General features: G+C 49.3%; 1 protein-coding gene and 1 long non-coding RNA gene across 5 annotated transcripts; one reads left to right on the forward strand and one right to left on the reverse strand.

The window, feature by feature from the left end:
• Window positions 1–20,486: 20,486 nt before the first annotated feature.
• LOC100278771 (uncharacterized) lies at window positions 20,487–72,690 on the reverse strand. 4 transcript variants are annotated; one of them, XR_002263309.3, is made up of 8 exons: window positions 72,024–72,690; window positions 71,794–71,912; window positions 23,445–24,257; window positions 23,052–23,364; window positions 22,880–22,923; window positions 22,649–22,814; window positions 21,232–21,337; window positions 20,497–21,123 (listed from the first exon to the last, which is right to left on the reverse strand). XR_002263309.3 is itself a non-coding variant. In NM_001407552.1 (7 exons), the coding sequence occupies exons 1-7, from the start codon at window positions 72,474–72,476 to the stop codon at window positions 21,006–21,008; spliced, it is 2,088 nt and encodes a 695-aa protein (NP_001394481.1). In that variant the 5' UTR covers window positions 72,477–72,661; the 3' UTR covers window positions 20,487–21,005. The 4 variants fall into 4 exon arrangements, 2 of the variants coding, with proteins under 2 accessions (NP_001394481.1, NP_001145411.1); XR_004851219.1 differs by having other exon boundaries at window positions 23,445–24,275; NM_001407552.1 differs by lacking the exon at window positions 22,880–22,923 and having other exon boundaries at window positions 20,487–21,123; window positions 72,024–72,661.
• Window positions 72,691–89,994: 17,304 nt separating this feature from the next.
• Window positions 89,995–90,964, forward strand: LOC103632404 (uncharacterized). Its single transcript, XR_555891.4, has 3 exons — window positions 89,995–90,167; window positions 90,319–90,431; window positions 90,720–90,964. It is a non-coding gene; the product is annotated as an uncharacterized lncRNA (long non-coding RNA).
• The last annotated feature ends 53,215 nt before the right edge of the window (window positions 90,965–144,179 follow it).

Here is a 144,179-nt window from a genome sequence, read left to right on the forward strand (position 1 = left end):
AGCACTTCAAGTATCACTACAGCAGCAACAGGGGGAGCATCCGCCTCATGAAGATGAACACATTGAGGATGATGATCAACATGCCAGTGGTGGTGGTGGTGGTCGTGGCCGAGGATTCACTGCTGGTTTTGATAACTTTGCAGGTGGCTGTGGCCGAGGATTTGCTACTGGTTTTGGTCGTGCATGACATATTATTGCTGGGCATCCTCTTGATTTTGATGCTGAAACATTTTCAAATTATAGTGCTAAACATCGAGGTGATCCTTATGGTCACCGTGATGCATATGATGATCATTGTGATGACAACTTTGGCCGTTTTGGAGCTCGTGGTTGTTAAGGTGAACACCGTCGGCGGCATCATGAAGGACGTCATAATGATGATGGTTTGGGCAAGGTTAAAGTGCACATTCCTCCATTCAGCGACAAGGAGAATGCTGATGATTACTTTGAATGGGAAACCAGCATGGAGCAACTATTTGATTTGTATGAAATACTGTGCTGAAAAGAAGGCAAAGCTTGCAGCCATTGAGTTTAAAGGCTATGCCATAACTTAGTGGAATCAGGTCCGTACTGAATATCAAAGAGTTGGGCATGTTCGTATAACTTGGGAAGACATGAAGAGGGAAATGTGATGTCGTTTTGTTCCTTCATATTATTCTCGTGGCCTACATTTGAAGCTGAAACGTCTTGTGCAAGGTACTCATACTATTGATGAATTTTTCAAGAATTGGAAATGTGTTTACTTCATATAGGGATAACTGAAGATGAGGAATCCACAATGGCCCGGTTTATGGTTGGCCTCAATAAATCCATCGCTAATAAAGTGGATATGACAAATTACACTTGTCTCACTGAGTTGATTCATTTTGCAAAGAGGGCTGAACGGCAAGTTGCTACGTCTTACAAATACAATGCTTCATGGTGTCATTCCCAACAGCAAGGGGATGTCACTCCTCAATTCCAACAGCAAGGAGCTGCAACGCCTAAATCCTCATCTCGTGGAGCAAATAGATCCATTCCACCTTCTTCCAAACAATTGGATGCGAAAGGTAAAGCTGTGAGTTCAAATCAGCCCACTTCTTCTACTGCAGCCACCTAACACAAGACAAGCAAGATTGAGTGTTTTAAGTGTGGTGGTCATGGGCATAAACAAGCTAAATGTCCCAATCGTTGTACTATTATTGCCCTTGTTGATGGTTCTTATGATTCACAAAGTGAAGAGGAGGACAAGTTTAACAATGTATTTGCATATTTTAATCTTGACACTTGTGAGTATTCAGCAGAGGATGGTACATTTGAGCTAGGTCTGAATTATTTAGCGATTCAACCTATTCCAACTTTTGCTCACAATGACATGTTATAAGATGTTATTTCTCCATCTTCTGACGAGATTACTAGTGCTGATTTTGATGAGTTGCTTGCAGATTTTCCTGATTTTGAGCCTTCTACAATGATCACACCATCTCCTTCTTTGGTGGTTAGGAGAGTTCTTTCCACTCAGTTTGTTGCAGCTGAACAAGGACAATGCCATAATTTATTTCAGTCTCGACGCAAAGTGCAAGGCCAAGTGTGTCATTTCATCATAGATGGTGGGAGCTGCAATAATATTGTTAGTACTTTGATGGTTGAGAAGCTGGTTTGCAGCCACGTTGCCATCCACATCCATACCATATGCAATGGTTGAATAATTCTGGGATAGTTAAGGTTTCAGCCATGATTCGTTTGTCATTTTCCATTGGTGATTATCATGGAGAGATTGATTGTGATATTGTCCCCATGCAAGCATGCCATTTGCTGCATGGTTGGCCCTAGCAATTTGATGTGGACATGGTGCAGTTTAGACGTTCTAACATATACACTTTCATTCACAATGACAAGAAGGTGGTTCTTGTTCCATTATCTCTAGAGGAGATACTGTTGGGGGCCTTCGTCTTCCGAAGGTCCTCAAAAACATGATTTAACAATGTTCCCCAAGTATAATATATACACAGGTACCTTCGAACTCGGAATAAAACTGTACACGATATGGAAAGCATGGTCGAGACGAAGGTCGATGCAGTTCCGAAGCTTCGGCTCAACGGCAGAAAGAGGAACCGACTTAAAGAGGAAAAGACCAATCGACCCATGGTAATTTGTGTCATGATTGTAACTAGTTGTAGAGGACATAAATGTAATTTTGACCGGGTTGCGTCCCGTGCCTATAAATAGGTGAACAGTACCCATGTACTGTTCACGCTGACTTGTATTCGCTCGTGCGTCACGCTTGGACTTTTACCTTCGGTCAAGCCGAAGGTATAAATGTAATTCAATACTGTTCTTATTCATCCATGATGATATAAGGAAGATATACTCATAATGCCATATGATTATTCGTATTATGTCTCATGCTTCATACGCTTCTTCTTCCATTAACATATACTATGATAATGAAGGTACGTCCTTCATGACCTTCGTTCGAAGATCGTTATATCCTAAGTGAGATAATGCTTCGAAGGACGAAGGGCATTAATCATTAACTTCTCTTTGTGTTGCCTTGTTCTTAACTCGAAGCATTTGAGAACAAGTCCCCAACATTGGCGCCCACCTCCGGTGTACTCACTTCCACAACCTTTGGTAAAGCATCAACCTTCGTCATGCCGTCGAAGAAGATAACAGCGCTAGGGGCTGCACTGCAGCCACTGGACACAAATCAAGACAGTCTCTCTCTAAGAGGCCAGAAGCCAAAAGAGGAAGGCCACCAGTCCAACACTTCAGGAGGAGGAGTTGGACCAGGAGATCAGGGACCTAGAAATCATTCACCAGTAGGTGCAAAGGAAAAAGGAGAAGATGGCTCGGCTGGCCGACCTTCAGAAGAAGATTGACGAAGCTACTGAGGAAGTGCATCATCTTACTCAAGATGATCACGACCGAAGGCCCCAACACCGGGAGCTTCGTCCAGAGGGCTCATTCAACGAAGATGAATGGTACGATGATTTTAATCATGGTACCTTTGCCTTTGATGATGCTTCTCCCCTGGCAGCAGAATTGCAGGCTATCCCATGGCCACAATCCTACAAGCCACTCAGCTACCCATGTACGATGGGCACTCGAACCCAAAGCAATTTTTGATGAGCTATGAGGCAACAATATCCTCATATGGAGGCAACGCAGCTGTTATGGCAAAGTCCTTCGTATGGCGGTCCGAAACGTGGCCTAGACATGGTACTCTTCTCTTCGGCCAGGGACAATCACGTCATGGCAGAAGCTCAAGGACATGCTGGTTACCATTTTTCAGGGCTTTCAGACAAAGCCAGTCACAGCTCAAGCCTTGTTCCATAGCACACAAGACCATTAGGAATACCTGCAGGCATATGTCCGAAGGTTCTTGTGACTGAGAGCACAAGCACCCATAGTGCCCAATGAAATTGTCATTGAGGCCATGATCAAGGGTCTTCGGCCAGGACCTACAGCCCAATACTTCACCAGGAAACCTCCCCAAACTCTGGAGAAGTTGCTTCAGAAAATGGATGAGTACATCCGGGCTGACAATGACTTCCGACAAAGAAGGGAGGAAGCTTACAGATTTTCTGAGATGACTAGGGGCTTCGGAGGGAGAGTCCACCCTAGGCATGTCAGATCAATCCATAGCTCCAGTCAGAATGATGACAAAGGAAGCCAGATTCAGAGGCCATAGCACACCTCACAGTCTTCGGGACAGGAGCAAAGCTCCTTCAGGCCGCCAACTCCAACGCACAGAGGCGCCAGGGGCTTCGGAGGAAGATATGGGGATCAGCCCAGGAAAATCTATTGCTTATTTTGTGACGAGGACAAAGGTCACACTACAAGAACCTGTCAAATCACCATCTTGAAGCATAAGGAGATTGCTAAAGCAGAAGCTCGGCAGAATCAGCCGAAGCAAGTCCTACATACTGCTTCGTGCCATTCTCCTTACATACCAGAATATGTGGGCAACCAACCTGTAGCTTCTGTTGCTTCGGCAAGCCATTCACAGGCTTCTTGGCCTTAGCTCCCACTGCCACCACTACTGCAACCTACTTACTCCTGAAGCCAGCAGCTAGAAGGGCGCCAGCACTCCCAACAACAACGTGAATTCAGGGAGGAATCCGAAGCTCGTACAATCAATAGTATTGTACCAGAATCGAAGCACATATACTGAACGATATCCTGCTTCTGAAATACTTTTATGTTCTATGCCATTTTGTTTTTTTAATAAGGAACAAACAATGTAAATTTAGTTTTAATTTCTTGTAATGATTTTTCTCCTATCAGAATGAAATATATCTTCCTCACAGACTTACGAAGCTCAAAAGTCGTTCCTAAGGGAATGCAAAGCTAAATTTGCCGAAGCTACAAAAAGTCGTTCCTAAGGCAGCGCAGCGTAAGTTTTGAGCTCAAAAGTCGTTCCTAAGGGAATGCAGAGCCTAAATTGTCGAAGCTACAAAAAGTCGCTCCTAAGGGAGCGCAGCGTAAGTTTTCTGCTCAAAAGTCATTCCAAAAGGAATGCAGAGCCAAATACCACCGAAATAGAAGGCGAAGAAGTTCAAAAGTCGTTCCTAAGGGGATGCAGAACTTATACCGCCGAAATAGAAGGTGAAGAAGTTCGAAAGACGTTCCTAAGGGGATGCAGAACTTATATCACCGAAATAGAAGGTGAAGAAGCTCCAAAGTCGTTCCTAAGGGGATGCAGAGCTTGTGTGTTCCAGTGTGGGTGTGTGGGTATCTGGCTTCGACATCATCACCAATTTGCATCATATCATCACATCATTTCGCATAACATCACATCATACATCATATCGCATCAATGACACGAGAATTGAATACGGAGCTGATTTTCGGCAAATGCTTCGTCAAAATGAAAAAGTGCTAAGGCACAAAGTAAGCTTCGAGAAATACAGTTTCATCAGCCTGGTAACAAAGAAGGGATCTCTCTTTGCGAAGCATGGATATCTTTCTTTACGAAGCATGGATCTTTTTCTTTATGAAGCATGAAAAGAAGGGAAGGTGTTTTTTCACCGAAGGCTCAAAAACGGTATGTATATAAGTTTCATGCATCGCAAAGAAATAAATTACAATAATTTACATATTCGATTCAAAGTTACACACATCAAATATTACAGTCTTGTTACAATAAAAGCACAATGTCCATTCTAGTGTCTCATACATTGACCATTTCAAAATGTTTTTACAGTAAGTGCTATTCCTCTTTAAGGACTTTCTCTGCAACTTCGTTTAGTAATTTGTTAACGACTTCATCGACAATAGATTCAGCAATGTTTATGATCTCCAGCGCTTCCTTCATTTTTGGATCAGCTAGGGGATCGTACAGTTCCGGTGGTGGAGATAGTTCAGCTGAAGTAGGAAAAATTGATTAGCTCGAAGCCATAAAGCAAGTACCGAAGCTAAAAAGCCAAAAATAATACCTATACGCTTTTCGCGCTCTGCAGCTTCTTCAGCTCGTCTTGCTTCTGCTCGGGCGTCATGGGTATCTTTTTCACTTTTCTTTATAATTTCATGGGCCATCTCTCGGCCACCATTCACCCAGACATCATTGTAAAATTTCACGCCCATCAAGGTTGCTTCAGCTGAAGGATCTGTTGTATCATCTACGGAGAAGGCAGCTTCGGCCTGGGCTACGGCTTTAATGTGATCACATCCCACCTTCTCCAAGATGGCTGAAATTCCCCACGCACCAGAAAACGCGCAAACATCCCCACGATCACTTAAAATTTCTTCGAATGTCTCAGCTTCTCCACTTATCCACTCAACAACGCCTTCGGGGTCGCCTCGTATGAAGTTTTCTTCAGCTGAGTAGGCACCCACTTTGGCGAAGCTAGCTTTTATTTTCTTCACGCAATCCAAGGATTTTTCAAAGCACCTTTCCCTAGATGTGCGAAGTTCTTCAACATTTTTCTCCAGATGATTTTTCCAATATTCGCTAATTTCTTGGTTAGCTTATGCGAGTGCGCAGTTTTCCTTAGCTTCAGCCAGCTGTCTCCGAAGGTCTTCAATTTCAGTCTTTTGGGCTTCGGCCTGAGCTTTGAAACTAGCTTTGTCTTCCTTCACTTTGTTTACCAATGAAATTAAGATTTTGTCTTTTTAAGACCTTTGTTTCTCAATTCGCTCACCTCTGAACGAAGGTTATTCAGAGCCATTGTATAGCCTTCGTCTTCAATATTCTTCTGCGCCCTAAGGGCATTACTAAGAATTAAGCCCTGCAAGAGGAGGAAAGAATTGAGTATGACAAATAAAATACTTCATTCTCAAATTCAAAGTTAACATTTATACCTTTATAATGTTGTAGGCTAGACTGTCAGCAAGATCATCTTTCGACAAAATTGAAAGGCCATCTTCCAGCTTCGGGAATCCCATGCTTTTACCTATCTCCCGGCAAACAGATATTTGTTTGTTGTCCGGGAGACAGTATAACAAATCATCTTCATTGCTTCCATTAAAAACTAAGGCTCCTTTCGGATATTTCAGTTTTTGAGCATAATGCCTTACTTCAACGATTTCATCTTCGGACAATTTCTTCCCCGAAGCATGTCGAACGATGTAGTCGATATTTTCAATTAGAGCTTCGGGAGCAGCAGTCTCGACCTTTTTAGGTGCAGTCTGCCCTGCCATCTCTTCCTCAGGCGCGATAGGCTTCGTCGCGGCAGGCGCTGAAGGCCCAGCTTCGGTTTTAGCCTGAGTTTTTGTAGCTTCGACTTCTGCTTGCTTAGTATCAGTTTCGGCTTGTGCTCTGACAGCTTCAACAACTTTCCTTGTAAGAGCAGGGCTCAAGGCCTTCGTACTCTCCAGCACAGCATCTAGCACGTTGGCCATCCTCCTCCTCTTGGGAGTCGCGGTAGAAGCCTTTTGAATCTTAGGCAGTTTTGCCTCTGTTGGAGGGTTCAGGATTTCTGCCTTTTTATCGATTTTTCCGCATGTGGCTCTTCGACCTTATCATCTTTAGCTTCGACGGGCCTGACTGTAGGCATCTTTGGCACTACAGTTGGCTCTTCAATGCTCTGTGCAATTGGAGCAGCCTGTCTTGCTTCGGCAGTTGAAGAGGCCCCTTCGCCAAGTTCAGGCACTATGGCTGGTTCAATGTATCGCGGCCGATGGGTCAGAATCTTTATTCTCTTACTTTTCGGCTTAGCCGACACAGCAATGATGGCCGAAGCGGTGGCTTTTCTTTTCTTCCCTTGCCCTCGTAGCGGGTAATGATAGTCAGGGTATACGAAACCAATAGCATCGAATACCAAGTTTAATCTTTTCTTGCCCCGACCTCCAAAGGCTGCGAACAGAGCATTATCTTTGGCCTTGGAGTATGCTCCAAGTAGCTCATCACTCGTAGCTTCAATACACTTCAGCCAGTCGTCGTTTGGCTCATCAAACTTCTCCCTAAATCTGAAGGTATACTTCAGTCGGACTAGACCACCCTCACTAGAGTCAGTGGTGGTCTCTTTGGGCATTTCCCAGCTTTCCACAAGCAGCCATACCCTGAAGGATATATGTTCTTGAATCAAATCCCTTGTGCCAATGAAGGAGCAAACAGTGCTAAAAGCCCTCTGACATGCTTCAACAGCGTCATCAATTTCCACCTTCGGCCTTCAAAGGCTGAAGCGAGGCCAGATGGGTCGTTGAATGATTTCCTTAATGTCCTCCCTTGCCTTTAAATCATTTTTAACATAAAACCACTCCATCCAGGCTTCGGGTCATCTCTTCCAGAATGTTGGCACCGGGTGGCTTGCGTTGGGGCGAGCGATAAATCCGTAACAACCGAAGTTGTTGTGGTACTGTTCTTTGCCAGTAGCCTTCGTCTCATACAAGAGCTGTGCATACTGCAGAAGCACTTCACGCTCGGCTCCATCCCTTGACTTCATACAGCCTAGACAAAAATTCCCATCCTCATCACAGCTTTGGGGTGATCTGATGAAGAAAAATCTGGTATGTCTTTAATACTTCAACTACAAACTTGCTCAAAAGAAACCGAAGTCCAGCCTTAAAAAACCTTCAGTAGATAACAACTTCATTTTCCTCAGGGGCAGGGACAATGTTGTCTCCGCCAACTCTCATGATGGACATGTCACGAAAGTACCTTCCTCTCATGTTGTCAAGATGACTCTGTTTAATAGTCGATTTTCCGAAGACAGCATGGCTTGGTCGCCAGGGCCGATCTTCGGAATCTTCATCCCCACTTTCCATATCATAACTATCACTGTCATCAATATCTTCAGACAAACCTTCTAGTATCTCTTTAGTAATCTTCTCGGTGTTTGTTTTTGACATAGACTCAATAAACCAGGCGATAAAAGGATCCACAACTTTCTTTTCTTCGAACAGCTTCGTCTCCGAAGTCAGCTTCGTCTTCGAAGTCATCCTTTTTTCCTCAATCATTTTTCCCCAGACATGGTGAAAGCACGTCTTTAAACCGAAGCTCGAAAAGCTTGAAAGACAGGCGAGAGCTAGTGAGCAAGAGTTAAAAAGTTTGAGAAAATAACGCGAATGCGAGAAATGGCGTATCAAATGTTGCCGATGTGGGTTCATATTTATACGCTCAATGCCTTGCAATTTGGTGGACCCCATATGTCAGTAACTATTGCTATTCTAGCAAAAGGGAAGGTGTTTTTTCGGACCTTCGGCTTAAGGCCTTCGTTTATGTCATAGTCTGAATTCGTTGATTATAACAAATTAATATTGCGAGGGGCTACTGTTGGGGGCCTTCGTCTTCTGAAGGTCCTCAAAAACATGATTTAATAATGTTCCCCAAGTATAATATATACACAGGTACCTTCGGACTCAGAATAAAACTGTACACGATATGGAAAGCATGGTCGAGACGAAGGTCGATGCAGTTCCAAAGCTAGACGCAAGGGAGCTTCGGCTCAACGGCAGAAAGAGGAACCGACTTAAAGAGGAAAAGACCAATCGGCCCATGGTAATTTGTGTCATGATTGTAACTAGTTGTAGAGGACATAAATGTAATTTTGACCGGGCTGCGTCCCGTGCCTATAAATAGGTGAACAGTACCCATGTACTGTTCACGCTGACTTGTATTCGCTCGTGCGTCACGCTTGGACTTTTACCTTCTGTCAAGCCGAAGGTATAAATGTAATTCAATACTGTTCTTATTCATCCATGATGATATAAGGAAGATATACTCATAATGCCATATGATTATTCATATTATGTATCATGCTTCATACGCTTCTTCTTCCATTAACATATATTGTGATGATGAAGGTATGTCCTTCATGACCTTCGTCCGAAGATCATTATATCCTAAGGGAGATAATGCTTCGAAGGACGAAGGGCATTAATCATTAACTTCTCTTTGTGTTGCCTTGTTCTTAACTCGAAGCATTTGAGAACAAGTCCCCAACAGATACATACTTCAGATATGGCTCACAAGAAAAGAGAGGAATCAGACAAAAGAAAATTGAGTGAGACCCCCAACCCAAGTAAGGGAGAGAGTTCTAACCCATCTAGCCACATAAAGCCTCATGTCAATCCTAAACAGCCACGCCACACTGAGTGTCTCTTTGTGAGCAAGAGTGATTTGAGAGAAGTGAGAAACACCACAGCCCCATTCTTTGTGCTCTTGCAAAAGGAGGTCCTACTTTCAACTAACGATTTACCTTCATCGCTGCCTAGTGTTGTTCTTTATCTCTTACAGGACTTCGAAGATGTTTTTCTCGATGAGATACCAGCTGGACTTCCTCCACTCCGTGGAATTGAGCATCAAATTGATTTGGTACCAGGTGCTTCGTGTCCAAATCGTCCAGCCTACTGCACCAATCCTGAAGAAACAAAGGAAATTCAGCGACAGGTAAAAGAGCTTTTGGACAAAGGGTATGTTCGTGAATCCTTATCACCATGTGCAGTTCACGTTCTTTTAGTCCCAAAGAAAGATAGCTCTTGGCGCATGTGTGTTGATTGTCGTGCTATCAATGTTATAACTGTTCGATATCGCCATCCTATTCCACGACTTGATGACATGTTAGATGAATTGAGTGGTTCTATCATTTTCACCAAGATAGATTTGCATAGTGGTTATCATCAAATCCGCATGAAACTTGGTGATGAATGGATAATAGCGTTTAAAACTAAATTTGGTCTCTATGAATGGCTTGTGATGTCATTTGGCTTGATAAATGCTCCTTCAACTTTTATGCGCTTAATGAATCATGTTTTACGAGCTTTCATTGGCAAGTTTGTAGTTGTTTATTTTGATGATATTCTGATCTATATCAAATCATTTGATGAACATCTTGATCATATCCATCAAGTACTTGTTGTTCTAAGGGAAGAGAAATTTTATGGAAACATTGCTAAGTGCACCTTTTGCACAGACTGTGTTGTTTTCCTTAGCTTTGTTGTTTCCGCAGATGGTATTCAGGTTGATGAAGAGAAGGTTAAAGCAATAAAGGATTGGCCTACACCGTTAAATGTGAGCCAAGTTCGAAGCTTTCATGGTCTTGCAGGTTTTTATAGGCGTTTTGTTAAAGATTTCAGCGTGATCGCTGCACCCCTCAATAATTTGACAAACAAGGATGTTCCATTCAAGTGGGGAGATGAACAAGACTAAGCCTTCAATGAGCTAAAAAAAAGCTTTGTGAAGCACCGCTGCTACAACTTTCTGATTTTGGTAAGACATTTGCGATCGAATGTGATGCAAGTGGTATCGGCATAGGAGGTGTACTGCTGCAAGAAGGTAAACCTGTTGCCTACTTTTCTGAAAAGCTAAATGGTCCACATCTGAATTACTCAGTTTATGACAAGGAGCTTTATGCGTTAGTTCGTGTTTTGGAAGTTTGGCAACATTACTTGTTCCCTAAAGAATTTGTAATCCATTCTGATCATGAAGCTTTGAAATATCTTAAAAGCCAAGGCAAGCTGAACCGTCGACATGCTAAATGGATTGAGTTCATTGAAACGTTTCCCTATGTTGTCAAACATAAGCGTGGTAAAGATAACATTGTTGTTGATGCCTTGTCTAGAAGATGTGCGTTGATTACACAACTAGATACAAAAGTGCTTGGTTTGGAATCCATTAAAACACTTTATGCTGCTGATGCTGATTTTAAAGAACCTTTCTCTCGTTGCATTGATGGAAAAGGTTGGGATAAATATTATGTGCATGATGGCTTCTTATTTCGGACTAACAAAATATGCATCCTAGCTTGTTCGATTCGCCTAGTTCTTTTGCAGGAAGCACATGAAGGTGGACTAGCTGGTCATTTTGGTGTCAAAAAGACATTGGACATGCTCTCCGGTCATTTTTTGGCCACACATGCTACGTGATGTCCAACGGCACGTTGGGTGCTGCATTGTTTGCTTGAAAGCTAAGTCTCGCCTCAATCCCCATGGTTTAAATACTCCATTACCTATTCCACATGTACCTTGAGAAGATATATCTATGGACTTTGTTTTAGGGCTACCTCGGTCTCAGAGGGGGAGGGATTTTATTTTTGTTGTTGTAGATCGCTTTTCTAAAATGGCACATTTTATCCCCTGTCATAAGAGCAATGATGCTTCACATGGTGCTGATTTGTTTTTCAGGGAGATTGTTCGTTTACATGGAGTTCTAAATACTATTGTTTCATACCGGGATACAAAATTTCTCAGCTACTTTTGGAAGACATTGTGGGCTAAGCTTGGCACAAAGTTGTTATTTTCAACCACTTGTCATCCACAAACGGATGGGCAAACTGAAGTTGTCAACCGTACCTTGTCAACCATGTTGCGTGCTGTGTTGAAAAAGAATTTGAAGCTCTAGGAAGACTGCCTTCCACATGTTGAATTTTCTTATAACATGGCAGTCCATTCCACAACAAACTCTTGTCCATTTGAAATAGTTTATGGGTTTCAACCGCATACTCCCATGGATCTTTTGCCTTCACCATTACAGGAACAAGTTAACTTGGATGCCACAAAAAGATCAGACTTTATCAAGCAGTTACATGCGGAGACAAGAAAGAATATTGAGAAGAAATCTGCACAGTATGCAAAGCACGCAAACAAAGGTAAGAAGAAGGTTACAATTCAGCCAGGAGATCTTGTATTATTGCATCTACGAAAGGATCGCTTTCCCCAACAGCGTAAGAGTAAGTTATCTCCCCGGGGTGATGGTCCGTTCAAGGTTCTCCAAAAGATAAATGATAATGCTTACAAAATTGAGCTGCCACCTGAATATTCCAATGTGAGTACAACATTCAATGTCAAAGACTTGCTTCCATTTGTTGGTGAGCCTGAGTCGAGGACGACTCCTCAAGAGGGGGAGGCTAATGAGAACATGCCTAGCATTCACTCATCTTCAAATGAAACTCCACTTGATATAGCTGGTCCAATTACAACGAGTAGAGCTAAACAATTGCAGAAGGAAATTCGTTCTCAGTTTAACGCTAACCTTATGTTTGATAATCAGTCTATGTTGAATGAGCCTATGCTTTTGAGTTCTTGTTTCAATGTCCTTAGGAATGATGGAGTGTATGAACCAGCATGGGATCAAGATGGATTCAAGCCTCTGGACATTTAAACCAAGAAGCCTATGGTGTGCATGAATAAAATGGTGGTTCATCACCTTAGCATGGGAATGCAACCAGAAGCTAGATGACTGACACATGGTATGAATTCCAAGCATCACTACGGACAGAATACAAGGAGTTAGACTGTGTTCTATAAGTGTATGGAAGCGTCTTCAAGTCTACTTTCCAGCCCATCAAACGGTTCATTATTTGGACGTCCCAATAAGGAGTTATGCTCATTTTAGTAACTGTTGCCAGAAGATGAAAAGACGCGCGAACCAGCCACGAAATCCACTAGAGCATGCGCATGCAGCCATTTACTCAAAGCTGAACGCCCCTATCTCTATATATATCTTGTAATAGACAATGAAAAGATAGATCTTATTTTATTGAATTCAGAATACACAAACTCGTGGAGTTTTGTTTATGCGTGAGTCTTGAGAGCCTTGCAACATTTGTTCTTTTGATTCCTGAGGGAGCTGTAGAACGTCGAACTGTGGTTCACCCAATTCGTGACTTCACATCTATAGGGCGTGATTGCGTGGGTTGTTTCGTCGATAGTGGAAGGGTGATTGTCTCGGTAGTTCGTCACGTGGACAGCCTCGCCGTGTGCTGCCTCTTCACCAGGTCACGCAACAACAATTTATCAAGTTCAAAGATCCTACGAGAAGATCGGGTCACAACAACTTGCTACACGTGCTGCCTAGGCGCGTGCATATCAGTATTTTTAGTCGGGATGCGTCCCGTGCCTATAAATAGATGAACAGTACCACCGTACTGTTCACGCTAGATTGTAATTGCTCTCTCGTCAATACCTTCGAACAAGCCGAAGGTATCAATGTAATATAGATTATGTTAATGTTCATGTGTATATCATGAGATACATAAATGAATGAATGGATGGATTACATATATTATTTTTATGTATTCTTGTTCTCATAAATGATGAAGGTGTGTCCTCCATGACCTTCATCTGAAGATCATTATATCCAAAAGGAGATAATGAGATAATGCTTCGAAGGACGAAGGTCTTTAACCTTTAACAATTATGTTGTCTTGTTCTAGATTCACAGCATTTGAGAACAAGTAACCAACATTGGCGCCCACCTCTGGTGAACTCAAACGACCACCTTCGGCAACATCTCAAGCATTCACCTTCGTCATGCCACCGAAGAAAGCAATAGCGCTAGGGGCTACCCTTCAGCCGCTGGACATCAACCAAGAGGGGCTCCCTCTGAGAGAAGCCCGAAACCAGAAAAGGAAGGCCACCAGCCCAACACCACTGGAGGAGGAGCTGGACCAAGAGATCAAAGACTTGGAGGCTATACACCAGCAAGTGCAGAGAAAGAGAGAGAAAATGCTTTGGCTAGCTAAACTTCAAAGGAAGATTGATGAAGCTGCCGAAGAAATGCGTCATACCACGCAAGATGACCAAGGACGAAGGCCACAACAGAGAGAGCTTCGTCAAGAAAGTCCAAGCAATGATGATGAATGGTATGATGACTTTCATCATGGTAACTTTGCTTTTGATGATACTTCTCCTCTAGCAGCAGAATTGCAGGCTACCCCATGGCCACCATCCTACAAACCACCGTAGCTTCCCATGTATGATGGGCATTCTGATCTAAAGCAGTTTCTTATGAGCTACGAGGCAACCATATCATCATATGGTGGCAACACGGCTGTCATGGCGAAATCCTTCGTCATGGCAGTCAGGAGTGTGGCTCAAAAGTGGTATTCTTTCCTTCGCCCGGAAACGATCACGTCATGGCAAAAGCTGAATGACATGCTAGTAACCAGCTTTCAGGGTTTCCAGACGAAGCCAGTAACTGCACAAGCCTTGTTCCAGTGCACGCAAGACCAAGAAGAATACTTGCAAGCTTATGTCTGGAGGTTTCTATGACTCAGGGCCCAGGCACCAACGATGCCAAATGAGATTGTTATCAAGGCTATGATCAAAGGGCTCCGACTAGGACCGACGACATAGTATTTTGCCAGGAAGCCACCAAAAACTTTGGAAAAGCTTCTGCAGAAGATGGACAAGTACATCAGGGCCGATAATGACTTTTGGCAGAGAAGGGAAGAGACCTACAGATACTCTGAGATGACTAGGGGCTTTGGAGGAAGGCTCCACCCTAGGCATGTCAGAACAATCCATAATCCCAGCTCAAGCGACGATAGGGGAAACCACGCTCAAGGCCATTAGCAAAGCTCCCAGTCTTCAGGGAGGCAACAAAGTTCTTACAGGCCACCAGCTCCAAGAGGCAGAGGAAGAAGCTTCACAGGAAGGTTCAGTTCCCAACCTAGAAGGTTGTTCTGTTTATTCTGTGGGGAAGATAAGAGACATACAACAAGGATGTGCCAAGTCACGATCCAGAAGCAAAAAGAAATAGCTGAAGCCGAAGCACGGCAGAATCAGCCGAAGCAGGTCCTACACACTACTTTGTGCTATTCTCCATACATTCCCGAGTATGTGGGCAACCAGCAGCCCACAACATTATTTGCTTGGGCAAGTCACTCTCAAGCTGCATGGGCTCCGCTACCACCACCACCTATGGTACCAACCTTGACTCACAATCAGCAGCCAGAAGGGCACCGCCAAGCACAGGAACAGTGTGATACACGTGAAGAGTTCGAAGCTCACACAGTCAACAACACTTTACCCGAATTGAGACACATTTACCAAAGCAATACAGGGGCTCGACTAGAAAATTTTCATACTTAATATATTCTTTACTTTTCTGTCTTTATATTTCTCACCCGAAGACAATATAAGAAGGTTCAACATTCGGTCCTCCAAAGTCGTTCCTAAGGAAATGTAGAGTGACGAATATGTGGTTACACCATCGAGTGTAACAGATAGGGTGACGAATCTCCAAAGTCGTTCCTAAGGAAATGTAGAGCTAAAATACCACCTAAGTAAAAGGTGAAGAAGCTCCAAAGTCGTTCCTAAGGGGATGCAGAGCTTAGCTCCAAAGTCGTTCCTAAGGGGATGCAGAGCTAAAATACCACCTAACTAAAAGGTGAAGAAGCTCCAAAGTCGTTCCTAAAAGGATCCAAAGCTTAGCTCCAAAGTCGTTCCTAAGGGGATGCAGAGCTAAAATACCAGCTAAGTAAAAGGTGAAGAGACTCCAAAGTCGTTCCTAAAGGGATACAGAGTCTTATTTATTATGATTTGTGCATAAACATCATATGATCACATCATATTGCATAACATCACATCATACATCATTTTGCATCGACAGAAGCAATGGAAAAGGAAGGAAATTTTCTCCTTCAAACACACCTACTAACCCATAAGGTTAGATCTACCTTCGGTAAAGAGTCACGAAAGAATGAATCAATAACACAAGATCTGTGCCTTTGGCAGAGGTCTTTTTATACAAGGTTTGCGCTTTCGCCAATGGTATTCATATGCAACATTCACGACGAGATATTCAAAGTTGCTTCGGCAAAGAAGGGGGATTTCCTTCTTTCTTTATGAAGCGTGAAAAGAAGGGAACGTGTTTTTTCGCCTGTGGCTCAAAAACGGTACGTACGAAAGTTTCACGCCTCACAAAGAAATATATTACATCATTAAATATACAAATAATTGGTAATTGTTTCTTACAAAAACGAAACTACATGCAAAGATTCTAAATTCTCAATAAACAGCCCTAGTCATCTTTTAAAACTTTGTCAGCAGCTTCGCCTAGTAGTCTGTTGACAGCTTCGTCAACGACTTCGTTAGCTATTCTAATTATGTCAAGCACCCCCTTCAGAGAGGGATCAGCTTTAGGATCGTATGGCTCTGGAGGGAGAGAGAGCTCAGCTGCACCAAAATACAAGTGCGTGTTAGTATCGAAGCTAAAATAATTTACGAAGCTAGTCATGATAGATATACCTATAAGTCTGGCACATTCAGCAGCTTCTTCAGTTCTTTTGGCCTCTTCCAAGGCGTCATGAGATTCTTTCTCTTTCTTTCTGATAGCTTCGACAACTATCTCTCGGCCACCCTTCAGTCATACATCGGAATAAAACTTTCCACCTAGTGCAGTGGCTTCGGTCGAAGGGTTTCTAATATCGGTTGCTGAGACTGAGAATCCTGGCTTAACCACAGCCTTGGCATGTTCGCAGCTGACCTTTTCAAGGACCGACACGGCCCCACGGGCATTGGCAAAAGCGCAGAAGTCCCCCCTATCACTGAGAATCTCCTCAAAAGCTTCGGCTTCGCCATTAATCCACCAGATAACCCCGTCAGGATCACCGCGGATAAAGTTCTGCTCTGAGGAGAATGTGCCAACCTTAGTAAAACTATTTTTAAATTATTATTACATATCTTAGCAACATTGTAGCATTCTTCTTTAGCTTGACGAAGCTCCTCAATATTTTTCTGCACCCTTAACCGTTCCATGTCAGATATCTCACGCTTTGTTTGTTCCACATTGAAATTTCCAATTACTTCGTCAAGTTTCTTTTCTAGATCTTGCACTTCAGTTCTGTGCAATTCCACTTGAGTGGACAGCGCATACTCCAAATCAGCAATGCGCTTCGCATCTTTCAATTGTCTCTCTTCAGCCTTCTTAATCTTCTACTCTGCTTCAGAAAGGCTAGAAAGCCTGGCTTCACTAGATTTTAATCTCTCCACCAAAGAGAGCAGGATCTTATCCTTTTCAAGACCTTCGTTTCTCAATGTTATGACCTCTGAACGAAGGTTTCCAATTGCTATTTGGTTGTTTCATCTTCTGCATTTTTTGAGCTTTTAAAGCTTTACTTAGAATTAAACCCTGGCAAACAAAGAGTGAACAAATAATAATGATAAGAATTACCACAAAAATAGTTCACCATAACAAAAATTACAAAATGAGAAGCCAAAGTATACAAACCTTCAAGTTGTTGTAGGCGAGGCTATCCGCAAGTTGATCCTTCGCCATTGCAGACAGACCAAGCTCAAGCTTTGGATACCCCATGTTGTCCATCATTTCATGGAAAACATTGATCTCCTTACTGTCTGGTAGACATGAAGTCATCTTCGTTGTCTCCTCCGTATACCAAGGACCCTTGGGGGTATTTTAGCTCCTTAGCATAGTGTTGCACTTCGGCAATTTGATCTGCTGATAGCTGCTTTCCTAAAGCATGTCGAACAATATAGTTCAAATCACCCTGGGGAGGTGCTTCGGGAACAGGTGACGTGGGCTTTTCTGGAAGACTCTCTCCTACCAGCTTTACTGGCGCAGCTCCCGAAGGTCCTACTTCAACATGAATAGAAGAAGCGCTTGCAGTGACCACTTCTCTTGCATCTTCAATTTTCTCATCAAGAGCTTCGGCAGAAGTAGGAGTTGGCGTTTTCATGGATTCCAAAACAGCATCCAAAACACTAGCCATTCTCCTTTTCCTTGGAGTCGTTGTAGCAGTAGTTGATAGCTTCGGCAACCCTGCCATAGTTGGGGGACTCAGTAGTTTTGGCTGTTCTTCTGCTGTTTTCTTTGGTCTCGGTTCTTTTACCGGATCGGCACTAATTTCGGCTGGCATAACAGGAACTGTTTCCATAGCTAAGGGGATAACTGTAGCACTTTCAACAAGCTTCACCTTCTCTGTCGTATGCGCTACAGCCGTCTTTTCTAAAGAATGTAGCTTCGGCTTACGAGTCAGGACCTTAGCTCTCTTCGGTTTCTGTGCACCGGAAGAGGTCGAAGCTGCCATTTTTCTCGTTAACCCTTGTTTTTGGGCAGGGAAGCAATAGTCAGGATAAACAAACCTGATCACATCAAAAACTCTGTTCAGTCTCTTTTTTCCTCGAGCGCCGAAGGCAATGATCATGGCTTCGACCTCTGCCTTCGTGTAGGCACCCAGCAGCTCATCACTGGTTGCCTCAACAAACTCTAGCCAATCGTCATTCGGCTCGTCAAATTGGCTTCTATACCGGAAGGTGTATCTTAGATAAACCAAACCACCTTGGCTGGAGCTAGCAGCAGTTTCTATCGACATCTCCCAGTAATTCACAAGAGGTCATACCTTGTAAGCAATGTGTTCCTGTACCAAATCCCTGGTACCGATGTAAGTGCACACGGTGTTGAAAGCCATTAAACACGCCTGCACTTCATTCCTAATTGCAATTGACGACCTTCTAATACCGAAGTGTGACCATATGAGACGCTGAATAATGCCCCTCACATATTCCCTCTCACTTAGATCATTTTTCACATAGAACCATTGTTTCATCCAAGAGCCCGGCCATTTCTTTCGAAATGTTGGCACGAGATATCTTGCATCAGAGCGGGGCACGAAGTTGTAGCACCCGAAGTTGTTATGGTACTGCGCCTTTCCAGTTGCCTTCGTCTGGTAAGATAATTCATGAATATTACAGAAGCACCTGGCATTTGGCTCTAGCCCTTGGCTCCTCATAGCCCAAATAAAAACCTCCACTTCAATCAAAGCTTCAGGAGTAAGTTTATGAAGTTATATTTCAAACGTCTTCAGTACTTCAACCAGCATCTTGTGCAATGGAAAACGAAGCCCAGCCTTCATGAAGCTTTTAAAAACCACTACTTCATCTGCTTCGGGAAGAGGAATAGTGCTTTCTCCCCTAGCCCTCGCTATAAATATATCATGAAAATATTTGCCCTTCATCGCTTCAATCTACCCTTGTTTGACAGTTGATTTCCCGAAAACAACATGGCTTGGCCTCCACGGCCGATCTTCGGCATCCTCGTTACCACTTTCCACATCAAAGCTATCACTGGAATCCCCAGATAACCCAGCTATCATTTCATTAGTGATTTTTTCAACGTTGGTCCTTTTCATTGCTTCGTAAAAGCCAGCAGGTGTGGGGTCTACAGTCTTCTTATCCTCTGTCATTTCGATGATGATCACAGCAAATGCCGAAGCTCAAAAAACAATTGCGCTCACATAAAAAGAAGGCTAAAATGGCAATCACAGCACAGAAAGACAGATGGCACGAAAAATATTGACAGCACAGGCCTCTATATATACTCAGAGCTCCACTGGTCGGTGGGTCCCACGGTTCAAAATGATTCGCTATTCTAGCGAAGGGAAGGTATTTTTTCGTACCTTCGGCTAAAGACCTTCGTTCGTATCGCAGTCTGAATTTTGTTACAAAGGAACAAATTAATACTGCGAAGAGCTATTGTTGGGGCTTTCCTCTTCCAAAGGTCCTCAAAAACATGACTATCATTTGCTTTTAGCATAATATTGATTATTAAAGGGAGCTTCGATTTATGATGGAAGTTTACTCCTCCGTCGAAGGTCTTCAAGACGAAGGTATAGCCCGAGAATGATAGCAATGAATGCAGAAGCGACCGAAGAGTAAAAGCTTCGGCGTGAAGTAATACCGAAGATCAAGGATGTTGCTGAGCCGAAGAGGAAAAGACTAGCTAGTCCCTAATGATTTATATTACAGTCATGAATAAATATTAAGGTCATAAATGTATCTTTACACGGGCAGCGTCACGTGTCTATAAATAGATAAACAGTATCACCATACTATTCACGCTGGACTGTAATTACTCCGGCGTCAACAGCTTCGAACAAGCCTAATGTATCAATGTAATATAGATTATATTAATGTTCATGTGTATATCATGAGATACATAAATGATTGAATAAATTACATATATTATTTCTATGTATTCTTGTTCTCATAAATGATGAAGGTGTGTCCTTTATGACCTTTATCTAAAGATCATTATATCCAAAGAACATAATGCTTCGAAAGACGACGGTATTTAACAATTATGTTGTTTTATTCTTGATTCACAACATTTGAAAAGTGACCAACACCCTCCATCGGTAGCACCAGCCTTACACCTTAATAACTACATTTATTTTTTAAAGTTTGTTACTAATATATTCAGTTTTGACCATAGCGAACACAACTCCAATAATCCTCAGTTCCGACAAAAACACTGCCACCATAAATAATCCTAAAACCGCCAAAAATAAGTTACTTTATGCAGAAAAACTTATTTTCGATGATTTCTAGGCATAAAAATGATCTGTTTTACTATTGTGGAAAGAAAAAGCAAACATCCAGGAAATAGCATCGCCCATGACAACAAAGTACCACTTTTACATCCATCTGCAAACTAGAAGCCTAAAATATCATGACCACATAGCCAAGACCAACAACAAAATCACACGAAACACTGAAGCGACCAAGCCGCACTTTGCTGGTGCTACACGAACAAAAAGATACCAAAAGTTTCCTCATCTCGTGTTTCGACAACCTCCAACCCCATTAGTCGTTGTGGAACATAATTAGCAGTGACCCAAGTCCTAATGAGAGAAGACCACCTTCCCGTCCTGCCGCCACACCCAAAACCGTACATTACTTACAATAGGGCAAGCAGACCAAAACGAAATGAAGCCGGAAAAAAACTTAACCAAACGCATTAGAGAGAATGAACAAAATTGAATACACAACCCGCTAACGACTCCACACAGACCAAAAACAATTTGGGCCTCTTCTATCTTCTTGCTGTCTTCCTTTTGTATCTACATGATGAAGTATGCTCGGATGACCTCGATTATGGGTGCGCGGCACAACGGGCATTTCCCTCCACCTCGAACCAATTCGTTTGCGCATTTCGAGCAAGTGCACATGTGCCCACATCTGATCAGTAATAAACACAAAAAACAGGTTCACAGCTACTACCAACATATAGACTATGATTCAACACTCGTCCAATAAATAATAGAATGTGGTCAATGCGAGCCAAACCTGTACAGAAGGGAGTCAATCGGAGTCTCACAGCATATGCAGCAGGTCCCTTTTCTCACATTTATCCATTTCGATCCATCATCGATTATTTCTTTACTTTCACCACCTGAAATATGAAATACGCATGTGGGTGGATGTATGACATTAGTTAGTAGTTACCCAACTCAAGTATGACATTTGTTACATACAATATCAACTTTATTAGTATATAATGTTTCTCTTGCTCTATGGAGGCAAATCAGCATTCCACAATATCACAAACAAGTCCTGTGCGATCCAATGGACAGTAGTGTGTTTGCGGTACCTTATAGTCCTAAACTATGTGCATGTGCCAATTTGAAATCATATTCGATAACATAACATATTCAACATCCTACCTATATGTTTCAAATAATATAAAAATGTTGACAGCAAAAATGTGCCAGCATGTTAGTGGACTTCACCAAGTTCCTGGCATCAACATGATCAAGAAATGTACATGGAACATCAAAATCAAGTCCAAGTGAAGAAATAAGGTTTTGGGCACTGACAGCCAAAACCGGTTTGGCTGGTTCCTAAAACCGGCTTAGCGCTACCCAGCCCTAAGACCGTGTCCAACAGTTTACCCATATGATTACGCAAAACACTATTTTGCACTATTCTGCATTGTAGACTACACTATTCGCAGAGTGGAGTTTGAATACAGGGATGTGGATGGGTAAGCTACTAGAGATGGTCTAAAGAAACCAGCAAGGCCAGTTTCCGTGTTACGAGACCTGGTCGGATTTAACTTAGTCCAGACCTATTTTTCGTTGTGGTAAACTTATGGATTGCACCTTGGATATGTTTTCTATTGGGATAACACCAACCTCCTCTATATATATTGGAGGATCACAGCCAATTGAGGATTCCAACTTCCAGCAGTCAAAAATCCAATATATTACCCTTCACTCTGAAACCTATCTCTTCGAATACCTGTTCGTCACATCTCTTGATGAAATTTGACCGCGTTTTAGGTGGCCTTGCTGATATTAGAACAACCTCGCTGTGCCCTTCCCCAGCGGGTTTTCTTGAGAGGTGTTTAGGAGTCTATTAGGTGAAGAGCAGCAATAAATCGGCCTAACCAGCTTAGTGGTCGGCCTTGCTGATCCTATCATGTTCTTGCTGCGTGCTAGGTCATATACGACTTTGAGCGTGATAGCCCATACTGGTGTGGTGTGTGATCCAAACCCGCGCCAACAAAATTGTAGTTAGCATTTCGCAATTTGCATCTTGTGTTACTCTGATTCATACACACAGCTATGCCAAGACTCAACATGTCAGCCATCAATTTTCAGAGCTAATATTACATATAAATGCTTCCTTGAATATTTCTTAGTTCAAACAAGTAACACCACTGTAGGAAATGTAGCAAAAATGACCATGCTGATTTACTAACCTTGCTCCCCAATGAAACGATTCAAGGCTGCTGATACTTCTTGCCTTACAGAACGCTGCAACTCTAGCTGCATATCCATGCAAGCTTCCAACATCCTTTGCATATGGCTCATGCCTTGCTGAAGTCTAGCCATATCAGCTCTTAAATCATTGATAGCCTCCCATTCCTGGACAGAAAAGAAAAATATGAGCCTTTGCCACACATAACATATAAGCTACTCCCCAAACTTACTATAAATCGAAGAGTTGAGTGCATTAGCCTACTATAAACACAGCCTGCCAAATATGGTTCACAAATTCATCATAAAGAATAAATGTATTGTATTCAAAGCTCCAAAAATATAAATAGAGCAAAGTAAAATTTTAATGTAATTGCGGTAAGGATATCAATGGCAATAGCTCACAATATCAGAAGATGAACGATGAATGTTTTGTCTGATCCAATTAGTACGATGCAACTCTGAATGCCAAAGTGGCTGACGAGGAGGCATAGGTGGGGGTGGTATCACTAAAGGAGGCCTGTTGACAGTGCGCTGCAGTTCCTGGTCCTCATCATCTCTTTGCTCCTCCTGAATTTGAACTGGTGATGGAGGGGCAGGGGTTGTTCCTTCCAGATCCCAAGGGAGAGGACCACGACCTTGCCGTTCCACATATGACCGGATAAGTCGATCCAAGTTTTCACGAAAAGCACTGTGAAGAAGATTAGAAACGCTCCTTCTGCATAAAGAAGGCAATTTTAGTATTTATACACCAAACAAATTGCTTGTAACAACTTTCTTTAAACAAGAAACAATAACCTGCTTAGAAGTTCCCTCAATTCTGTGCTGTACACATTATCATCATCTCCAGGGATGAAAGTATTAGCTCTTCTAATAAGAGCAGCATCATGATCAATTGGTTGGTCAGAATTATTATCATGCCAATTGTCTGCAGTATCATTAGACTCATCATCATTATGCCACTCTTCATTTACTTCAGGGAGATGATCATCACTCTGCCACTCATCATAGACTTCAACAGGACGATCATCTCTTCTCCATTCCCCATGTGATTCCTGAAAGTGATTATTTCCATGCAGCTCTTCAAGCACTGCAGGAAGATGATCACTGTCATGCTGATCTTCTTGCGCTTCAGGAAGACTACCATCAGTGATAGACCCTTCAAGTCCTTCAGGAAGGTGATCAACACTGGTTGACTCTTCATTTGCTTCTGGAAGATGATCGTTATTATCATCTTCAACTGCTGTCCCCTCATGAGATGACATGTTGTCTGCATTTTCACGCCAAGTTCTTTCAGATTCCTCTCCAATCACAGCATGGGAAAATCGTTGCCAGTCTCTTCTCTCATGTTCCAAATCATCCTGACTTTCTGCTTGGCTATGAGACCCGCAGAAGACTTCAGCAATGTTAGGGCTGCCACTTTCAAATCCTGATGTCATTGCCGTACTGTCGATTTGTTGAAGACTGACAATCTCACTTGTCCGCTCATGTCTCTCCTGAGTAGTTTCAGGAGGCCTTAATTCAGAACGATCATTTGTAGATAACTCAACATCGTGAACTGAAGAAGCATCCACTTGGCTATCTGCTTGACCACGGACAAGATTCTCCAATCTGAAGCGGAACTCTTCTCTAGTTATTAAAATTAATGAGTATTATTATTTTACTTAGTACATGATGAAACTCAGCGACATTACAAGGGTACATTTTAATAGCATAGCACTAACAAGATCTGTTCATATAGTAAGTGAATGCACCAGCTTGTGATAATGTGATTGCTACATGTGATCAGAAAAGAAAGCAGATGAATAAGTAGATAACACAAGTAATCAAATGACTAGCTAGCTAACAAGTTGATATAACTAGCTGATATGTTAGGTCGAAGAGACATATTAAAGAATGTAAGCATATCATCAGACTAGTCATGGAGCTATTTGTGATGTTGTGATCATTTCTTTGCGTACATTAATCAGTGGAGTGGTTAGGGGTGAAAATGGTCGGAAATGATCGGTAAACACTAAAACCATTTTCGTTTTCATATTTTTCCTCGGAAACGAGATCGAAAACAGTAACTCCGAAAACGAAAACGACATCGGTAATTCGGAAACATCGGAACGAAAGTTCGGTACGAAAATTACACCAGTTACGATCGGAATCTAAAATATGATCGGTAAAAACTGTAACTTGCACCCTCAATTGACTTCAAAAATTCACACAAATCATACATTCATATAAAATTAGTAATAATATATCAGGTAGGAGGTCACAATAAATATATAAGGTAAGAAGTCATACAATAAAATCATTATTATGTATTTAAATAGAGTAGAATCAAGATGTGTATAATGATATGACACATTCTAATTGTATTCCTACTTCTTGGCATAGTCAATATAATTTCTCATGCAAATTATGAATATATATATTAAGACTTTAAGAGTAATAATAGGTAAAAAAACATAAATAAGATTTATAATTTTTTCCGGATTGTATGATCTTTAGTAATGCCACTGAGGCCTCTGATCACTGTCCCTTGACTCTCAAACTCAAGATGGATCTTAGGGGGAAGCGCAGATTTCATTTTGAAAGTTTTTGGCTTAAGCTCCCTGGGTTCCTTGAGGAGGTTGCTGCCTCCTGGAATCAGCCAGCTCATTGTTACTGTCCTCTTGAGAAAGTGTCCATGAAGCTGAAGAGATTGTCCAAAAGACTGCAGTCTTGGGGGCACAAAATGGTGGGTAATGTTGGGACTCAATTGGGCTTGGCTCGCGAGGTGTTGCACAGACTGGAGATTGCTCAGGATATTAGGACCCTGGCTGTAGAAGAGGTTTGGTTGCTGCGAAAACTGAAACAACATTGTCTCGTCCTAACTTCTTTACAAAGGACAATCGCCCAATTAAGGTCTCGGATCCAATATTTGAAGGAAGGGGATGCAAATACAAGATTTTTCCATATGCAGGCTTGCTTTAGAAAAAAGAGAAACTTTATTTCTCATTTGGAGGATGAGGGCAGGACTGTGACTAACCATGACCAGATGCAGGAGCTGTTGGATAGTTTCTTTTCAGATCTTTTGGGGACTGAAATCCAGAGACCTTTCACTCTTAATTTGCTAAATTGCCACAAGGATCCAGTTGACCTAAGCGATTTAGAATCTCCTTTCTCCGAAAGGGAGGTTCAGGATACGATTGCAAGCCTTCCCAATGATAAAGCACCTGGCCCTATGGTTTCACAGGAAGATTTTACAAATATGCTTGGCACATCATTAAGACAGATATTATGGCTGCGCTGGAATATCTTCGTTTTGGAAATGCCCACAGTTTGGGGCTGCTGAATTCAGCATATCTTGTGCTTATCCCCAAAAAAACGGATGCCTTGTCAGCCAGGGATTTCCGGCCTATTAGCCTAATTCACAGTTTCGCTAAATTGGTTACTAAGTTGCTAGCTAATAGGCTCGGCCCCCACCTTCAGAAGTTGGTGGCTGCTAACCAAAGTGCTTTTGTGAAAGGAAGATCGATTCATGATAATTACATGATGGTGCAACACTCTATTAAATCTCTTCACAAAAAAAAAGTCTCAAGTTTATTTTTAAAATTGGACATCTCCAAGGCTTTTGACTCCGTTTCTTGGGCTTTTCTCATTGAGGTGCTTTCTCACCTTGGATTTGGAAATATTTGGCGAAATTTGATTTCGAATCTGTTGGCTTCATCTTCCACTCAAGTGCTGCTAAATGGGTCTCCTGGTCTTCCTATTAGGCATCTGAGAGGGCTTCGCCAAGGTGATCCCCTTTCCCCCATGCTATTTGTGCTAATCATGGATGTCCTTAGCAGTATGTTTCTGCTAGCCGAAGATAGGGGGTTGCTTCATAACCTTCAGGAAGGGAATGTCTGAAACAGAATTTCTATTTATGCCGACGATGTGGTTCTGTTTGTTAAACCTATAGTGGAAGATCTGAACTGTGTTAAGGTGATACTGGACTGCTTTGGTTCAGCGTCTGGACTGGTGTGTAATATGAACAAGAGCTGCGCCATCCCAATTAATTGTAGCGACCAAGCTGTGCAGCAGGGATGCAACCTTCTTTGCAGCTCGGCGTCCTTCTCTTGTACTTATTTGGGTCTCCCAATATCAGATAGAAAGCTCAGAAAGGCAGATCTTATGGACTGGATGGAGAAGATAGCAGATAGACTCCCCAATTGGAAGGCTCGGCTACTTAATCTCGCTGGCAGGACAACGTTGGTGCGTTTTGTTCTCTCTGCCATCCCTATTTATCTTCTCATTGCCATGAGTATTCCCAAGTGGGTGATCAAATCGATTGATAAGATTCGCAGAGGGTTCTTATGGAGAGGCAGAAAGGACGTGAATGCAGGTAATTGTTTAGTCTCTTGGGATGTCGTTACAAGGCCGCTTTTATTTGGTGGGCTTGGGGTCCCAAATTTGTATTATCAGAGCTAGGCACTGCAAGCTAAATGGCTGTGGCTGGAGAAAACAGATTCAAACAAGCCCTGGCATGGGCTTAAGCTGCCTGTGCCGTTGCAGGTCAGGAAGTTCTTTCATGCTTCGGTTATTACTGCGGTTGGCAACGGAAACAGAACTTTATTTTGGACTGATAGATGGATAAATGGCGGCTGCATCAATGATTTTGCTCCTGATGTCGTTTCCAAGGTTGATAAACTTATTTTCTCCACTAGAACAGTGGCCCAGGCTCTTGGAGGACAGCAATGGATCAGTGACATCTTGACACCTCTTTCCTGGACGGGGATCCGACAATTTTTGCTGATTTGGGATGATGTAAGCAATATTGTGTTAACATAGGAGGCGGATATTCACACCTGGCTGCATACTTCCTCTGGTCAGTTTTCTTCTAGGTCTTGTTACAGGGCTTTTTTTATGGGAGCTATTATTTTTGAACCTTGGAAGAGGCTTTCGAAATCTTGGGCTCCCCCAAAGTGCAAGTATTTCTTGTAGCTGGCTATTCGGAATAAATGTTGGACTTCAGATAGATTGGAGAAGAGAGGTCTGGACCACCCAGTGTCTTGCCTATTCTGCGATCAATCGCAGGAAACCATACAACATATTTTGTGTACTTGTGTCTTTGCAAGACAGTTCTGGCATTCCATTCTGTTCGTGTTGGATGTAGGTAATCTCTCTCCATCAGGAGATGAGACCTCCTTTGCTGAGTGGTGGCGAAAAACAAGTAAGAAGATTCATAAAAGCAAGAGAAAGGGCATGAACAGCATCATCATTTTGGGGGCCTGGTGTTTATGGATTCACCGCAACAAAGTTGTCTTTAATGGGGAGACCCCTTCGCTAAGCTCTATCAGATGCGTCTTTCTCGATGAGATTGGGTGTTGGATTATGGCTGGAGCCAAGCATCTTCAGAGCTTTGGTTTAGAGCTCGCGCGTAACCTTCACAGGGTCTAGGGAGTGGTGTGAGTTTTTTGTTTTGTTTTGTTTTGATTAAGCCTGCTTAGGGCTTTGTACCTTGGTCCATTTTGGACCTTTTTTCTTCTCTAATTAAATGATGCGCAGTTCTCCTGTGCTTTCAAAAAAAACAATTCTAAACTATATACCATTAGATAGGTCTTGATTTTAGGGAAATAATAAAATTAGTTTCATATTTTTCTAAGCTAAGATGAATTTATAGAGATCAGTTTAGATTTAATATTTTCCTGAAAAATACCGAATTTATTACCGACGATAAAATACCGAATAAAAACAGTAATTTCCAGAAACGGTCGGAAGAGACCCAAACCGTTTCCGTTTCCAATTCCGATTTTTTCTACCGATTCTGTTCCTGTATTTTCGGTAACTATTTCCGTTTAGACCTAAATTTCGGTAAAACTTCGAAAACGATTCCCGGTATCTGAAAATTATTGTTTCCGTTTTCACCCCTAGGAGTGGTAAAATCTAACAGTGCCACTGTGGGAGGGTGGGATGCAATTTCGTGGCAAAAGTAATAAAAAATTTGGGTCCACCCGCTATAGAACAAAAATATATCTCCGTACTAGCAAACTCAGCTACGCTTTTGTGTCTTACGATAAAATGACACCAACCGTCAAATATGGCAACGAGGTAATAGGATGATAAAATGGCTTAGTAGCTCCCAAAGTTGCAAACATTTACGAATAGAATTCCGGTGTTCTTTTAGACAAAGATAGTGAAAAGGCCTCTAGCTGAGTTAGTTAGGTGGTCTGCGTAACACTCCTCAGGTCCTGGGTTCAACTCCCTGTGGAAGCGAATTTTAGGTTGTCCTTAAAAAATTGTCTTGTCTGTCAGCACAGGTCTAAGGCCCGGCCCCGGTCGCGGTCGTTCTCACATGGGCTACGGTGCCATTGTGTATGGGTGGGCCAGGGGTTCGGGGGTTTTCTCGACCTGAGTGATATAATGCACGGGGGGGTGTCTTACCCCTGTAGGTCGAGTTTTTTTAGACAGATAAAATCAGTCTTTGCCTACATTATATTTTGACATAACAAACAACCAAAATAAGGCTAGAGGAACTGATGTGCAAGAATGACATGATGATTAGCACTTTGGAGTTAGAAATGAATAATACGAGTGCCACCGCCCGGAGAAGGCCATACCCCCAGGCGCTGCCAAGACACCTTCCAATGACCCCGATAGAAGAAATTACTGTGAGATAGTTGGAAGCGTGTGTTTGTATATTGATGATGATAGCCAGCACATGTACAGGTATATATAGGGGAGGAAGGTGAGAGGTAAAAGGAAGCCTTCTACACCTAAGGAAAGATCTAGAGTACAATCAGATCCTCAATCATAGTGATTGAGATCCTCCCCTAATCCTCTCTATCTATATCAGATACAATACTTCCATATAGGGCGGCCAGCATATCTGCCAGGCGTCAGCCAGGATACAGTTTCTAACACCCCCCCCCCCCCCCCGCATTGTTAGCGTCCGTGGAGCGAACGGTAAGACTGGTCCGAAATTCAGTGAAGACTGCTGATGGTAAGCCTTTGGTGAAGATGTCGGCGTACTGGGAAGTCGTCGGGACATGTAGCACGCGAACAACACCGAGGGCGACCTTGTCTCGGACGAAGTGAAGGTCAATTTCCACATGCTTGGTGCGCTGATGCTGAACAGGATTGGAGGACATATAAACAGCACTGATGTTGTCACAATAGACCAATGAGGACTTGGGAGAGGAACATGCAGTTCTGTCAACAACTGTCGTAACCAGGATACTTCAGCGACTGCATTGGCAACAGCGCGGTACTCGGCTTCGGCACTGGAGCGGGAGACCGTGTTCTGGCGCTTTGAAGACCATGAGACGAGGTTAGCACCGAGGAAAACAGCATAACCGGAAGTAGACCTCCTAGTGTCTGGACAGCCAGCCCAATCAGCATCAGAGTAAACCACAAGTTCCATTTGCGGAGAGGAACTGAGGTGAAGGCCCAACTGAAGAGTGCCTCGGATATAGCGCAGGATACGCTTGAGAGCAGCCAAATGAGGTTCCCGAGGATCGTGCATGTGGAGACAGACTTGCTGAACAGCATACGCAATATCCGGACGGGTGAAGGTGAGGTACTGTAGTGCGCCGGCAAGACTGCGGAATTCCGTGGGATCGGAGACAGGGTCACCGTCGGCTGAGAGTTTGGGGTTGATATCAACAGGGGTTGTACAGGGTTTGCAGTTACTCATACCAGCTCGCTCAAGTATCTCAATCATATACTGGCGCTGAGAAAGAGTGATGCCAGAGGCAGATTGTTGAACATGCATGCCCAGGAAGTGATGAAGGGGGCCAAGATCCTTCAGTGAAAATTCCTGTTGGAGAGCAGTAATAGTCCGCCGGAGAAGGTTCATGGACGAAGCAGTTAGCACAATGTCATCCACGTAAAGAAGAAGGTAAATCATATCTGTACCCTTGTGGTAGACGAATAATGAAGTGTCAGACTTGGCCTCAACGAATCCAATTTGAATCAAGTGAGAAGCAAATCTACTGTACCAGGCACGAAGGACTCACGCCACCGAGAGTAGAAGGTGGAGTTGACGTCGAGGAGGAGTGGAACGAGGGCCCGGATGTTCTGCACGGCGACGGCTTGAGCGTGCAGATTGAGAAGTGTGGCCGCTTCGTGTTGGAGAAGAGCGGCAGAAAGCTGGGCGACGGAGTCAGCACCAGTGCCATCGGAGGTGAGGTCATTGATGGGGGAGAGAGGGCCGCCGCCGCGCGCTCGTGAGCTGCACGGGCGAGGGCCGCACGGATGCGGGCGTCGGCGGCGTCGCGCTCGCGCTGGGCGAGGGCGGCGTCCTGCTCTGCAGCGGCGGCGCGAGCCAAAGCAGCCTCACGGGCAGCCAGGGCCGCGCGCTCAGAATCAGCAGAGGCGTCGCCGTCAGGATCGGTGATGACCGGAGAGGTTGGCTGGAGGTCGGCCATGGGGAGAAGCAGCGCCGTAGAGGAGGCGCGCGGGGGTGGAGGGCAGGAATCAGGACCTAGGCGGCTGATACCATGTGAGATAGTTGGAAGCGTGTGTTTGTATATTGATGATGATAGACAGCACATGTACAGGTATATATAGGGGAGGAAGGTGAGAGGTAAAAGGAAGCCTTCTACACCTAAGGAAAGATCTAGAGTACAATCAGATCCTCAATCATAGTGATTGAGATCCTCCCCTAATCCTCTCTATCTATATCAGAGACAATACTTCCATATAGGGCGGCCGGCATATCTGCCAGGCGTCAGCCAGGATACAGTTTCTAACAATTACCAAGAGCCCGGCTATTGCCAGACACGTGTTTGGGGGGGCACACCCTGGAAGACCTACATTGGCTCTAAGGTAGGGGTCCATCATTGCCAAGGAACTAGATCTGCGGGGACGGACCTGTAAGGTTGTACTAGCAACCGACATGCATAAGAACGACCGAAACCCAGAGCCCTAGGGCTACAGGGCACTCCGGTATTCAAGACACTCTCAAACTTAGAGTTCATTCGGTCGGCGACGGCCCCATAGGGGTCCCCCGAATCTTTCATGCCCCAGACCTAGGAGTTTTTACCAATGTCCAAGTCATGAGGCCCCCCGAGACCCGAGGCCCTTTATGAGGAAGACAAAGCCCTTGATTCGTCTAAGTATGAGAGCATCTATAGACCAAAGAATATGATTGGCCCTGCTCCTAGGGTAGGATGGCTCCCGAAGGTACGACTCTACGTTCAACCCTACTCTCGACGGTCTTATGGTGTTGGCGATCTGGATAAGGCTTCTGCTCATCATATTAAATGTGACAAACTTACTCCCTTGTCCCCAAAAGGAAAGCAAACAAACGTACGGTGCTTGAAGCCATGACATAACACACCTAGATTCTTCATATGCAAGGGACATTGGGGTGAATGCTCTAACTAAATATCTAAAACTCTAGGATATCCTGGCAACAATAGAGTTGTGCCCAGAGGTTGAGGACAAGCACGTTTGGAGGTTGTCATCCTCTAGGCAATATTGTGCTAAGTAATCTTATGAGGGATTCTTTATGGGGGCATCCTCTTTGGCTCCTATGAGCGCATTGGAAAACTTGGGTGACTGGCAATTGTTGTTTCTTCATTTGGTTGGCTATCAACGATAAATGATGGACAACCTTGCTAGGAATGGTTTACAACATCATCCTAGATGTCTATTTTGTGACCAAGAGTTCGAGGCCAACAATCATCTACTGGTCTCTTGTGTCTTCTCTAGACAATATTGGTTTCTTTTTCTCCAGAAGATCAACCTCCATAACTTGTCCCCCTAACATGGAGTTTCTTCCTTTGAGGACTGGTGGCGGCAAAGCGGTGAGACTACCTCGAGAATCACGAGACAAGGACTGATTCTTGTGTCATCTTGGGAACTTGGTCACTATGGAGACGCAGGAATAGATGTGTCTTTGATGCCATTAAGCCTAGTCTCTTGGGTATGTTAACCCTGACCTTGGAGGAACTTCAGTTGTGAAGTTTGGCCGAGGCAAAGGGGATCTCCCATCTTACTGCCCCGGTTGGAGTTTGATCCCTAGTGTTGGGTGATGGAATAAGTCATGTGTGGAGGACAGTCCGCAGTCCGCACAGCATCTCTGCTGCAGGACAGCAGCAACACAACAGCTTTTGACTGCAAGGACTGCGGCAGACAGCAAGGACTGCGTCAGGCAGCACAGCAGCAGTCTTTTGACTGCGAGGACAGCCTGCAGGCATCTCTTTTTTCAGTTTCAGCTTTTGGAGGACAGCAGGTTGCTGCAGTTTTTCCTTTTTGACTAGAGTACAACAGCACCTAGTGGTTAGTGCAGTTTGTAGGACAGCATATTCGCAACTCTAGGAAGCATATGCTGCAGCCCCTTGGGCTATAAATATGTATTCCGACCCTTAGACGGGTATGGCATTGTGTAGTGTTTGAAGAAATAAACAGAAAATTGCCCCAACTCATAGTGTCATCCTCTGATGAGAGTTAGAGTCCCTCTACTTACAATTGGTATCAGAGGCAAACTATCCTGCAGCCTAAACATCTCGTGCTCATCTCCTTCCCGTGCCTCTCCCCACACTCAGTCGGTAGCAAGAGCTCCAACTGTTCCTTCCTCCCCTGCTCAGACGAGCAGCCTTTCGTCTGAGACAGCCTCTTCCACACGCAGCGACCCCTCACTAGCCCACCATGTCCCTACGCTCGGCCACTTCGAGTGCGCGGCGCCAGCAGGAGGCCGAGGTCGCCGCGGCACAAGAACGCGAGCGAGCAGCAGCAGCGGCTGCAGCGACAGCGGCGAGGGCAGCACGGTTGGCGGCGGCGGAACTGGCAGCGGCGAGAGCGGAAGTAGAAGCAGCGGAGGCGGCGGATGCTGCACGTGCGGCGGCAACAGAGCTCGAGGTTCAGCGCGGCAGTAGAGCTGGCAGCTCTGCTTCTGTCGACGACAACACCGACGACGAGCTCAGGCTGGCGAGGGAAGCAGCGCGAGAGCAGGCGGCACAGTGGGCAGCCGCGCATCCCCATGGGGGCGCGCGTGGCGGCAGCCCGGATAGGCGCCGACACGCTGACGGCGCTCCAGGCGGGGGCACACGCGGCGGCAGCCCAGACGGGCGTAGACGCGCCGGCGGTGCTCCCGGCGGCGGCGACCGAGTCGACGGAGATCGCGGCCTCTACAGGCGGCGCGGTTCTCCCTCCCCGGATCGGTACCATGGTCGTCGCATGGCCCAAGCCATTGTCAGGGACATCGGTCCCGACGGTGGGTGGCCTACCCTCACCAAGACCAACTACGTCGAGTGGGCCGCGGTGATGAGGGTACGGCTCCAGGTTCGCCACATGTGGGAAGCAGTTCGTTACGACGACGTCGACTACCACGAGGATCGGCGGGCGCTGGATGCTCTCATTGCTGCAGTCCCGCCCGAGATGCAGTTTTCGCTTTCCCAGAAGCGGACTGCCAAGGAGGCCTGGGACGCCATCGCTGCGACCCGCATCGGCAGCGATCGTGCCCGCAAGACCACACTGCAGGCACTTCGCAAGGAGTGGGAGAACCTGGCCTTCAAGCCAGGTGAGGATGTTGATGACTTTGCTCTCCGCCTCAACACTCTGTTGCAGAAGATGGTGCAGTTCGGCGACGACACCTACGATGAGGAGAGAGCTGTTGAGAAGCTCTTCCGTTGCATCCCCGAGAAGTACAGGCAGATTGCTCGCTCGATCGAGTCTCTGCTAGACCTCTCCACGATGACGATCGAAGAGGCGATTGGTCGCCTCAAGGTGGTCGACGGCGACGAACCACAGGCTCTCTCTGGGCCTATCACTATCGGCGGGAAGCTACATCTCACTCGGGAGCAGTGGGAGGCCTGCCAGGGTGACAAGAAGCAGGGGGAGTCCTCCTCGACACGAGGCCGCAAACGCGGCAAGCCGCGCAAGGCGCGTGGAGGCGCCCAGGCCGGGGCGCGAGGACATGCTGAGGGTGGTGCACGTGGAGGTGCCCAAGGCGGCGCCGTCGGCAACAAGAAGTCGGCACGAGACGACGGCTGCCACAACTGCGGCAAGCTTGGCCACTGGGCCAGGGATTGTCGGCAGCCACGACGTGGCCAGGCCAACGTCGCACAGGCAGAGGCGGAGGAGGAGGCCCTGCTCCTGGCACATGCAAGCATCGAGCCATCTCCAGCGGCACCGGCCGCAGCGGCACTCCTCCACCTTGATGAGTCGAAAGCACGTGCTTTCCTCGGCGACGGCTCCAACAAGGACATGATCGAAGGATGGTGCCTCGACACCGGCGCCACTCATCACATGACCGGCCGACGGGAGTTCTTCACCGAGCTTGACTCTAGCGTCCGAGGCTCCGTCAAGTTTGGGGACGCCTCCGGCGTAGAGATCAAGGGCGCCGGCTCAGTCGTCTTCACCGCCGCGTCTGGTGAGCACAGGCTGCTCACCGGAGTCTACTACATCCCCGCGTTGAGGAACTCTATCATCAGCTTGGGACAGCTGGATGAGAACGGTTCGCGCGTGGAGGTCGAGCACGGAGTCATGAGGATCTGGGATCCCTCTCGTCGCCTTCTTGCCAAGGTACGCAGGAGTGCAAATCGGCTTTACATCCTCAATGTGAAGGTGGCACAACCTTGCTGCCTTGCTGCTCGTCGAGACGACGGGGCATGGCAGTGGCACGAGCGCTTCGGGCACCTTAACTTCGAAGCCCTGAAGCGGCTCAACGCCAAGGAGATGGTACGAGGCCTGCCGTGCCTTGACCATGTGGAGCAATTCTGCGATGTCTGCGTGTTGACAAAGCAGAGACGACTCCCCTTTCCCCAGCAGTCGAGCTTCCGAGCCAAGGAGAGGCTCGAGCTCGTGCATGGGGACTTGTGTGGCCCGGTGACACCAGCCACACCAGGAGGACGACGCTACTTCTTGCTGCTCGTCGACGATCTCTCCCGCTACATGTGGGTGATGATCCTTGGCAGCAAGGGAGAGGCTGCGAACGCCATCAGGCGTGTGCAGGTCGCTGCGGAGGCGGAGTGCGGCCGCAAGCTGCGCGTGCTGCGCACCGACAACGGCGGCGAATTCACGGCGGCTGAGTTCGCATCGTACTGCGCGGATGAGGGCGTTCAGCGTCACTACTCCGCGCCGTACAGCCCGCAACAGAACGGCGTCGTCGAGCGGCGCAACCAGACGGTTGTGGGGATGGCTCGGGCTCTCCTCAAGCAGAGAGGAATGCCAGCTGTCTTCTGGGGAGAGGCGGTGGTGACAGCGGTTTACATCCTCAACCGCTCGCCCACCAAGGCTCTCAACGGGATGACACCGTACGAGGCTTGGCATGGGCGCAAGCCGGCGGTCTCTCACCTACGGGTCTTCGGCTGCCTCGCGTTCACCAAGGAGCTTGGCCACATCAGCAAGCTCGACGATAGGAGCACCCCGGGGGTGTTCATTGGCTACGCGGAGGGCTCGAAGGCCTACCGCATCCTTGACCCAAGAACACAGCGTGTGCGCACGGCGCGCGACGTAGTGTTCGACGAAGGGCGAGGATGGGCGTGGGACAAGGCAGTGGACGACGGCACGACTCCGACGTACGACTTCATCATCGAGTACGTCCACTTTGAGGGAGCTGGGGGAGTAGGCAACTCTTCTCCGAGCAGGTCTACCCCAGCCCCCAAGTCTCCACCGACTCCAGCGCCACACTCTCCGGCTCCTGCTACAATGAGCTCTTCACCACCACGCACTCCAGCCACGACTCCGGCTACAGCGAGCTCTTCGCCACCACGTACTCCAGCACCGACGGTACCCTCTCCGGGAACGTCCTCTCCGACACCAGCTCGTGTCGAGCACGACCCAGTGGAGCTCGTGACCCCTCTGTCCCGCGACGAGGAGCGCGTCGACGCGTGCTACGACGGCGAGCCGTTGCGGTATCGAAGGGTGGAGGGCCTTCTCATCGACCCGTCGGTGCCAGGCCCTGCATCTCGCATTCTGGCAGGAGAGTTGCATCTTGCATGCGACGATGGTGAGCCTCGGTCTTTCGCGGAGGCCGAGCAACATGCGGCTTGGCGTGCCGCGATGCAGTCGGAGATGGATGCGGTTGAGACGAACCGCACTTGGGAGCTCGCTGATCTCCCTCATGGTCATCGCGCGATCACCCTTAAGTGGGTGTTCAAACTGAAGAGGGATGAAGCCGGCGCCATCGTCAAGCATAAGGCTCGCTTGGTGGCACGCGGTTTCTTACAGCAGGAGGGGATCGACTTCGACGATGCCTTCGCCCCTGTAGCACGGATGGAATCCGTGCGACTCCTCCTTGCGCTGGCAGCCCTGGAGGGCTGGCATGTTCATCACATGGATGTCAAGTCGGCGTTTCTTAACGGCGACTTAAAGGAGGAGGTCTATGTACACCAGCCGCTAGGTTTTGCGATCCCTGGCAAGGAGGGCAAGGTGTTGCGCCTGCGCAAGGCTCTCTACGGCTTGCGACAGGCACCAAGGGCGTGGAATGCCAAGCTGGATTCCACGCTCAAGAGGATGGGCTTCATGCCAAGCCCGCACGAGGCGGCCATCTATCGGCGGGGCAATGGAGATAATGCCCTGCTGGTGGGTGTCTACGTCGACGACTTGGTGATCACCGGCGCCAAGGATGCAGAGGTGGCAGCGTTCAAGGAAGAGATGAAGGCCACCTTCCAAATGAGTGACCTGGGGCATCTCTCCTTCTACCTGGGGATTGAGGTGCACCAGGGAGACTCCGGGATCACACTTCGCCAGACCGCCAATGCCAGGCGCATTGTTGAGCTGGCTGGGCTCACCGACTGCAACCCAGCTCTCACTCCGATGGAGGAGAGGCTGAAGCTGAGTCGCGACAGCACGACGGAGGAGGTGGATGCTACTCAGTACCGGCGTCTTGTGGGGAGCCTTCGTACCTCGTCCACACACGACCTGACTTGGCATACTCCGTCGGCTACGTTAGTCGGTTCTTGCAGCGACCGACGACGGAGCATGAGCAGGCTGTGAAGAAGATCATCCGCTATGTTGCGGGGACTCTCGACCACGGTCTCTACTACCCGAGGTGCCCTGGGGAGGCACACCTTGTCGGGTACAGCGACAGCGACCACGCCGGCGACATCGACACTAGCAAGAGCACAAGCGGGATCCTCTTCTTCCTCGGCAAGTGCCTCATTAGCTGGCAGTCGGTCAAGCAGCAGGTGGTGGCCATGTCCAGCTGCGAGGCCGAGTACATAGCGGCGCCCACTGCTTCAACTCAGGCGCTCTGGCTGGCTCGACTGCTCGGTGATCTCCTCGGGAGAGACACTGGAGCGGTGGAACTCAGGGTGGACAGCCAGTCCGCTCTGGCATTGGCCAAGAACCCCGTGTTCCATGAACGGAGCAAGCACATCCGGCTGAGATACCACTTCATCCGAGACTGCTTGGCAGAAGGGAGCATCAAGGCGCGCTACATCAACACCAAGGATCAGCTTGCAGACCTGCTCACCAAGCCCCTTGGGAAGATTAAGTTTGTTGAGCTTTGCTCCAGGTCCGGAATGGCTCAACTTTCCCACAAGGCGACACACAAGACTTAGGGGGAGAATGATGGAATAAGTCATGTGTGGAGGACAGTCCGCAGTCCGCACAGCATCTCTGCTGCAGGACAGCAGCAACACAACAGCTTTTGACTGCAAGGACTGCGGCAGACAGCAAGGACTGCGGCAGACAGCAAGGACTGCGGCAGGCAGCACAGCAACAGTCTTTTGACTGCAAGGACAGCCTGCAGGCATCTCTTTTTTCAGTTTCAGCTTTTGGAGGACAGCAGCTTGCTGCAGTTTTTCCTTTTTGACTAGAGTACAACAGCACCTAGTGGTTAGTGCAGTTTGTAGGACAGCATATTCGCAACTCTAGGAAGCATATGCTGCAGCCCCTTGGGCTATAAATATGTATCCCGACCCTTAGACGGGTATGGCATTGTGTAGTGTTTGAAGAAATAAACAGAAAATTGCCCCAACTCATAGTGTCATCCTCTGATGAGAGTTAGAGTCCCTCTACTTACATTGGGTAGCTGCCCAAGTTTAGCTAGGAGAAAGGGTCATCTTTCTCCTTTTTGTGTATGTTGTATGTTTTTTATACAGGTCTCTTGTACTTGTGGTTTTTATCTTCTTAATATAATTGATACGCGGCTCTCATGTGTATTCGAGAGAAAAAAGGATGGAACAATTTTAGTATGTTACGATCAAATAGGCGCATTGTTGCCATGACATAGGCGACAGGCGTACTCAAGATCACTATTCTATGTGCCATTGGTCATGTAGCCACGCTTGAACGTGCTAGAGTACCACGAAACATTATAAAGAACATACTGCTATACAGTTACCAACTATGTCATATCCAGCAACGTGGACTGACTCCATATCTATCTCTACAACAAGACATATTTGCCACTACTCCATAGCATGCTCAACACTGTGGAATGACCATGGTATGCCACAGCGTACGACCCCACAACTATGACAATATAAGAGTTGTTGAGCCTCTGTTGTGTGAGGTCCGCCATCCTGCAGGCTCGTAACTCTCTCTCCCTTGGCTTATAAAAGTAGAGTAGCGTAGAGGGGGTGAATCCAACCAACTTCTAAAGGGCAGACATAGAGGTGAACTAGAGACCGATAGTCTAGAACTATAACCAAAACCACATGAAAAGGGGGAGCTAGGAGGTCGTGGTGCTCAATTGATATCTGAGCTTATAATCTTCTTCATTTTTGTGTTTATCAATCCATCATACACAAGAGAAAGTAGGCTATTAGTGTATTACGCATAGCATGACCCAAACCTCTATAAACTGCCCAACTGTCTATGTGGTAGTAACCAGGTTGCACTCAAGATCAGTGTACATACAGTACCCTCACTCTATCCACAAACTCACATGCCCCTCTTTTGGCTACATACAGTACCCTAATGTCGTATCACAACGATATTTGGCGCGCCAAGTAGGGGACCACCTCTTTCTTGAATTTCAGGGCGCTATGTTATGTTGTGCAGCTATGCAGACGCCAACACATCCGCTCAACTAGCAACTCCATTCGCGAGTCGCAACATAAACATAGACGATGTCGCAATATTGCCTAGTCATGTCTATTGTTGACTCCTGTAGGACATGCCCCAATCGGGTCACACAATATTGTTCCCGCATACCCTACTTTGGCCCACACTCCTAGAGTATGCCATGCCCTATGGGTGTTGCACCGCATGCCTCCGCAAGAGATGGCGAGGCGCGACCATTCAGCACATGCCACTCTCGTACCTTCGCGTCAGGACCATGGCGAGACAACCTCCAAGCATGAAGATTCCTCCCAGCAATGGCGATGACGTCGAGCTTGGTGATGCCTCAACTTTGATGTTGACAACGTCGTTAGCCTCAATGCCACGGAAGCTCTTCTCTGCAATCCTCTAGACCTTGACGCTAGAGAAGCCACTGCTCAGCAATGGTGACAAGATGTCGCTAGGTTCACAGCCGCCGCCAGGGTTAACATTGGACGTTCTCAGCCTATGTTGCCTCACTCTAAGGTTGCAGCCGGCCATGACGTGTTAACTGTGCACTCCTGTGCGTCGACGTTAGCCTCTCCAGACCCGACCACCGGGGCCATACCCTAGGTTTTGGAGCCATGACATAGGGCTCTGCCTCCTCAACCTCAAGCTTGTGCGATGCACCATAAACTCAGGCAGCCACATAGAGCCTAGAACGTGTGTGATCGTCACCATGACAAGGGAGACGACGAGCAACTGCACCCACTCAGGCCAACGCCACCTGCAAGACATGTAGCACACACAGTCCATCCTTCCGGCGCCGGTTGTGTGGCTCTCACCTCAACGCTCTGGTAGGTGGCATGGCTGCAAAAGTTTCACCCCTACCTTTCAGAGAAGTATGATAGGATCAATTCCATCAAGTTCCTCCGGATCTACGCCACTTCTATCATCGCTACTGATGGCGAGGAAGAGGTGATGGTAAACTACTTCCATGTTGCATTAACCATGTCTGGTCATGGCTCATGAATCTTCCTAAGGCCTACATCTGGTCTTGGGAAGAGCTTTGCTAACAGTTTGTGTCCAACTTTGAGGGCACTTACTTCTATCCTAGCGTGGAGTCTAACTACGTCGTTCAACAACAACCTAGTGAGTATTTGTGCACCTTTGTGAAGTGATTTTGCAAGGTTAGGAACACCATTTCGTGCATCTCGGCAGCATCTACCATCATCGTCTTTCAACAAGGTACTCAGAACGAGAAGATATTCAAGAAGCTAGCCGCCCATGACATCTAGGCCATTAGAGAGCTGCTCTATCTGACAGACAAGTGTGCACGGACAACCAAGGGTACAGCGAGGCACGCCCCCACGAAACACAGCTGGAGCTAGCGCAATCGGGCCCTCCCAGGCCAAGCCCCGAAAGAAGAAAAAGGAAAGGCCTCATGGGGGCCTAGGTCTATGTCACCACAAGGAGTGATAGCGGGCCTAGTCCTGTGTGACGTCAAGCAGTCCCATCTGACGCCCTAGAGCACCGGGAAGTATGCACCATGCATAAGTCAAGTACCCACGACCTCACTGAGTGCAGAGTAGTCAAGGACCTAGCCAAGCGCTTTCGACAAAGCCCTAACCAACAATGCCCCGACCAACAGTGCCCCGACTGACAAATGCGACAACATGACTCGTGACCCCATAAGAACAGTGACAATGCCAAGGTAGCCAAGAACCCATTCCCCGATTAGGTCAACGATGACCTCGACTTCTAGGACTCATAACGCACTGTGGTTGTCATCTACAAGGCCACCGATGAGCTGAGCTCCCGTCGCACTCTCAAGCTCCTACATCGTGAGGTACACGCAACACATCCATGTCACCAGTTGTCGGGGACCATAATTAGGGGTACCCCCAAGACTCCTAATCTCAGCTGGTAAACCCCATCAGCACAAAGCTGCGAAGGCCTGATGGGCACGATTCAGGCCAAGGCTCCGCTCAAGGGACACGATCCCGCCTCGCCCGAGCCCGACCTCGGGCAAAGACAGCCGACCCCGGAAGATTCACGCCTCGCCCGAGGGTCCCCTCAAGCAACGGACGCACCATCGACTCGCCCGAGGCTCAGCTCGGGTAGGCTTCGCGGAGAAGCAACCTTGGCCAAATCGCCACACCAACCGACCATATCGCAGGAGCATTTAATGCAAGGATCGCCTAACATCTTATCCTGACGCGCGCTCTTCAATCCACAGGGCCGAAGTGACCGCAGTCACTTCGCCGCTCCACTGACCGACCTGACAGGAATACAGCGACACCTGCCCTGCTCCGACTGTCGTGCCACTCGCCAGAGTGAGGTCGACAGCGGCTAAGTCCAGCCTCGGGCGACATAGGAAGCTCCGCCTCGCCCGACCCTAGGGTTCGGCCCCCGTCTCGGCCTCGAAAGATGGACTTCGCCTCGCCCGACCCCAGGGCTCGGACTCAACCACGACTCAGAAGACGATGGACTCCGCCTCGCCCGACCCCAGGGCTCGGACTCAACCACGGCTCCGGAAGACGACGAACTCCGCCTCGCCCGACCCCAGGGCTCGGACTCAGCCTCGGCTCCGGAAGACGATGGACTCCGCCTCGCCCGACCTAGGGCTCGGACTCAACCTCGACCTCGGAGGAATCGCCACCTCGCCCAAACTCGGGTCCGGACCAGCCACGTCGCCAGGGGGGCCATCATTACCCTGCCCCTAGCTAGCTCAGGATACGGGGAACAAGACCGGCGTCCCATCTGGCTCGCCCCAGTAAACAAGTAATGATGACACCCCACACACTCCATGACGACGGCAGCTCCCAGCCCCTTACGTCAGCAAGGAGACGTCAGCAAGGATCCGACAGCCCCGACAGCTGTACTTCCGCAGGGCTCCAGCTCTCCTCCGACGGCCACGACATCACATGAACAGGGCAGCAACACCTCTCCGACAGCCACGACGGCATGTACATAGGGCACTAGCTCCTCTCTGCTAGACACGTTAGCACATTGCTACACCCCCCATTGTACACCTGGGCCCTCTCCTTACGTCTATAAAAGGAAGGTCCAGGGCTCTCGTACGGAGGGTTGGTCGCGCGGGAGAACGGGCCGACGCATAAGGCTCTCGCTCTCGCTCTTCCTCCACGCGAACGCTTGTAACCCCCTACTGCAAGCGCATCCATCCGCCTGGGCGCAGGACAACACGAAGGCCGCGGTTTCCCCTTACTGTTCTCCCCCCTTTGTGTCCCGTCTCGCGCCGACCCATCTGGGCTGGGACACGCAGCGACAATTTACTCGTCGGTCCAGGGACCCCCCGGGGTCGAAACGCCGACAGTTGGCACGCCAGGTAGGGGTCTGCTGCGTGTTGACGAACAGCTTCCCGTCAAGCTTCAGATGGGTAGTCTCCAGCAACCTTTCCAACCCGGGACGATGCTCCGTTTCGGGAGTCTTGAGTTCATGTCCCTCGACGGCAGCTACGACATGATACTCCTTCCTCCGCCGCGCGACAGCGACAATGGCGGCCGTCAGCCCGCCCGCCGGCGGCGGAATCAACGACGTCTTCCCCACATGGCGGAAGAACAACATCCGGGTTTGTCCCGTCACCTCCCCCACCGACGAAGGAGGAGGCGGGGCAACCATGGCCAAGCAGGAGGCGGTACCTCGTCGGCTGTCGAGCAAGTCGACGACGCCGGCGCCCCAGCGGGGGACACGTCGGGCTTCGACCTTGCGTCTGAGACGAAGACGAGTGCCGTTTCCCCGCAACACGCCAACCCCAAGCAGACGAACGACGCCAGCACGCTCGCGAAGGACTTGCTGGGCATCGCCCTCGTACCTGAGACAACGGTGCAGTCCGCCCTGACGCGACTTCGTCACCGCCCGTCGACCAAGAGGTACCGACCGATTCCCATCTCGTGCCTTTTGGATTCAGCTTCGACCCACCAAGCGACCTCGCTTCGGTGGAAGCCTTCATAGAGGCATGTACCAACCCTCCGGGGTACCATATGCGGTCGCCCTGGGACAGACTGACGGCCGTCTCGACATACGGACCCTCGAGTTCCGAGGAAGATGACGATGTAAGTAGAGGGACTCTAACTCTCATCAAGAGGATGACACTATGAGTTGGGGCAATTTTCTGTTTATTTTCTCAAACACTACACAATGCCATACTCATCTAAGGGTTGGAGACCCATATTTATAGCCCTAGAGGCTGCACTACCACACCTTCTCACACACACTACACAACAGGATTGTCCTCTAGATGCTAAAGAGACTACAGAGGACAGTCAAAAAGCGACTGCTGTCCTCTAGATGCTAAAACTGTCCTCTAGATGCTAAAGGACTACAGAGGACAGTCAAAAGTGACTGTTGTCCTCTAGATGCTCAAGACTTATTCCATCAGACGAGCCCGACTTTTGTTCGGATTTCTCCAGGCTCGGTAACCCTTCATGACCACATGCGACTACTGCCTCTCCGATTGTTCCGATAGTAGCCGCAGCTTCGGCGACGAGGACTGCGGCCCGAGTCGTGAATGTTTCCACGTCGATCTAGGGGGTCCCGGCGAAGGCAACCATCTTGGTATGCCGGAGAGCGGCGATCCCCCTAGGCCTGCGCCTCGCGTTGACATCCTTCGGGAGCTAGCTGTGGTCCCAGTCCCTGCGGGGGGTCAGGACGCACAGCTCGAGCAAATCCGCGAGATGCAGGCCAGGCTCGACGAGGGAGCAGGAACACTTGAGCAGTTCCGGCGGAACATCGGGCAGGAATGGGCAGACCAAGCTCCGGCCGGAGAAGCGCGTCATCTACCCCAGGGCATCCAGCACCGCATTGCCGACGACGTCAGGGCAAGGCCGCCACCGGCTTCCAGTGGGGTCGGCCAGAACCTGGCTGCAGCAGCAATACTACTCTGCGCGATGCCGGAACCATCGACCACCGAAGGGCGGCGTATCCAGGGAGAGCTCAAGAATCTCCTGGAGGACGACGCGGTCCGACGGGCCGAAAGCTCTGCCTCCCGAAGGCAGGGGTACCCCTCAGAGCATCACGCCGCGACTCCCCGATTCGTGCGGGAAGCCTCGGTCCACACCGGGCGCACGCGCAACACGGCGCCTGCGGCCCCGGGTCGCCTCGGCAACGAGCACCACCACCGCAACCGTCGAGCCCACCTCGACGAGAGGGTGCGCCGAGGCTACCACCCCAGGCGTGGGGGACGCTACGACAGCGGGGAGGATCGGAGCCCCTCGCCCGAACCACCCGGTCCGCAGGCTTTCAGCCGGGCCATACGACGGGTGTCGTTCCCGACCCGGTTCCGAACCCCGACTACCATCACAAAGTACTCGGGGGAGACGAGGCCGGAACTGTGGCTCGCGGACTACCGACTGGCCTGCCAGCTAGGTGGAACGGACGATGACAACCTCATCATCCGCAACCTCCCCCTGTTCCTCTCCGACACCGCTCGAGCCTGGCTGGAGCATCTGCCTCCGGGGCAGATCTCCAACTGGGATGACCTGGTCCAAGCCTTCGCCGGCAACTTCCAGGGCACGTACGTGCGCCCTGGGAACTCCTGGAATCTCCGAAGCTGCCGCCAGCAGCCGGTAGAGTCTCTCCGGGACTACATCCGGCGATTCTCGAAGTAGCGCACCGAGCTGCCCAACGTCACCGACTCGGACGTCATCGGCGCGTTCCTCGCCGGCACCACCTGCCGCGACCTGGTGAGCAAGCTGGGTCGCAAGACCCCCACAAGGGCGAGCGAGCTGATGGACATCGCCACCAAGTTCGCCTCTGGCCAGGAGGCGATTGAGGCCATCTTCTGAAAGGACAAGCAGCCCCAGGGCCGCCAGCCGGAAGAAGTCCCCGAGGCGTCCGCTCAGCGCGACACCAAGAAGAAGAACAAGAAGAAGTCGCGAGCGAAACGCGATGCCACCGACGCGGACCTTGTCGCCGCCGCTGAGTACAAGAACCCTCGGAAACCTCCTGGAGGTGCCAATCTCTTCGATAAGATGCTCAATGAGTCGTGCCCCTATCATCAGGGGCCCGTCAAGCACACCCTTGAGGAGTGCGTCATGCTTCGGCGCCACTTTCACAAGGTCGGGCCACCGGCGGAAGGTGGCAGGGCCCACAATGTAAGTAGAGGGACTCTAACTCTCATCAGAGGATGACACTATGAGTTGGGGCAATTTTCTGTTTATTTCTTCAAACACTACACAATGCCATGCCCGTCTAAGGGTCGGGATACATATTTATAGCCCAAGGGGCTGCAACATATGCTTCCTAGAGTTGCGAATATGCTGTCCTACAAACTGCACTAACCACTAGGTGCTGTTGTACTCTAGTCAAAAAGGAAAAACTGCAAACTGCAGCAAGCTGCTGTCCTCCAAAAGCTGAAACTGAAAAGGAGATGCCTGCAGGCTGTCCTCGCAGTCAAAAGACTGCTGCTGTGCTGCCTGCCGCAGTCCTTGCTGTCTGCCGCAGTCCTTGCAGTCAAAAGCTGCTGCGTTGCTGCTGTCCTGCAGCAGAGATGCTGTGCGGACTGCGGACTGTCCTCCACACATGACTTATTCCATCATTCTCCCCCTAAGTCTTGTGTGTCGCCTTGTGGGAAAGTTGAGCCATTCCGGACCTGGAGCAAAGCTCAACAAACTTAATCTTCCCAAGGGGCTTGGTGAGCAGGTCTGCAAGCTGATCCTTGGTGTTGATGTAGCGCGCCTTGATGCTCCCTTCTGCCAAGCAGTCTCGGATGAAGTGGTATCTCAGCCGGATGTGCTTGCTCCGTTCATGGAACACGGGGTTCTTGGCCAATGCCAGAGCGGACTGGCTGTCCACCCTGAGTTCCACCGCTCCAGTGTCTCTCCCGAGGAGATCACCGAGCAGTCGAGCCAGCCAGAGCGCCTGAGTCGAAGCAGTGGACGCCGCTATGTACTCGGCCTCGCAGCTGGACATGGCCACCACCTGCTGCTTGACCGACTGCCAGCTAATGAGGCACTTGCCGAGGAAGAAGAGGATCCCGCTTGTGCTCTTGCTAGTGTCGATGTCGCCGGCGTGGTCGCTGTCGCTGTACCCGACAAGGTGTGCCTCCCCAGGGCACCTCGGGTAGTAGAGACCGTGGTCGAGAGTCCCCGCAACATAGCGGATGATCCTCTTCACAGCCTGCTCATGCTCCGTCGTCGGTCGCTGCAAGAACCGACTAACGTAGCCGACGGAGTATGCCAAGTCAGGTCGTGTGTGGACGAGGTAGCGAAGGCTCCCCACAAGACGCCGGTACTGAGTAGCATCCACCTCCGTCGTGCTGTCGCGACTCAGCTTCAGCCTCTCCTCCATCGGAGTGAGAGCTGGGTTGCAGTCGGTGAGCCCAGCCAGCTCAACAATGCGCTTGGCATAGGCGGTCTGGCGAAGTGTGATCCCGGAGTCTCCCTGGTGCACCTCAATCCCCAGGTAGAAGGAGAGATGCCCCAGGTCACTCATTTGGAAGGTGGCCTTCATCTCTTCCTTGAACGCTGCCACCTCTGCATCCTTGGCGCCGGTGATCACCAAGTCGTCGACGTAGACACCCACCAGCAGGGCATTATCTCCATTGCCCCGCCGATAGATGGCCGCCTCGTGCGGGCTTGGCATGAAGCCCATCCTCTTGAGCGTGGAATCCAGCTTGGCATTCCACGCCCTTGGTGCCTGTCGCAAGCCGTAGAGAGCCTTGCGCAGGCGCAACACCTTGCCCTCCTTGCCAGGGATCGCAAAACCTGGCGGCTGGTGTACATAGACCTCCTCCTTTAAGTCGCCGTTAAGAAACGCCGACTTGACATCCATGTGATGAACATGCCAGCCCTCCAGGGCTGCCAGCGCAAGGAGGAGTCGCACGGATTCCATCCGTGCTACAGGGGCGAAGGCATCGTCGAAGTCGATCCCCTCCTGCTGCAAGAAACCGCGTGCCACCAAGCGAGCCTTATGCTTGACGATGGCGCCGGCTTCATCCCTCTTCAGTTTGAACACCCACTTAAGGGTGATCGCGCGATGACCATGAGGGAGATCAGCGAGCTCCCAAGTGCGGTTCGTCTCAACCGCGTCCATCTCCGACTGCATCGCGGCACGCCAAGCCGCATGTTGCTCGGCCTCCGCGAAAGACCGAGGCTCACCATCGTCGCATGCAAGATGCAACTCTCCTGCCAGAATGCGAGATGCAGGGCCTGGCACCGACGGGTCGATGAGAAGGCCCTCCACCCTTCGATACCGCAACGGCTCGCCGTCGTAGCACGCGTCGACGCGCTCCTCGTCGCGGGACAGAGGGGTCACGAGCTCCACTGGGTCGTGCTCGACACGAGCTGGTGTCGGAGAGGACGTTCCCGGAGAGGGTACCGTCGGTGCTGGAGTACGTGGTGGCGAAGAGCTCGCTGTAGCCGGAGTCGTGGCTGGAGTGCGTGGTGGTGAAGAGCTCGTTGTAGCAGGAGCTGGAGAGTGTGGCGCTGGAGTCGGTGGAGACTTAGGGGCTGGGGTAGACCTGCTCGGAGAAGAGTTGCCTACTCCCCCAGCTCCCTCAAAGTGGACGTACTCGATGGTGAAGTCGTACGTCGGAGTCGTGCCGTCGTCCACCGCCTTGTCCCACGCCCATCCTCGCCCTTCGTCGAACACTACGTCGCGCGCCGTGCACACACGCTGTGTTCTTGGGTCAAGGATGCGGTAGGCCTTCGAGCCCTCCGCGTAGCCAATGAACACCCCCGGGGTGCTCCTATCGTCGAGCTTGCTGATGTGGTCAAGCTCCTTGGTGAACGCGAGGCAGCCGAAGACCCGTAGATGAGAGACCGCCGGCTTGCGCCCATGCCAAGCCTCGTACGGTGTCATCCCGTTGAGAGCCTTGGTGGGCGAGCGGTTGAGGATGTAAACCGCTGTCACCACCGCCTCTCCCCAGAAGACAGCTGGCATTCCTCTCTGCTTGAGGAGAGCCCGAGCCATCCCCACAACCGTCTGGTTGCGTCGCTCGACGACGCCGTTCTGCTGCGGGCTGTACGGCGCGGAGTAGTGGCGCTGAACGCCCTCATCCGCGCAGTACGACGCGAACTCAGCCGCCGTGAATTCGCCACCGTTGTCGGTGCGCAGCACGCGCAGCTTGCGGCCGCACTCCGCCTCCGCAGCGACCTGCACACGCCTGATGGCGTTCGCAGCCTCTCCCTTGCTGCCAAGGATCATCACCCACATGTAGCGGGAGAGATCGTCGACGAGCAGCAAGAAGTAGCGTCGTCCTCCTGGTGTGGCTGGTGTCACCGGGCCACACAAGTCCCCATGCACGAGCTCGAGCCTCTCCTTGGCTCGGAAGCTCGACTGTTGGGGAAAGGGGAGTCGTCTCTGCTTTGTCAACACGCAGACATCGCAGAATTGCTCCACATGGTCAAGGCACGGCAGGCCTCGTACCATCTCCTTGGCACTGAGCCGCTTCAGGGCCTCGAAGTTAAGGTGCCCGAAGCGCTCGTGCCACTGCCATGCCCCGTCGTCTCGACGAGCAGCAAGACAGCAAGGTTGTGCCACCTTCACATTGAGGATGTAAAGCCGATTTGCACTCCTGCGTACCTTGGCAAGAAGGCGACGAGAGGGATCCCAGAACCTCATGACTCCGTGCTCAACCTCCACGCGCGAACCGTTCTCATCCAGCTGTCCCAAGCTGATGATAGAGTTCCTCAACGCGGGGATGTAGTAGACTCCGGTGAGCAGCCTGTGCTCACCAGACGCGGCGGTGAAGACGACTGAGCCGGCGCCCTTGATCTCTACGCCGGAGGCGTCCCCAAACTTGACGGAGCCTCGGACGCTAGAGTCAAGCTCGGTGAAGAACTCCCGTCGGCCGGTCATGTGATGAGTGGCGCCGGTGTCGAGGCACCATCCTTCGATCATGTCCTTGTTGGAGCCGTCGCCGAGGAAAGCGCGTGCTTTCGACTCATCAAGGTGGAGGAGTGCCGCTGCGGCCGGTGCCGCTGGAGATGGCTCGATGCTTGCATGTGCCAGGAGCAGGGCCTCCTCCTCCGCCTCCGCCTGTGCGACGTTGGCCTGGCCACGTCGTGGCTGCCGACAATCCCTGGCCCAGTGGCCAAGCTTGCCGCAGTTGTGGCAGCCGTCGTCTCGTGCCGGCTTCTTGTTGCCGACGGCGCCGCCTTGGGCACCTCCACGAGCACCACCCTCAGCATGTCCTCGCGCCCCGGCCTGGGCGCCTCCACGCGGCTTGCGCGGCTTGCCGCGTTTGCGGCCTCGTGTCGAGGAGGAGGACTCCCCCTTCTTCTTGTCACCCTGGCAGGCCTCCCACTGTTCCCGAGTGAGATGTAGCTTCCCGCCGATAGTGATAGGCCCAGAGAGAGCCTGTGGTTCGTCGCCGTCGACCACCTTGAGGCGACCAATCGCCTCTTCGATCGTCATCGTGGAGAGGTCTAGCAGAGACTCGATCGAGCGAGCAATCTGCCTGTACTTCTCGGGGATGCAACGGAAGAGCTTCTCAACAGCTCTCTCCTCATCGTAGGTGTCGTCGCCGAACTGCACCATCTTCTGCAACAGAGTGTTGAGGCGGAGAGCAAAGTCATCAACATCCTCACCTGGCTTGAAGGCCAGGTTCTCCCACTCCTTGCGAAGTGCCTGCAGTGTGGTCTTGCGGGCACGATCGCTGCCGATGCGGGTCGCAGCGATGGCGTCCCAGGCCTCCTTGGCAGTCCGCTTCTGGGAAAGCGAAAACTGCATCTCGGGCGGGACTGCAGCAATGAGAGCATCCAGCGCCCGCCGATCCTCGTGGTAGTCGACGTCGTCGTAACGAACTGCTTCCCACATGTGGCGAACCTGGAGCCGTACCCTCATCACCGCGGCCCACTCGACGTAGTTGGTCTTGGTGAGGGTAGGCCACCCACCGCCGGGACCGATGTCCCTGACAATGGCCTGGGCCATGCGGCGACCATGGTACCGATCCGGGGAGGGAGAACCGCGCCGCCTGTAGAGGCCGCGATCTCCGTCGACTCGGTCGCCGCCGCCGGGAGCACCGCCGGCGCGTCTACGCCCGTCTGGGCTACCGCCGCGTGCGCCCCTGCCTGGAGCGCCGTCAGCGTGTCGGCGCCTATCCGGGCTGCCGCCACGCGCGCCCCCATGGGGATGCGCGGCTGCCCACTGTGCCGCCTGCTCTCGCGCTGCTTCCCTCGCCAGCCTGAGCTCTTCGTCGGTGTTGTCGTCGACAGAAGCAGAGCTGCCTGCTCTACTGCCGCGCAGAACCTCGAGCTCTGTTGCCGCCGCACGTGCAGCATCCGCCGCCTCCGCTGCTTCTACTTCCGCTCTCGCCGCTGCCAGTTCCGCCGCCGCCAACCGTGCTGCCCTCGCCGCTGTCGCTGCAGCCGCTGCTGCTGCTCGCTCGCGTCCTTGTGCCGCGGCGACCTCGGCCTCCTGCTGGCGCCGCGCACTCGAAGTGACCGAGCGTAGGGACATGGTGGGCTAGTGAGGGGTCGCTGCGAGTGGAAGAGGCTGTCTCAGACGAAAGGCTGCTCGTCTGAGCAGGGGAGGAAGGAACAGTTGGAGCTCTTGCTGCCGACTGAGTGTGGGGAGAGGCGCGGGAAGGAGATGAGCAAGAGATGTTTAGGCTACAGGATAGTTTGGCTCTGATACCAATTGTAAGTAGAGGGACTCTAACTCTCATCAGAGGATGACACTATGAGTTGGGGCAATTTTCTGTTTATTTCTTCAAACACTACACAATGCCATGCCCGTCTAAGGGTCGGGATACATATTTATAGCCCAAGGGGCTGCAGCATATGCTTCCTAGAGTTGCGAATATGCTGTCCTACAAACTGCACTAACCACTAGGTGCTGTTGTACTCTAGTCAAAAAGGAAAAACTGCAAACTGCAGCAAGCTGCTGTCCTCCAAAAGCTGAAACTGAAAAGGAGATGCCTGCAGGCTGTCCTCGCAGTCAAAAGACTGCTGCTGTGCTGCCTGCCGCAGTCCTTGCTGTCTGCCGCAGTCCTTGCAGTCAAAAGCTGCTGCGTTGCTGCTGTCCTGCAGCAGAGATGCTGTGCGGACTGCGGACTGTCCTCCACACATGACTTATTCCATCACACAACAACGACAAGGAGGATCACAAGACAGAGGAGTTCCCCGAGGTCCACGGCTGCTTCATGATCTACGGTGGGCAAATGGCGAACGCCTCAGCTCGGCACCGCAAGCAAGAGCGTCGGGAGGTCTGCTCGGTAAAGGTGGCGGCGTCAGTCTACCTAGACTGGTCCGACAAGCCCATCACCTTCGACCGGGACGACCACCACGACCGCGTGCCGAGCCCGGGGAAATATCCGCTCGTTGTCGACCCCGTCATCGGCAACGTCAGGCTCACCAAGGTCCTCATGGACGGAGGCAGCAGCCTCAACATCATCTACGCCGAGACCCTCGGGCTCCTGCAGATCGATCTGTCCTCGATCCGGGCCGGCGCGGCGTCTTTTCACGGGATCATCCCCGGGAAACGCGTCCAACCCCTCGGACAACTCGATCTGCCCGTCTGCTTCGGGACTCCCTCCAACTTCCGAATGGAAACCCTCACGTCTGAGGTGGTCCGGTTCCGAGGAACCTACCACGCAGTACTGGGGAGGCCATGCTACGCCAAGTTCATGGTCGTCCCCAACTACACCTACCTCAAGCTCAAAATGTCGGGCCCCAACGGGGTCATCACCGTTGGCCCCACGTACCGACACGCGTACGAATGCGACGTGGAGTGCGTGGAGTACGCCGAGGCCCTCGCCGAATCCGAGGCCCTCATCGCCGACCTGGAGAGCCTCTCCAAGGAGGCGCCAGACGTGAAGCGCCACGCCGGCAACTTCGAGCCAGCAGAGACGGTTAAGTCCGTCCCTCTCGACCCCAGCAACGACGCCTCCAAGCAGATCCGGATCGGCTCCGAGCTCGACCCCAAATAGGAAGCAGTGCTCGTCGACTTTCTCCGCACGAACGCCGAAGTTTTCGCGTGGAGTCCCTCGGACATGCCTGGCATACCGAGGGATGTCGCCGAGCACTCGCTGGATATCCGAGCTGGATCCCGACCCGTGAAGCAGCCTCTGTGCCGATTCGACGAAGAAAAGCACAGAGCCATAAGCGAGGAGATCCACAAACTGATGGCTGCAGGGTTCATCAAAGAGGTATTCCATCCTGTATGGCTTGCCAACCCTGTGCTTGTAAGAAAGAAATGAGGGAAATGGCGGATGTGTATAGACTACACTGGTCTAAACAAAGCATGTCCGAAGGTTCCCTACCCTCTGCCTTGCATCGATCAAATCGTGGATTCCACTGCTGGGTGCGAAACCCTGTCATTCCTCGACGCCTACTTAGGGTATCACCAAATCAAGATGAAAGAGTCCGACCAGCTCGCGACTTCTTTCATCACACCTTTTGGTATGTACTGCTATGTTACTATGTCATTTGGTTTGAGGAATGCGGGTGCGACATACCAAAGGTGCATGAACCACGTGTTTGGCGAACACATTGGTCGGACCGTCGAGGCTTACGTCGATGACATCGTAGTCAAGACGAGGAAAGCCTCCGACCACCTCTCCGACCTTGAAACGACATTCAAGTGTCTCAAGGCGAAAGACGTAAAACTCAATCCCGAGAAGTGCGTCTTCGGAGTCCCCCGAGGCATGCTCTTGGGGTTCATCGTCTCCGAGCGGGGCATCGAGGCCAACCCGGAGAAAATCGCGACCATCACCAACATGGGGCCCATCAAGGACTTGAAAGGCGTACAGAGGGTCATGGGATGCCTTGCGGCTCTGAGCCGCTTCATCTCGCGCCTCGGCGAAAGAGGCCTACCTCTGTACCGCCTCTTAAGAAAGATCGAGTGCTTCACTTGGACCCCCGAGGCCGAGGAAGCCCTCGGGAACCTGAAGGCGCTCCTTACGAACGCACCCATCCTGGTGCCTCCCGCTACCGGAGAAGCCCTCTTGATCTATGTCGCCGCTACCACTCAGGTGGTCAGCGCCGCGATCGTGGTCGAAAGACGAGAAGAAGTGCATGCATTGCCCGTCCAGAGGTCGGTCTACTTCATCAGTGAGGTACTGTCCGAGACCAAGATCCGCTACCCACAAATTCAGAAGCTGTTGTACGCGGTGATTCTGACGCGGCGGAAGTTGCGACACTACTTCGAGTCTCATCCGGTGACTGTGGTGTCATCCTTCCCCCTGGGGGAGATCATCCAGTGCCGAGAGGCCTCGGGTAGGATTGCAAAGTGGGCGGTGGAAATCATGGGCGAGACAATCTCGTTCGCCCCTCGGAAGGCCATCAAGTCTCAAGTCTTGGCGGACTTTGTGGCTGAATGGGTCGACACCCAGCTCCCGGCAGCTTCGATCCAACCGGAACTCTGGACCATGTTTTTCGACGGGTCGCTGATGAAAACAGAGGCAGGTGCGAGCCTGCTCTTCATCTCGCCCCTCGGGAAGCACCTCCGCTACATGCTGCTCCTCCATTTCCTGGCGTCCAACAACGTGGCTGAGTACGAGGCTCTGGTCAACGGGTTGCGCATCGCCATCGAGCTAGGGGTCCGACGCCTCGACGCTCGCGGTGACTCGCAGCTTGTCATCGACCAAGTCATGAAGAACTCCCACTGTCGCGACCCGAAGATGGAAGCCTACTGCGACGAGGTTCGGCACCTGGAGGACAAGTTCTACGGGCTCGAGGTCAACCACGTCGCCCGGCGGTACAACGAGACTGCGGACGAGCTAGCGAAGATAGCTTCGGCGCGAACAACGATTCCCCCGAACGTCTTCTCCCGGGACCTACATCAACCCTCAGTCAAGACAAACGACACGCCCGAGCCCGAGAAGGCCTCGGCCCCGCCCGAGGCACCCTCGGCTACCGAGGGTGAGGCTCTGCGCATCGAGGAAGAGCGGAATGGGGTCACGCATAATCGAAACTAGCAGACCCCGTACCTGCAATATCTCCACCGAGGAGAGCTACCCCTCGACAGAGCCGAAGCTCGGCGACTGGCGCGACGCGCCAAGTCATTCGTCTTGCTGGGTGACAGAAAGGAGCTCTACCACCGCAGCCCCTCCGGCATCCTCCAGCGATGCATATCCATCGCCGAAGGCCAGGAGCTCTTACAAGAAATACACTCGGGGGCTTGCGGCCATCACGCAGCACCTCGAGCCCTTGTTGGAAACGCTTTTCCAACGCTTTCCGACAGGGTTTCTACTGGCCGACCTCGGTGGCCGACGCCACTAGAATTGTCCGCACCTGCCAAGGGTGTCAATTCTACGCAAGGCAGACGTACCTACCCGCTCAGGCTCTGCAAACAATACCCATCACCTGGTCGTTTGCTGTGTGGGGTCTGGACCTCGTCGGTCCCTTGCAGAAGGCACCCGGGGGCTACACGCACCTACTGGTTGCCATCGACAAATTCTCCAAGTGGATCGAGGTCCGACCCCTAAACAGCATCAGGTCCGAACAGGCGGTGGCATTCTTCACCAACATCATCCATCTCTTCGGGGTCCCGAACTCCATCATCACCGACAACGGCACCTAGTTCACTGGCAGAAAGTTCCTGGACTTCTACGAAGACCACCACATCCGGGTGGACTGGGCCGCCGTGGCACACCCCATGACGAATGGACAGGTAGAACGTGCCAACGGCATGATTCTGCAAGGACTCAAGCCGAGGATCTACAACGACCTCCACAAGTTCGGCAGGCGATGGATGAAGGAACTCCCCTTGGTGGTCTGGAGCCTGAGGACGACGCCAAGTCGAGCCACGGGTTTCACGTCGTTCTTTCTAGTCTATGGAGCCGAGGCCATCTTGCCCACAGACTTAGAATACGGTTCCCCAAGGACGAGGGCCTACGACGACCGACGCAACCAGACCAACCGAGAAGACTCACTGGACCAGCTGTAAGAGGCTCGGGACGTGGCCTTACTACACTCGGCGCGGTATCAGCAGTCCCTGCGACGCTACCACGCCCGAGGGGTTCGGTCCCGAGACCTCCAGGTGGGCGACTTGGTGCTTCGACTACGACAAGACGCCGAGGGCGGCACAAGCTCACGCCTCCCTGGGAAGGGTCGTTCGTCATCGCCAAGGTTTTGAAGCCCGGGACGTACAAGCTGGCCAACAGTCAAGGCGAGGTCTACAGCAACGCTTGGAACATCCGACAGCTACGTCGCTTCTACCCTTAAGATGTTTTCAAGTCGTTCATATACCTCGCTTACATACAAAGTCTAACCATCAAGGAAGGTTCAGCCTTGCCTCGGCAAAGCCCGACCCTCCCTCGGGGGCTAGAAGGGGCGAACCCCCTCTGCGTCAAAATTTTCCTCGAAAGAAGTCTTCCACCAAAACGACTTTCGCGTCTGCCGGCTATATCAGTAAGTGGCAAGGCCGACCGAGCCGAGGGACTCCTACGCCTCCGGGATACGGAAACCTCACTCGTCACCTACCACGAAAAATAACTCTTACTTGGGTAAGCAATCCTGCTACTGACGAACGAGCCCGGACACGCAAAACAGGAGGAAAAGAGACACGGCTTTATATTGTGACGACAAAGTGTTCGGGCCTCGGCGGCCGCAAAAGACACATACGCACTACGCATTCAAAATAAACTGCTCCGGCAGAATCAGGCGTCGCCCGGAGAAGGAGCTGCGCCCTCGGCTTCGTTTCCACCCTCGGCGAGATCCGCCCCGGCCTCGGACGACGGCGCAAGCGAAAGGATCTCTGCTTCGAAGGTGGTCGCCAGCACCGCGCTTGGGCCCGCGGCGGCCACGTCAAGCCTCTGGACTTCGGCCAGGGCAGCTTCATCTTCGTTGGGAAGGCAATACCCCTCACTGACCCGCTCCAGATCCACGTCGTAGTGGGAAGCGAGCACGGCGAAGGCCCGCCTGACGCCGTGATGCAGCGCCTCGCGGAGTCTGCCGCGCGCGTGGTCACCCAAGGCCTGCAGGCGACTCTAAGGGGAGCTTCCCGAGGGGACGTCGTCGAGACCAAAGACCCGGCAGAAGGCCGAGATAGCCTCGGACATGGCCACGTGGTCGGCCTCCCTCTGCTCGGTCGCCTGGGCAAGTGCCTTGGTGGACTCATCGAGGGCAGACTCGAGTTCTGCAAACAGCCAAAGCAGAAGTCTTCAAACACGAGTTGAAGAATGAAGCTGAATCAAAATCTTAAAACAGCCAAGACATATCGTCTGGTCGGGCACGCTGCTCCGAGGATGCGGCTTGGGCCACGGCTAGGTCTGCCGCAAGGGCTCCGGCCCGAGCAGACGCCTCAGCTAGCTGGTCTCCAAGGGCCTTAGCCCGGCTTTCAGCCTCGACGGCCCGGCCCCGAGATTGGTCCTGCTCGCCGATGACCTGGCCAAGCTCCAACTGCTGTCGTCGCGCCTCTGTGCGTGCCGCCGCTGCCTCCGCTCCCAGATCGACGCAGAGCAACCGAAGGTCCGCCACCTCGGCGCTCCGTTGGGAGAGGCGCTCGGTAGTCTCGACAAGCGTGGTCCTCAGGAACCGCAGCGAACCCCAGACATCGGCCTCGCGGCGGATGAACGATGACTTGGCGGCGCTCAGATCCGTCAGATCCTGAGGAAAGGAAGCGGGGCGTCAACAAAAATGCCTTGATCACGTGAAAGGTATGCTTGAAACCCTTACCTGGAGAATCTTGGGAACGTCCCTGCAAAGGACCTCCAGGGTCGACCGAAGCGACCCCACCGTCGCCTCGGCACACTCACGAAGCCCGTCCCAAGACTGCTCCTCTCGCTCATCGTCAAGAACGAAGAGGGGATCCGAAGCACCACGGGTCCAGAACCGGAGCGACTGACGCCGCCCGTCGGGACTACGCCGCGCGGGGACGAGGCTGCCGCTCCCCAGGACGGGTCGCGGTTCTGCGCCCCCCCCTCCTCCGAGGCATCAGGTAGCGACGCCTCGACCATCTCAGCATCGGTGGCGACGGGTGGCTCCACGGCCAGAATGGCAACGGCCTCGGCAGAAGTCGGTGCCAGCGACGGCAACACGTCTGGTGGACTCGAGGCCGCAGCCGCGCCAGCAGTCTCCCTCGGCACGACGGCCGCCTCGACAGAGGAGTCAGCCTCGGGAGCTCGCCCCACGGCAACTTGTGCCGCCTGAGCCCCCCGCTTTGGGGCATCTTGCGAGGAGGTCAGCTGGCCGGCGAGGCCCGGCGCGGCACTAGCTGCAGAAGCCGACGCCGTCTTGAGGACCTTCCGGGGAGCCAGACCGGTCGAACCGTGCCTCCGCTTGCTGGGGAGAAAGGGAAGAGCAGGATCAGGACATATGAAGGAGGAGCCGGGACGGAGGTATCCTAAGATACTTACCCACTCCGGGCCACGACCAATCGTGCCGGCGGGGAGGTCCCTCGAGCCTCGGTCCCCGAAGGTACCACCGAGGTTAGCCCTGCTACCGGCTTCGGCACCATCCTTGCCTCGGGCGCCCGAGGCACCAGAGGGATGGACTGCCCAGGCGCAGCCACGGCGACCCGAGGATCACCCTCCTGTGCAGTCGGCACGGGCAACGGTTCTTGGGGAACAGGCGGGTCGGCCTGACTCCCCGGGGTCACCTCAACTACCTCGGCCAAGGGGTCAGGTACCCCCTCGGCCTGCCCCCGTTCTTCAGACCGGGACCCCGACGTCCCGGCCCCGGATACCGACGGCGCCAGCCCGCTCGGGGGCTGGCTCGACGACCCCTGGCCCAGCCTCAGATCCGGGCTGAGGCCGAGGCGGGCAGCCATGTCGCCGTCTTCATCAGCATCTTCATTGTCGTCGTCGTCATCGTCAGGCGTCTCCGGCGACGGCTCCCTTGGGAGCCCATCCCTCTCCTGCCGACGACGAAGCCTCTCCAAGGCGTCCCGAGCCCGCATCCGCTCGCGGGCCCGAGCCTTCTTCGCGTCCTTCTTCTCCTTCCTCTTCTCCGCGGCGACCCTCCGCGCGACTCGATCCACCGCGTCCTCCGGGACCGATGGCAGGGAAGGCTTGTGAAACCCCACCTCCTGGAGACGGACGAAAAGTCTCGGCTGTGAGAACCAAGGGCAATCCGACACAAGAAGGAAGAAGGAGCGGACACTCACAGGGACACACACCCGCGATCGGGGCGCATCGAGAGCTGGGAAAAGGCGCCGGCGTCTAACTTCCCTACCGTGCCGGCTACCCGCCTGTGGAGGTCGTCGGCGGGAAGGGGGTCCGAGGACATCTGCAGACCCTCCAAGTCGACCCCCAGCGTCATCTCCCAAAGCGGCAGCCGCCGCTCCGTCAAGGGGAGCACCCTCCGGCGATGAATGGCGGCAACCACCCCCACGGCGGTGAGCCCTCCTTCTCGCAGCTCCTCCAAGGCCTTCAAAAGGGGCTGGAGATTCTTCTGTCTCTCGCGCGAGGCCCCGTAGCGCCAATTACCGCCGGCGGCGGTCACCACTCGTTGAGAAAACGACGGGAGCCTCCCATCGTCATTCCGGAGATAAAACCACCGGCGCTGCCACCCCTTGTTCGAAGACGCGAGGATGGCAGGGATGTACTGCTGCGCCCGCGCCTGCCTCAACTGGAAGATGCAGCCACCAGCCCGCACCGCCATGCGAACTCTTCTTTCCCCCGTCGTCGAGGCAAAAAGCTCCACGGAGAAGAGATGGGTCCACAGGTCCCAGTGGGGGGCAATCCCCAAAAATCCTTCGCAAACCGCCGCGAAGATGGCTGCTTGCGCGATGGAGTTGGGACTGAGATTGTGCAGCTCCACCCCGTAGACGTGCAGAATCGCCCGCATGAAACGACTTGCCGGCACTCCGAACCCCCGCTCGTGAAAAGAGACGAAGCTCAGCACATACCCCGGCGGCGGGGACGGGGCGGCTCCGCTCGAAGGGGCCATCCACTCCGGCTGCGAGTCACCGGAGAGAGGACGAAGCAAATTGTCGGCAACAAGGGCCTCCAGATCATCCGCCGTGACGGTGGAGAAAGGGCACGGGTCGCGCGGCGAAACAACGGTCACCCGGTCGGCCATCACCAAGCAGAAGAGGTGGCGGCGGAGAGGACAAGGTGTGCGGTTTCCTTTCTCTGGCTATTCCCTCAGGTTCCGAAAACCTAAGTGGGAGGCGAGCAGCAGAGTAAAGAACCGTCACCGGTCCCTCTCCCGAATATATAAAGGCCCAGGCGAGACCCGTTCAACACTTCGCCTGAACCCGCCGCGAGATTCAAAACTCAAAGACGAAACGCTCGTTCCTCGAACGGCTCGCGCGCGCACAACGACTGCCCCGCGAACCACTCGTCCCGTCGCATTAACTCTGCGGCAGGACAGGCGACACCTTTGGAAGGCGAAGCAGGCGACGCTTCACCTCCGCCATGATGACCGCGTCAAAAAGGTACGCCACGTCGTTCAGATTCATATCCCTTTTTCTCTTCCCCTTTCTCTCTCTTGCTACAGGGACCGGGAAAGGGGATACTCCGAAAGGGATCCTTCTCCGCGAAGGAAGCGAGCCCCGAGCCCCCTACTAATCAGAGGTTCGAAGGCTGGCCCCTCGGAAGGGTTCAACAGCCGCCTCAGAGCATTCGGGCTCCACGCCCACTACTGATCAGAGGTTCGAAGGCTGGCCCCTCGGAAGGGTTCGACAGCCGCCTCAGAGCACTCGGGCTCCGCGCCCACCACTGGTCAAAGGTTCGAAGGCTGGCCCCTCGGATGGGTTCGACAGCCGCCTCAAGCCACTCGGGCTCCGCACCCACTACTGATCAGGGGTTCGTAGGCTGGCCCCCGAAGGGTTCGACAGCCGCCTCAGAGCACGCAGAGCAAGGGATGACTCTGGGTACGTTCGATACACAACCAAGGCTCGGGCTACGCTCCCGAGGTACCCTAGGACATTTCCGAGACCAGCGGGAACGATTTTGTAACGGAATCCCACCAGAGGGAGGCATCGAGCCCTCGGACCCCGTCAAAAGGGGACCGGGTCCGGCGAATCACCCGCAGGTACTTTTGGAGCGCGCCTCCGGGCCACTAGCCGACCCCTAACGAATGGGGCACGGGCGTCCGCTCGGATTACCCGTTAGCAACTCACTGGAGACACCATGTTCGGCGCCCTCCGAGGGCAACATGGCGCTTTCCCCCCCCTCCTCCTTGCGGAAAGGCGACGCAGGGGCGTATGAAAAAAGCCGAGTCTGTCCTTGACCGTCCTCTCGCTCTGTGCGGAGGCTCGGGGGCTGCTCTCGTAAACCCGGCTCCGGCCAAACCGTTGACAGCGTCAACATACCAGCCCGAGAACTTGGGACCTGACTAAGCACCCGGGCAACGACCAGTTCGCATGAGGGAACAACCAAACCGGCCGAGCCATCACGAAAGGCACTAAGACCTCGAAGGAGTCAAAACACTCCTCCGAGGCCTCGGGGGCTACACCCGGCGGGTGCGCTCGCGCGCACGCACCGGAACGAAATGCAACCGAGAAAGGCCGGTCCCCTTGCAAAAAAGTGCGACAAAAGCCTCCAAGCGAGTGCCAACACTCCCTTTGAGGCTCGGGGGCTATTGTCGGGGACCATAATTAGGGGTACCCCCAAGACTCCTAATCTCAGCTGGTAAACCCCATCAGCACAAAGCTGCGAAGGCCTGATGGGCACGATTCAGGCCAAGGCTCCGCTCAAGGGACACAATCCCGCCTCGCCCGAGCCCGACCTCGGGCAAAGACAGCCGACCCCGGAAGATTCACTCCTCGCCCGAGGGTCCCCTCAAGCAACGGACGCACCATCGACTCGCCCGAGGCTCAGCTCGGGTAGGCTTCGCGGAGAAGCAACCTTGGCCAAATCGCCACACCAACCGACCATATCGCAGGAGCATTTAATGCAAGGATCGTCTGACATCTTATCCTGACGCGCGCTCTTCAGTCGACAGGGCCAAAGTGACCGCAGTCACTTCGCCGCTCCACTGACCGACCTGACAGGAATACAGCGTCGCCTGCCCTGCTCCGACTGTCGTGCCACTCGCCAGAGTGAGGTCGACAGCGGCTAAGTCCAGCCTCGGGCGACATAGGAAGCTCCGCCTCGCCCGACCCCAGGGTTCGGCCCCCGTCTCGGCCTCGGAAGATGGACTTCGCCTCGCCCGACCCCAGGGCTCGGACTCAACCACGACTCAGAAGACGATGGACTCCGCCTCGCCCGACCCCAGGGCTCGGACTCAACCACGGCTCCGGAAGACGACGAACTCCGCCTCGCCCGACCCCAGGGCTCGGACTCAGCCTCGGCTCCGGAAGACGATGGACTCCGCCTCGCCCGACCCAGGGCTCGGACTCAACCTCGACCTCGGAGGAATCGCCACCTCGCCCAAACTCGGGTCCGGACCGGCCACCTCGCCAGGGGGGGCCATCATTACCCTGCCCCTAGCTAGCTCAGGCTACGGGGAACAAGACCGGCGTCCCATCTGGCTCGCCCCAGTAAACAAGTAATGATGACACCCCGCACGCTCCATGACGACGGCAGCTCTCAGCCCCTTACGTCAGCAAGGAGACGTCAGCAAGGATCCGACAGCCCCGACAGTTGTACTTCCGCAGGGCTCCAGCTCTCCTCCGACGGCCACGACATCACATGAACAGGGCAGCAACACCTCTTCGACAGCCACGACGGCATGTACATAGGGCACTAGCTCCTCTCTGCTAGACACGTTAGCACATTGCTACACCCCCCATTGTACACCTGGGCCCTCTCCTTACGTCTATAAAAGGAGGGTACAGGGCTCTCGTACGGAGTGTTGGTCGTGCGGGAGAACGGGCCGACGCATAAGGCTCTCGCTCTCTCCCACGCGAACGCTTGTAACCCCCTACTGCAAGCGCATCCATCCGCCCTGGGCGCAGGACAACACGAAGGCCGCGGTTTCCCCTTACTGTTCTCCCCCCTTTGTGTCCCGTCTCGCGCCGACCCATCTGGGCTGGGACACGCAGCGACAATTTACTCGTCTGTCCAGGGACCCCCCGGGGTCGAAACGCCGACACCAGTGTTTTCAAGTCGTCCGACTAAACGGTAGGTCACAACCGACCAGGTCCACCAATGCAACAAGACCGACCAGAATACTAGTCGTTTGATTAGTCAACGACTAATCATGATTTGTCATTCGATTAGACATGGGACGACTAGTTCAGACATGCTTTGTGGTGGGCTGTTGGAGCTAGGGTTGTAACTTGTGGGCTGTAAATTGCTTTATGAGCTTCTAGGGTAGGGAAAGCTCACCTCAGGCACAAGACCAGAACGCCCCAGTGCATAGTACCACACGCACAGGCACAGCCACTCTAATCTCTCCTCCACATCGCAGCAGCCGTTGTCGAACACAGACGCTGAGCCGCCGGCGCACACAGACGCGGAACCACCGGTACACTCGGACGCGGAGCCGCTGGCACCGCACACGACTGCTACCGCCGCTGCAGCCCAAGGGCCAAGACGCAGCATCACCCCAAGAGCTTCCAGGCGCCCGCACACCCCTCCCCCCCGAACCTTCTAGGCACCCAACCCTATGCAGTGCTCGCCCTCAAGATGAGTTCATCGTCAGATGGTGAGTGGGGGGTTTCTTCTCTGCTTTCCTTGTTTGATGTGTGCCCTTTGGCCTCTCTGTTTGATTAGATGCATGCCATCTGCTTAATGCATGTAGATGTGGCTTTGTTCAATTAGTCGATCTAGTGGACAACTAATCGTGACTAGTCGACTGGTCGATAGCTATATGACTAGGGTCGACCCCCCTTAGGCCTTGTTCGATTGCATGGGGATTGAAGAGGATGTTGTGAACTGTGATGCACTCGCAAGATAGTCCCGATACTCAGCCCTCCCGTAGGAGGCCCTAGGAGTAAACCAGATCTATTCTTCTTGCTTATCTCTACTAACACCCTGCCCCTCCTTATATAGAGAGGTAACCCTAACTTAATAGCTAAGCAACATAACAAACCCTATCTGGCTAGCACTGTTCACGCGCTACAGTAACCACACGTGAACAGTGGTCGCGGCTAACCTAACCCTAATGACCTAGCTAATGGGCTTAAGGCCCATAACATTCTATCCCTCCTTAAAAACAGCTCGTCTGCGAGCTGTAGTCAAGAAGAATTGACCCATACTAAACTAACACTTAATGACTCAATACTAAGTCTTTTACATCTAGACTTAGTATTTTATTCACCTAGGAAAAAATTGAACCACGTCAGTGGTCAGATCTACCGAAGGAGGACGCGTCGGCGGCCAGATCGACCGATGATGGACGCGGCTGCAGTGGCGCAGAGGGCTCCCTGCGCCTGGCGAAGGTCGGTGGCACCCTCCAGTGTTGTAGCTCAGGTGACCACGCCGCGGCGAAGGTCGGTGTTAACGCGCTACAGTTGATGGAATAAGTCATGTGGTCTTCGTGTGGAGGACAGCATCTCTGTTTTGTGGTGAACAGGACAGCAGCACAGCAGTTGCAGTTTGCAGCAGTCTTTTGACTGCTGCAGGACAGCAGCAGTTGGAGACAGCAGCAGGACAGCAGTTGCAATTTGCAGCAGTCTTTTTTACTGCTGCAAGACAGCAGCAGTTGCAGTCTTTTGACTGCACTGCAGCAGCAGTCTTTTTTTACTACTGCAGAACAACAACAGTTGGAGACAGCAGCAGGACAGTAGTTGCAGTTTTTTTACTGCACTTTAGTATCTAGAGGACAGCACCTGTGTGTTGTAGTGTGTAGTGTAGTGTATAGTAGTGTAGTGCAGCCCCTAGGGCTATAAATATGTGTCCCCAACCCTTCTAAGGGTATGGCATTGTGTAGTGTTTAAGAAAATAAACAGAAAATTGCTCCAACTCAGTGTCATCCTCTCGATGAGAGTAAGAGTCCCGTTGCTTACAATTGGTATCAAAGCCAGATTGTCTTGTAGTCTAAACATCTCTTGCTCATCTCCTTCACGTGTCTTTCCCTATACTCAGTCGGTAGCAAGAGCTCCAACTGTTGCTTCCTCTCCTGCTCGGATGAGCAGCCTTTCGTCTGAGATAGCCTCTTCCACACGCAGCGACCCCTCTCTAGCACACCATGTCCCTACGCTCAGTCACTTCGAGTGCGCGGCGCCAGCAGGAGGCCGAGGTCGCCGCGGCACAAGAACGCGAGCGAGCAGCAGCAACGGCTGCAGCGACAACGGCGAGGGCAGCACGGCTGGCGGCGGCGGAACTGGCAGCAGCGAGAGCGGAAGTAGAAGCAGCGGATGCTGCACGTGCGGCGGCGGCAGAGCTCGAGGCTTTGCGCGGCAATAGCGCTGGCAACTCTGTTTCCGGCGACGGCAGCACCAACGATGAGCTCAGGATGGCAAGGGAGGCAGAGCAAGAACAGGCGACTCAATGGGCAGACGCACCCCCATGGGGGCGCACGGGGCGGCAGACTAGAAAGGCGCAGACGCGCCGACGGCGCTCCGGGCGAGAACGCACACGGCGGCAGCCCAGATGGGCGAGCGAGGATGCGCCGACAGTGCTCCCGGTGGCGGCGGCCGAGTCGACGGAGATCGTGGCCTCTACAGGCGGCGCGGCTCTCTCCCCGGATCGGTACCATGGTCACCATGGGGTCCAGGCCGTTGTCAGGGACATCGGTCCTGGCGGTGGGTGGCCTACCCTCACCAAGACCAGCTACGTCGAGTGGGCCGCGGTGATGAGGGTACGGCTCCAGGTTCGCCACATGTGGGAAGCAGTTCAGTACGGCGACGTCGACTACTACGAGGATCGACGAACGCTAGATGCCCTCATTGCTGCAGTCCCGCCCAAGATGCAGTTTTCGCTTTCCCAGAAGCGGACTGCCAAGGAAGCCTGCGATGCCATCGCTGCGACCCGCATCGGCAGCGACCGTGCCCGCAAGACCACACTGCAGGCACTTCGCAAGGAGTGGGAGAACCTGGCCTTCAAGCCAAGTGAGGATGTTGATGACTTTGCTCTTCGCCTCAACACTCTGTTGCAGAAGATGGTGCAGTTCGACGACGACACCTACGATGAGGAGAGAGCCGTCGAGAAGCTCTTCCGTTGCATCCCCGAGAAGTACAAGCAGATTGCTCGCTCAATCGAGTCTCTGCTAGACCTCTCCACGATGACGATCGAAGAAGCGATTGGTCGTCTCAAGGCCTATCACCATCGGCGGGAAGCTACATCTCACTCGGGAGCAGTGGGAGGCCTGCTAAGGTGACAAGAAAAAGGGGGAGTCCTCCTCGACACAGGGCCGCAAACGCGGCAAGCCGTGCAAGGCGCGCGGAGGCGCCTAAGCCGGGGCACGAGGACAAGCTGAGGGTGGTGCTCGCGGAGGCGCCCAAGGCGGCGCCGTCGGCAACAAGAAGCCGGCACGAGATGATGGTTGTCACAACTGTGGCAAGCTTGGCCACTGGGCCAGGGAATGTCGATAGCCACGACGCGGCCAGGTCAACGTCGCACAGGTAGAGGCGGAAGCTCTGCTCCTAGCACACGCAAGCATCGAGCTACCTCCAGCGACATCGGCCGCAGCGGCACTCCACCTTGATGAGTCGAAAGCACGCGCTTTCCTCGGCGACGGCTCCAGCAACGACATGATCGAAGGATGGTGCCTCGACACCGGCGCCACTCATCACATGACCGGCCGACGGGAGTTCTTCACCGAGCTCGACTCTAGCGTCCGAGGCTCCGTCAAGTTTGGGGACGCCTCCGACGTAGAGATCAAGGGCGCCGGCTCAGTCGTATTCACCGTCGCGTCTGGTGAGCACGGGCTGCTCACCGGAGTCTACTACATCCCTGCGTTGATAAACTCTATCATCAGCTTGGGACAGTTGGATGAGAACGGTTCGCGCGTGGCGGTCGAGCAAGGAGTCATGAGGAACTGGGACCCCTCTCGTCGCCTTCTTGCCAAGGTACGCAGGAGTCCAAATCGGCTTTACATCCTCAACGTGAAGGTGGCACAACCTTGCTGCCTTGCTGCTCGTCGGGACGACGGGGCATGGCAGTGGCACGAGCGCTTCGGGCATCTTAACTTCGAGGCCCTGAAGCGGCTCAGTGCCAAGGAGATGGTATGAGGCCTGCCGTGCCTTGACCATGTGGAGCAATTCTGCGATGTCTGCATGTTGACAAAGCAGAGACGGCTCCCCTTTCCCCAGCAGTCGAGCTTCCCAGCCAAGGAGAGGCTCGAGCTCGTGCATGGGGACTTGTGTGGCCCGGTGACACCAGCCACACCAGGAGGACGACGCTACTTCTTGCTGCTCGTCGACGACCTCTCCCGCTACATGTGGGTGATGGTCCTTGGCAGCAAGGGAGAGGCTACGAACGCCATCAAGTGTGTGCAGGTCGCTGCGGAGGCGGAGTGCGGTCGCAAGCTGCGCGTGCTGCGCACCGACAACGGCGGTGAATTCACAGCGGCTGAGTTCGCGTCGTACTGCGCAGATGAGGGCGTTCAACGCCACTACTCCGCGCCATACAGCCCGCAGCAAAACGGCGTCGTCGTGCGGCGCAACAAGACGGTTGTGGGGATGGCTCGGGCTCTCCTCAAGCAGAGGGGAATGTCGGCTCTCTTCTGGGGAGAGGCGGTGGTGACAGCGGTCTACATCCTCAACCGCTCGTCCACCAAGGCACTCAACGGGATGATACCGTATGAGGCTTGGCATGGGCGCAAGCCGGCGGTCTCTCACCTACGGGTCTTCAGCTGTCTCGCGTTCACCAAGGAGCTTGGCCACATCGGCAAGCTCGACGACAGGAGCACCCTAGGGGTGTTCATTGGCTACGCAAAGGGCTCGAAGGCCTACCGCATCCTTGACCCAGGAACACTGTGTGTGCGCACAGCGCGCGATGTAGTGTTCGACGAAGGGCGAGGGTGGGCCTTGGACAAGGCGGTGGACGACGGCACGACTCTAACGTACGACGACTTCACCATCGAGTATGTCCACTTTGAGGGAGCCGGGGGAGTAGGCGACCCTTCTCCGAGTAAGCCTACCCCAGCCCCCAAGTCTCCACCGACTCCAGCGCCACGCTCTCCAGCTCCGGCTACAACGAGCTCTTCGCCACCACGCAATTCAGCCACTACTCCGGCTCCAGCGAGCTCTCTGTCACCACGTACTCCAGCACCGACGGTACCCTCTCCGGGAACGTCCTCTCCGACGCCAGCTCGTGTCGAGCAGAACCCAGTGGAGCTCGTGACCCCGCTCTCCCACGACGAGGAGCGCGTCGACGCGTGCTACGATGGCGAGTCGTTGCGGTATCGAAAGGTGGAGAGCCTTCTCATTGAGCCGTCAGTGCCGGGCCCGGCGTCTCGCATTCTGGCAGAAGAGTTGCATCTTGCATGCGACGATGGCGAGCCTCGGTCTTTCGTGGAGGCCGAGAAACACGCGGCTTGGCGTGCCGCGATGCAGTCGGAGATGGACGCGGTTGAGATGAACCGCACTTGGGAGCTCGCTGATCTCCCTCATGGTCATGGCGCGATCGCCCTTAAGTGAGTGTTCAAACTGAAGAGGGATGAAGCCGGCGCCATCGTCAAGCATAAGGCTCGCTTGGTGGCACGCGGTTTCTTACAGCAGGAGGGGATCGACTTCGACGATGCTTTCGCCCCCGTGGCACAGATGGAATCCGTGTGACTCCTTGCGTTGTCAGCCCAGGAGGGCTTGCACGTTCATCACATGGACGTCAAGTCGGCGTTTCTTAATGACGACTTAAAGAAGGAGGTCTACGTACACCGGCCGTTAGGTTTTGCGATCCCTGGCAAGAAGGGCAAGGTGTTGCGCCTGCGCAAGGCCCTCTGCGGCTTGCGACAGGCGTCGAGGGCGTGGAATGCCAAACTGGATTCCATGCTCAAGAGGATGGGCTTCATGCCAAGCTCACACGAGGCAGCCATCTATCGGCGAGGCAATAGAGAAAATGCCCTGCTGGTGGGTGTCTACGTCGACGATTTGGTGATCACCGGCGCCAAGGATGCAGAGGTGGCGGCGTTTAAGGAAGAGATGAAGGCCACCTTCCAGATGAGTGACCTGGGGCATCTCTCCTTCTACCTAGGGATTGAGGTGCACCAGAGTGACTCTGGGATCACACTTCGCCAGACCGCCTATGCCAGGCGCATTGTTGAGCTGGCTGGGCTTACTAATTGCAACCCAGCTCTCACTCCGATGGAGGACAGACTAAAGCTGAGTCGTGACAGCACGGCGGAGGAGGTGGACGCTACTCAGTACCGGCGTCTTGTGGGGAGTCTTCGCTACCTCGTCCACACACGACCGGATCTGGCATACTTCGTCGGCTACGTTAGTCGGTTCCTGCAGCGACCAACAACGGAGCACGAGCAGGCTGTGAAGAGGATCGTCTGCTACATTGCGGGGACTCTTGACCACGGTCTCTACTACCCGAGGTGCCTGGGGAGGCACACCTTGTCGGGTATAGCGACAACGACCACGCCGGCGACATCGACACCAGGAAGAGCACAAGCGGGATCCTCTTCTTCCTCGGCAAGTGCCACATCAGCTGGCAGTCGGTCAAGCAGCAGGTGGTAGCCATGTTCAGCTGCGAAGCCGAGTACATAGCAGCCTCCACCGCTTCAACTCAGGCGCTCTGGCTTGTTCGCCTGCTCGGTGATCTCCTCGAGAGAGACGTTGGAGCAGTGGAACTCCGAGTGGGCGTTGGCCAAGAACCCCGTGTTCCATGAATGGAGCAAGCACATCCGGGTGAGGTACCACTTCATCCGTGACTGTTTGGCAGAAGGGAGCATCAAAGCGCGCTACATCAACACCAAGGATCAGCTTACGAACTTGCTCACCAAGCCCCTTGGGAGGACAAGCTCCTTGAGCTTTGTTCCAGGTCCGGGATGGCTCAACTTTCCCACAAGACGACGCACAATACTTAGGGGAAGAATGATGGAATAAATCATGTGGTCTTCGTGTGGAGGACAACATCTCTGTTTTGTGGTGAACAGGACAGCAGCACAGCAGCAGGACAGCAGTTGCAGTTTGCAGCAGTCTTTTGACTACTGCTGCAGGACAGCAGTTGCGGTTTGCAGCAGTCTTTTTTACTGCTGCAAGACAGCAGCAATTGCAGTCTTTTGACTGCACTGCAGCAGCAGTCTTTTTTGACTACTGCAGGACAACAGCAGTTGGAGACAGCAGCAGGACAGTAGTTGCAGTTTTTTTACTGCACTTTAGTATCTAGAGGACAACACCTGTGTGCTATAGTGTGTAGTGTAGTGTGTAGTGCAGTGTAGTGCAGCCCCTAGGGCTATAAATATGTGTCCACAACCCTTCTAAGAGTATTGCATTGTGTAGTGTTTGAGAAAATAAACAGAAAATTGCCCCAGCTCATAGTATCATCCTCTCGATGAGAGTAAGAGTCACGTTGCTTACAACAGCAACCATGCATGCTCCTGCTCATCCCGAAGAACCTAGTTGTCACATCACCTCTCGACACCTGTCGTCGCTGAAGCAAATATAGTGTCAGGCATACGACAGATTCATTTCGTCAGGCATCTTGCAAAAATTTTGGTCCCACCTACAGGCCTCTAGGTCTATGGCAGACCTAGGAGACTCTATTAGAGTCCAGAGAAGGCCACACCCTTAGACGCTACCAAGACGCCTTCTAAGGATCTCGATAGAAGAAATTACATAGGCTAGCCTATTGTTTTGCACGTGTTCCTAAGGCCCCGTGCCTCGGAGAACCTACCTTGGCTCTGGCTAATGTAGAGGCCCATCATAATGGGGGACTAGATCTCGGGGCCCTCTAGAACTGTAAGATTGTCCCCATAATCGTCGTATGTAAGAATGGCTAAATCCCGAGGCCCCTAAGGCCTCAGGGCCCTCCAGTCTTTGATGCGCTTCCAGACTTAGATTTCACTCGGTTGCTCGAGCCTTTATAGAGCACCACTAGATCTCTAAGGCCCTCGACCTAGGAGTTTTTACCAATGGCCAAGTCATGGCCCCCTAGGACCCAAGGTCCTTCATGAGGAAAACATAGTCCCTAATTCAGCTACGGAGCACCTAAAGACCAAAAGAATATGGTTGGCCCCTGCCCCTACGGCAAGACGGTCCCTCAAGGTACAGCTATATTCAACCCTACTCCAGATGGCGTTAGCGATCTAGATAAGCCTTCCATCCATCACATTAAATGTGACGGACGATGTTACAGTCAAATAGGGACATTGTTGCCACGATATAGGCAACAAGAATACTCAAGTCCATTGTTGGATATGTGCCATCATTTATGTAGCCATGCTTGAACACGTCAGAGTACCACGACGCATTATAAAGTACAGACGGCTATAATGTTTACCAACTACGTTGTACTCGACGACATGGACTCTGGTACCTGTTCGTATGATAGGTCATACCTACCTTGGCGACAAGACATATCTGCCACTGCTCCATGGCATGCTCGATACTGTGGCATGACCAGGGCATGCCACACTACGGGTCTGTTTGGTTCGTGGCTAACTGTGCCACACTTTGCCTAAGGTTAGTCGTTCAAATTGAAAAACTAACCTTAGGCAGAAAAGTGAGGCAAAGTGTGGTAATTGAGGTAACGAACCAAACATGCCCTACATACGACCCCACAACTATAACAAGAAAATAGTTGGAGCCCCTACTAGGTGGGGGCCGCTATCCTACAGGTTTGTAACTCTCTCCTCTCTTGATCTGTAAAAGGGAGTATATTAGCGTAGAGGCAGATTGAATCCAACCTATTTTGAAAGGGTAGACATAGAGATGAACTAGACATCGGTAGTCTAGAACTCTCACCACAATCAAACGAAAAAAGGGGATCTAGGAGATCATGGTGCTCAGTTGAGATCTGAGCTTCTAATCTTCTTCACCTTTGTGTTCATCAATCCATCATACACAAGAACATAGGGTATTACATATAGCGTGACCCGAACCTCTACAAACTGCATGTGTTCTAGTAACCAGGCTACACTTAGCATCAACATACATCTAACCTACGCCCCTACCTCTACCCACAAACTTTTTCCTCTTCTTTTGGTATGTGCGGTACGCCGGTGTCATATCGTGACAACAATAAGCAACAATAACTTGAAGCTGAGCACTAACTGCTTGGCAGCAATAATCCGAAGCTGAGCACTAACTGCTTGGTGAGTTAAAGTTTACATTACTAGCAACACAAACTTTTTATCTTTATCATCATCATATATAAGTACAGCACTTGTTAAGTTACCATCTTTCGTGTGCTACTAACATCTTTCTGCTTCATGATGCAGAACATTTGCAAACATGAACTCCTTAAAAGATGTAACCCTTCCAGCTACAGTATCAGAATGTTGCAACAGTGAACCATTTATCTAGCATACAGATGCATTTATCCCAACAGAAAAGAAATGGAACCTATATATCCATTAAGCAGCAGATGCAGCCTCAACATTCTTGTCTCAACACACAAGCGTACCTCAAACCAGAGACAGGATGCCTTTGCCGCAGCTGGCCAAGCTCCCTTGCGGCCACAGATGGGGGCCTCCTCTCCTCTGGTAAACCGCTGTTGCGCAGAAACCGACCCCGGAGCAGCGCCTGCAGTACAGACGAAAATCTGATCAAGTCAGATATATCTGACAAATGCAAAGTAGGACACTATATTGTCAAGTAATGGAACAGTGAGTTGGGAAATAAAGAAGCACCGACATGGATTCTGTTGCGATGCGGAAAGTCAGAGACGGCGCGGTGCTGCGAGAGGCGGTGGAGCTCGGCTTGGCGGTCGGCGGCCATGCGCATGACGAGCTCGAGGCGCGCTTGGCGGCCGCGGATCCTGGGGGCGTCCCTGCGAGCGTGTTCATGGACGGGGGACGGTGGGGGTCCGGTGTCGTCGTCACGGTCGCGGGCAGCCATGTGGACCCACTCCCTGACGAGGCGCACACGGTCGCGCTCGATCTCGCGGAGCCAGGAGGACGAGGAAGAGGAGGCGCGCGAGATCTGGACGGCGGGCGCGCGGCGGAGGAGGTCCGGGGAGCCCTCGCGACTGGATCCAGCGTCCCAGTCGCTGTCGCTGCGGGGCTCGGAGGGCTCACGGCGGCGGCGTGGGGTCATATCGATGCCGGAAACAGGGGGAGCTGGAGAAGGGACTGGGACGTCGCCCATCGCCACCGGCCGCGACGAGGCATGGGGCGGCGGGAAGCTGCTGCTGACTGGATTGGGCTATAGCGAAGTCAATCCCCACCCCACCAGAGTCCCAGCATGAGATGAGACGCCGACGGAGGCGAGGTGGAGTCGAAGCAAGCCCGTCCAATTCCCCTGATCCCCTCGAACGGGGAGACGACAGTACGACACCACTCGCCGCGGGTTTTTCATTTTCCATCCGTTTTTATTTATTTTTTTTCTTTCAAATATATAGGATAAGAAATTTTAGAGGGAAACTTAAAATTCTAAAAATATCGTTATGTTTATTGTTGTCTATGATATCTATCTATCCAGACAGGCCATTCCAAGCGTCGCAATTATTTAGAGCTTGTTTGATTTGTTGCCTCACTTGTCACAATTTAATACGTTTAAGGTTAGCCAAGTTTGATCGAGTTAGACGCAAGTTTGATTTAGAGCCATAGATGTGGCATAATTTTTCTTTGTTTCACTATCAATGATTGATAAAAGTGTGACAAGATTCCTTTAGCCATGTCATAATGTAGCGTAGAATTTGAACGTCTAATCTTAGTCAAATGTGACACAAACTGTGTGGCAATTTTTGGCGCCTGAAGCATGCAACCAAACATGCATAGACCCTCTTGTTCTCTAAAAGCCCGTTTAGGTTCTAGAGATGAAATTCTAGTTTCGCCTAGACCTGGACATAAAAACCAAACACCGTAACCGAAAAAAACCGAAACCGAAAAGCCAAAATTGGTCAAACCAAAAAATATTCTTCGGTTACCGTTCTTCAAAAACGAACTTAGTTTTGGTTTTCGGTTTTTAGTTCTGTTTAAACCGAACTAACCAATCTTTAGTTGTTATGTATGTTGATTAAAGCATTTATGTTTTACTTTGAGCATTTTGCTGCATTTGTTGCTTGTCATTTGAGCCTTTGTGTGGCATTTAACTTAAATTAATTGAATTACATGTAATTGTTGTTGGTATGACTTTTGTAATGTTGCACATGAGTCATGGAAAATAAATATTGTTGTTCAATTCTAAAATTGTGTGAGCACATGACTAATGTTCGGTTTTTCGGTTCAACCGAAAACCAAACCGAACTATTCGGTTAACCGAAGGATCAGTTTTTCCTTTTTTATATAGAATTTTGGTTTTCATTATTCAAAAGCCGAACTTAAAAAAACCAAAAAAATGAACCGAAAAATTTCGGTTAGCCGAATGCCCAAGCCTAGTCCCGTCAAATAAGATGTTTATACTAGTTGTAACTGTTAAATATAATCTAATTGCAAAACTAATTACACAGATAAGGACTAATGTAAAGCCCAAAATTGTATCAGAGAAAAATAATGATATAAATAAATAAACATATTTATGTTAAGTGTTTTGGGAATTTTTTAAACCTTTGGAGATTAATTAGGTCCCTTCCTTTTTCATATTCAGTTAATGGTATCAATTAGTCAAGTAACCAATAAATAAATAAAGAAATGTGCATCTCATGCAGATGAATTTGTAGTGATGCATTTTATTGAAATAAAGGAATCATAACTTAAATTTGACCTCAAATTATAAATGAAAATATAAAAACAGAAAATGGGAAAAGGAAGTTGTAATAAAGTCATTTATTACTATAATTAAATAATGGGAAGGAGAATAAATAATAGTATTGAAAATAGTAGGATTTATATTCGTATTTGGATTATATTTGAGATTGGACATCTGAAATTCAAAACAGGCATTCGAATTTGGTTTGAATATTTGGAATTTGGAATAGAAAATGAAACCAGGAAATTAAACAAAAGAAAAAAAGGAACCCACCTGTTGCCGCATGGGCCGAATTGATCTGGCCGCGGCCAAACTCCCTGGGGTTCCTAGCGCCGACCGCGCGACCCCAGCTGTCAGTTACCCACGTCGCGCTCCCTTGCACTCGCGGCCATCGTTGGCGTGTGGCCCCCTTTTCGTCATCCGCTCGTGTGGTCGCTGGTCTATGGACCCGGTATGTCAGCAAGTCCTATAGATCTTCCCCAAGCAACTGCTTGCTGATTCCGCCGCCAACTCGAGCGCAGCTACCCTCCCCCAACCAACATCACCGGGACTATTAAGGGGCGGGTCGTGGGTTCTTCCTTCCCTCCTTGTCTTCCCCTTAATCCCAATCACCACTGTCACCGTGAGGAGGAAGGAGGGAGTCGCGGCCACCTCCATTGAACCGTCTCCACGCCGCCGTAAGGGTACTCCGGGCTACGCCGTCGGGCAGTCGAGGAAGCAACGCGGGGGGGCATCACCGTCGCGTGGGGAAAATCTGGGCGGAGTCTTATTGAGCTAGATTTCGACCATACCGTTGTGGAATCGCTCGCTGGTGCGGGCGCCTTGCTTCCGGAGTCGCGCTTGCCATGGACCGTGACTTCTGTGCCACCCTCGTAGGTAAAAATTCTCTGTAAATTTCCGCCTTGGTCCTAGGATGGTGTAGAACTTCTTAGATGGTCGGTTGGGCCATGGGGGGACCGAATCAGTTGCGCGCCGGTGGAGCTCCGCCGTGGGAGGTCCTAGCGTCGTCGTGCCCTGATGTCTGGTGGGGGAAGAAGGGTCGCTAGCCGTTGATTTCCTTATGTGCGGCTGAGATTAGAACGCGAGTACCGTTTTGGCCTGATCAATCTGGTTCGTCCGATCGTGATCCTGCGACTTGGATTTGATCTTAAGTATTTTGATCGTGACCATCGCTGTCTGATCGAGCGGTTGTGATTAAAACCAGTGACCCTGTCGTTTAGCATGTATGGACCGTTGATCTCGAAGGATGCGGTCCAGATCAAAGCCAGGCGTACCGCCTCAAGATTGATCGTGGACCGTAGGATCGTGATCCATAGGCTACAAATGTGTACCGGTTCGCTTTAAAGAAAATTTAATCCTGGTGCCCGGTTTTGATCCAACGACCAAAAATCACCCATACCCCTTCACCGAATCCTTTTCATAAAAGTCCCTGTCTTATTTAGAAATCAACCCGTCGTCCACTCTGAGTGTAAAGTATTTACCATCAGGCTCTGGTTTCTTATGAAACGCCCCTTGAGCTTTTGGTAAATTGTGGTCGCAGCCCAAGGTTTAAATAAAATGAGTATGTTAATATAGAAAATGGTTTTTAGTATATAAATAATTCCAGAAACTTGGTTAATTCATAAGTAATTCATTTTAACTCCTTTTTGATCCATTCTAGTTGCATTAGGTTCATATTAATATTGTTTACCATCTGGTAACCCTAACTTGTTATGAAACCTAGGTTAAAATTATGCACTTAGTTTCTTTGTATCCAACACTTAAAATTTCGAAAAATCATAACTTTATAAATGTAACTCCAAATTTAGTGGTTCTCGAACCTAAGATCTCGTTACGATGCGTAGATTATTATCATGCATTCTGATATCATGTTTGGTGTGATGTTAATTTTGCCTATAACATGTTTGTTTGTATTGCTACGAATAGCAGCGAGGTTACGAGTCACTTGAAGAGCAAGTTGGTACCTGGGAATCTCGAGTCTAAGGCAAGTTGTGCCCCTGATCACTTTTCTCTACCTAATAATGTTCATATTAATCACTGTGACATGTCTAGATTAATTTGATGGGACCTAATAGGTTTCCCTAGCATTATTTATCCCCCACCTTGCAAACAGATGAACTATTGGGTAGATTTCCTATTGCTCTACCTGGTTTTGGGAAACTAATGTTGTGTTATGATCATGTTCCAATTATGTTGTTGTTTTAATTATTGTTCATGATAATATCATTATGTTAATTGGAACATGGAGAACCACTCAGGAAAACAGTACTACCACAAGGGTGGAATTGGACGCCCTTAGCCAAGTAATTAGGAAAGCTAGGGAGAGATTACCTTACCCAAAAGGGGCAAGCGGGGAGGCATCGCTGCTATAGTATAGGGAGGTTCTCGAGTCGAACTACTGCGATGGCAGTTCGGATGAGGGATTCCTATGTTTCCTTTGTCCTGAAACCGTAGTGGGTATTCTCGAACTAGTGGAACTTTGTAAAGGCATCGTAGTGCTACCCTGCCTCGCTTCCTCGGTAGAGTTGTATGGGGTCCAATCAACCCCGTGGCAAATCGGTAACACAACTTGTGGGTAAAGATGTGCAACCTCTACATAGTGTAAAACTGGTATATCAGTCGTGCTCACGGTCAAGAGCGGCTCAGACACTCACATGATTAACTTATGGAATTAAACACAATTTGTCATTTGCATTGCATTATGGGTGTTATTATCAATTGCGATCTCTTATTTAATTGGGTTGGTATCTACTTATGTCACCCCCGATTTTGGAAGGCAAACCGAATGCGAACCATGTACGTGCCAGGATCAGAAACTCACGTACACAGCGATTACATAATTGGACATCATCACACATTGCTCAAAGTAAATAGCGGAAATGTACTTTAATTACATCAAGATGTCCAAGACATCCACAGAGTCTAATACATAACCATTGTCTTTAACATTTATATCAAAGTGCGGAAAACAAAACATAGAAGATAAGCCTACACAGGTAGCTGAATGGGGGTTTGCCACTAAGAAAAACTAGAACTCGTCGTAGTCCTGGAACTCCTCAAAGTCCTCCATGTCGCTAGCATCTCCTCCTGAGCACTGAGTACAGTGGGGACAACCTGGGGTGGGGGTGGTTTGTAAAGCAAGGGTGAGTACACATCAACGTACTCAGCAAATGTCCCGTTTGGCTAAAGTGGACTAGTTGTATGTGGGGTTGAGGTTAAGCATTTGCTTTTAGTTGGTCAAACATTTATTACTATTAGTAGAGCCAAGTTTTAGTAATAAACCTAGTTATTACCCAAAAGTACTCCTCCAAGTGGAAATACCAGATATCAGAATTATAACCAACATTCTTAATTATCATCATAAAGTAATCAAAGTTCTTCTAATCAAAGAGGATCCCAAGGCTGCTCTTAACCGTGAGCTCGACTTATATACCGGTTTCTAACACTCTGCAGAGGTCGCACACTTTACCCACGAGTCGTGATCCCTTTTTGCCTCAGGTCAATCAAACCCTCAAACACTACCAAGGTGAGTCGACAAGGTTTCACTACGTAGCTTTTACAAAGACTCCCCTGGTGCATAGTTGCTCGTTAGGTTTCGCCAGACATACAAACGCAGTACACCTCCCCAAGGTGGATGACTAACAAAACCAAATCAAATGAACCTCTGCACCCCCCCTTAGCAGAGCGAGCACTACGCCCCCGCCCCCATTGACGGCCCTCAGACAAAGCCAACTACACCCCTAGATTCCTCTAATTAATCAGCTAAGGGTGTCCCATTCCACCCTCATGGTTGCACTATTATCCCGGGTGGTCACTGTGGTGGAACCGCCCGAATTATTCCAGCTTAAGTGCCCAAGTCGCACCCTTAAGGGCAGCAACACACTTAAACAGGAATAACCCGTCAGTCCCTCGGATCTAGTCCGATAAAGCCACTTACCAGGATCGAATACCACTAGCTCACTCGAAGGTGAGGCACAGAGAAATACAATAAAACATAATACCACAAATTTAATAAGTATAATCAGTGATTACATTATCGGAGTTTCAGAAATAATAACCATAAATTTTAATGCAGCGGAAATAACTAACGGAGAAAACCGAGTAACATGGCGAAGCCTGGCCACACTACTCCTCCTGGTCCTCTCCTGCGGAAGCAGTAACCCTCTCGACCATCTATCCCGGTGGCAGGGATAAAGGCTAAGTCACACCATCAACCAATCAACCTAAGAAGTACCTGCAAAAATTATGCCACAAGCAAGGCTGAGTATACTAATACTCAGCTAGACTTACCCGGTGTGAGGAGTCTACTCCTCTACCTCTAGACATGCAGCTGTTTGGCTGAGGGGTTTGGTTTGCCAAAAGCACTAGCTGAGTCTAAAATCATGTTTTAGCTTTTCAAGTTTTAGTATGATCCTTTTTAACTAGATGTGTACCTAGCTAATCATACATGGTATCAAACATTTTTATCAACCAACATCTTTTGCCAGTCGCCACATTTCCACTTATTACTCAATGTAGCAGCATGGATCAAGCAGTCTCATTAGCTGCGAGAAGCAGACGATTCGAATCGAGTTTTTAAACCTTGCAAGGTAAACCTAAACACACGACATGTAGGGGCGCTCCGTCCCCACACATATCAACCGTCCCCATCGATTCCCTGGCAACAGATCAGGGCTCACCGCCTTGGCGTACAATGCCTCACTGACCCCGACTGCCGTCGTGCAGTGACCGCACTTGTACCCACCATAACCGGAATGGGAGACCACGTCTCAGGTCGCGTGAGGGGATATGTCTGCGGGCAGGTTCACTCAGGTACTAGGCTTACCGATTTACCATATTTCTCGGTATGTGTTTAGTACGTTCAAACGCTTGACTCACGGTACCACACCTTAATCCTTATTCCAATTTTTATCCCGTGGACAACCAATCCCCATGGATTGTTGTCCACAAACCAGCATCATTATGATAAGAAAGTGGATACAATCAATTTCCTGACCTCGCGCGAGTGCTAGAAAAATCACTCGACTTCTACCGAAATCCCTAATTAATAAAGCAGCTACTCGACTTAGCATACTAGTATTCATCTCAATGGGATTCCTGAGATCATGCAACTAGGGTTTCAAACAACTCCTACACTTAAGTGCACATTCAATCCTACAATCAATAAGTGTAGTAAAATAGCATATATAACGGTTATGCATAAAACCGGGGTTTGCCTTTAATTTAACACTTAGACAATGTTTGCTGGGTGGCACTCGCTTGGCGAGCATCCACTGGTTATGTCCATCCTTCCTTGGGCCGTCCACCGACTGCATCTTGTGGGTGGCATCACATCACTTGCATGGTCAGCATCTCTCGGTCCTAAATGAGATGCAAGATGCATATGTATGAATATAATGAAATAACACATGATACTTTAAGTACACGCTAGTGAATTAAACACTGAGTAGCGAGACATCACAAATAACCACACACACTAGCGTTAGCTAACTACATATCGTCGAACGCACAACATTAACACCACTAAAAAGACGAAAAACATTTTGGACATTTACGCAACACAAATACGACCCCATAAGTACGAGCATCTACTTAACCTGCTACGACTTTTCATTATTCTTCTATTTATCACACAAAAGCATCCCAAGCACCAGTTCAATAGAGGAGGAATTCCTATCCACAATTAACTACTCAAGCAAACACATCAATCATGGAACACATGTTATCCTAAGTTTAGACATTACAAGTCTATGTCTGCTAAGTGCTAACTAAGCATATTTAGCCAACAGGTGAACAAAACAATCAAATGCGCAGTTGCAGATTTTTGGACAGCAATACAGCAGTTGCTTGTTTTAATCATAACTCTTCAATGGTTAGTCCAAAAATATCAAACTAGGACTTTCTGGAAAGCTTAAAAAGTGCTCTACAACTTTGGTATTGTCATCACAACCTGATTAAACACTTAGCAAGGTCGAATTGTGCAAACACAGCAGCTCTGTCCAGATTTGGACAGATTCAGACTTGCAGCTTCAAAAATTCACAACAAAAGATTTAGACATACAAACAAAGTGACCCTAGACTTTCTGGAAAGATAATTAAATATTCTACAAATTATTTATAAACATCCCTGGCTGGTTTAGCATGTATCAAGGGTAAAATATACTATGAAGGCTGTGCTGTCCAAAACTGGACAGATTCAGTCTTCACACTTCAAACACATGTAACTTAATCTTCAGACCACCAAAAATAGTGATCCAAGACTTTTTGAAAAGCTTAGCAAAAGTACTACACAACTTTTATAATCACCAAGAAGTGATTCCAGTTTTAATCAAATCAAACATTACAGTTTTCGAAATCTGTTCTGACCGAGGATAGAACACAGCAACCAGTTCGTAAATTTCATAACTCTTAAACCGTCAGGCCTGTAGTTATGAAATTTTAGCACAAGCAAGATCAGAAAAGCACCTACAACTTTCTTATAACGACCATGAACAGATTGCAACATTAAATTGAGCAAACAATGCAGTTTCTAAAATCTGTACAGAATTTGGACAGATTCAGTTACTGAATTTGTAAAAAGCATAACTCCTAAACTGTCAGACCTATGGCTGTCAAATTTTAACACAAGTGAGATAATAGAGTTGTCTACAACTTTCTTGTGACCACCAATCACTGATTTCAACATTAACTTAAGCAACCATTGCAATTTCTGAAATCTGTTCAGAAATTCGACAGATTCAGGTGCTGGGCTTGTGAAAAGCACAACTCCTAAACGATCAGGTTTATGGCTGTCAAATTTTAGTACAAGCAAGATAATCATGTTATCTACAACTTTTCTATAGCACATATCTAGAGAAAACACAATTTAGTTCATCAAACATACAGCACAACTAAAACAGCGCGTGCAGCCCAAAACAGCAATTACTAAAATTCAGCTTCTATACAATTCAAGAATTCCCGCATTTTAGAGACTTGACTTACTCTAGATTAGATCAAGACACACTTAAACATAGTCACATAATAGGTGACGTGACGGCTACGTAGTCATGCCATCACTTCACCACACATCGCAAACATAGACTAATCCAATCATACTTCACATGGCAATTATACAGAGTTGCAGAGGGACAATATTAACACATAGGTAAACGACATTTCTTCACGACTCTCGGCTAAGTCACCAAACAGACGACATGATGAATACGAAGGCATGTCACCATTTCATCACACACATTCATCTCCTATATGCGCACTAATCCATTTCTTGCGACATATGTACTCAAAATCAATCCACACTACACAAGTACACTTATTTCTTATTTATGCACAGACTTAACACCTTTCGGGATAAAGTGTCACTATAAACACCTTACACATAATTGCTTTAGGAACTTATTAGTTTACTCGAAAACATCTATTCAAGTCATAAACACAAGCATACACTCATTTGTGAAGCACAATTTAAGGAACGCCTAACGTGTAAAGACTCGACTTATAATTATAGAGGAAGTGATGACTACTTACGGCATGTCATCACCTCTCTACATAAGCCAAAACAATTTCTACTATCGACCAAGAGTTCTAAGTATTAAACACACTGTTACTTTCCACGCGCAAATCAACCTCAACTTAACACTAGTGACCCCGATGGATTCTTACTAAACTCATCATGCGCACAACCTTGTCTCGCATACAACCATATCATGGCGTGCACTCGAGACACTTCAATCAATGTGGCGCGACCACTAATATATGAACTCCGATACTCATGTTTTAATAATTCATCCTATACGCAACTAGCATTTCCTAACTACTCATCACATCAATAAATATACTCCCTATATAATCATGAATCCCATCACGTTGCAATAAACAATTATACTTTTTGCATAACCACATATCGATACATTTTCCAAAACATAATCCGCATTTTGTAACTTAGTTTTTCGCATCAAACAACGCATTGCATATTTTCTTCCTACCAAGATATAAAAACATCGGAGTTCTTTTCTACTTCATTTTCCTCTCTACACGCTTCCATCCATACAAATGTATTTTCACACAAATAATCACACATGCACATCATCGACCAAAACATAATTAGAATAACTACAAATCGCACACATCAAATAACCTCTTGTTCTCCAATCGCAAATGCGATCCTACCAATGCGCATAACCGAAACATTTTATACACATCCACACATACATGCACTGCCTACCATCAACCAAAACATACGTATTGTAAACTATAAATCAATCAACCTGAACGGAATCGGATCTGAGTTGGACATGCATGTGGTTCACCCGACCGGTCTTGTATCGAACATGCGTGCGCGACGAATGGCATTGACGGCTAGCTGCGATTAGACACACACACAACCTTTCAACAGTTTTACCGAGCACAAAAATACAAATATAATAGCAGCAAGGGCAGCGAGGGTTTTCTCACCACGGGTTTCGACGACGGCACGCCGGCGCTGCACAGACCTGGCGATGCGAGACGCTGAGACGGTCGAACCGCGCAGATCGACGATGTAGTGTGGGGCTGTCCAAACACCCACGCGACGCCTTGGGTCGGGACTGCGCAGATCGGGTCGATGCAAGCAACACGGAGGGGATCTCATGACCGCTGCTCGCTGCGGCATTTCGTCGAGCACGCAGCAAGCACCACGCAAGCAGGGAGGACGCCGAGTTGCGAGCCATGGCGGGGAAGATGCAGGGAGGTGCTCCACGGCCGGAAGGGGGAACACAGGGGCTTGTGCGTGCTCACATGGGGGAGGTTGAGCAGCACCCGCACATGGCCAATGGAAGGGGATATCGAGCTATAGGGCTGCTGCGTCACTGAAGCAGATATGGAGGGAATGGCGTCGGCAAATGGGCTTCAACAGTGGAGCGCTCGGCCAGGGAGCTGGACGGCGCGGGGAAGAAAGCTTCTGCGCATAGAGGCGACCGAGCAGGAGATGGGGCGCTGGTTGGGAGTGGGCAGAGGTGGACGAGCTGCTGCTCGCCAGAAGGGGGCGCCGGCCATGGACAGAGAGGGGCGAGCTGCAGAGGGGCGTCGCTGGGGAAGGGCGCCATGGCTGTGGGGGTGCTCGGCTGCTGCAGAGATGGAGCTCGCCCCTGCAGGAAGGAGCCGAGGGGAGAAGGGAGGCCAGCCGTGGGAGGGAGCTCGGCGACCAGAGGGAAAAGCTCCTGCTGGCGACCCTTGGAGCTCCTGCGCTGGCTGCTGTTGCCGTGGGAGGATTCCTGCGCGAGGTAGGAGAAGACAGGGGGAGAAGGAAGTGGCGGCTAGGGAAAATAGAGGGGTGGGAATGGAAAATTCCCAAGTGAGCACCCCTATTTATAGAAGATGGCTAGGGTTAGGGTTTCCTTAGTGGGCCTAATGGGCTGGGTTGGGCTGGCCCAAAACATGTAATCGGGCTGCGCTAAAATATTTTCCGGAAATAAAAATGCTCCTGCGGAATCCGTTTGTACGCAGAACAGCGTGAACTAGAGTTCGGACGAACGGACGGTTACGCGATTAACTCGGCCGGGAGTCTGTTTTGAATTTGCTCGAAAATAACTTCTCGCGCATGATTCGAAAATAATTCGTCCCGGGATATGACCAGCTTTCGGATTTTTAGTCGGAGAAGGTGATTTGTGATATTTTAAAATCGCTGTCGATACGGGGTTTTGAGTTCGGTTCGGACATGAGATATTTGGCTGAGTCGAGTAAGAATTAATTAGAGGACGACATGTTGAGCATTCCGTTTGAGAGGACGGACTCAGATTAAAATAATCGGACATCGATCGAAGTTTAGGAATTAGATTCGGGCTCAGATCAGATAACAGTCGTCGAGAGTTTGATTTAAAGAGCTTCAGATGAGATTTAAAATTCGAGAATGATCTTCGAGTCTGCATGAGTTTCGAGAATTAAAAGTTTTAACACGCTCCGAAATTGGCTGTTTCTCGCGATCGATTAACTCTGAATTCGGTGAACTTCCAAGAGAAAGCTTGATAAATAGAGAAAGGCACGATCGAGAAATAGAAATTTTTACTGAGCATCCGAGATTAGGATTAATCTCCCGACATAACACGAAACTGACACCTGGGGTGTCACAGTCACTCCACGAATAGGTCCTTACGGAGAGGTACTCAGGAAAATGGCCTGAGCCCCCTAGAGTATCACAATGTCATCATCGGGATAACATCATCATATCATAAATAATCATATCATGTTCATTGATTAAGTTAAAGCAATAACATAAAGCTAACCATGATAACCGAAAAGGTAAACAAGGATAAGGTAAATACAGACTAGTCAATCCTTAGGTTTAAATAATGTAATGTTGGACAGTGAATTAAAAATGGATGGGACATAATGGGTCAGAGGACACTTGCCTTCACCAGGTTGTTGCTCAGGAAGATCTTCAGCAACACAATCAGGAACCAAGGACTGCTCGTTGTCTAAATAAAGTGATCATACATTCAATACATTTGGTAAATGACAAATAAACAGCACATCAATCATGTACAAACATGGGAACACGTCTCAAAAAGAAAAGTATAAATTCAAAAGGGAATTTGAGTTATAGGGTGAACTAATTCTCATTAAGTAGTTGATTATTCTCTAAGTATTGTCCATGATTACATAATCTGATTTAATTCCTTTTAATGAGACATACAAATTAAACCAGAGATAAATTCATGTAATACACGTTATTAATCTCACAAGAATAAACATACTTTAACCACTAGGGTTTCCTTTTATTTATTTTATTAAATGAATAAATCAATACATATACTAGTTCATAGTTAGCCATAAAAATTAGAGTGTGCAAATAGTGAATGGAACTAATTTATTTAAACATAGAATATTCCTTTGAACATTTTGCAATTTGAATCACTAAATTTGGAGTTCATATACAAAAGATATGAAATAAACAAGTTTGTGAGTTTAAAATATGAAAATAGGTCTAATTCTGTAATTATTTAAAAGCCTAGGGTTCAATCTGCAAGATTACTGGGGCCTGCGCGCGAAAACCAGGGACGGCGAGTTGATTCCCAACAAACCGAGGGTTTCTTACGCAAAACAGCCACGCGAAGGGGTACGGGATCTACTCAACCGTTAGATCTAAAACCAACGGCCAAGATTAGATCGACGGGCGAGGGTGCGCGCGCGCGGACGAGCGAGCGCTGACAGGCGGGTCGACGGTGTCAGCGACCGAGAAGTGGGCGAGCTGACCGGTCGGGCCCAGCGCCAGGGGCACAGGCGCTAACTGGCGGGGCCCAGGGGCAGACGCGGGTGAGGGAGCGGACCCGAGCGACCAGATCCGAATCGGACGTTTAGGATTAGGTCTGCTCTGATTAAATCTAGGCTACTCGATCTCAGATGGGCGGTTGAGATCTCGCGGCAAGCCTGGGTAAGTTCTCCTTGGCTGCCAGCGGCAGCGCCGCCTGACTCCGCGGTGGAGCTTCGCCAGAGACGAGGGCACGGGCACGCCGGGGGTCTTGGGGTGTTGGGGATGGCTCAGGCGGGTTCGAGGTGGCGCGCGCGGACTCGATTGTGGGCTCGACAGTGGCACAGGGGCACCGGAGGGTACCCGTCTACGGCGGAGCGACCCGTTGGCGGCTCTAGCCCACATCGGCGAGCAATTGCATGAACAACAAGGCAGGGAAAGGAAAAATAGGGGTGCGGGGAGGTGGGTTACCTTGAGAGACGGCTCTGGAGCGCTTGAGCGACGACAAGAACACATCGGGGACCCGGGTCGACGGTGGGGGGCGACACGGCTGCACGGCGAGAGTCCGGTGAGCGTGAGCAGAGGGGAATAGAGAGGGTAAGGGCAAACCAAGGGGTGCCTTGAGTCGCTGGCGAGGAGGCGGAGCTTACCGGAGCAATGAGCACGACCGAGGCTCGAGGACGGCTGCGGAACGGGCGCGCAGACACGGTGAACAGCGACCGGGCTCCCTAGGCGTGTGCACGGTGTGAGGCGGGTGCTGAGGACTGTGAGTGCGCGAATGAGAGAAGAGGAGGGCGAGCGGGTGCTAGGTGGATAGAAATAGGCAGGGGTGGGGACGTGCGGTGCGGACTCCACGACGACGCGCAGGTCGTGCACGGGCTGTTCGGAGGGGAAGGGTCCAACAGACGGGACCCATCGGTCAGCGAGGGCGAACGAGAGGACGGACGGTCGGGCTGGCAAGCGGGACCCGTGGTACAATGAGAGAGGTTGCGTGCGCGTGGGTGAGATCGGCGCCGACAAGTTGGCCCCACTGGGCAGCGAGCGAGAGAGAGAAAGAGGAGAGCGTGCGGGCAGACTGGTGCTGACAGGTGGGGTCTGCCTGTCAGGGGGCAGGCGCGCGAGCAGACTGGTGCCGACGGGGCGCGCGCGGGGCTGGCTTGGGCCGAAATGGCTTTTTCCTTTTTTCTAGAATTTATAATTGCTTTTCTATTTCTTTTTCTCTAGGGTTTTCAATTCAAATTCAAACCAAGTTTCAAATTCAAACTAATTCAAACATGTGCAACAATTCAAAGAATATTTAAGCTCAGCATGATGCAACATTTCATGACTCATAATGTTTTGGCAAAAATAAATAATTAATCTCTACCTAATTAAGCTACATCTACTCAAAAGGAAAAAGAGAGAGAGAGAGAATCTAGAGAGAGATAGAAACTAGAGTGAGAGAGAGAAGAGTAACACCTTGTTGGGGGCCTTCGTCTTCTGAAGGTCCTCAAAAACACAACTAACATGTTTTCCAAGTATAAAATACTGTTACATGAACTTTCGGCTTTGAGATGAAGGTGCGCAAGGTATGAAAGGCACGGTCTGGAAGAAGGATGAATCAATTCCGAAGCTATGGATGGAGAAGCTTCGGCTTAGCGCAAAGACGGTAATGGAGAATGAAACCGACCTAAGGGGTAAAAGACTGCTTAGTCCTCGACAGATTACTCCTTAGTCAATAGTAAATGTCAAGGACATGAATGTAATTTTACCCAGGCTGCGTCCTGTGCCTATAAATAGATGAACAGTAACACCGTACTGTTCACGCTGACTTGTAATCACTTGCACGTCACTCTTGGATTTTTACCTTCTGTCAAGCCGAAGGTACAAATGTAGTTCGATTTTATTAATGTTTGTTCATGATCATATAATGATAAGATAAATAATTTGATGACTTGATATCATCATTCATGTCCTTTATATGTCCCTTGTGTTCCTGCTTCTTATTATTACATGTTGAGATGATGAAGGTTTGTCCTTCATACCCTTCGTCTGAAGATCATTATGTCCTAAGGGAGATAATGCTTCGAAGGACGAAGGTCTTTAACCATTAACATTTGTGTTGCCTTATTCTTAACTCATAGCATTTAAGAACAAGTGACCAACATTGGCGCCCACCTTGGGTGAACTCATTTGACCACCTTCGGCAAGCGGTGACCTTCGTCATGCCGCCGAAGAAGTCTTCAGGGCTAGGGGCTGCACTGCAGCCACTGGACGTCAATCAGGACACATTACGCGAAGCTAGGAGCCAAAAAAGGAAGGCTACCAGTCCGACACCTCAGGAGGAGGAGTTGGACCAAGATATCTAGGACCTCGAAGCCATTCATCAACAGGTCTAGAGGAAAAAGGAAAAGATGCTTCGTCTCGCCGATCTTCAGAAGAAGATTGGTGAGGCCGCTGAAGAAATGCGTCATGTCACCTAAGATGACCAAGACCGACGACCTCAGCACAGAGAGCTTCGTCAAGACAACTCCTACAACGATGACGAATGGTATGATGATCTCCATCATGGCAATTTTGTTTTTGATGATGCCTCTCCTCTAGCAGCAGAATTGCAGGCTACCCCATGGCCCCCATCATACAAGCCGCCCCAGCTCCCTATGTATGATGGGCACTCAGACCCGAAGTAGTTTCTCATGAGCTATGAGGCAACTATATCTTCTTATGGAGGCAACACTGCAGTCATGGCGAAATCCTTCGTCATGGCAGTTAAAAGTGTCGCACAAACTTGGTACTCTTCTTCTCTCCGGCCAGGGACAATCACATCATGGCAGAAGCTTAAAGATATGCTAATCACTAGCTTCCAAGGATTTCAGATGAAGCCAGTCACTGCTCAAGCTTTGTTCCAGTGCACGCAAAACCACGAGAAGTACCTTCAAGCTTATGTTTGAAGGTTCCTGTGTCTGAGAGCACAAGCGCCTACAGTGCCCAATGAAATTGTTATTGAGGCCATGATCAAAGGGCTTCGGCCAGGACCTATGGCTCAGTATTTTGCAAGGAAGCCCCCACAAACTGAGAGCACCTAGAGGGGGGGTGAATAGATGATCCTGTAAAAACTTAAAACTTAACCTCACAAACTTGATTAGGAGTTAGAACAATGAAATCAAGTGATTAGAGAGGAGAGCTCTTGTGAAGCACAATAGACACAGTACGAACAAGCACAAGAGACACGAGGATTTATCCCGTGGTTCGGCCAAGTACAAAACTTGCCTACTCCACGTTATGGCGTCCCAACGGACGAGAGTTGCACTCAATTCCTCTCAAGTGATCCAATGGTCAACTTGAATACCACGGTGTTCTTCTTTACTTTACTCTTTCCCGTTTGCGAGGAATCTCCACAACTTGGAGTCTCTCGCCCTTACAATAAGAATCAAAGTGAAGCACTAGAGTAAGGAAGGGAAGCAACACACTCAAATTCACAGCAAATACGCATACACAAGGCCAAGACTTGAGCTCAAAAGAATATCACGAGGTTCTCACTAGAACAGAGCTCAAATCACTAAGAATGTCGAACAAGTGCGCAAGAATGGAGTGTAAATGATCAACAATGCTCAAAGGATGCTTGGTATACTCCTCCATGCGCCTAGGGGTCCCTTTTATAGCCCCAAGGCAGCTAGGAGCCGTTGAGAGCATTCCAGGAAGGCAATTCTTGCCTTCTGTCGCCTGGCGCACCGGACAGTCCGGTGCACCACCGGACACTGTCCGGTGCGGATTTCTTTCCTTCTTTGGCGAAGCCGACCGTTGGAGGTTCAGAGCCGTTGGCGCACCGGACACTGTCCGGTGCACACTGGACAGTCCGGTGCCCCCTTCTGACCGTTGGCTCTGCCACGCGTCGTGCGCGGATTACGCGGCCGACCGTTGGCCCGGCCGACTGTTGGCTCACCGGACAGTCCGGTGCACCACCGGACAGTCCGGTGATTTATAGCCGTACGCCGCCGACGAAACCCGAGAGCAGCCAGTTTGCCAGAGCCAGCCTGGCGCACCGGACACTGTCTAGTGCACCACCGGACAGTCCGGTGCACCCAGACTGCCCAGAGATTTGGCTGCTCAGCCAAGTCTTTTCCAAATTGGTCTTTTCCTGTTTCTAGCACTTAGACACAATACATTAGTCTCCAAAACATTGTACTAAGCCTTAGAAACATACCTTTACTCTTGATTTGCACTTCTTAAGTCTTTGGCACAAATATTACTCAAAGCATTTGTGTGGAGCACTTAATCACCAAAATCTTATAGAAATGTCCCGAGGGTACATTTCCCTTTCAATCTCCCCCTTTCACTACAAGAAACTGATAAACGTTCGTGGGTTTTGTTAAGAACGTGGGTACCGACGTTCTTATATTAATTAAGTTCATGGGTTTATTTAAGAACGTGGGTACCCACGTTCTTACATTAAGTTCGTGGGCTCTAACCAAAACCGTCGAACTTAACCTTTTAAAAACGTGGGTACCCACGTTCTTAAATTAAATACGTGGGCCACATGGACACCGTCGAACTTAACCCAACCTAAATCCCTAATCCCGCGCATCTCTCTTCCTATCTCCTTTCCGGCTTCCCACCAGTGCTCGCACCCGCCGCCGGCCGCCAGCCCGAGCACACTGCGCGCCCGGCCGCCGCTACCCAGCGCGCTGCGCCACGCCACCACCCCGCTCGCGCGCTACCTCGCTCGCTGCGCCGCGTCGCCCGCTCGACAGCCCCACGCCGCCTGGCCGCCCGCGCTGCTCCTCTCCTGAGATGGGTCTGAGAAAGAGAAACACCATGGTTGGTGAGGCAGCCATGTTCGCCACATCTTGGTAGCCCTCACTCGGCATTGGCATCCTCTCGTTCTTGGACTTGAAGTTAACTCAGCCATGAGGAAGCATGGGTGGCAGCTGCCGTACCACCCTCTCCAGGTATAATCCACGTCCACTCACCTGCGTGGGGTTATGCGCTCGCCTTTCCCTCCTCCTCGCAGTGTTCTTGCCGATCCTAGCATTTGCCTCACGCGTCGCGCTCTGTTATAGTGTTCAGCGACTGACTGGCTGACTGACAAGCGAGCTGCAGGTGGTTGCGATAGCCGTGTTCTCGGCACTGGGGTTCACCTTCTCGTCTTCTTCGTGCCGTTCGTGGGGACGAAGCCGTTCCAGATTGTGGCCATGGCTATCTACACTCCATTGGTGAGGTTCCTGCCCTTTTTTCAGGGGTTTAATTCGCTAGTATGCATAGATCTGGAGTTCGGTATTTGTTTCGCTGCCAGCCATCCCGCGCTTTACAGTTCTTGGTACTTACTACGTCAGGCATTGCAAGTTCAAACGCTGGTAGAGAACGTCATCTGCTTTGCATGTGCTGCACATATCTGTTGTAAAGGAATGATGATATGACATCCGTTAGACTATATAGCATCATTGCTCACTTGAGCGACTGGACAATTTAACCTCGAGAATGATTAATGTCTTCTCTTGCAGATTACATGTGTTGTTGTGTTATACATATGGTGTGCGGAAACAAATCCTGGAGACCCAGGCATTTTCGATTCAACGAAGAATTTGAAGTAAGATAAGAATGAAAAGCACTCCTATGTGAATTCGGATCAGGGGATTAATCATGGAGAAGGCCATTAAGTGAGACTTTTGGTACTGCTGATAACAGTGAGAAGCTGAGCAGCATGCTTGAGAGGAACGATTCGCCTTCTTGGCCCAGATTTTTTGGAATTATTTCCCTGGTTTGTCTCCCATTCTCTTGCCTTTGCAAATGGTGCCTCCATTCAGACAATCTATCTTCAGAACACAAAATGTGTGAAGAAGGCATGTTTTTCTGCATCTTATGCGAAGCAGAGGTATTGTTAATGAGTCCTTTTCCTATTCCTTGTACTGCACTCATGTACTCCATATATTGCTCTTGGGGCTATTCAATACACACAAGTGCTATTGATAGCACGGTATCAGTTTTTTTTCCTGAGGGTTCTATCTGCTAGCTGTTGTTGATGCTCATGTGTTGCACATGAATACTCATACCTGAACATACTTGTCCTGTTTCTTCAAGCTATACTGGTCTGGGTTGTTCGCTTCGGATTAAAGCCGGCTGTTTGGACCGCTGTAGCTGCAATCCATAGAAACAAAAATAATGTAGAAGCGGTATAAGCCGATACAAATTAAAGCCAAGCGAACTAGTAAAACTTTTACAGTGAATTTTACATCTTTCAGCTGTTTATGCTTTAGCTTGGCATGTGCTTGTGTAGATAGCAGGTAGGTGGCATGCTCATGTTTGTACTTCAAATTTTGCTAATATTCAGTTTGCTATTCAGTAATCAATGTAGCTTTGACAAACTAACCAATATGTGATGTATTATGAGGGAAACCCATGAAATTCAGGAATTGCTGTAGCAAACTATACTGAATCCAGATAAGCAAGGCTAGTGATTTGAACCAAATAAAGTCATTTAGACATTTATCTAATTGTGCTCTGAATTTCTGATTCAACTGTTATAGCTGAATTGAAAGTCAGTCTTCTGATACATTTGTGATCTTGATTAGTGTCTTCATTATGACATTATATCTAACATTTTATGAAGTACTAGCATAATTCTTCACCTTTTGATTTGGATTTCGTGCACAGGTTTTGAAGAACAGTAAGCATTGTAGAGTATGTGACAAATGTGTTGATGGCTGCCTTACCAGATTATGCTATCCACATTCTTCACGAATAGAAGCAGTATTTTTTTCAGCTCTGGTAGTTCAATTTGATTAGCTTTCCTTTTTCCCCTCAGTTTTCCTTGCAGGTTAAATCCCATCCATTAAAAAATGTTTAATCAACTTGAGTTATCAGGCTTCTCATGTTTCAGTGAATTAAGGAGAGGTATCAGGCTTGGAATGCGGACGGGTACTTTTAGGATGTCCACTGCACGCGATAATTATACTTCTTATAATATTTAGTGCTGGATTTCATTTGAATTAGGAGCTGGGTTTCGAATTTCGATCCATTTTTAGGGAATTTGTAAAATTGAACTAACATTTTTTTCTTTATGATCGAAACAGACATGATAGAGCGAAGGTTGTAGATATTCTTGTCAACGATCTTAAAGTCTTTTCGACATTCAATGAGGAGTTATATAAGGAGACAACACAACTTCTCACTCTTGAAAATTTTTAGGTTTGTTCATCCTTTTCCACTCTATGGCATCAGATCATCAAGAAGCATTTAAAATAAATATTTCTTACAGCTTCTTACTCCCTTGATTTTTTAAGTCATTAAAAATGCCTCATGTTTGGTGCAATGCAATTAATGTATCTTCACTGGTAACGAAAATAGGACTAATAGATCATGAACCATTAAGGTCTACGCTGGGGACTAATAGAGCGAAGGTTGTAGATATTCTTGTCAACGATCTTAAAGTATTTTTGACATTCAATGAGGAGTTTTATAAGGAGATAACACAACTTCTCACTGTTGAGAATTTTAGGTTTGTTCATCCTTTTCCACTTCATGGCATCAGATCATCAAGAAGCATATAAAATAAATATTTCTTAAAGCTACTTACTCCCTCAATTTTTTAAGTCATTAAAAACACTTCTCATGTTTGGTGCAATGCAATTAATGTATCTTCAGTGTTGCTGCCGCGGTTGTGACGGAACCTCCCAAGTAATTAGGCCCACCTACAGTTGTCCTTGTCTCACAAACATCAGACAACCCTGTAGGTGCCCCTGAACTACTTGACAAGTTCGGTATCTTTCCTTACCTTACCAGGAACGTCTCACCCGTCTTGTAGACATTACAGAACATCGGAGATAAAGAAAATGCGGAAGCGAATTACATAATCTTACATTTATTTCAAAAGCAAGCTTAAGTTATGTTATTACAGACCAGACTAAAAGTGAGTGCATATAAGTATTATTATACAAACCAGGGAGGCACAAACTCCTCCCGAGAAGTCAAAAGCAAAAGATCCTAAGTGGAGGACCGAGTCCTCCCGCACTTCAGTCTTGATTTTCTTCTTTTGGAACCACCTTGGCACAGAAGCAGCAAAAGTCTGCTACTTCCTCACCTAAAAACAACGAAGGGATAAACCCTGAGTATGGAATACTCAGCAAGTCTTACCCGACTAAAGAAAAGACTCTCAAGGGTATGCTGGTTATATGGGAGTCAAGGTAAGGCTTTTCAATATTCAAAGACTCTGTTTTGCAGAAATGCTTACTAAAGTGGATCCTTAAAAATCCAGTTTTAATTTTGTCAAGTTAAGTAAAATTACCTGCACTAGGGTTCTTTCTACCCTAGTTCAATCACTGGTCCTGCACTAGCCAATTTCTTAACAAGAGCCCATCGTTTTTAGTGGAATGCTACGTGTAGGGTAGTGACCAAGTCTTCATGACCGCGAAGGTACGGCGATCCGAATCGATTATACTCAGCTGAGGATCTCCAATCACACGACATATGTAGCACTTAACCCTTGCATATGTCAACCCGCCACCGGGGTTCTTAAGACCGGATCAGGTTCACGCAGACCGAGAGCACAGATACACCACCGTCCAGCCTCTTGCCACGGAGGGTACACGCTACTCTCGCCACCGCTCCACGCCCATCTCGTGTTGTCTTATTCTGGCCTTAGTCTGCCCGAGGCAAGGCTTACCCATGACGAGGCATGTGACCAGCTAAAGGGTCCTCGATCAACAAGCCTACATCGAGACGGTCCTTAATCGACTCAGACGGAGACACTACACCGAGACTCTCTTCTCGTGCAAGTCACCCGCCCGGTCTCAGCTTAATCATTTCAAACCCAAAGTTGGTACCTGGCAGAGGTACATCTTTTCCGATGTTGAACCTATCAAGGCCTTTGATAGATCCATCATCAAGTTTTATTTTCGAAAAACATCCCACCCACTTTTGCCACATCATATTTTGTAAAAACAAAACCTTTTGTTTTTCTAAAGCAAAGCTAAGCATTAAAAAGCTTTTGTAAAACAGGTGATCAAGGAAGGTAATCAAATTCAAGGAAGGTAATGCAGGAATGGTTTTATCAAGCAACTCCTATCACCTAATGCAGCAATCAAGTGAGAAAGATTTTGAAATAGCAAGGGAGGTGGCAAATGCACCGGGGCTTGCCTTCGTTTACAGGTGATTCAGGCTCGGATCCACAAATGTCGAAGTAGAAACTATTCCCGGCCTGAGTGTCCAAAGGTGGTTGTACTTGCTCTTCAGTGACTTCTATCTCTTCTTCACGTTCTAATCATAGCCATTCACAAGTATAAGAATGGATGCCATGGGATGCTCATGAGGATGCAAAGATATCATAAATTTATTATTTATGTCTTGAATACAACTTTCCTTCACGGAGTTCCGGTAACTTAGGGTTTCCGGAGTCGGTAAAGGAGTTCATAGGGCAGGGGGGGGGGTGTTTTGGGGTTTGGTGATCAAACAAGGTCCAAATCAATTCAAACTTTATCCAAGGCTTCTAAATATTGTATAACACTCATATAAAAATTTTGGGCATTTTAGGACCTATCAATTATTTTCTAAAAATCTATAACCAAGACTTTTAACTACTTTAAATACCCTAAAATTTCTTACTTCCACTAAAAATCACAGACTTATTTTTATTAAATACTATGGAAAATAACGAACCTAGGAAAATTAGTTTCACCATTTTAGCATTTTTCTACATTTTTCTACATATTTTTGAATCTCTGCTGAAAAAGAAAAAGGAAAAGAATTAATAGAACTGGGCCGGATTCAGCCAAGCGGCCCAGGTCCAGAGGGAAAGCGCGCCCGCGCGCCCCGCGCCCTGGCGACTTTGCACAGGGGCCCCCGCGTTTCTGTTTATCTGCGAACGAGTTCCCTTACTGTTTAACAAGGTCACTGACACTTTGCAAGAAGGTCCTCCAGTTTCTATCTCTTCGCACGGCTAGGTCCCCGACGACGGCAGCGCACGGAGAAGCTCCGGCGAGCTACTGTACCGGCCGATTGGGGCAGTGACCGGCGCCTAGCTTTAGACTAAACCCAATTCAAGACCAAGGGAGTATTTCCCCCAATCTAATTGCGCTAATGATCAAATGGTGTGTTCTGGCCACGGTGACCGGAAGCCGTGCGGCTAGATCGCCGTGTTCCCGGCGGTTGGTGGTCTCCTAGCGCAATTGTGTGGGTTGTCGAGCATCACCGGCGTACAGAGAAGCTAGAACAGGAACAAAGAGGACATGAGCAGACCTGTGGAAGGCTGGCCACGGTAGGGTGTAGTTCTTGACGGCGGAGAGGGATTTGGGGAAAACCAGAAATTCGAGCTCGCTAGTGGGGGATTTGGGATGCAGGTGGGTGCGGTAGCTGCTTGGGAACATGGCGGAGCTGGGGGCACGGTCTATTTATAGAGCCCACGAGCGGTGGTGACCAATTTGGCCAAGCCGTGCTGGCGGCCGGAGGTGAAGAAGAACCTGGGCGCGGTGAATTCGTGGCAAACGGCGTGGCAAGCTTACCGGAGCTGATTTGACGGCCGTAAGAAGCCACGGCGACACGGTAGAAAAATTAGGCCACGCGGCGCACGGCCGGGAGGCGGCGGTCACCGGCGTTCTTATCGGCTCAAGCCGCAGGGTAGAGGGGAAGCACGGGGGTTCACCGGAATGGAGTCCAGCTCACCGGCGGCGAATATTCCCTCTCCCCGGGATGTTATCCGGTTACCAGCGAGTGCGAATCTCAACGGCGGCGATGATCTTGGCGCAAGGTCGTCGACGGCGAGAGGAGCAGCTGATCTGAACTGTTCAGATACTGTACCATGGCGATTTTCAGTTTACGACGCCTGACAGAGCAACTTTAGAGCAACTTTTCTCTCAAATCTTCATGGCAACAGGTCCAAATCTCTGCAGCAATATTGTAGTGCTATAAACCAGCTACATCTTTGCTATATGGTATTGTCACAAAAAGGCAGCAGATCATGCATGAACTTGGTCTTGAAGTTGCTATCAGTCCACTGTCAGTCTGAATTTTCAGACTTAAATAGCCTGACAGTCCAACTTCAAGCAAGATTATCTCCCAATTTCTCACAAGAACAAGGCTTGTACTCTTGAGCAAACTTATTCTCCTTTGAATGCTCTACAACTTTGGTGTGGTAATCTAGGGCAGAAACCCTAGAAGTTGAAAGATACAATGCTCCAAAGTTGAGCCCTCAACACTAAATTTCAGACTTAGAATAGAATCTAATTGAGGTCCATTTTGCATTTAAGTCCAAAACTCAACATTTGGCTTTCAAGTCCACACATTTGTGAACCAAATGACTTTATATGTTTAAACATAGTAGTTTTTGCACTTTAGTCCAAAGGTTCATCATTTTTGCACATAAGCCCCTAGGGTTTGGTTTTAGGGTGTTCCAGGGTTCCAATTAGGTTTTCTGGTATCTCAGGGGTATAAAAGTGATTCAAGCTTATTCTTAGGGTCATTTTATGACTTTTACCCTAAAGTATTTAGGTTTTCTTAACTTGAGTTAAGTTTTACCCCTTTAACCACTATTTAGGGTTAAGTCCATTAACCAGGGTTCCATTTGCAAAAACAGTAAAACAATACAACTTGTTTGAAATTTTTGCCTAGTGAATGCACTCTAGGTGTGTCACACATATGCAATGCCAATGCTTATGATGTCATGCTCAAGTTTTAGTTATAGTAACACCAGGGGTGTTACATCCTTCCCCCCATAAAAGAATCTCGTCCCGAGATTAAAAATCCTAGGGTAAGTAATGGTAAAGGAAACGCATCACATTTTTATTTCCTTATTTTTGGTACAAGACAGGGGTGATGTGGGGGTTACTTCTTTATTACAACAGCTATACAGGCTTTACAATTTACATGAGGCTAGGAAGCCTGGGAAATTCTTATTTAAAAAGTCTTGGGTTTCCCATGTAGCCTCAGCTTCCGAATGCTAGTTCCACTGTATCTTGTAGAACTTGAGAGTCTTTCTTCGGGTGACCCTGTCCTTTTGATCCAGAACTCGAATAGGATGTTCCGAGTACGTTAAATCTGGTTTCAGGACAACATCAGTCACTTCAACGGTTCGATCAGGAACCCGAAGACACTTCTTCAGTTGTGATACGTGGAACACATTATGCACAGCAGACAAGGTTTCGGGGAGTTGGAGTCGATACGCCACTGGCCCATATCTTTTCAGAATAAGAAAAGGACCAATATATCGTGGTGCAAGTTTTCCTTTAACTCCGAAACGCGATACGCCCTTCATTGGTGATACCTTCAGGTAGACATAGTCTCCTTCCAGAAAATATAAGGGCATTCGCCGTTTGTCTGCATAACTCTTTTGCCGTGCTTGAGCTTTCTTCATATTATGGATAATTCTCTGAACCTTTTCTTCAACCTCTTTCACCATATCAGGTCTAAAGAAGTATCTTTCTCCAGGTTCAGACCAATTTAGCGGAGTCCGACACCGTCGTCCATATAAAGCTTCAAAGGGTGCCATCTTGATACTTTCTTGGTAGCTATTATTATATGAAAACTCCGCTAAAGGTAAACATTCATCCCATTTTAGTGAGAAATCCAGGACACATGCCCGCAGCATATCTTCAAGTATTTGGTTCACTCTCTCCGTTTGTCCACTGGTTTGAGGATGATAGGCCGAACTGTGGAGCAGTTTAGTACCCAGGAATTTATGAAGTTCTTCCCAAAATTTAGATACAAATTGTGGTCCACGATCCGACACTATAGTCTTTGGGATACCATGCAAACTGAGAATACGGGCGATGTACAACTCTGCATAGATATTGACGTGATATTTTACCTTGACCGGGAGAAAGTGGGCGATCTTTGTAAGTCGATCGATGATAACCCAGATGGAGTCAAAGCCTTTTGCGGTTCTGGGCAATCCCACAATGAAGTCCATACTAATGTCTTCCCATTTCCATGTTGGGATTGGCAAAGATTGTAATGGACCAGCAGTTTTCATGTGTATGGCCTTGACACGTCTGCAGGTGTCACACTTAGCCACATAGCGTGCAATTTCAATCTTCATTTTTGTCCACCAGTAATGTTGCTTTAAATCTTGGTACATCTTAGTGCTTCCGGGATGAATAGAGTAGCGACTAAGATGTGCTTCATCCAGAATTTGCTGGCGGAGCTCTTCGTTCTTTGGCACAACTATGCGGTTTTTAAACCATATCACACCTTGATCGTCTTCTTTGAAACACTTGGCTGTTCCAGCCCTTATCTTTTCTCGTATGTGCTTCATACCCAGATTATCCTTTTGAGCATCAATTATTCTTTGCAAAATGATTGACTCAAGCCTTAACTGATTTAGAGTTCCTTGTTGAATGATCCCCAGGTTTAGCTTTTCCATTTCTTGACACAAAGTGTTCTCGAAGGTCTTCGCCATAAGACAGTGGCAGGAAGTCTTACGACTCAATGCATCTGCCACCACATTGGCCTTGCCTGGGTGATAATGGATTTCCAGTTCATAGTCTTTGATGAGCTCAAGCCATCGTCTTTGCCTCATATTTAACTCTGACTGGGTGAAGATGTACTTCAAACTTTTATGATCTGTATATATGTGACAGATATTTCCCAACAGATAGTGACGCCAAATCTTTAGGGCATGAACCACAGCAGCTAGCTCCAGATCATGAGTGGGATAATGCTCCTCATGTCGGCGCAACTGCCTTGAAGCATACGCAATCACTCGGCCCTCTTGCATCAGTACACAGCCGAGCCCACTGCCAGATGCATCACAATCTACGTCAAAAGGTTTAGTGATGTCCGGTTGAGCCAATACCGGAGCAGTGGTCAATAGTGTCTTCAGTTGCTCAAAGGCTTCATTACACTTAGAAGACCAATTGAACTTAGTGTCATTCTTCAACAAACTTGTGATTGGCTTCACAAGCTTAGAAAAATCTGGTATGAATCTGCGATAATACCCGGCTAGTCCAAGAAAACTCCGGACTTGGTGAACAGTTGTTGGGGGTTTCCACTCCAGAATATCTTTGACCTTGCTAGGATCTACCGCAATTCCTTTAGCTGATAACACGTGCCCCAAAAATTGAATTTCTTCCAGCCAAAATGCGCACTTACTGAACTTGGCATATAGCTGATGTTCCCTGAGGCGCGTTAATACAATCCGTAAATGCTGAGCATGGTCCTCTTCATTCTTAGAATATATCAAAATATCGTCGATGAAGACTACCACGAACTTGTCCAACTCGGGCATGAACACCGAGTTCATCAAATAAGTGAAATGGGCAGGAGCATTTGTGAGCCCGAAAGACATTACCAGGTATTCAAACAATCCATATCGCGTAGTAAACGCGGTCTTTGGTATATCCTCGGGCCGAATACGAATTTGATGATAGCCCGACCTGAGATCAATTTTGGAAAATACCCTTGCCCCAGTCAGTTGATCAAATAAGATGTCGATCCTTGGGAGAGGGTACTTATTCTTGATAGTGACCTCATTTAGGGGTCGATAATCCACGCACATTCTCAAGGTTTGATCCTTCTTCTTAACAAAAATGGCGGGACAACCCCAAGGGGACGAGCTTGGCCGGATGAATCCCTTATTCAGTAGGTCTTGTAATTGAATCTTCAGTTCCGCCAATTCATTAGGGGGCATACGGTACGATCTTCGGGATATGGGAGCCGTACCGGGCTTTAGCTCAATTACAAATTCTACATCTCTTTCAGGGGGCAGTCCAGACATCAACCAACCTCAAGGAAGGAGGAGGCTCAAAAAGGTCTAACTCCCCACCCAGCGCACGTCCCGCAACGTGAGATGGTCCAGCTTCCGCCTCAGCAGGTGGTGCAGGCTCACTTGGGTGTAGTTGTGAGTATAGTATATGGACTTCCTCGTGCAACGTATTGCAGTAAACCTGCAGGTCATCAACAGTCGAGCTAAGTTCTTTAACTCGGGCCTGAGCCCTTGCTTCCTTAGCACACATTAGCAAACGAGACTGCACGGCCCAGTCAAGTGCTAAGTCTCGATCAGCGAGTTGATCCTGCAAGTGTCGGATGTCCCTTCTCAGTTCGTTGATTCTATCTCCGTCGGCGACCCAAGCATCAGTCCTATGTTGCAGCGCTGCTTGAAGTCGACTCACACGAGCTTCAAGGTCTCCGATGGGGTCGTTACTTCCACTGCTGCTGCTTTCATGTCGGGGAGCCAATTGATGCCGAGGCACTCCAATTGGTCCCGTAGACTTGCGTGCCGTTAGCCTGGTGCGTGGCGGCATCTTTTCTAAGGGGGAAAATGTTATTAGTATGATTCTTAGCATGATGCATGTATAATTACAGAATCAACCTTAGTCGATTCAACCTTCTATATGTTGCACTCTTCCTATCTGGTCTTTAAGATAGACTTCTTCATAATACTTAGGTAAGAAGAGAAAAGAATTTTTAGGTAAGACTCTTAAAAATCCTTTTGAAGATGCCTCATAATATCTGCCAAGAAGGGCTACGCTCCGATACCAGCTGTGACGGAACCTCCCAAGTAATTAGGCCCACCTACAGTTATCCTTGTCTCACAGACATCAGACAACCCTGTAGGTGCCCCTGAACTACTTGACAAGTTCGGTATCTTTCCTTACCTTACCAGGAACGTCTCACCCGTCTTGTAGACATTACAGAACATCGGAGATAAAGAAAATGCGGAAGCGAATTACATAATCTTACATTTATTTCAAAAGCAAGCTTAAGTTATGTTATTACAGACCAGACTAAAAGTGAGTGCATATAAGTATTATTATACAAACCAGGGAGGCACAAACTCCTCCCGAGAAGTCAAAAGCAAAAGATCCTAAGTGGAGGACCGAGTCCTCCCGCACTTCAGTCTTGATTTTCTTCTTTTGGAACCACCTTGGCACAGAAGCAGCAAAAGTCTGCTACTTCCTCACCTAAAAACAACGAAGGGATAAACCCTGAGTATGGAATACTCAGCAAGTCTTACCCGACTAAAGAAAAGACTCTCAAGGGTATGCTGGTTATATGGGAGTCAAGGTAAGGCTTTTCAATATTCAAAGACTCTGTTTTGCAGAAATGCTTACTAAAGTGGATCCTTAAAAATCCAGTTTTAATTTTGTCAAGTTAAGTAAAATTACCTGCACTAGGGTTCTTTCTACCCTAGTTCAATCACTGGTCCTGCACTAGCCAATTTCTTAACAAGAGCCCATCGTTTTTAGTGGAATGCTACGTGTAGGGTAGTGACCATGTCTTCATGACCGCGAAGGTACGGCGATCCGAATCGATTATACTCAGCTGAGGATCTCCAATCACACGACATATGTAGCACTTAACCCTTGCATATGTCAACCCGCCACCGGGGTTCTTAAGACCGGATCAGGTTCACGCAGACCGAGAGCACAGATACACCACCGTCCAGCCTCTTGCCACGGAGGGTACACGCTACTCTCGCCACCGCTCCACGCCCATCTCGTGTTGTCTTATTCCGGCCTTAGTCTGCCCGAGGCAAGGCTTACCCATGACGAGGCATGTGACCAGCTAAAGGGTCCTCGATCAACAAGCCTACATCGAGACGGTCCTTAATCGACTCAGACGGAGACACTACACCGAGACTCTCTTCTCGTGCAAGTCACCCGCCCGGTCTCAGCTTAATCATTTCAAACCCAAAGTTGGTACCTGGCAGAGGTACATCTTTTCCGATGTTGAACCTATCAAGGCCTTTGATAGATCCATCATCAAGTTTTATTTTCGAAAAACATCCCACCCACTTTTGCCACATCATATTTTGTAAAAACAAAACCTTTTGTTTTTCTAAAGCAAAGCTAAGCATTAAAAAGCTTTTGTAAAACAGGTGATCAAGGAAGGTAATCAAATTCAAGGAAGGTAATGCAGGAATGGTTTTATCAAGCAACTCCTATCACCTAATGCAGCAATCAAGTGAGAAAGATTTTGAAATAGCAAGGGAGGTGGCAAATGCACCGGGGCTTGCCTTCGTTTACAGGTGATTCAGGCTCGGATCCACAAATGTCGAAGTAGAAACTATTCCCGGCCTGAGTGTCCAAAGGTGGTTGTACTTGCTCTTCAGTGACTTCTATCTCTTCTTCACGTTCTAATCATAGCCATTCACAAGTATAAGAATGGATGCCATGGGATGCTCATGAGGATGCAAAGATATCATAAATTTATTATTTATGTCTTGAATACAACTTTCCTTCACGGAGTTCCGGTAACTTAGGGTTTCCGGAGTCGGTAAAGGAGTTCATAGGGCAGGGGGGGGGGTGTTTTGGGGTTTGGTGATCAAACAAGGTCCAAATCAATTCAAACTTTATCCAAGGCTTCTAAATATTGTATAACACTCATATAAAAATTTTGGGCATTTTAGGACCTATCAATTATTTTCTAAAAATCTATAACCAAGACTTTTAACTACTTTAAATACCCTAAAATTTCTTACTTCCACTAAAAATCACAGACTTATTTTTATTAAATACTATGGAAAATAACGAACCTAGGAAAATTAGTTTCACCATTTTAGCATTTTTCTACATTTTTCTACATATTTTTGAATCTCTGCTGAAAAAGAAAAAGGAAAAGAATTAATAGAACTGGGCCGGATTCAGCCCAGCGGCCCAGGTCCAGAGGGAAAGCGCGCCCGCGCGCCCCGCGCCCTGGCGACTTTGCACAGGGGCCCCCGCGTTTCTGTTTATCTGCGAACGAGTTCCCTTACTGTTTAACAAGGTCACTGACACTTTGCAAGAAGGTCCTCCAGTTTCTATCTCTTCGCACGGCTAGGTCCCCGACGACGGCAGCGCACGGAGAAGCTCCGGCGAGCTACTGTACCGGCCGATTGGGGCAGTGACCGGCGCCTAGCTTTAGACTAAACCCAATTCAAGACCAAGGGAGTATTTCCCCCAATCTAATTGCGCTAATGATCAAATGGTGTGTTCTGGCCACGGTGACCGGAAGCCGTGCGGCTAGATCGCCGTGTTCCCGGCGGTTGGTGGTCTCCTAGCGCAATTGTGTGGGTTGTCGAGCATCACCGGCGTACAGAGAAGCTAGAACAGGAACAAAGAGGACATGAGCAGACCTGTGGAAGGCTAGCCACGGTAGGGTGTAGTTCTTGACGGCGGAGAGGGATTTGGGGAAAACCAGAAATTCGAGCTCGCTAGTGGGGGATTTGGGATGCAGGTGGGTGCGGTAGCTGCTTGGGAACATGGCGGAGCTGGGGGCACGGTCTATTTATAGAGCCCACGAGCGGTGGTGACCAATTTGGCCAAGCCGTGCTGGCGGCCGGAGGTGAAGAAGAACCTGGGCGCGGTGAATTCGTGGCAAACGGCGTGGCAAGCTTACCGGAGCTGATTTGACGGCCGTAAGAAGCCACGGCGACACGGTAGAAAAATTAGGCCACGCGGCGCACGGCCGGGAGGCGGCGGTCACCGGCGTTCTTATCGGCTCAAGCCGCAGGGTAGAGGGGAAGCACGGGGGTTCACCGGAATGGAGTCCAGCTCACCGGCGGCGAATATTCCCTCTCCCCGGGATGTTATCCGGTTACCAGCGAGTGCGAATCTCAACGGCGGCGATGATCTTGGCGCAAGGTCGTCGACGGCGAGAGGAGCAGCTGATCTGAACTGTTCAGATACTGTACCATGGCGATTTTCAGTTTACGACGCCTGACAGAGCAACTTTAGAGCAACTTTTCTCTCAAATCTTCATGGCAACAGGTCCAAATCTCTGCAGCAATATTGTAGTGCTATAAACCAGCTACATCTTTGCTATATGGTATTGTCACAAAAAGGCAGCAGATCATGCATGAACTTGGTCTTGAAGTTGCTATCAGTCCACTGTCAGTCTGAATTTTCAGACTTAAATAGCCTGACAGTCCAACTTCAAGCAAGATTATCTCCCAATTTCTCACAAGAACAAGGCTTGTACTCTTGAGCAAACTTATTCTCCTTTGAATGCTCTACAACTTTGGTGTGGTAATCTAGGGCAGAAACCCTAGAAGTTGAAAGATACAATGCTCCAAAGTTGAGCCCTCAACACTAAATTTCAGACTTAGAATAGAATCTAATTGAGGTCCATTTTGCATTTAAGTCCAAAACTCAACATTTGGCTTTCAAGTCCACACATTTGTGAACCAAATGACTTTATATGTTTAAACATAGTAGTTTTTGCACTTTAGTCCAAAGGTTCATCATTTTTGCACATAAGCCCCTAGGGTTTGGTTTTAGGGTGTTCCAGGGTTCCAATTAGGTTTTCTGGTATCTCAGGGGTATAAAAGTGATTCAAGCTTATTCTTAGGGTCATTTTATGACTTTTACCCTAAAGTATTTAGGTTTTCTTAACTTGAGTTAAGTTTTACCCCTTTAATAACTATTTAGGGTTAAGTCCATTAACCAGGGTTCCATTTGCAAAAACAGTAAAACAATACAACTTGTTTGAAATTTTTGCCTAGTGAATGCACTCTAGGTGTGTCACACATATGCAATGCCAATGCTTATGATGTCATGCTCAAGTTTTAGTTATAGTAACACCAGGGGTGTTACAGCGGTGGAGCCCAAGCTGCGGTGCCTCCTCAAGGCAGACATGGCCGCCGTCTTCTGCGAGCTCGTTGCGCAGGGCGAGGCCCTCCAGGTATGCGCTGCTATTTGTGTACTTGCCGCTCCACACATAGCCCGCATAAAGCTATTGGGAATAGCCTTGGTGGCTATTTTAACGTTGCAAGGCAAATTTTTGACATATTTTGTTGATTAGTTGCCTCTTAATATGTAGATTTGCAAGTATATAATTTATAAAATCGTTACTTCCTGGGGTACCCTAATTTCTTTCCGAGGCTGTGCTGGCTGAACTTTGTCATCTGCTTCTTCAGAAATTTCAACACGGGGCTGGATTTTGGAGTGCAATGACTTCAAACGTAACCTTCCAGTCAAGGAATGTGCTAAGCAAGAAATTTATGGTGAATGAATTATTACTTTTAAATTTTCTTGGGTAATCAAAGCAATCAACTAATTGATATGTTTAGTTTCTGTTTTTAATAGGTATATCCTTACATGCCTTCTATTTTTGAGATGAAACCAAATTAGTGCAGCAAGAATCAAACCAAAGGTATTGTATTCATATCACCTTTGTGGTCATAGAGGATTCTATCCGCAATCTCTTTCTCCAACTGTATATTTCGATAAACCTAAGAACATGCTTTTGAAACATTTAGACATTTTTGGCCAACTGAAGTTTGAGATGAGCAACTCAAGCTCATTAGAAATACTTACAACAGTTTAGATAAGATATCTGCTTATTAGTTATATTTTAGATGGGAGTTCATATTGGCCAAATAAAAAAGAACTACAGAATTATAGGATCTTGACAACAATTTAATTCTTCCCCAGTAAATGTATCTGTGAACATATGGCATTTTAGCAAAGAAGAATAATTGTTTTATTATCCAAATGAGGAGATGAACTATCTCTGCTTATTGTCTACATTCCACATGGGAGTTCATATTGCCTAAAGAAATGATATCTCTCATGAAGTACAAGAGCAAGAATGTTGCTCATGTGAAATTTGTTTTCAGTTTTCATTCACCTTTTGCTCGTCTAACTCAACTAAATCAGTTCCAAAATCTAGAAAAAATGCAAATGTTGTAGAAGCTACTATGTATTGCATCTACAGGAAGGTTGGTAGGCAGACCAAGATGTGGAGGACAGTAGCCCAGTTTGCTGCCAGATCGAGCACCGCGAGGCAAAGTTTGGCATAATTAGCCACAATGGGAACTGCTGATACCTTGATTGAGACATTTTGACGCCAGAGCTGAGGAAGCATTGTACATTTGTCATATAATGCCTCCAGTGTAGCGAGTCAGATATTTTGCCTTCTGGTCAAACTGCTCGTGTGTGTGTGTTTTGGTAGGGAATGTACAGGTTCAAACCTTGATGTTATGTTGTATTTTTTGGTAGATGACCCATGGTAGAAATAGCGCTGTTATGGTTATGGCACTCTCATGTTGATGTTCATGCACAAATATGGAAGCCACATTTTGTGTTCATCATGCTTTCCTATATCTTTGTGTATATATTTGGACTTGTGTGAATATGTGATATGAACATATATCAATGTGTTTGAAATCTGTATTGTATGTGATATATTGTGTTGCATGTGATATTATGTGTGTCTATTTTTTCATTTTTGTATTTTTTATTTTTTTCTGGAAAAGGGTTAAGAACGTGGGTACCCACGTTCTTAAGGTTAAGAATGTGGGTACCGTCGAACTTATTGTGCAGTCCTCGCAGACCCACGTAGGGTTAAGAACGTGGGTACCCACGTTCTTAAGGTTAAGAACGTGGGTACCGTCAAACTTATTGTGCAGTCCGCGCAGACCTCCGCAGGGCAGATAAGTTCGACGGTCACGTGACCCCGTCGAACTTAACATTAAGAACGTGGGTGCCGTCGAACTTATGGGAAAAAAATCGACGACCCCCGTCGAACTTAAAAACGTACGTTCTTAATGTTAAGTTCGACGGTACCCACGTTCTTAACCTTAAGTTCGACGGTACCCATGTTCTTAAGGTTAAGTTCGACGGGGCCGTCGAACTTACTTCTCTAAGTTCGTCCAAAAATCACCGTCGGCTATATTCGTCGGTAAACCCACGTTCTTACGGTAAGTTCGACGGCTTATTACATTAAGTTCGACGGTTTTTCACCCACGTTCTTTAACCAGTTTCCTGTAGTGTTTTTGGTGATTAATGCCAATACAACAAAAAGCAACTAAAAGAGGTGCAACATCAATGCAAATGAGAACACAAATTTGTTTTAATTCAAATTTGGCATATTTGGATCATTCTTTACCACCACTTGGTTTTGTTTTTGCAAATCAACTTCAAATTCCTATCTCTAAGTCGAACACACTTGTTGAGACATAAAGAGAGTTGTTCCAAGAGAAATTGATCAAGGATTTCAAAAACTCCCCCTTTTTCCCATAATCAACCATTCTCCCCACAAGAGGCCAACTTTTGACAAAAGAGACAATAAGAGAATTTTGACAAACCAAAAGCTCTATTCTACTATTTTCAAAATTCTCAAGTGGTAGCTGATCCATTTATTGCTTTGGCCTTATTTTCTTCCCCTTTGGCATCAAGCACCAAAATGGGATCAATCTTGGCCCTTAAACCCCATTGCCTCACCAAAATCTTCAATTAAGAGTAAAAAGGCAATAAGAGCATGATGATGAACTTGGAGTTAGTTACTCTTTCATCGGAGTGCAGTGGAAGTCTTTCATGGTCCAAGTCCAATATTCCCTTTCAATCCACCTTTGAGACTAAATTAATAACACTCAAGCACATGGTTAATCTCAAGGGATCAAGTTGTAGCACAACTCCCCCTAAATATGTGCATTACTTGCAAATGAACTTATGAGGTCCGGGGAGTGCTTGTACAACTTGAGCACCATACATAAACAAAAAAATGCATAAGGAACATGATCAAAGGCATAAAACACATGTATGCTATAAATCAATCCAAGTTCCGCGAATCTAAGACATTTAGCTCACTACGCAGCCTGCAAAAGGTCGACTCATCTAGAGGCTTGGTAAAGATATCGGCTAGCTGGTTCTCGGTGCTAACATAAAACACTTCGATATCTCCCTTTTGCTGGTGGTCTCTCAGAAAGTGATGCCGGATGTCTATGTGCTTAGTGCGGCTGTGTTCAACAGGATTATCCGCCATGCGGATAGCACTCTTATTATCACATAGGAGTGGGACTTTGCTCAGATTGTAGCCAAAGTCCCTGAGGGTTTGCCTCATCCAAAGTAGTTGCGCGCAACACTGTCCTGCGGCAACATACTCGGCCTCAGCAGTGGATAGGGCAACAGAAGTTTGTTTCTTAGAACTCCATGACACCAGGGACCTTCCTAAGAATTGGCACGTCCCCGATGTACTCTTCCTATCGACCTTACATCCAGCATAATCGGAGTCTGAATATCCAATCAAGTCAAAGGTAGACCCCTTTGGATACCAGATCCCGAAGCAAGGCGTAGTGACTAAATATCTAAGAATTCGCTTCACGGCCACTAAGTTAAACTCCCTTGGATTGGATTGAAATCTAGCACACATGCATACACTAAGCATAATATCCAGTCTACTAGCACATAAATAAAGTAGAGACCCTATCATAGACCGGTATGCCTTTTGATCAACGAACTTACCTCCTTTGTTGAGGTGACATGTCCGTCGGTTCCCATTGGAGTCTTTGCGGGCTTGGCGTCCTTCATCCCAAACCTCTTGAGCAAGTCTTGTGTATACTTCATTTGTTAGATGAAGGTGCCATCCTTGAGTTGCTTCACTTGGAACCCAAGGAAGTAGTTCAACTCGCCCATCATTGACATCTCGAATTTCTGAGTCATCACCCTGCTAAACTCTTCACAAGACTTTTGGTTAGTAGAACCAAATATTATGTCATCGACATAAATTTGGCACACAAAAAGATCACCATCACAAGTCTTAGTGAATAAAGTTGGATCGGCTTTCCCAACCTTGAAAGCATTAGCAATTAAAAAGTCTCTAAGGCATTCATACCATGCTCTTGGGGCTTGCTTAAGTCCATAGAGCGCCTTAGAGAGCTTGCACACGTGGTCGGGGTACCGTTCATCCTCGAAGCCAGGGGGTTGCTCCACGTACACCTCCTCCTTGATTGGTCCGTTGAGGAAAGCGCTATTCACATCCATTTGGAACAACCTGAAAGAATGGTGAGCAGCATAGGCTAACAATATGCGAATTGACTCTAGCCTAGCCACAGGAGCAAAAGTCTACTCAAAGTCCAAACCTGCGACTTGGGCATAACCTTTTGCCACAAGTCGTGCCTTGTTCCTTGTCACCACCCCGTGCTCGTCTTGTTTGTTGCAGAACACCCACTTGGTTCCCACAATGTTTTGCTTGGGACGAGGCACCAGTGTCCAAACTTCATTTCTCTTGAAAATTGCTGAGCTCCTCCTGCATGGCCAACACCCAGTACGGATCTAGCAAGGCCTCTTCTACCCTGAAAGGCTCAATAGAAGAGACAAAAGAGTAATGCTCACAAAAATTAACTAATCTAGAGCGAGTAGTTACTCCCTTGCCCAAAATTTGGTCGACGGGATGATTCCTTTGAATCGTCGCTCGAACTTGAGTTGGAGGTGCCGGTTGTGCTTCTTCCTCCATTACATAATCATCTTGTGCTCCCCCTTGATCACACGCCTCCTCTTGATGAACCTGTTCATCGTCTTGAGTTGGGGGGATGCACCATTGTTGAGGAAGAAGGTTGATCTTGCTCCTTTTGTTCCTGTGGCCGCACATCTCCAATCGCCATGGTGCGTATTGCGGCCGTTGGAACGTCTTCTTCATCTATATCATCAAGATCAACAACTTGCTCTCTTAGAGAGCCATTAGTCTCATCAAATAAAACGTCGCTAGAGACTTCAACCAAACCCGATGATTTGTTGAAGACCCTATACGCCTTTGTATTGGAGTCATAACCTAACAAAAACCCTTCTACAGCTTTGGGAGCAAACTTAGAATTTCTACCTTTCTTTACTAGAATATAACATTTGCTCCCAAATACACGAAAGTAAGACACATTGGGTTTGTTACCGGTTAAAAGCTCATACGAAGTCTTCTTGAGGAGGCGATGAAGATACACCCGGTTTATGGCGTGGCAAGCCGTGTTCACGGCTTCCGACCAAAACCGCTCGGGTGTCTTGAATTCTCCAAGCATTGTCCTCGCCATGTCTATGAGCGTCCTGTTCTTCCTCTCTACCACACCGTTTTGCTGTGGTGTGTAGGGAGCGGAGAACTCGTGCTTGATCCCTTCCTCCTCAAGGTACTCCTCCACTTGAAGGTTCTTGAACTCGGACCCGTTGTCGCTCCTTATCTTCTTCACCTTGAGCTCAAACTCATTTTGAGCTCTCCTTAGGAAGCGCTTGAGGGTCCCTTGGGTTTCAGATTTATCTTGCAAAAAGAATACCCAAGTGAAGCGGGAAAAATAATCAACTATAACAAGACCATACTTACTTCCTTCTATGCTTAGATAGGCGACGAGTCCGAAGAGATCCATATGAAGCAACTCCAAAGGTCTTGATGTGGTCATCACATTTTTGGTATGATGAGAGCTTCCCACCTGTTTACCTGCTTGACAAGCTGCACAAGGTCTATCTTTTTCGAAAGTAACATTTATTAGACCTATCACGTGTTCTCCCTTTAAAAGCTTGTGAAGGTTCTTCATCCCCACATGTGCTAAGCGGCGATGCCACAGCCAGCCCATGCTAGTCTTAGCAATTAAGCATGCATCTAGACCGACCTCCTCTTTTGCAAAATCAACTAAGTAGAGTTTGTCGTCTAATACACCCTTAAAAGCTAATGAACCATCACTCCTTCTAAAGACAGACACATCTACATTTGTGAATAAGCAATTATATCCCATGTTACAGAGTTGACTCACAGACAACAAGTTATATCCAAGCGACTCAACTAAAAACACATTAGAAATAGAGTGCTCGGATGAAATGGCAATCTTCCCTAGTCCTTTGACCTTGCCTTGATTCCCGTCACCGAATATGATTGAGTCTTGGGAATCCTTGTTCTTGACGTAGGAGGTGAACATCTTCTTCTCCCCCGTCATGTGGTTTTTGCATCCGCTGTCGATAATCCAGTTTGAACCCCCGGATGCATAAACCTGCAAGGCAATTTAGGCTTGGGTCTTAGGTACCCAACTCTTGTTGGGTCCTACAAGGTTAGTAACAATGGTCTTAGGGACCCAAATGCAAGTTTTATCTCCCTTGCATTTTGCCCCTAATTTCCTAGCAATCACCTTCTTATCCTTTCTACAAATTGCAAAGGAATCATTGCAAACATGATAAATTGTAGAAGGTTCATTAATTTTTCTAGGAACATTAGCAACATTTCTCCTAGGCATATGATGAATGACATTTCTCCTAGGCATATCTCTACCATGCACATAAGAAGAACTTGAAGCAAACATGGCATTTGAATCATAAGCATTACAACTCCTATCATAACGAACATTTCTAGAATATCTCTTATCACCATAAATGAAAGCATAATTATTTTGACTACTATTAGTCATAGGAGCCTTCCCTTTCTCCTTGGCGGAGATGGGAGCCTTATGACTTGTTAAGTTCTTGGCTTCCCTCTTGAAGCCAAGCCCATCCTTAATTGAGGGGTGTTTACCAACCGTGTAGGCATCCCTTGCAAATTTTAGTTTATCAAAATCATTTTTGCTAGTCTTAAGTTGAGCATTAAGACTAGCCACTTCATCATTTAGTTTAGAAATGCAAACTAGGTGTTCACTACAAGCATCAACATTAAAATCTTTGCACCTATTGCAAATCGTAACATGTTCTTCACGAGAGGTTGATTTACTAGCTATTTCTAACTTAGCATTCAAATCATCATTTACACTTTTTAGACTAGAGATAGATTCATGGCATGTAGACAATTCACATGAAAGCATTTCATTTCTTTTAATTTCTAAAGCAAGAGATTTTTGTGCTTCTACAAACTTATCATGTTCTTCATACAAAAGGTCCTCTTGCTTTTCTAATAATCTATTCTTATCATTCAAGGCATCAATCAACTCATTGATCTTATCAATCTTAGTTCTATCTAAGCCCTTGAACAAACTAGCATAGTCTATTTCATCATCGCTAGATTCATCATCACTAGAAGCATAAGTAGACTTTCGAGTGTTTACCTTCTTCTCCTTTGCCATTAGGCATGTGTGATGCTCGTTGGGGAAGAGGGATGACTTGTTGAAGGCCGAGGTGGCGAACAACCCGAGTCCCACTCCTTGCCAAGGTGTGCCTCGCCCTTAGCCTTCTTGTAAGCCTTCTTCTTTTCCCTCTTCTTCTCTTGTTCCTGGTCACTATCATTATCGGGACAATTAGCGATAAAATGACCAATCTTACCACATTTGAAGCATGAGCACTTCCTCTTCATCTTGTTCTTGTTGGGATGCTCCTTGCGACCCCTTAGCGCCATCTTGAAACGCTTGATGATGAGGGCCATCTCTTCCACATTGAGCCCCGCCGCCTCAACTTGTGCCACCTTGCTAGGTAGCACTTCCTTGCTCCTCGTTGCTTTGAGAGCAACGGTTTGAGGCTCGTGGATTGGGCCATTCAACGCATCATCAACGTATCTTGCTTCCTTGATCATCATCCGCCCGCTCACGAACTTCCCAAGTATTTCTTCGGGCGTCATCTTGGTGTACCTAGGATTCTCACGAATATTGTTTACAAGATGTGGATCAAGGACAGTGAAAGACCTTAGCATTAGGCAGACGATGTCGTGGTCCGTCCATCGCATGCTTCCATAGCTCCTTATTTTGTTGACAAGGGTCTTGAGCCGGTTGTATGTTTGAGTTGGCTCCTCTCCCCTGATCATTGCGAATCTTCCAAGTTCGCCCTCCACCAACTCCATCTTGGTGAGCATGGTGACATCGTTCCCCTCATGTGAGATTTTGAGGGTGTCCCAAATCTGCTTGGCGTTATCCAAGCCGCTCACTTTATGATATTCATCCCTGCACAATGAGGCTAACAACACAGTAGTAGCTTGTGCATTTTTATGAATTTGTTCATTAATAAACAAAGGACTATCCGTACTATCAAATTGCATTCCATTCTCTACTATCTCCCATATACTTGGATGGAGAGAGAACAAGTGACTACACATTTTGTGACTCCAAAATCCGTAGTCCTCTCCATCAAAGTGAGGAGGTTTACCAAGTGGAATGGAGAGTAAATGAGCATTTGTACTTTGCGGAATACGAGAATAATCAAAAGAAAAGTTTGAATTGACCGTTTTCTTTTTCTCGTAGTTGTCGTCGTCCTTTTGGGAAGAAGAGGACTCGTCGCTGTCGTCGTAGTAGACGATCTCCTTGATGCGCCTTGTTTTCTTCTTCTTCCCGTCTTTTCTTTTGTGGCTCGAGCCCGAGTCAGTAGGCTTGTCATCTTTTGGATCATTGACGAAGGACTCCTTCTCCTTATCATTGACCACCATCCCCTTGCCCTTAGGATCCATCTCTTCGGGCGATCAGTCCCTTACGTGAAGAGAACGGCTCCGATACCAATTGAGAGCACCTAGAGGGGGGATGAATAGGTGATCCTGTAAAAACTTAAAACCTAACCCCACAAACTTGATTAGGAGTTAGAACAATGAAATCAAGTGATTAGAGAGGAGAGCTCTTGTGAAGCACAATAGACACAGTACGAACAAGCACAAGAGACACGAGGATTTATCCCGTGGTTCGGCCAAGTACAAAACTTGCCTACTCCACGTTGTGGCGTCCCAACGGACGAGAGTTGCACTCAACTCCTCTCAAGTGATCCAATGGTCAACTTGAATACCACAATGTTCTTCTTTACTTTACTCTTTCCCGTTTGCGAGGAATCTCCACAACTTGTAGTCTCTCGCCCTTACAATAAGAATCAAAGTGAAGCACTAGAGTAAGGAAGGGAAGCAACACACTCAAATTCACAGCAAATACGCACACACAAGGCCAAGACTTGAGCTCAAAAGAATATCACGAGGTTCTCACTAGAACAGAGCTCAAATCACTAAGAATGTCGAACAAGTACGCAAGAATGGAGTGTAAATGATCAACAATGCTCAAAGGATGCTTGGTATACTCCTCCATGCGCCTAGGGGTCCCTTTTATAGCCTCAAGGCAGCTAGGAGCCGTTGAGAGCATTCCAGGAAGGCAATTCTTGCCTTCTGTCGCCTGGCGCACCGGATAGTCCGGTGCACCACCGAACATTGTCCGGTGCGGATTTCTTTCCTTCTTTGGCGAAGCCGACCGTTGGAGGTTCAGAGCCGTTGGCGCACCGGACACTGTCCGGTGCCCCCTTCTGACCGTTGGCTCTGCCACGCGTCGCGCGCGGATTACGCGGCCGACCGTTGGCCCGGCCGACTGTTGGCTCACCGGACAGTACGGTGCACCACCGGACAGTCCGGTGATTTATAGCCGTACGCCGCCGCCGAAACCCGAGAGCAGCCAGTTCGCCAGAGCCAGCCTGGCGCACCGGACACTGTTCGGTGCACCACCGGACAGTCCGGTGCACCCAGACTGCGCAGAGATTTGGCTGCTCAACCAAGTCTTTTCCAAATTGGTCTTTTCCTGTTTCTAGCACTTAGACACAATACATTAGTCTCCAAAACAATGTACTAAGTCTTAGAAACATACCTTTACTCTTGATTTGCACTTCTTAAGTCTTTGGCACAAATATTACTCAAAGCATTTGTGTGGAGCACTTAATCACCAAAATCTTATAGAAATGTCCCGATGGTACATTTCCCTTTCACAAACCCTGGAGAAGCTTCTTCAGAAGATGGATGAATACATCCGAGCTGATAATGACTTCCGTCAGAGAAGGGAAGAAGCCTACAAATTTTCTGAGATGACCAGGGGCTTCGGAGGAAGAATCCACCCGAGGCATGTCAAATCAATCCATAATTCCAGCCTAAGTGATGACAGAGGAAGCCAGCCTCAAAGGCCACAACACAACTCCCGATCTTCAGGGCAACAACAAAGCTCTTTTAGGCCACCAGCCCAAGGGGCAGAGGCGACAGGGGCTTCAGAGGAAGGTACGGGGATCAACCTAGAAGACTATATTGCTTATTCTGTGGAGAAGATAAGGGCCACACTACAAGAACTTGCCAAGTCACGATACAAAAGCAAAAGGAGATTGCCGAAGCTGAAGCACGACAAAATCAGCCGAAGTAGGTTTTACATACTGCTTCATGCTACTCTCCCTATATACCATAGTATGTAGGCAACCAACAACCTTCAGCTTCTATCGCTTTGGCAAGTCATTCCCAAGCTTCCTGGGCCCAGCTCCCATTACCACCACCATTACCACCCACTCAAACCCGAAGCCAGCAGCCAGAAGGGCACCAACACGCACAACAACAGCGTGATTTTTGGGAGGAATTCGAAGCTCACACAGTCAACAGCACTGTGCCAGAGTCCAAGCATATCTATTAAAGTGTATCTTGTTCTTGATGTATTTTTAGCTTTTGAAAGTCGCCTAGAGGGGGGGGGGGGTGAATAGGCAAATCTGAAATTTATAAACTTTAAGCACAATCTATAAGCCGGGGTTAGCGTTAGAAATAAAGTCGAGTCCGAAAGAGAGGGCGAAAACAAATCACAAGCAAATAAAGCGGATGACACGGTGATTTGTTTTACCGAGGTTCGGTTCTTGCAAACCTACTCCCCGTTGAGGTGGTCACAAAGACCGAGTCTCTTTCAACCCTTTCCCTCTCTCAAACCACCTAGACCGAGTGAGCTTTTCTCCTTAATCAATGGGTCACTTAGACCCCTCACAAGGACCACCACAACTTGGTGTCTCTTGCGTTGATTACAAGTTGCTTGAGAACAAGAATGGAGGAAGAAGAAAAGCGATCCAAGCGACAAGAACTCAAATGAACACAAATGTCTCTCTCTCACAAGCCACTAAGTCTTTGGAATGAGTTTGGGACTTCGAGAGGATTTGATCTCTTGATTTGTGTCTTGGAGTGAAGCCTAGAGCTCTTGTATTGAATGCAATGGCTGAAAACTTGGATGCCTTGAAGTGTGGTGGTTGGGGGGTATTTATAGCCCCAACCACCAAAATGGTTGTTGGGGAGGCTGTCTGTCAATGGGCGCACCGGACAGTCCGGTGTGCCAGCCACGTCACCCAACCGTTAGGGTTCGACCGTTGGAGCTCTGATAGCCTAGCCCACTGGGCAGTCCAGTGGTGCACCAGACAGTCACTGTTCACTGTCTGGTGCGCCTTCTGGCGCTGCTTTGACTCTGCGCGCACTGTCCGCGCACAGTGCACCTGTCAGCCGACCGTTGAAGTCGACCGTTGCGCTTGGAAGCCGTTGCTTCGCTAGCACACCGAACAGTCCGGTGGCACACCATACAGTCCGGTGAATTATAGCGGAGTGGCTTTTCCAGAAACCCGAAGCTGAGCAATTCAGAGTTGATCTCCCTGGGGCACCGGACACTGTCCGGTGCGCCAGACCATGGCAGCCTTCGGTTGGTTTTGCTCCTTTCTTTTTGAACCCTATCTTTGACTTTTTATTTGTTTGTGTTGAAACTTTGGCACCTGTAGAACTTATAATCTAGAGCAAACTAGTTAGTCCAATTATTTGTGTTGGGCAATTCAACCACCAAAATCATTTAGAAAAAGGTTTGACCCTATTTCCCTTTCAATCTCACCCTTTTTGGTGATTGATGCCAACACAAACCAAAGCAAATATGTAAGTGCAGAATTGAACTAGTTTGCGTAAGGCAAGTGCAAAGGTTGCTTGGAATTAAACCAATTTACATTTTCATAAGATATGCATGGATTGATTTCTTCCTTTTAATATTTTGGACCACGCTTGCATCACTTGTTTTGTTTTTGCAAATGTTTTTGGAAATTCTTTTTCAAAGTCTTTTTGCAAATAGTCAAAGGTATATGAATAAGATTTCGAGAAGCATTTTCAAGATTTGAAATTTTCTCCCCCTGTTTCAAATGCTTTTCCTTTGACTAAACAAAACTCCCCCTTAATGAAATTCTCCTCTTAGTGTTCAAGAGGGTTTTATCAATTGAAATAATGTCAAAAATTTTAGATCCCAATTTTTTTGAAAAACTCCTCCTTAAAATATACCAATTGAGGTAGAATTTCTTAGATGAATACTAATTGAAAAATACCAATTGAAAAACATTTAACAATTGAAACTTGTTTTGAAAATTTTTGAAATTGGCGTAGTGGTGCGGTCCTTTTGCTTTGGGCTAATACTCTCTCCCCCTTTGGCATTAATCACCAAAAATGGAGTCTTTAGAGCCCTTTTACTTTCTCCCCAATGGTACAAATGAATAGAAGTAAAGATTATACCAAAGTTGGAGAGTGAGGTCGAGTGACGGCGAAGGGTAGATGATATCGATAGAGTGGAGTGGAAGCCTTGTCTTCGTCGAAGACTCCATTTCCTTTTTAATCTATGACTTAGCATAAGAATTTACTTGAAAACACATTAGTCATAGCACATGAAAAGAGATATGATCAAAGGTACATAAATGAGCTATGTGTGCAAAGTATCAATCAAAATTCCTAGAATCAAGAATGTTTAGCTCATTCCTAAGTTTGGTAAAGGTTTTCTCATCTAGTGGTTTGGTAAAGATATTAGCTAATTGTTCTTTGGTGCTAACATAAGCAATCTCGATATCCCCCTTTGTTGATGATCCCTCAAAAAGTGATACCGAATGGCTATGTGCTTAGTGTGGCTGTGCTCAACGGGATATCCGCCATGCGGATTGCACTCTCATTATCACATAGGAGAGGGACTTTGGTTAATTTGTAGCCATAGTCCCTAAGGGTTTGCCTCATCCAAAGCAATTGCGCGCAACAATGGCCTGCGACAGTGTACTCCGCTTCGGCAGTAGAAAGAGCTACTGAATTTTGTTTCTTTGAAGCCCAAGACACCAGGGATCTTCCCAAGAACTAACAAGTCCCTGATGTGCTCTTCCTATCAATTTTACACCCTGCCCAATCAGCATCTGAATAACCTATTAAATCAAAAGTAGATCCCTTGGTGTACCAAAGACCAAACTTAGGTGTATGAACTAAATATCTCAAGATTCTTTTCACGGTCCTAAGGTGAACTTCCTTAGGATTAGCTTGGAATCTTGCACACATGCATACGGAAAGCATAATATCCGGTCTAGATGCACATAAATAGAGTAGAGATCCTATCATCGACCGGTATACCTTTTGATCTACGGATTTACCTCCTGTGTCGAGGTCGAGATGCCCATTTGTTCCCATGGGTGTCTTGATGGGCTTGGCATCCTTCATTCCAAATTTGGTGAGTATGTCTTGAGTGTACTTCGTTTTGCTGATGAAGGTGCCCTCTTGGAGTTGCATCACTTGAAATCCTAAGAAATACTTCAACTCCCCCATCATAGACATCTCGAATTTTTGAATCATGATCCTACTAAACTCTTCACAAGTAGATTTGTTAGTAGACCCAAATATGATATCATCAACATAAATTTGGCATACAAACAAATCATTTGCAATAGTTTTTTTAAAGAGAGTAGGATCAACTTTTCTGACTTTGAAGCCATTTGTGATAAGGAAATCTCTTAGGCATTCATACCATGCTCTTGGGGCTTGCTTAAGCCCATAAAGCGCCTTAGAGAGTTTATACACATGATTAGGGTACTCACTATCTTCAAAGCCGGGAGGTTGCTCAACATAGACCTCCTCCTTGGTTGGTCCATTGAGGAAGACACTTTTCACGTCCATTTGATAGAGCTTAAAGCCATGGTAAGTAGCATAGGCAAGTAATATGTGAATTGACTCAAGCCTAGCTACAGGTGCATAGGTTTCACCAAAATCCAAATCTTCGACTTGTGAGTAGCCCTTGGCCACAAGTCGGGCTTTGTTCCTTGTCACCACACTATGCTCATCTTGCTTATTGCGGAAAACCCACTTGGTTCCTACAACATTTTGGTTAGGACGTGGAACAAGATGCTATACCTCATTCCTCGTGAAGTTGTTGAGTTCCTCTTGCATTGCCAACACCCAATCCGAATCTCTTAATGCGTCTTCCACCCTGTATGGCTCAATAGAAGACACAAAAGAGTAATGTTCACAAAAATGAGCGACACGAGATCGAGTGGTTACCCCCTTATGAATATCGCCGAGGATGGAGTTCACGGGGTGATCTCGTTGTATCGCTTGGTGGACTCTTGGGTGTGGCGGTCTTGGACCCTGATCATCTTCCTTGTCTTGATTATTAGCATCTCCCCCTTGATCATTGTCCTCCTCTTGAGGTGGCTCTTCTTGATCTTCATTTTCATCAGCTTGATCCTCATCTTGAGTTGGTGGAGAAGCTTGCATGGAAGATGATGGTTGATCTTGTGCTTGTGTGGGCTCTTCGGATTTCTTAGGACACACATCCCCAATGGACATGTTCCTTAGCGCGACGCATGGAGCCTCTTCATCATCTAGCTCATCAAGATCAACTTGCTCTACTTGAGAGCCGTTAGTCTCATCAAACACAATGTCACAAGAGACTTCAACTAGTCCAGTGGACTTGTTAAAGACTCTATATGCCCTTGTTTTTGAGTCATAACCAAGTAAAAAGCCTTCTATAGCCCTAGGAGCAAATTTAGATTTTCTACCTCTTTTAACAAGAATAAAACATTTGCTACCAAAGACTCTAAAATATGAAACATTGAGCTTTTTAGCGGTTAGGAGTTCATATGATGTCTTTATGGTGGAACTGCCCGAATTATTCCAGCTTAAGTGCCCAAGTCGCACCCTTAAGGGCAGCAACACACTTAAATAGGAATAACCCGTCAGTCCCTTGGATCTAGTCCAATAAAGCCACTTACCAGGATCGAATACCACTAGCTCACACGAAGGTGAGGCACAGAGAAATACAATAAAGCATAATACCACAAATTTAATAAGTATCAATAGTGGTTACATTATCGGAGTTTCGGAAATAATAACCATAAATTTTAATGCAGCGGAAATAACTAACGGAGAAAACCGAGTAACATGGCGAAGCCTGGCCACGCTACTCCTCCTGGTCCTCTCTTGCGGAAGCAATAACCCTCTCGACCGTCTATCCCGGTGGCTTGGATGAAGGCCAAGTCACACCATCAACCAATCATCCTAAGGAGTACCTGCAAAAATTATGCCACAAGCAAGGCTGAGTATACTAATACTCAGCTAGACTTACCCGGTGTGAGGAGTCTACTCCTCTACCTCTAGACATGCAACTGTTTGGCTGAGGGGTTTGGTTTGCCAAAAGCACTAGGTGAGTCTAAAATCAAGTTTTAGCTTTTCAAGTTTTAGTATGCTCCTTTTTCAACTAGGTGAGTACCTAGCTACTCATACATGATATCAAACATTTTTACCAATCAACATATTTTTGCCAGTCACCTCATTTCCACTTATTACTCAATGCAGTACAATGGATCAAGCAGTCTCATTAGCTGCGAGAAGCAGACAATTCAAATCGAGTTTTTATCCTTGCAAGGTAAACCTAAACAAACGACATGGCGAGGCACTCCGTCCCCACACACATCAACCGTCCCCATTGATTCCCTGTCAGCAGAGAGGGGCTCACTGCCTTGGCGTACAATACCTCACTGACCCCGACTGCCGTCGTGCAGTGACCGCACTTGTACCCACCATAACCGGAATGGGAGACCACGTCTCAGGTCGCGTGAGGAGGGCAATCTGCTGCCAGGTTCACTCAGGTACTAGGCTTACCGATTATCATATTTCTCGGCATGTGCTTAGTACGTTCAAACGCTTGACACAGGTATCCGCACGTTAATCCTTATTCCAATTTCTCATCTCGTAGACCACGCATCCCCATGGATTCGTGTCCACAGACCATCATCATTCTGATATGAAAAGTGGATACAATCAATTCCTGATCTCGCGCGAGTGCTAGAAAAATCACTCGACTTCTACTGAGATCCCTAATTAGCAAAGCAGCTACTCGACCTAGCATACTAGTATCCATCTCAAAGGGAATCCTTAGTTCATGCAACTAGGGTTTCAGTCAACTCCTACACTTAAGTGCACAGTACAAGCCTACAAACATTAAGTGCAGTAAAATAGCATATATAACGATTATGCATAAAACCGGGGCTTGCCTTTAATTTAACACTTAGATAGTGTTTGTTGGGGGGTACTCGCTTGGCGAGCATCCACTGGTCATGTCCATCCTTCCTTAGGTTGTCCACCAACTGCATCTCGTGGTTGACACCACATCACTCACACAATCGTCATCTCTCGGTCCTAAATGAGGTGCAAGATGCATATGTATGAATATAATGAAAGGAGCACAAAAGTAGCACAGATATACAAAGACACAGTGGCGGACTAAACATTTAAATTGGAAGACACCGTAGACAACCACACGTTAGCATTAGTTATCTACGCTTTATCGGCGATCAACATTAACACCATTAAAAAGGATGACAACGTTTTATATATTTATGCAACACAAAAATAACATCACAAGTACACGCATTTTATTTATTTGGATAGTCTTTTCATTAGTTCTCCTATTGATTGCGCAAAAGCCTCATCGACCACACAAGTCCAACCAAGACAACATAAGCTTGAATACGACATAGGCATCACTAACTATGGAACTCCTATATCACAATCAACTAGAGCAAGAAACATATAAAAAATATGACACACGTGCATTATTAATCTTAGTCATGGCAAGTCTACCTTACATAAGTGTTAACCAAACATTTTTAGCAAATTGGGTGAACTAAACAATCAAATGGACACTTGCAGATTTTTGGACAGCAGTAAAGCAGTCACTTGTTTTAATCATAACTTTTCAAATATGAATCCAAAAATAGCAAAATAGGACTTTATTGAAAGCTTAAAAAGTGCTCTACAACATTGGTATTGTCATTCTAGCATGATTAAACACTTAGCAAGGTTGAATTGTGCAAACACAGCAGCCCTGTCCAGATTTGGACAGATTCAGACTTGCAGATTCAAAAATTCACAACTAAAGATTCAGACATCCAAACAAAGTGATCCTAGACTTTTTGAAAAGGTAATTAAATTGTCTACATATCATTTATAAACATCTCAAGGTGATTCAATATTTAACTAAGAATAAAAGACACAAGACGTTGCTGTCTAGAACTGGACAGATTCAGTCTTCTAAACATCCATAACTCAAGCTTCAGATCACCAAAAAGAGTGATCCAAGACTTTTTGGAAAGCTCAGCAAAAGTACTACACAACTTTTATAATCACCAAGAAGTGGTTCTATGTTGAACTGAATCAAACAATTCAGTTTTCGAAATCTGTTCTGTTAGTGGACAGAACACACCAACCAGTTTGTAAACTTCATAACTCTTAAACTATCAGGCCTATGGTTATGAAATTCTAACACAAGCAAGATCAGAAAAGCACCTACAACTTTCTTATAATGACGATGAACAGATTGTAACATTAACTTAAGCAAACAGTGCAGTTTCTGAAATCTGTACAGAAAGTGGACAGATTCAATTACTGAATTTGTAAAAAGCATAACTCCTAAACTGTCAGACCTATGGCTGTCAAGTTTTAACACAAGTAAGATAATAGAGTTATATACAACTTTCTTGTGACCACCAATAACTTATTTCAACATTAACTTAAGCAACCATTGCAATTTCTGAAATCTGTTCAGAAATTCGACAGATTCAGGTGCTGGGCTTGTGAAAAGCACAACTCCTAAACGATCAGATTTATGGCTGTCAAATTTTAGTACAAGCAAGATAATCATGTTATCTACAACTCTTCTATATGATGTTTCTACATAAAACATGATTTGGTTTATCAAACAAACAGCACAACGAAAACAATGCGTGCAGCCCAAAACAACAATCAATAAATTCCAGCTTCTATATAATTCAAGAATTGCCGCATTCTAGAGACTTGAATCATTCTAGCACTTTACCCTTTCTTAGAGTTAAATTAATTAAATGAGGACTAACAAGTAGACTTACAAATTTTATCCAATTCATTTAGTGCACTAAAATTACTACAACCAATTAACAACGCATTCTTCACGATAATCACCCAACAATTTGCGTTTTAAATTAGGCATCACATGAGCACTACTACTTTTTACCCGCAATCATAACCATACACATTTAGACTGCAACAAGTATTTCATCATAACTACGAGCTTAACCAAAGCCATCTAACAAGTTGATTAACCAAAGGAATGGCATAGCCCGCCATACGACATACACGTCGGCTTGCCTCTTAGTAACACAGTCCGAGACACCACATGTATATATATCACAATCACTTACGCCATCGACTCTTACTTAACATGAGTTGGCTAACGAAGTATAAGACTTAGCAAACCATTTTAGACATTGTAACTCGAAACATGGGTTGAAGCAGGTTAATTACTTTTTCTTAACCATTTCTCCACTCGAATTAGTTAACACACAAGTCACTTAAAACACCATATTTTAGGAGGTCTAACATAGAGACATTAAAACATGGCATAAAACTCCATAAGACTTACACTGGCTACTGAAGGACCTAAAGCACTTAGGTGCATATGTTATCGGATTGTTCTTCAATTTTAACCAGGACCGACTTATGAATGCTACTTGCTTCCAATAATTCTTGGGCAACGATAACGCTCATATAAGACCTCTAATCAACCAACAAGATATTTATTTATCCCATGGGCATGGAATGTATTGATTTATAAAGCAAAACATCACATTGCCATACCACAAAAATCATGACAACACCGATAGAGGCTATCAACTAACCGTTTAAAAAAATACTAAACTTACTTCTCGCTTCGCCACTACACCACCCTTTAGTCACATGACCATCGGAAGCATCCTTCACACGATTATACAATAGCAACCTACACGTCGGGTTACACAATACATACATCTTTTCTTCGTTGCGAGTATAACCATATTACGACATATACCCGCACACCTCAAACAAATATCTTACGCCACCATCACTATAATACACCACGACACACACGCACATACATGTACTAACTCAATCCTCATATAACTTGTATTTCCACACTTACTCATCACCTAAAACAAATACGACACATTTGTTTACCAAAACGTGAATGCGACCTTGCCACTGCATATAACCAAAACATTTTATACCCACATATAGTCAAACACCAATATACACCACATTGACCAAACGTAATTAGACAAACTACAATTCGCACACACCAACAACCTCTTGTTCTCTATTCGCAAATGCGATCCTACCAACGTGTATAGCCGAAACATATTACACACATCCACATATATATACATGCACTGCCCGACATCAATCAAAGCATACGTATTATAAACTATAAATCAATCAACCTGAACGAGTCGTGACTAGGCGCATGGGCTACCCGCATGGCTCGGCATTCCATCGAACGAGCAAGGCACGAAGCACGGCGTCGACCACTAGCTGCGATAACACAAAAATTTGTTGAGGACAGTTCATCGAACATTACAAACATCGGATAAATAAACAGCTAGGACAACGGGGGGTTTCTCACCACGGGTTTCGACGGCGTCGCGAATGGGGCTGCACAGCGCAATACTTTCCACGGGCACTTTGTCGAACACCCACGACACGTTGATGTTGTGGGGCTGCGGGGAAGACTTGGTTGCGAGGTGCTACGCTGCCGGGAGAGGGAGTCGAGCAGAGGCGTCACGCCATGGGAGAGGGAAGTGCTAGAGGGCTCAGCCATCGAGGTTTGCTGGTCGGCCATGGGGACGGAGTTGTGGCCCTGAAGTTCCGGCGTCCAAGGGAAGCAGCGAGAGGGAGTTGCAGACCGGAGCTCGAATGGCATCTAGCCAGCGCGCGCAGGGGGAGATGGTGAGCTGCACAAAAAGGGGGACTCGATCTGGGGAGGATGGCGACCAGGTGGGGCGACTCGAGGGAATCCACGGCAAGGCAGGGATGGCCGGACTTGAGAAGGACAAGGAGCCATATGGGACAGGGAGCGTATGTGTAGGAAGCGAACAAGGAGCCCAGGCCATGGGGCGAGCTCACCTGCTCGAGCTCGGACCCAGAGAAATATCCTGCGCGCTATGGAGCCAGGGGAGGGGTCGCTGTGCAGAGGAGGCCGGCTAAAGCAGAGGCGGCGCTGGGGAAGAAGTGTAGGACGCCATGGTTGCTGGGCGATCTCCCTGCTGGCCGCCGTGGGGAAGAAGGGCTCCCTGCCCTGGCGTGCGTGAAGGAGCCTGGCGGCTGGAAAAAAATGGCAGAGGAGGAAGAAGGTTGTGGCGGCTGGGAAAAATTGAGGGGTGGGAGTGAAAAATTGCCAAGTGCAAGGGGAGAGGGCTCCTATTTATAGGCCTGTGCTAGGGTTAGGGTTCCTTAGTGGGCTTATTGGGCTGGAATGGGCTTGGCCCAAAACATTCAAACGGGCTGCGCTAATTTATTTTCCGAAATAAAAATGCTCTTACGGAAATTCGTTTCAACAGAGAACAAAGCGAAATACAGTTCGGACGAACGGACGATTGAGCGATTAACTCGGCCGAGAGTCTGATTTGATTTCGCTCGCAATAATTTCCTACTCATGATTCAAAAATAAATTGTCTCGGGATACGACTAGTTTTCGGATTTTTGATTGAAAGAGACAAATCGTGACATTTAAAATCATCGCCGATGTTGATTTTTAAATCGGGATCGAACACAGAGGTATGAAGTCGATTCAGATAAGAATTAATTAGAGGGCGACGTACTGAGTATCCCGTTGGAGAATACGGACCCGGATAAAATAGTCGAACATAGATCAAAGTTCGAGGAATTGGATTCGGGCTCAGATCAGATATCAGTCGTCGAGAGTTTGATTTAATGAGCTTCAGATGAGATTTTATAAATCGAGATTGATTAACGAGTTTGCATTCGCGCCGAGAAATAATAACCATAAATTTTAATGCAGCGGAAATAACTAACGGAGAAAACCGAGTAACATGGCGAAGCCTGGCCACACTACTCCTCCTAGTCCTCTCCTGCGGAAGCAATAACCCTCTCGACCGTCTATCCCGGTGGCAGGGATGAAGGCCAAGTCACACCATCAACCAATCATCCTAAGGAGTACCTGCAAAAATTATGCCACAAGCAAGGCTGAGTATACTAATACTCAGCTAGACTTACCCGGTGTGAGGAGTCTACTCCTCTACCTCTAGACATGCAACTGTTTAGCTGAGGGGTTTGGTTTGCCAAAAGCACTAGCTGAGTCTAAAATCAAGTTTTAGCTTTTCAAGTTTTAGTATGCTCCTTTTTAAACTAGGTGAGTACCTAGCTACTCATACATGGTATCAAACATTTTTACCAATCAACATATTTTTGCCAGTCACCTCATTTCCACTTATTACTCAATGCAGTACAATGGATCAAGCAGTCTCATTAGCTGCGAGAAGCAGACGATTCGAATCGAGTTTTTATGCTTGCAAGGTAAACCTAAACAAACGACGTGGCGAGGCACTCCGTCCCCACACACATCAACCGTCCCCATTGATTCCTTGTCAGCAGAGAGGGGCTCACCGCCTTGGCGTACAATACCTCACTGACCCCGACCGCCGTCGTGCAGTGAACGCACTTGTACCCACCATAACCGGAATGTGAGACCACGTCTCAAGTCGCGTGAGGAGGGCAATCTACTACCAGGTTCACTCAGGTACTAGGCTTACCGATTATCATATTTCTCGGCATGTGCTTAGTACGTTCAAACACTTGACACAGGTATCCACACGTTAATCCTTATTCCAATTTCTCATCTCGTAGACCACGCATCCCCATGGATTCGTGTCCACAGACCATCATCATTCTGATATGAAAAGTGGATACAATCAATTCCTGACCTCGCGCGAGTGCTAGAAAAATCACTCGACTTCTACCGAGATCCCTAATTAGCAAAGCAGCTACTCGACCTAGCATACTAGTATCCATCTCAAAGGGAATCCTGAGTTCATGCAACTAGGGTTTCAGTCAACTCCTACACTTAAGTGCACAATACAAGCCTACAAACATTAAGTGCAGTAAAATAGCATATATAACGGTTATGCATAAAACCGGGGCATGCCTTTAATTTAACACTTAGATAGTGTTTGTCGGGGGGTACTCGCTTGGCGAGCATCCACTGGTCTTGTCCATCCTTCCTTAGGTTGTCCACCAACTGCATCTCGTGGTTGACACCACATCACTTGCACGATCGTCATCTCCCGGTCCTAAATGAGGTGCAAGATGCATATGTATGAATATAATGAAAGGAGCACAAAAGTAGCACAGATATACAAAGACACAGTGGCGGACTAAACATTTAAATTGGAAGACACCGTAGACAACCACACATTAGCATTAGTTATCTACGCTTTATCGGCGATCAACATTAACACCATTAAAAGGATGACAACATTTTATATATTTACGCAACACAAAAATAACATCACAAGTACACACATTTTATTTATTTGGATACGTCTTTTCATTAGTTCTCCTATTGATCGCGCAAAAGCCTCACCGACCACACAAGTCCAACCAAGACAACATAAGCTTGAATACGACATAGGCATCACTAACTACGGAACTCCTATATCACAATCAACTAGAGCAAGAAACATATAAAAAAATATTTAACTAAGAATAAAAGACAATAGAAGACGTGCTATCCAGAACTGGACAGATTCAGTCTTCATATTTTAAACATCCATAACTAAAGCTTTAGATCACCAAAAAGAGTGATCCAAGACTTTTTGGAAAGATCAGCAAAAGTACTACACAACTTTTATAATCACCAAGAAGTGGTTCTATGTTGAACTGAATCAAACAATTCAGTTTTCGAAATCTGTTCTGTCAGTGGACAGAACACAACAACCAGTTTGTAAAATTCATAACTCTTAAACTATCAGGCCTATGGTTATGAAATTTTAACACAAGCAAGATCAGAAAAGCACCTACAACTTTCTTATAATGACCATGAACAGATTGTAACATTAACTTAAGCAAACAGTGCAGATTCTGAAATCTGTACAGAAAGTGGACAGATTCAGTTACTGAATTTGTAAAAAGCATAACTCCTAAACTGTCAGACCTATGGCTGTCAAATTTTAACACAAGTAAGATAATAGAGTTATCTACAACTTTCTTGTGACCACCAATAACTTATTTCAACATTAACTTAAGAAACCATTGCAATTTCTGAAATCTGTTCAGAAATTCGACAGATTCAGGTGCTGGGCTTGTGAAAAGCACAACTCCTAAACGATCAGGTTTATGGCTGTTAAATTTTAGTACAAGCAAGATAATCATGTTATCTACAACTCTTCTATATGACGTTTCTACAGAAAACATGATTTGGTTTATCAAACAAACAGCACAACGAAAACAATGCGTGCAGCCCAAAACAGCAATCAATAAATTCCAGCTTCTATATAATTCAAGAATTGCCGCATTCTAGAGACTTGAATCATTCTAGCACTTTACCCTTTCTTAGAGTTAAATTAAATGAGGACTAACAAGTAGACTTACAAATTTTATCCAATTCATTTAGTGCACTAAAATTACTACAACCAATTAACAACGCATTCTTCACGATAATCACCCAACAATTTGCGTTTTAAATTAGACATCACATGAGCACTACTACTTTCGCAATCATAACCATACGCATTTAGACTGCAACAAGTAATTCATCATAACTACGAGCTTAACCAAAGCCATCTAACAAGTTGATTAACCAAAGGAATGGCATAGCCCGCCATACGACATACACGTCGGCTTTCCTATTAGTAACTGTCGGGGACCATAATTAGGGGTACCCCCAAGACTCCTAATCTCAGCTGGTAACCACCCATCAGCACAAAGCTGCAAAGGCCTGATGGGTGCGATTAAGTCAAGGCTCGGTCCGCTCAAGGGACACGATCTCGCCTCGCCCGAGCCCAGCCTCGGGCAAGGGCGGCCGACCCCGGAGGATTCACGTCTCGCCCGAGGGCCCCCTCAAGCAACGGACACACCTTCAGCTCGCCCGAGGCCCAGTCTTCGCCAAGAAGCAACCTTGGCCCGATCGCCACGCTGACCGACCGAATCGCAGGAGCATTTAATGCGAAGGTGGCCTGACACCTTTATCCTGACGTGCTCCCTTCAGTCAACAGAGCCGAAGTGACCACAGTCACTTCGCCTCTCCTCTGACCGGCCTGACAAAAGGACAGCGCCGCCTGCGCCGCTCTGACTGCTGCGCCACTCGGCAGAGTGCGGCTGACAGCAGCCAAGTCTGGCCTCGAGCGCCATAGGAAGCTCCGCCCCGCCCGACCCAGGGCTCGGACTTGGGCTCAGCCCCGGAAGACGACGAACTCCGCTTCGCCCGACCCCAGGGCTCGGACTCGGGCTCAGCCCCGGAAGACGACGAACTCCGCATTGCCCGACCCCAGGGCTCAGACTCGGGCTCAGCCCCGGAAGACGACGAACTCCGCATCGCCCGACCCCAGGGCTCGGACTCGGGCTCAGCCCCGGATGACGACGAACTCCGCTTCGCCCGACCCCAAGGCTCGGACTCGGGCTCAGCCCCGGAAGACGACGAACTCCACTTCGCCCGACCCCAGGGCTCAGAATCGGGCTCAGCCCCAGAAGACGACGAACTCCGCTTCGCCCGACCCCAGGGCTCGGACTCAGCCCTGGCCTCAGCCGACGGTCTCCGCCTCGCCCGACCCAGGGGCTCGGACTCGACCTCGGCCTTGGAAGACAGACTCGACCTCGACCTCGGAGGAGCCTCCACCTCGCCCAACCCAGGGCTCGAACCGACCACGTCACAGGAGGCGACATCATTACCCTACCCCAAGCTAACTCAGGCTACGGGGAACAAGACCGGCGTCCCATCTGGCTCGCCCCGGTAAACAAGTAATGATGGCGCCCCGCATGCTCTATGACGATGGCGGCTCTCAGCCCCCTTACGGAAGCAAGGGGACGTCAGCAAGGACTCGACAGCCCTGACAGCTGTCCTTCCGCCAGGCTCCAGCGCTCCTCCGACGGCCACGACACCACACGAACCGGGTGCCAAAACCTCTCCGGCTGCCACGATGGCATGTACTTAGGGCACTAGCTCTCCTCCGCTAGACACGTTAGCACACTGCTACACCCCCATTGTACACCTGGATCCTTTCCTTACGCCTATAAAAGGAAGGTCCAGGGCCCTCTTACGGAGGGTTGGCCGCGCGGGGAAGGACGGGACGGCGCTCGCGTAAGCCGCTCGCCCCCTCCCGCGTGGACGCTTGTAACCCCCTACTGCAAGCGCACCCGACCTGGGCGCGGGACAAACACGAAGGCCGCGGGTTTCCCCTTTTACGCATGTCTCCCTCCGGCTTGTTCCCCCCTTCGCGCTCCGTCTCGCGCCGACCCATCTGGGCTGGGGCACGCTGCGACAAATTACTTGTCGGTCCAGGGACCGCCCGGGTTCGAAACGACGACAGTTGGCGTGCCAGGTAGGGGCCTGCTGCGTGTTGACGAACAACTTCCCGTCAAGCTCCAGATGGGCAGTCTCCAGCAACCTTTCCAGCCCGGGACGGTGCTCCGTTTCAGGAGTCTTGAGTTCATGTCCCTCGACGGTAGCTACGACATGATACTCCTTCCCCCGCCGCGCGACAGCGACAATGGCGGCCGACAACCTGCCCGCCGGCGGCGGAATCGACGACGTCTTCCCCACGTGGTGGAAGAACAACATTCGGGCTTGTCCCGTCCCCTCCCTCGCCGACGGAGGAGGAGGCGGGGCAACCAAGGCCAAGCAGGGGGCGGCACCTCGTCGGCTGTCGAGCGAGTCGACGGCGCCGGCGCCCCAATGGGGGGCACGTCGGACATCGACCTTGCGTCTGAGACGAAGACAAGCGCCGTCTCCCCGCAACACGCCAACCCCAAGCAAACGAACGGCGCCAGCACGCTCGCAAAGGACTTGCTGGGCGTCACCCTCGTACCTGAGACGACGGTGCAGTCTGCCCCTGACGTGACTTCGTCACCGCCCGTCGACCAAGAGGTACCGACCGATTCCCATCTCGTGCCTCTTGGATTCAGCCTCGACCCACCAAGCGACTTCGCTTTGGTGGACGCTCTCATAGAGGCGAGTCCAAACCCTCTGGGATATCGTATGCGGTCACCCTGGGACCGGCTGACGGTCGTCTCGACCTACGGGCCCTCGGGTTCCGAGGAAGATGACGAGCCCGACTTAAGTTGGGATTTCTCCAGACTTGGTAACCCCAGTGCCATGCGGGACTTCATGACCGCATGCGACTACTGCCTTTCTGACTGTTCCGACGGTAGCCGCAGCCTCGGCGACGAGGACTGCGGCCCAAGTCGTGAATGTTTCCACGTCGATATAGGGGGTCCCAGCGAAGGCAACCATTTTGGTATACCGGAGAACGGTGATCCCTCTAGGCCTGTGCCTCATGTTGACATCCTTCGGGAGCTAGCTGTGGTCCCCGTCCCGGCGGGGGGTCATGACCCACAACTCGAGCAAATCCGCGAGATGCAGGCCAGGCTCGACGAGGGAGCAGGAACACTTGAGCCGTTCCGCCGGGACATTGGGCAGGAATGGGCGGGCCAACCTCCGGCCGGAGAAGTGCGTCATCTACCCCAGGGCATCCAGCACCGCATCGCCGACGATGTCAGGGTAAGGCCGCCACCGGTTTCCAGTGGGGTCGGCCAAAACCTGGCTGCAGCGGCAATACTTCTCCGCGCGATGCCGGAGCCATCTACCACCGAGGGGCGGCGTATCCAAGGAGAGCTCAAGAATCTCCTGGAAGATGCCGCGGTCCAACGGGCCGAAAGCTCTGCCTCCCGAAGGCAGGGGTACCCCTCGGAACATCGCGCCGCGACTTCCCGATTCATGCTGGAAGCCTCGGTCCACACCGGGCGCACGTGCAACACAGCGCCTGCGGCCTCGGGTCGCCTCAGCAACGAGCACCATCACCGCAACCGTCGAGCCCACCTCGACGAGAAGGTGTGCCGAGGCTACCACCCCAGGCGTGGGGACGCTATGACAGCGGGGAGGATCGGAGTCCCTCGCCCGAACCACCCGGTCCGCAGGTTTTCAGCCGGGCCATACGACGAGCGTCGTTCCCGACCCGGTTCCGAACCCTGACTACTATCACAAAGTACTCGGGGGAGACGAGACCGAAACTGTGGCTCGCGGACTATCGGCTGGCCTGCCATCTGGGTGGAACGGACGATGACAACCTCATCATCCGCAACCTCCCCCTGTTCCTCTCCGACACCGCTCGAGCCTGGCTGGAGCACCTGCCTCCGGGGCAGATCTCCAACTGGGACGACCTGGTCCAAGCCTTCGCCGGTAATTTCTAGGGCACGTACGTGCGCCCTGGAAACTCCTGGGATCTCCGAAGCTGCCGCCAGCAGCCGGGAGAGTCTCTCCGGGACCACATCCGGCGATTCTCGAAGCAGCGCACCGAGCTGCCCAACATCACCGACTCGGATGTCATCGGCGCGTTCCTCGTCAGCACCACCTACCGCGACCTGGTGAGCAAGCTGGGCCGCAAGACCCCCACCAGGTCCAGCGAGCTGATGGACATCGCCACTAAGTTTGCCTCTGGCCAGGAGGCGGTTGAGGCCATCTTCCGGAAGGACAAGCAGCCCCAGGACCGCCTACCGGAAAATGTCCCCGAGGCGTCAACTCAGCGCGACACCAAGAAGAAAGGCAAGAAGAAGTCGCAAGCGAAACGCGACGCCGCCGACGCGGACCTTGTCGCCGCCGCCGAGTACAAGAACCCTCGGAAACCTCCCGGAGGTGCCAATCTCTTCGACAAGATGCTCAAGGAGCCATGGCCCTATCATCAGGGGCCCGTCAAGCACACCCTTGAGGAGTGCGCCATGCTTCGGCGCCACTTTCACAAGGCCGGGCCACCTGCGGAATGTGGCAGGGCCCGCGACGACGATAAGAAGGAGGATCACAAGGCAGGAGAGTTCCCCGAGGTCCACGACTGCTTCATGATCTACGGTGGGCAAGTGGCGAACGCCTCGGCTCGGCACCGCAAGCAAGAGCGTCGGGAGGTCTGCTAGGTAAAGGTGGCGGCGCCAGTCTACCTAGACTGGTCCGACAAGCCCATCACCTTTGACCAGGGCGACCATCCCGACCGCATGCCAAGCCCGGGGAAATACCCGCTCGTTGTCGACCCCGTCATCGGCAACGTCAGGCTCACCAAGGTCCTCATGGACGGAGGCAGCAGCCTCAACATCATCTACGCCGAGACCCTCGGGCTCCTGCGGATCGATCTGTCCTTGGTCCGGGCAGGTGCTGCGCCTTTTCACGGGATCATCCCCGGGAAGCGCGTCCAACCCCTCGGACAACTCGATCTACCCATCTGCTTTGGGACACCCTCCAACTTTCGAAGGGAGACCCTCACGTTCGAAGTGGTCGGGTTTCGAGGAACCTACCACGCATTGCTGGGGAGGCCATGCTACGCCAAGTTCATGGCCGTCCCCAACTACACCTACCTCAAGCTCAAGATGTCGGGCCCCAATGGGGTCATCACCGTCGGCCCCACGTACCGACACGCGTACGAATGCGACGTGGAGTGCGTGGAGTACGCCGAGGCCCTCGCCGAATCCGAGGCCCTCATCGCCGACCTGGAGAGCCTCTCTAAGGAGGCGCCAGACGTGAAGCGCCACGCCGACAACTTCGAGCCAGCGGAGACGGTTAAATCCGTCCCTCTCGCCCCCAGCAACGACGCCTCCAAGCAGATCCGGATCGGCTCTGAGCTCAATCCCAAATAGGAAGTAGTGCTCGTCGACTTTCTCCGCGCAAACGTCGACGTCTTCGCGTGGAGTCCCTCAGACATGCCCGGCATACCGAGGGATGTCGCCGAGCACTCGCTGGATATCCGAGCCGGAGCCCGACCCGTGAAGCAGCCTCTGCGCCGATTCGACGAAGAAAAGCGCAGAGCCATAGGCGAGGAGATCCACAAGCTAATGGCGGCAGGGTTCATCAAAGAGGTATTCCATCCCGAATGGCTTGCCAACCCTGTGCTTGTGAGAAAGAAAGGAGGGAAATGGCGGATGTGTGTAGACTACACTGGTCTAAACAAAGCATGTCCGAAAGTTCCCTACCCTCTGCCTCGCATCGATCAAATCGTGGATTCCACTGCTGGGTGCGAAACCCTGTCTTTCCTCGATGCCTACTCAGGGTATCACCAAATCAGGATGAAAGAGTCCGACCAGCTCGCGACTTCTTTCATCACACCTTTCGGCATGTACTGCTATGTTACCATGCCGTTCGGTTTGAGGAATGTGGGTGCGACATACCAAAGGTGCATGAACCACGTGTTCGGCGAACACATTGGCCGAACGGTCGAGGCCTACGTCGATGACATCGTAGTCAAGACGAGGAAAGCCTCCGACCTCCTTTCTGACCTTGGAGCGACATTCCGATGTCTCAAGGCGAAAGGCGTAAAACTCAATCCCGAGAAGTGTGTCTTCGGGGTCCCCCGAGGCATGCTCTTGGGGTTCATCGTCTCCGAGCGGGGCATCGAGGCCAACCCGGAGAAGATCATGGCCATCACCAGCATGGGGCCCATCAAGGACTTGAAAGGCATACAGAGGGTCACGGGATGCCTTGCGGCTCTGAGTCGTTTCATCTCGCGCCTCGGCGAAAGAGGCCTGCCTCTGTACTGCCTCTTAATGAAGGCCGAGTGCTTCACTTGGACCCCTGAGGCCGAGGAAGCCCTCGGGAACCTGAAGGCGCTCCTCACGAATGCGCCCATCTTGGTGCCCCCCGCTGCCGGAGAAGCCCTCTTGATCTACGTCGCCGCTACCACTCAGGTGGTTAGCGCCGCGATTGTGGTTGAGAGACGAGAAGAGGGGCATGCATTGCCTGTCCAGAGGCTAGTCTACTTCATCAATGAGGTACTGTCCGAGACCAAGATCCGCTACCCACAAATTTAGAAGCTGCTGTACGCGGTGATCCTAACGCGACGGAAGTTGCGACACTACTTCGAGTCTCATCCGGTAACTGTGGTGTCATCCTTCCCCCTGGGGGAGATCATCCAGTGCCGAGAGGCCTTGGGTAGAATTGCAAAGTGTGAGGTGGAAATCATGGGCGAAACGATCTCGTTCGCCCCTCGGAAGGCCATCAAGTCCCAGATCTTGGCAGACTTTGTGGCTGAATGGGTCGACACCCAGCTCCCAACAGCTCCGATCCAACCGGAACTCTGGACTATGTTTTTCGACGGGTCGCTGATGAAGACAGGAGCAGGCGCAGGCCTGCTCTTCATCTCGCCCCTCGGGAAGCACCTACGCTACGTGCTACGCCTCCATTTCCCGGTGTCCAACAATGTGGCCGAGTACGAGGCTCTGGTCAACGGGCTGCGCATCGCCATCGAGCTAGGGGTCCGACGCCTCGACGCTCGCGGTGACTCGCAGCTCGTCATCGACCAAGTCATGAAGAACTCCCACTGCCGCGACCCGAAGATGGAAGCCTACTGCGATGAGGTTCGGCGCCTGGAAGACAAGTTCTACAGGCTCGAGCTCAACCACATCGCCCGACGCTACAACGAGACTGCGGACGAGCTGGCTAAAATAGCCTCGGGGCGAACAACGGTTCCCCCGGATGTCTTCTCCCGAGACCTGCATCAACCCTCCATCAAGACCGACGACACACCCGAGCCCGAGAAGGCCTCGGCCCAGCCCGAGGCACCCTTGGCTCGGCTCGAGGCACCCTCGGCCCCTGAGGGTGAGGCACTGCGTGTCGAGGAGGAGCGGAGCGGGGCCACGCCTAATCGAAACTGGCAGACCCCGTACCTGCAATATCTCCACCGAGGAGAGCTACCCCTCGACCGAGCCGAAGCTCGGCGGTTGGCGCGGCGCGCCAAGTCGTTCGTCTCGCTGGGAGACGGGAAGGAGCTCTACCACCGCAGCCCCTCAGGCATCCTCCAGCGATGCATTTCCATCGCCGAAGGCCAGGAGCTCTTACAAGAGATACACTCGGGGCTTGCGGCCATCACGCACCACCTCGAGCCCTTGTTGGAAACGCCTTCCGACAAGGCTTCTACTGGCCGACCGCGGTGGCCGACGCCACTAGAATTGTCCGCACCTGCCAAGGGTGTCAATTCTATGCAAGGCAGACCCACCTGCCCGCTCAGGCTCTGCAGACCATACCCATCACCTGGCCGTTTGCTGTGTGGGGTCTGGACCTCGTCGGCCCCTTACAGAAGGCACCCGGGGGCTACACGCACCTGTTGGTCGCCATCGACAAATTCTCCAAGTGGATCGATGTCCGACCCCTAAATAGCATCAGGTCTGAACAGGCGGTGGCGTTCTTCACCAACATCATCCATCGCTTTGGGTCCCGAACTCCATCATCACCGATAACGGCACCCAGTTCACCGGTAGAAAGTTCCTGGACTTCTGCGAGGATCACCACATCCGGGTGGACTGGGCCGCCGTGGCTCACCCCATGACGAATGGGCAAGTAGAGCGTGCCAATGACATGATCCTGCAAGGGCTCAAGCCGCGGATCTACGATGACCTCAACAAGTTCGACAAGCGATGGATGAAGGAGCTCCCCTCGGTGGTCTGGAGTCTGAGGACAATGCCGAGCCGAGCCACGGGCTTCACACTGTTCTTTCTAGTCTATGGGGCCGAGGCCATCTTGCCCACAGACTTAGAATACGGTTCCCCGAGGATGAGGGCCTACGCCGACCAAAGCAATCGATCTAATCGAGAAGACTCACTGGACCAGCTGGAAGAGGCTCGGGACATGGCCTTACTACACTCGGCGCGGTACCAGCAGTCCCTACGACGCTACCACGCCTGAGGGGTTCGGTCCCGAGACCTCCAGGTGGGCGACCTGGTGCTTCGGCTGCGACAAGACGCCCGAGGGCGGCACAAGCTCACGCCTCCCTGGGAAGGGCCGTTCGTCGTCGCCAAGGTTCTGAAGCCCGGAACGTACAAGCTGGCCAACAATCAAGGCGAGGTCTACAGCAACGCTTGGAACATCCGACAGCTACGTCGCTTCTACCCTTAAGATGCTTTCAAGTAGTTCATACACCTCGGTCACATACAAAGTCTAGTCATCAAGGAAGGGTCAGCCTTGCCTCGGCAAAGCCCGACCCTCCCTCGGGGGCTAGAAGGGGGGAACCCCCTCTGCGTCAAAATTTTCCTCGGAAAAAGATCTTTTCTGCCAGAATGTCTTTTGTGCTTTTCGACTACTTCGAAAGTGGATCCTGAAAACGATGGAGTACACGTAAGCAGCCAAGGCTGACCGAGCCGAGGGACTCCTACGCCTCCGGGATACAGATACCTCACTCATCACCTTCTGCGATAAGTAACTCACGCTCGGATAAGTGATTCCGCGGACCGAACAAGTCTTCACGCTCGAAAACTCCTCTGCTGAAACGATTTTTCGGGCCTTCTCGACTACGTCGGTGACAGAACCCTATGGACGAGTAAGAGTGCACGTAAGCGGCAAGGCCGACCGAGCCGAGGGATTCCTACGCCTCCGGGATACGGATACCTCACTCGTCACCTTCCGTGAAAAGTAACTCTCGCTCGGACAAGCAATTCTGTTACCGACAAATAAGTCCAGATACTGGAGACAACAGGAAAAGGAACGCAGCTTTACAACATGACGACAGTATGTTTGGGCCTCGGCGGCCGCAGAAAACATATGCACACAACAAGATAACCCGATCCTGCAGGTTCGGATCTTGACAGTTGAAGGGAGCAGCAGCACCCTCGGCGTCAACTACACCTTCGGCGAGGTCCGGCCTAGCCTCGGACGACGACGCGGTCGAAGGATCTCCACTCCGAAGGACGACATCGGCACCATGCCCGGGCCATCGCCGCCAGGGTCTTCTCCAGGAATCCGGCTCGAGCAAACGGCTCGGTCGGCCACCCTGAAGCCTCAGCCAGCTGTCCCCCGAGGACATCAGCCCGGCTCGTGGCATCGACGACTCAACTCCGGCGTCGGTCTCGCCAGTGGACGACCCGGCCAGGCTCCGACCGACCAAATCTTCTTTTCGAGCCAACTCTGCCTCTGTCCGTGCTGACACCGCTACCTCCGGCTTCGGCTCATCGAAGAGCGGCCGAGGGTTCCTTTAACTAAGCAAGAGAAGCCTCGGACAGCAAGGCCGACCGAGCCGAGGGACTCCTACGCCTCTGGGATACGGATACCTCACTCGTCACCTTCGCACGAGGCGACTCACGCTTGGTGAAGCGGTTCAGATAGCCGACAGGCGAGTCTTAGTGCTCGAAATGAGGAACAAACATGGCTCCGCGCCGAAAATACATACATGTTCAGGCCCCGACAACCGCAATGAACAAGACACCGACACTCAAGGTGCCATTACAAATAGAACTCCGGTTCTGTCCCCGCGGGTATGAACAACCTCCACACCGGGGAGCCTGCGGGGCGACAAGCTCCGTGTGACTCGCCAGCGACCTCTGCAGCAGCAGCTATGGTCCCAGGACGGACGCAGCCACCGGAAGGCTCTCGTTCGCGTCCCCGCTCAAGGGACGCGAACCAGACATCAAAGCCAAAGAGCCGGAGGTCGGTCCGCAGGCGGCGCCGACGGCATCGACGGTGGGGAAGCTTCCTCCAGCTGCCACCATGTCAGCACTGATGGCGGCGTCCGCCTCTCCACCAACGCCGCACCGGCGAGCGCGGGCCGCTCCAAAGCGCACCGGCAGGTCCTCACTCCCGTCCTCGCCACGAAAGCGAGGAGGAGGACGGAATGTTGCATCCTAGCTGGACAACAACAGTTCGCCTTCCCCGGCATGGCTGGAGGACGCCTCTTCCGCAGAGCTGGAGGATGGTTTCCACCACCAGAAGCTGGAAGAGGAGGTGGCCAGCCGACCCGCGCGGGAGGTAGAGCCCCGGCTCACCCCGCTCTCCGCCCCAGCAAGGATGATGAGGATCCTTGAAGCTGAGGGTGGGACCAAGATCGCAGCCCGGCTTGCTTCTCCCCACCCAGGAGCTGGTGGTCACCGTCTTGGGTGACCACCGGCGAGGGGATGCGGCCGGGCTGCCTGATGAAAATCCTTGAAGCCGAACGATGGCTGAAAGGTACCAACTTCCACGAAGTTGCGTTCTTCCAACGACAAGGCGGAAGGATTGCGGGTGTTCCCCATCCGGGGGCTCGGAAGGTGGAAAGACGCGATGCATAAGGGAGCGCGAAGACATGGTCGCCTTTCAAGGGGACCACCCTCCTCTTAAAGGCGACTCTCCCCACTTGCGTCCTCAGCCATCGTAGGCTGAGTCTTCTCCAACACGCTCCAAGGTCCTCCCCCTACGACACGAGGGCTGGGTCCCACGCGTCATGCAAGCTGGCCCAGGGCAGAAGAAGCCAAACCGCCGCGCGCGGTGCATGCAACTGCCCAGCGGTTACAAGCATTCCTCCACTTTCGCCCAGACCAGCGGGTGAAAGGGCAGACAACCATGCAGTCGGCATGCAACCGCGCCAAGTGGGCGCACCCCTTCGACGCCAACGCGCCCAGCATGGAGGCCTAGGCCCACACATCATGCAACCGGCGCGCCGGTTGCTACGTGCGAGCAACTGCACTGCCCCTCGCGCCACTACCGCGTCTCCTCGACTGCGGAACCAGTACCATGACTCGAGGCAACCCTGCGTATGACCCAACAGTGCCAGCCAGGCGCATCGGTCATGGGCCAGTCAGCCGCGGGAGAAGGCGCGACGGTCGATGCGGCAAAAATGGGTCGGCATTAATGGCGGTGGCAGGCGGGCGGAAGCAGCGGTCACTGTCACACCCGGTTTTGGAAGGTAAACCGAATGCGAACTATGTACGTGCCAGGATCAGAACTCACGTACACAGCGATTACATAAATGAACATCATCGCACAGTGCTCGAATAATAACATAAAAGGGTATTAACTTATTACATCACAGAGTCATATACATCCACATAGTCATCAACTTAACTGATAAATCAAAGTGCTAGCGAAATGCAGTAAAGATAAGGCCTTCACAGGCAGCTAACTGGGGGTTGCCGCCAACCCACACCTAGAACTCGTCATAGTCTTGGAACTCCTGGAAGTCTCCTTCCATGGCTTCGTCTTCCCCTGAGCAGTGGTTACAATGTGGACAACCTGGTATTTTGTGGTAAAGCAAGGATGCGTACACATCAACGTACTCAACAAATGCCCCGTTTGGCTGAAGTGGACTAGCTTTATGTGGGGTTAGGCTCAAGCAGTTGCTTTTAGTTGGTCAAGTATTTATTGTTAGTAGAAGCCAGGTTTTAGTAATAACCAACCCGTGAACCATTTCCTCATCGAGGAGCATCATCATCATAGTCGAACCAAAACCATAAACATAATCATTGTATCTCGAACCATCTGTATCTCTAATCAAAGAGGATCCCAAGGTCGCTCATAACCGTGAGCACGACTGATATATCAGTTTCACTACCCTCTGCAGAGGTCGCACACTTTACCCATGAGTCATGATTCCCTTTCTACCCGGGGAGAGCTAATCCCCATTGACCACTACCTAGGTGGTCCGACAGGGTATCACTACGTAGCTTTTACAAAGATTCCCTAGAGATCATAGCTGCCCGTTAGGTTTCTCCAGTTTGATAAACACAGTACCCCTCCCCACAGGAGAGTGACTAACAAAAAGCAAAACGAAAGAACCTCGGCACTCAGCCTCGGCAGAGCAAGCACTGTGCCTGGACCCCTTTGACGGCACGATGGCGAAGCAACTACACCTCTAGTTCCTCTAATTAATTGGCTAAGGGCATCCCATTTCACCCTCATGGTTGCACTGTTATCCCGGGTGGTCTCTCAACGAACAGGTCCTTACGGAGAGGTACTCAGGAAACAGCCTGAGCCCTCTAGAGTATCACAAGATCATCAATATCATCAGGATAACAGTATCGTATCATAAATAGTCACATCATGTTCATTGATTAAGTTAAGGCAATAGCAAAATGCTAACCATAACAACCCAGAAGGTCATCAAGGATAAAGTAAAGTGTAAAGCTAGTCAATCCTTAGGTTTCAAGTAAGTAATGCGGGATAGTAAGTTATAAGTGAATAGGACATAATGGGTCAGAGGACACTTGCCTTCACCAAACTGCTGATCAGGGACTTCTTCTGCAACTTCCTCGGGAAACACAGACTGCCCGTTGTCTACGTAAAGTAATCATTCATTCTATGCACTTGGGAAATAACAAACAAAAAGCAATAAACCAAACATATGCAGCAGAGAGATCACAAGTTCACAGTAGAAAAGGATTGGCAATCTGGTGTTCCCTAGGTCTAGGGTAGATGACTATACAAAGTGATTCATTATCCACTAACCAGATCTAAGTCAGTGGTGGGGTTAAATCATTACATGGTGTTAAGTCCATAAACTTAGGTGTTCCAACTTTTATTAAAGTCTACTATCCTTTATTTATCTCAAATAGGGTTCGAATAACATTAATCTTACCCTAATGATCAACTATTAATTGGGACATAAAAACAGCAGGGAAACATTGTTTAAATAGATAGATAAGAATATTATGAACATTTTGCAATTTGAAGCACCTAATTTGGAGTTCATATGACAAAGTTATGAATTTTACAAGATTAGGGATTAAAAAATATGCCTTAAATACTTATTTTGGATTAACTAAAAGGTCCGAGGACCTAACTGCGAAGATCCAGGGACGGCGGGTTAATTTGCAGAAAGGCGGGGGTCTCTTTAAGAAAATGCGCGGGCGAAGGGGTATCGGGCTCTTATAGCCGTTGGATCTCGGATCAACGCCCGAGATTAGATCCGCGGGCGGGCGCGCGAGCGCGCGGCAGCCTGAGTGGCTGACAGGCGGGGCCGGGCGGGCAGCGCGGGGCAGACGGCTAACTGGTGGGGCCCCAAATGGCAGGAAGGCGGAGTGCGGGGGGGGGGGGGGGGGGGGGGGGAAACGGCCCTGGGCCGTTGGATCTCAGGCGGACGGCTAGGATTGGGCTCGGCCTATTTGAAACAGGGCCGTCTGATCTAAGCTGGACGGCTGAGATCTGGCGGCCGGCTTCTGCCTTCCTCTCTGGCTAGCAGAGGCGGCGGCGCCCGTTCCCGCGGCGGAGAACTCGCCGGAGACGAGGGGCGCGGGGGCTCTGCGGGTCCTTGGGGCGACCTGGATGGACATGGAGGTTGGGGAGGGCGCGGGGAACCTTTCGGTGGGGACTAGGTCGAGGCAGGGGCACCGGAGGGGGGCGGTCCACAGCGAAGTGGCTCAGCGGCGGCGCTAAAGGACTCCGGCGAGGAATTAAGCGCGGCAGAGTGCAATAGAGGGGAAGGGAGAGGGTAGAGGAGGTTCCTTACCTCAAGGCGAACCCCGGGGACTCCTCGGTGGCGGCGAAGGCGCGACGATGGCCCGGGTCGACGGTGGCGGACCTCGGCGGCTGCGCAGCGAACGGCGGGTGAGCGCGGGCAGAGGAATTCGGGGAGGGAGAGGGGAAATTGGGGCGTGTCCCGGGTTGCGGACGTCGGGGCGAAGCTCACCGTGGCAGAAGGCACGACGGGGCTCCAACGGCGACGGAGAAACGGGCTCGGGCGGCGGCGGTTAATGGCGGCGGCGCTTTGGTGTGTGAGCAGCGTGGGGGAAGGTGGAAGGGAGGCCTGCAGGTGCGCAAATGAGGGAGGGGGTGAGGGCGAGCGAGGTTCTGGGCTCAAGTGGCCGAGGGCGAGGTGGTTGCGAGCTCCACGCGCGACGTGGGCGCGGAGTCCGCGGCACGCGCGGCTCGGGGCGGCGGTTCCGTGGAGACGGAAGAGCTGACAGCTCGAGCCCGCGAGCAGAGAGAGCGGGGAAAGCGGGCGCGGGCGCGGGGAAGGCGGTCGCGCTGACGGGCGGGCCCGCCAGGGCAGAGAGGGGAGAGGGGGAAGGAAGGCGCGCACGGGATGGGCCTGATGGGCCGAAAGGCCGAGGGGGCGGGGGATGTGGGCTTCTTTCCTTTTTCTTTTATTCTGGCATTTGTTTTCCCTTTTCTTTTTATTTACTCTATTTGATTCAAATCCAAATAGGCCACAAATTCAAATTAGCATTTCCAAGTATTATGCACCAAACAAAAGTGAAATTTAGGGTTTGACATGATGCCACAATACATACTCCTTGGAGTTTTAGTCTAATAGACTATAATTACACAAAGTAAATAGCCACTTTTCTTCTATAGAAAAGAGAAAGAGGGGATTGGGAAGGGTGTGAAAAGAGAAGTAACACCTGAATTTGTGAATATGAGCAAAGAAATTTTATACCCCCAAATTCAGGGTGTTACAAACCTATCCCCCTTAAAAGAATCTCGCCCCGAGATTCAAGGTTGGTCAGCAAAGAGTTCAGGGTATTTGGCCTTCAGATCATCTTCTCGTTCCCAGGTTGCTTCTTCCTCGGAGTGGTGGCCCCATCTGACTTTGCACATTCTGATGGTGTTTCTTCGGGTGACTCTGTCTGCAAACTCCAGAATCTGCGTTGGCTTCTCTACGCAGGTCAGATCTTCTTGGACTTCCAAGTCCTCCACGGGCAACTGTTCTTCTGGTACTCGCAGACACTTCTTCAATTGCGACACGTGGAACACATTGTGCACTGCTGACAAACTTTCTGGTAGGTTGAGTTGATAGGCCACTTCTCCACGCTTTGCTTGAATCTGATATGGTCCAACGTACCGGGGTGCTAACTTGCCTTTAACTCCGAACCTTCTGACTCCCCTGATAGGTGACACCTTCAGATAGACGTAATCTCCCACTTCAAAACTCAGTTCTCTTCTCCTTCTGTCAGCATAGCTTCGCTGTCTTGATTGTGCTATCTTCAGATTCTCCCGAACCATTTTGATATTCTCTTCGGCTTCAAGCAAGATGTCGGGGCCAAACACCTGTCTCTCTCCAGGCTGGTCCCAATGCAGCGGAGTCCTACAACTCCGTCCATAGAGTGCCTGAAACGGTGACATCTTCAAGCTGGCCTGGTAACTATTGTTGTAGGAGAATTCTGCATAAGGTAACCTTTTGTCCCATCCTGACTTGTCTTGCAACGCACAGGCTCTCAGCATATCTTCTAGGATCTGATTAGTTCTTTCAGTCTGACCGTCTGTCTGTGGGTGATAAGCCGAGCTGAAGTTCAAATGTGTACCCAAAGCTTCTTGTAGCTGCTGCCAAAAATGAGAGGTGAACTGTGTTCCTCGATCTGACACTATCTTCTTCGGCACACCATGAAAGCAGACTATCCGTGACATGTATAACTCAGCTAACGTTGCTCCGGTGTATGTTGTCTTCACGGGTATGAAATGGGCCACCTTTGTTAAGCGGTCCACAACCACCCAGATGGAATCATAGCCGGCCCGGGTACGAGGTAGGCCAACTATAAAATCCATCCCGATCTCATCCCACTTCCACTGAGGAATCCGCAATGGCTGCAACAATCCGGCGGGCCTCTGATGCTCTGCTTTGGTTCTTTGACAGCTATCACAG

This window comes from Zea mays, chromosome 7 (genome assembly GCF_902167145.1).
Source record: "Zea mays cultivar B73 chromosome 7, Zm-B73-REFERENCE-NAM-5.0, whole genome shotgun sequence".
NCBI classification, from domain to species: domain Eukaryota; kingdom Viridiplantae; phylum Streptophyta; class Magnoliopsida; order Poales; family Poaceae; genus Zea; species Zea mays.

Excerpts from the sequence above, each read along its gene's own strand:
- LOC100278771 (NM_001151939.2), bottom strand. The coding sequence starts at position 72,476 with ATGGGCGACGTCCCAGTCCCTTCTCCAGCTCCCCCTGTTTCCGGCATC. Across the intron at positions 22,815-23,051 it reads ATCGTTCATCTTCTGATATT|GAATGGGAGGCTATCAATGA; the intron begins GTGAGCTATTGC and ends TTTTCTGTCCAG. Across the intron at positions 21,338-22,648 it reads TCGTTTCATTGGGGAGCAAG|GTGGTGAAAGTAAAGAAATA; the intron begins GTTAGTAAATCA and ends TTCATATTTCAG.